At 56.6% G+C, this 115,760-nt stretch overlaps 5 protein-coding genes, 1 non-coding gene and 1 pseudogene across 8 annotated transcripts; 4 read left to right on the forward strand and 3 right to left on the reverse strand.

The window, feature by feature from the left end:
• The first annotated feature begins 7,236 nt into the window (after window positions 1-7,236).
• Window positions 7,237-13,988, forward strand: GLIS2 (GLIS family zinc finger 2). Its single transcript, XM_061152740.1, has 6 exons — window positions 7,237-7,699; window positions 8,562-8,734; window positions 9,283-9,459; window positions 9,548-9,681; window positions 9,780-9,898; window positions 11,212-13,988. The coding sequence occupies exons 1-6, from the start codon at window positions 7,528-7,530 to the stop codon at window positions 12,009-12,011; spliced, it is 1,575 nt and encodes a 524-aa protein (XP_061008723.1). The 5' UTR covers window positions 7,237-7,527; the 3' UTR covers window positions 12,012-13,988.
• A 609-nt stretch (window positions 13,989-14,597) lies between these two features.
• Window positions 14,598-75,761, reverse strand: CORO7 (coronin 7). Of its 2 annotated transcripts, XM_061152738.1 has the most exons (31): window positions 75,591-75,760; window positions 73,164-73,260; window positions 72,272-72,346; window positions 68,601-68,671; window positions 68,065-68,248; window positions 64,263-64,339; window positions 56,372-56,422; window positions 50,968-51,054; window positions 50,437-50,519; window positions 30,115-30,169; window positions 29,659-29,716; window positions 29,412-29,557; window positions 29,238-29,330; window positions 28,980-29,111; window positions 28,424-28,550; window positions 27,935-28,110; window positions 27,341-27,449; window positions 27,148-27,234; window positions 26,925-27,067; window positions 26,746-26,850; window positions 26,583-26,668; window positions 25,814-25,955; window positions 25,639-25,728; window positions 24,746-24,862; window positions 24,342-24,477; window positions 23,839-23,927; window positions 23,427-23,513; window positions 16,384-16,468; window positions 15,440-15,576; window positions 15,046-15,111; window positions 14,598-14,744 (listed from the first exon to the last, which is right to left on the reverse strand). In XM_061152738.1, exons 1-31 carry the CDS (start codon window positions 75,648-75,650, stop codon window positions 14,658-14,660), a joined length of 3,138 nt encoding a protein of 1,045 aa, XP_061008721.1. In that variant the 5' UTR covers window positions 75,651-75,760; the 3' UTR covers window positions 14,598-14,657. The 2 variants fall into 2 exon arrangements, with proteins under 2 accessions (XP_061008721.1, XP_061008720.1); XM_061152737.1 differs by lacking the exons at window positions 14,598-14,744; window positions 15,046-15,111; window positions 15,440-15,576; window positions 16,384-16,468 and adding an exon at window positions 22,650-23,298 and having other exon boundaries at window positions 75,591-75,761.
• VASN (vasorin) lies at window positions 35,879-46,506 on the forward strand. The gene is made up of 2 exons (XM_061152739.1): window positions 35,879-36,004; window positions 43,838-46,506. The coding sequence occupies exon 2, from the start codon at window positions 43,847-43,849 to the stop codon at window positions 45,866-45,868; it is 2,022 nt and encodes a 673-aa protein (XP_061008722.1). The 5' UTR covers window positions 35,879-36,004; window positions 43,838-43,846; the 3' UTR covers window positions 45,869-46,506.
• TRNAE-UUC (transfer RNA glutamic acid (anticodon UUC)) lies at window positions 70,780-70,852 on the forward strand. The gene has a single exon. It is a non-coding gene; the product is annotated as a tRNA-Glu (tRNA).
• Window positions 75,762-85,015: 9,254 nt separating the features above from the next.
• Window positions 85,016-113,631, forward strand: DNAJA3 (DnaJ heat shock protein family (Hsp40) member A3). Of its 2 annotated transcripts, XM_061152742.1 has the most exons (12): window positions 85,016-85,259; window positions 91,283-91,416; window positions 96,291-96,374; window positions 97,145-97,345; window positions 98,357-98,509; window positions 103,362-103,509; window positions 104,577-104,641; window positions 106,413-106,541; window positions 107,000-107,115; window positions 107,864-107,961; window positions 111,807-111,920; window positions 112,465-113,631. In XM_061152742.1, the coding sequence occupies exons 1-11, from the start codon at window positions 85,049-85,051 to the stop codon at window positions 111,905-111,907; spliced, it is 1,440 nt and encodes a 479-aa protein (XP_061008725.1). In that variant the 5' UTR covers window positions 85,016-85,048; the 3' UTR covers window positions 111,908-111,920; window positions 112,465-113,631. The 2 variants fall into 2 exon arrangements, with proteins under 2 accessions (XP_061008725.1, XP_061008726.1); XM_061152743.1 differs by lacking the exon at window positions 111,807-111,920 and having other exon boundaries at window positions 85,017-85,259.
• LOC133064004 (large ribosomal subunit protein eL37-like) lies at window positions 92,866-93,242 on the reverse strand (annotated as a pseudogene).
• Window positions 94,103-94,531, reverse strand: LOC133063921 (small ribosomal subunit protein uS10-like). The gene has a single exon (XM_061153864.1). It carries the CDS (start codon window positions 94,529-94,531, stop codon window positions 94,103-94,105), a length of 429 nt encoding a protein of 142 aa, XP_061009847.1.
• Window positions 113,632-115,760: the final 2,129 nt, after the last annotated feature.

The raw sequence follows: 115,760 nt of genomic DNA on the forward strand, positions 1-115,760 counted from the left end.
CTCCATGGCTCCCCAGTGCCCTCCAGATCACTGCCCACTGGCCTGGCCTTTCTCTTGGGCTTCCTCGTTTGCTGAATGACAGAGAGACTTGCTGTGGGTCAGTTGGGGCCACACCTCCAGGCCTCTGCTGTGTTGGGTGCAGACTGTAGGCTTTGGAGCCTGGAGGTGAATCCCAGCTGTGCTATTGATAAGCTGTGTGATTTTGTCAGATAGCAGAACCTCTCTGAGCCTCGGTCTCCCTGTCTGGAAAGCGGAGAGGATAGCACCTAACTCCCAGGGTCCTGAGGATGGACCAAGATGGCACACAGGAGGCATGCTGGCCCTTCCTGACCCGCCGCCCCCTGTCCATGGGGATCTTAGCAGCCCCCTCCTGACACTGTTCACCTCTGTGCAGGCTGGGTGACCTTCACTCTCATTCATCTGTGGGCCCCCAGGACCGAGTGGAGGGCCTGGTGTTGGAATGCATAACTGAGTAGCTGGTAAATGAAGCAGAGGGAAGGGCCGAAGTCCAGAGCCCGCTGGCTGCCTCCTGCCCCGTGAGTTGGTGGGTGCTGTTCTCAGTGGGCCTGATCCCTATCCCGGGGCTGTGGGGCGACACGGGAGGCACTCCTGGGCTCGTCCTGCAGCCAGGGTCAGTGTGGGAAGCACAGTGTTTCCTCCTCGGTGGGGACTGGGCCTCACCCCTGCTCCCACCCACAAGCCCCAGAGTCCTGGGTCCAGGACCCTGACGCTGGTTACCTGCCGTGTCCGGCATGCACAGGTGTGACACATATGCGTGTGCCTCTATGTCTGGGGGTGCCCATCCATGTCCCGTGGGACGCTGGCCAACACCTCTGCAGGCCCTCAAGAGCACTGGCCGAGCGCCCAGCGCTGCCCGCCTACTGTGAGCGGCGCTGCCTGGCAGGGTCCAGGGCCGTGCCTGAGCCTTGCCTCCGGGTGTGTGTCTCCGTCTGGCTCCCCTGCTGCTGGCCCCTCCCTGGGATCTGGGCGGCCCAGGGCCCAGCCCTTCCCTCTGCACCCGCGCCCCCCCACCCCTGGCCCCGGGCGTGGGGGCTGCTTGGCGGGCTCCCCTCTGGCCCAGGCCCAGGTGCGGGCAGTGCTCACAGCCCCACGCACCACCTCCCCCCCAAGCTGGGCAGACAGGAAAATACCAGACATAGTTGTGCAAAGGTGGCTGCAGGCGGGCGGGCAGGCAGCAGGGGGCGGGGGCCCGCCTTGATGGGCTTGGAGCCACCCGGCCAGGGGAGGCCTCTGTGCTAGGCTGGGCCCCGCAGCTGGACGGGTGTGTGTGTGTCTGTGTCTGTGTTTGAGCTGCACCCCCCCACCCCAGCCTGGTGTTACCCTGCTGGCGTTGGGGAGGGAAGTGTGGATCCTAGGGAACTGGAGCTGGGGAGGGGCGTGGGCGAGCCAGCTGCTGGCCTTGCAGCAGCAGTGCTGCCTGACCCATCGGGGTGACCCTGGAGTTACTATGTGGGCCAACCCCCCCAGCCCAGGGTTGGGAACAAGAATCCTCAGGGCTACCAGTTGCTGGCACCGCCTGTGTGCCAGGTGCCAGGCAAGCTTGCCCCATGAGCTGGCACCTTATCCATGGCGCCTGTGTTCCTGATGAGGAAACCAAGTCGCAGAGGGGTGGTGGCTGGGAGACTGGGACCTGATAACCAGACTCTGGGTCCCTAAGGTCCATAAGCCACTAACAAGAGCCCCAGGGGCATGCAGGGGCGTGCGTGTGTCCGACTCTCTGCAACCCCATGGACGGTAACCTGCCAGGCTCCTCTGTCCATGGAATTCTCCAGGCAGGAATACTGGAGTGGGTTGCCATGCCCTCCTCCAGGTGATTCTGGGTACAGGCTCAAGTGGGGGCTCCCAGCCTGCATCCTTGCTCAGGAGCTGCCCAGCTGGGAGCTTTCCCGAGGACTTTATGGCTGAGCAGAGAGCTTGGCCCTGACTGTGTCACCTGGGAGCCCTTGTGTTCCCACCTGGGCAGGGTCTAGCCTCCAGGGGACCTGGAGAAGCTGCCCCCCGCTCCAATCCGTGTGCTGGCTGAGTGCCCATCTTGGGGTGAGGGCAGGGTCTGCTTTCCCATCTGGAGGTTCCTGGGGAAGGCAAAACCCCATGCTCTTCCAGGAAGTACTGTCTGCCCCGCACTGGGCCTTCTCTTGGGACCTGCACGGGCCGAGATAAGCCCCTCCCTGGTTCCTGGGAGGAGGCCTGTTTCTTCCAGGGCTGCTCAGAGACTGTCCGAGGCCTCCCAGCGCTCTCTCTTTGATGCAGTTGGGTTCTGGAAGCGGACTGGGGCCAGCTGGGGCCACCCTGTGGGACAGCAGGGCCTGTGGCCTTCCCTCTGAGGGGCACAAGCTTGTTTAGTTGTGTCCTCAGCTGAAGCAGGGGTTCTCCCAGGTGAGGGCGAGACTCTAGGTCTATGGGTACAGTAGGAGGGCTGGTCCCCTCTGTCCTCACAGCTCCCCAACTGGTCAAAGACTTGGGGGACTCAAGTGCTGGTGACAATTCATTTACAAGTTTAATTATGCACCTACTATGCACCCGGCACTGTTCTAGGTGCTGAACATTATATAACAGAGGGAAACACTAAAGTAATCATTGGATGGGCATCATCGTATTGATTTCTCCCCAAAATCCAATGGAGGGGGGGGCGTCTTACACTGTTGTGTGTGTGTTTAGTCGCTCAGTCATGTTTGACTCTTTGCGACCCCCATGGGCTGGATGTAGCACACCAGGCTCCTCTGTCCATGGGATTTCCCAGGCAGGAATACTGGAGTGGGGTGCCACTCCCTGCAGTATTATCATCATCTTCATTTAGAGATGAGGACAATGAGACCCAGACTGGGAGGTGACTTGCCCTGACTCACGCAGGCAGGACGTGGCAGAGCCAAATTGGAGACCAGGTGGTCGGACCCATACTGGAGCCCCGCTCTGCAGCCTGCTCAGGAAGCGGGGTCTGAGGAGGAGATGAGGCCTGCCCCTGCCTCCGGCTCCCGCCACTGGGCCGCTGAGGATGGCGGAGCCCTTGGCCAGAGCAGGGTGCAGCAGCGGTTCCCAGGAATGCGGGGCTGTGGGGCCGTTTGCTTTGGCAGCATGTCTGCCCTCAGCTCTCCAAGCCCCCCAACAGTTGGCCCCTCCAGTGCCCACTCACTGCCTGCTGCCCCTCGGGGTTTGGCATGCAGCTCCCACAAACCCCTGGGCAGGCAGGGGGTGGGAAGCCAGAACCCCTTTGCCTGCCCCTTCCCACATCCAGGGGCCCCCAGGGGGCTGATGGGTGAACACGGTTTCTGGGTTCACCTGGGCTTGAAACTCAGCTCTGCCAGAGAGAAGCTTTGTGACCCGGGACAATTCAAGCTTCGGTTTTTGCATCTGTAAAATGGGGATGAAACAGCACCTGACTTAAACAGGTGCTGGTACATTGCCCGACCATCAACAGCTGGCGGATGGTGGTGATATTCGTCCTCGGCTTCCAGTCCCAGGCTTGCCACCCACTTGTGCAATGTGGGCCAGCGGCCTCCCCTCCCGGCCCTCAGCGCCCCCCATAGGACCCCTGTACTGATGGTTTTGGTCCCTGTACCAGACACACGGACATCCTCTGAGCAGGTGGGAGCCGATGGGCACAGGGGAAGCCAGGGACTTGCTTCTGCTTTCATTTCATAGCAAGAAAGCCACGTGGACTTTTGAGAAGTGCCTCCTGGGCCCTTGTCCCCAAGTCCTAGGCTGGACAGGTCATGGCTGACCAAAGGGCAGAGTCAGGACTACACCCCCACCCCCACCCATCACCCGGGAATAAGGGGTGTGCCTCTTGTTGCCTGACAACACTGCTATCCTGGCTTCCACTCACCTGGCTCCTCGCAGCTGTGGGTGGGCGGGGCAGTGGGGGCCATCTTACAGCGGGCCCTATCCTCTATTTTTGCCAAGGAGACCCCGAGTGCCTCTCAGTGGGGTGTGCCGAGCTCAATGCCTCCATCCACACCGGTCCTTCTCCCGGCTCGGGGCCAGCTAGCGGGCCTCTCCCAAGCAGGGACGAGTGGCTTTCTCCAGGACAGGTTCCTGCCAGCGGCTCCTATTAGCCTGGTGACCTTGAGCCTCAGTTTCCTCATCTGTGCTCAACAGAAGCGGCTTTAGAGGGTTCGGGGCGCACAGATGGCTCCCGGCACATGGTGGGAGAGTGGTAGATAAAGACACCCCCTCCCTTTTAGGATCCGCGCTCCGCCCCTCGCCGCCGGACCTGGCGGAGGCGGGGCCTTCTCCGGGTCTCAGTTTCCCCGGGGGCCGGGCCAGCCGAGCGCTCGCCCCGCCCCTCCGCCGGGGGCTGGCCGCGCCGCCAGGTAGGGGCGGCCCGGCGCTGCGGGCGCTGCAGCTGGGGGCCGTCTGCGCGCGGCCGGCGGGCGCACAATAGCGGCCATTGTCTGCGCCAGGCCGGCGGGCGCGGCGGGGCGGGGGCCGGCCCCCTGAGGGCCAGCGCGGCCCACCCTCGGGGTGACCCCGCCCCGCCCCCGCCGCCCCGGTGGTCCCCGCGCGCTCCCGCCCCGCGCCGCTTCCTCCCGCTCCCTCCGCCCTAATTAGTTCCTTTCGCAGCTGGAGCTACGGCGCCCGGCCGCGCGGCCACCTCGGCGTCGCCTCCCTAACCGCCCCTTCCAGCGCTCGGGGACCGCATGACCCCGCGGGAGCAGGGCGCTCGTGGGGTCACCTCGCGACTAGCGGGAAACTGGGCCGGGGCTTTTGCAGCCGGGCTCCGAGCGGCACCCGCTGGGCACCGGTCCTCTCTGGGCTTCGCGCTGCCTAAGGAACTTGCCTCTGCTCTCGGCGAGGCGGGTCCCTGTCCTTATCCGGAAAACAAACACCGAGTGTCCACCCGCCCACCCCTAAAAATCAATCTGGTGATGGCTGGCTGGCCGGCCTCCAGAGGGGTGATTGCCGCGCCAGAACCCCGGGACTGGTACGTCCCGCTCACGGCCTCTGAGGCCCAAGAGAAGTGACCCTAGCTCTCGCCTGGCCCCCTTCATCCAACCCGGGAACAAAGAGCAGAGCCCTAGCCCAGAACTGGCCATCCCCCGCCTGTGGGGGGGGTGAAAGGGGCCACTTCCAGGTTGGCCACGGTCAAAGTAGGAAGGAGGGTCACAGGCGTCTTTCCCTTGGATGGATGGGGACAGCCTGGGGTGGGGGAGTGCTGGGAGCTGTGGGTTTGGGGGGCTGATCCTTCCTCCTTTCCTAGGAGTGGCAGGACCAGTGGCAGGAAGTGGGGGGGTTAGGGTGGGGTCTCTGGGGACTGGGTCTGCTGATTCAGGGGGTGCTGGAGTCCCAGCCTCACCCTGGGAGACTAGCTCCTTTTGGGGTCCTCCCTCTTTCTGAGCTGAGGCAGTGTCTTCTGCAAGTCTCCAAAACGAGGTGACCCATGGTTCCTCCCTGGTTCCCCTCTGGCGGGGACCTGGGGTGGGGTGGGGTGCAGTAGGCAGGTGCCGAAAGATGTTATTTGAGCAGTGTCGCCGGTGAGAGTCAGTGTCAGTCTGAATTCCCAGTTCCCAAACCATCCTGCCCTTGTGGTCTTCTCCAAGAGATCGGGTGGGGGGCGGGGGACAGAGGCTGTGGGGAGGCTTGTGGCCCTAGGCCAGCTGAAGGACCAGGCCACCAGCCCTTCCTGGCTCCTGAATTCTTAATCAGCATAAATATTTACTTCCTTCCTCCCTCCCTTTCCAGGCTCCCAGCACAGAGGAGCTTCAGGGAGGTTGGACTGGGCTTGTGTCTAAAAATAAACAGGTGGAGGGACAGGCAGACACACAGACAGACAGACATCACTGGGGGGGTGGGGGGTCAGGCAGAGGGCAGCTCCCTGCCCAGACAGAGGAAGAGTGGAGGGGACCCAGGTCCATTTATCACTGTCACCCACCCACCTGCCTGTCTAGGGCTGGAGCTCCTAAAGGGGACAAGGTGGCAGTGTGGTCCCAGCCCCTGGCATCACTGAGAACTCCCAACCTATGCATGCCCTGCAGGTTCATCCAGACAGACCTGTCAGCTCCCACCTGATGGAGGGACAAGTCAAGTCACAGATTTCAGTCCCACGGCCAACCACCAATACTCTGATAATGCAGCCCCTTTCCAGGCTCAGAGACTCCAGCGTTGTTTTGCCATGTGCTGGGGTCTTAGGATGTGTCCTCAGAAGCAGAGGGCTGTAAGTGAGGACTTTGTGACCTGTGTGCACACAGGGTCTTGTCTGGGAGATGAATGAGCGGAGGCTTGTAGCTGGGGCAAGGCTGGTTTAGCGTTGCCTCGGGGCTTGTCCGGGAGAAGATGATTGGGAACATGGGTTCCCTGCTCCTTGAAAAGAGCTCCAGGCAGCTCAGCAAGCACACACACTAGTGAAAAATAGAGTCTTTTACCAAGTGGTGGTCTTGGGATGTTCTGTATAAAATTGTGAAGAGCTGGATTTGGTGAACGGCAGGGATTATCTTCTTTGGCAGATAGATTGTCAGGGTGCAATCATCTCAATGAACAAACACAAGGAAACAGCGTTTCCCAGCGTGTGAAGTTAAAAAAGCGTGCTGCTGTTAAAAAATGATGTTTGAATTTGGAATGAAGAGTTGACCTTCCTCTTGGGTTTTTTTTACATGTGAAGAATGTTACGCCGTTGAGAAATTCTAAGGAAGCGGTGAAAATGCACCACTCAAAATAAGAGTATCATCAGTATTTAAAAAATTATGTATGTATGTGTTTTACTAACCACTAGACAGCTGGTCACTTCCCCCTACCCTGGTCTTGGCTGGGCCATAGTCCACAGCTGCCCCCTGGTGGTGGCCCAGGCTGGCTCCCAAGCCTGTGGGGCCCTCTGCCCTGGAACTCAAGGCCACCAGTCTGTCCGCCCAGCCCTTGGGACCAGGCTGTGCTTTGCAAGGCTTGCCTGGGACAGGCTCTGGGTCTCATTCCCTTGAAGTTGCCTAGGGGGCTGCCTAGAGGGGTTGGCCCAGTGGTCAGTAGCTAGGCCCGTTGAGGGCTACCTGGGAGGACACTCATTGCCCTTCTGGCCTGGTTCTGGGTCTTCCAGCTCAGATCAGGCATGTATCCCAGGCATGACCTCCCACCCAGTCAGAAATGACCTTTGGGACTTGCCTGGCCAGTTCCAGGGAGAAGATCTGGCCTTGAGTCTGAAGGCTGTGCGACTGCCTAGCTCTGCAGCTTGAAGCTGTCGCTAAAGCTTCGTTCATGGCAGGCTTGGACCCTGTGAGCTTTGCTTCCCAGAAAGCCTCGCGGGAAGTGAATCCGTTAGATCCGGGTCGGTGGTTGGCTCTCTCTGATATACCTGCTGTCCGGGGCCACCGAGAGGGTCTCTGTGCCAGGGAGACAGCCTTCACATTGCCCCATGCCCACTGCCTCTCTGCTCCTGTGGGCTTTAGTGGTCGCAGCTCAAGGACGAGTCTGGGGTCCCAGTGTCACAGCACAGCTCCTGCTTGCTCTCAGGTTCCTGCCTGAATACCAGCTCCGGAGCCCCTTGCTGCCTGCTGCCGCCCCCACCCCCCGGCCCCCACCACCATGCACTCCTTGGACGAGCCGCTCGACCTGAAGCTGAGCATCACCAAGCTCCGGGCGGCGAGAGAGAAGCGGGAGAGGACGCTGAGTGCAGCCCGGCACCGAGCCCTGCACAGGGAGCTCGGTCTGGCGGACGACAGCCCCACGCCCGGGTCCCCGGGCTCCCCGCCTTCAGGTACTGCACGCCCGGGCAGAGCAGCGATCTCAGAGCCCTGGTGATAGGAAAAAATGTCCCCCGATGGGCCCACCTGGACGCTGTCGCAGCCCCTCACAGCCTCACTTAGGGTGCACCCCCCCGACACTGTCTCCCCACCCTCTCAGCAATTCATGTCTGCAGGAGACACTGTCCCTGGGAGGAGGGGACTGACCAGCCCAGCTCCTGAAGCCGGCTCAGCAGAGCTAGTATTCAGACTGAGGCCTCTGGGTGGATTTGGGGGAGCTTTAAGGGGCAGCAGGGGATGCACAGGTAGTAACAGAAGGCCTTGTGACCCCACGTCTGGGCTCTGAGGCAGTGTGGTCGGCCAGCCAGGCAGACGGGGGACCAAGCCCAGCAGGTGCTTCTCTGGGTTGGGGGGTTACTTGAGGCTCCGGTCTTCTGCTCCATTTCTGAATGTGGATCCTGAAAACCGGATCTACCGTATCTGAGCTGGGCCACCCAGCCCAAACCTTTCATGTTACAGAAAGGGGCACTGAGGCAGAAAGGAACCGGGGGGAAAGTGAGTCAAGTTCTTACCTGATATTGTGACGGGAGCCAGCGGCCTGGATTCAAGTTCCTGTTCAGTTATTTACCCTGTGTGCCAGCCCACCCCCATCTGAAAATGAGTATTTCTTGTCTTAACTGATGGCCAGGCTCCCACCTTGGAGAACGTCATGCCTGTCGGCTGTGGAGTCTCCGATTCCTGCGTTCCGGGGTGGCTGGGGATGGGGGCGCCATGGCTAGCGTCTGCTGCAAGTCACAGTGGAGGAGTCATGGGCAGGAGGGCCTGGCCTGCCGGGACTCCTGGCTCCAGTACCCCCAAATCCTGCCTTTGCCTTAGGCTTCCTGCTGAACCCCAAGTTCCCTGAGAAGGTGGAGGGACGCTTTTCAGCAGCTCCCCTGGTGGACCTCAGCTTGTCGCCACCGTCTGGGCTGGACTCCCCCAACGGCAGCAGCTCGCTGTCCCCCGAGCGCCAGGGCAATGGGGACCTGCCCACCGCGCCCGCCGGCCCGGTAAGGGGGAGCCATGCGTTCTCGAGACGGTGCAGTTACCTCCTGGGGCCACTGTTACAAAGGACCACAAACTGCGTGGTTTAAAATGGCAGCAGTGTATTATTCTGGAAGCTGAAGTCCAGAATCACAGTGCTGATGGGACTCTGCGCCCTCCCAAGGCTCTGGAGGGCTCTTCCCAGGCCGCCTCTGGCTTCTGGCGGCTCGAGGCACTCCTTGCCTTGTGGCCATGTCACTCGTCTCTCTTCTCTCTGCCTCTGTCATCACATGGCCTCCTCTCCTCTGTGTGTGTTTCCAAATCTCCTTCTCTTGTGGAGACACTGGTCACTGGGTTTAGGGTCCCCAGCCAGCCTGACCTTCTCTAAACTTAGGTCTGCATGGACTCTTTCCACAGAGGTCCTATGCACAGGCACCAGAGGCTGGGCTGGGACCTGTCCCATGTGGGGCACCGCTCAGCCCCCAGACAGAAGGAGATGGGCCAGGCGGGCAGGGATCTGGGCCAATGGGCCCGCGGGCAGCTGCTGACCCGCTCTGCCCCCCACCTCCCCCAGGACCTCCAGCCGCTGCGCTACCTGGACGGTGTCCCTAGCTCCTTCCAGTTCTTCCTGCCGCTGGGCTCTGGGGGCGCCCTGCATCTGCCTGCTTCCTCCTTCCTCACCCCCCCCAAGGACAAGTGCCTCTCGCCAGAGCTGCCCCTGCCCAAGCAGCTGGTGTGTCGCTGGGCCAAGGTGAGCGGGGAGCCAGGCGGAGCTGGGCGGGGCAGGGTCCGGGGCGGGCAGCCCCCTCACGGGCTCAGCACGCTCCTGGCCCTCGCAGTGTAACCAGCCCTTCGAGCTCCTCCAAGACCTGGTAGACCACGTCAACGACTACCATGTGAAGCCCGAGAAGGATGCGGGCTACTGCTGCCACTGGGAGGGCTGCGCCCGCCACGGCCGCGGCTTCAATGCCAGGTGAGGGGGGGCGAGGGGGCGGGAAGGGGGGCCCGAGTGTCCAGCGGCTGAGCCGTGCTCCCCACCCCCCTTCCCCCCCGCCCCGCCCCCCGGAGCAGGTACAAGATGCTTATCCACATTCGCACGCATACCAACGAGAAGCCGCACCGTTGCCCCACCTGCAGCAAGAGCTTCTCCCGCCTGGAGAACCTGAAGATCCACAACCGGTCACACACAGGTGAGGGCCCCCCCAGCAGCCAGGGGATGGGCGCGCACCCCACTCTGTGGCCATCCCTTCCCGAGCACCACTTGCTGGGGGTGGGGGCACCTGTCCTGTCGGGGGGAGACCCGCCACACGCTCTTGGGGCACAGACACGTCTTCCTGCGTCACACTCCGCACTGTGTTCGTGTGGCTGTCGACTCGTGCCCCCTCTGACTGCGGTGTGTCCTCTCGCCCCTCACGGACCCCGGCATGCACAGTAGGGCCAGCACTGGCCAGCAGAGCCACACGCCTAATTTTAAATTTCCGAATCACCCACATTGCAAGAAAAAAAGGTACAAAGAAATACACGGTGAGATGAATTATTAATATGATGATACATTTTCTTGAGCCCAGTATATTCAAAATGCAATCATTTTAATATTAAAACATCAATGGGACACTGAAATTCTTCGTTTCCTACAAAGTCTGCAGACTCCGGGGTATATTTTATTAATTTATTTGACTGCCACGGGTCTTGGTTACATCGTGAGAGATTGTTCGTTGCCAGCGCACGGACTCTGTAGTTGTGGCACGCAGGCTTAGTTGCCCTGAGGCATGTGGGAATCTTAGTTCCCAGACCAGGGATCGAACCCACGTCCTCTGTGTTGTAAGGTTGGTTCTTAACCACTGGACCACCAGGGAAGTCCCTCTGGTGTATATTTTATACTCGAGGCACTTTCAAAAGCTCACAGCCTTGTGGGGTTCTGGCCAGCCCTGGTCGGCGGGGACAGCTCTTTACTAAACCTGGAGCCACTGGTGAAAGTGAAGTGAAAGTGTTAAGTCGCTCAGTCGTGTCCAACCCTGGGACCCCCGCCATGGGGACTGTGGGACTATAGCCCACCGGGCTCTTCTGTCCATGTGATTCTCCAGGCAAGAATACTGGAGTGGGTTCCCATTCCCTTCTCTGGGGGGGGTCTTCCTGACCCAGGGATTGAACCCCCGGTCTCCTGCATTGCAGCCGGATTCTTTTCTGTCTGAGCCATGAGGGAAGCCCTGGTGTAAACCTGGGGCCACTGCCGAGTCAGGGTCAAGGGCACCCCTGTGCGCTCACTGTGAGCCAGGCACCAGCAGGGTCTGTATGTCATTACTTGCGAAAGGGATCGCTGTCATCACAGCCTGAAGCATAAGCCCAAGGCTGAGGGTACATACAGCCAGGCCACCGGAGTCAGAGCTTGTGTAGGTGCTGGGGCCTGCGTTCTCGGGGTGGTCTCGGCTGGTGGCTGAGTGGGCGGGCGGGGCTGGCCTGGGCAGCCGGAAGCCCCTGACGCAGGCCCTGCCCCGGCCCGCAGGCGAGAAGCCCTACGTGTGCCCCTACGAGGGCTGCAACAAGCGCTACTCCAACTCCAGCGACCGCTTCAAGCACACCCGCACCCACTACGTGGACAAGCCCTACTACTGCAAGATGCCCGGCTGCCACAAGCGCTACACGGACCCCAGCTCGCTGCGCAAGCACATCAAGGCCCACGGCCACTTTGTGTCCCACGAGCAGCACGAGCTCCTGCAGCTCCGCCCGCCCCCCAAGCCCCCGCTGCCCGCCCCCGACGGCAGCCCCTACGTCAGCGGGGCGCAGATAATCATCCCCAACCCCGCTGCCCTCTTCGGAGGCCCCGGCTTGCCCGGCCTGCCCCTGCCCCTGGCCCCTGGCCCCCTCGACCTCAGTGCCCTGGCCTGTGGCAATGGCGGGGGCGCCGGGGGTGCGGGAGGTATGGGCCCTGGGCTGCCCGGCCCCGTCCTGCCTCTCAACCTGGCCAAGAACCCGCTGCTGCCCTCACCCTTTGGGGCCGGCGGACTGGGCCTGCCCGTGGTCTCCCTCCTCGCTGGCTCCGCTGGCGGCAAGGCCGAGGGGGAGAAGGGGCGTGGGGCCGTTCAGGCCAGGGCCCTGGGCTCAGAGGGCCGCAAGACCCCCCTGGAGAGGACTGAGGGCGGCCGCTCCCGGCCCAGCCCCGACGGCCTGCCCCTGCTGCCGGGCACTGTGCTGGACCTGTCCACGGGCGTCAATTCAGCCGCCAGCAGCCCAGAGGCGCTCGCCCCCGGCTGGGTGGTCATCCCGCCAGGCTCCGTGCTGCTCAAACCGGCCGTGGTGAACTGAACCCGCTCGGTGGACGCGGACCACCTGCAGCCCAGCCGGTGGCTCCCAGCCCTGCCTGCCTGCCCCCGACGACGAACGGAAACTCTTCTGCGAAATAGCAATAATGTCCTCCTGCCCTGGGGGCACCCCTGGGCAGCAAGGATGGTGCTAGTAGGGCATTGTGGGCACCCAGGCTCCTGAGGTGGGGGAACCGGGTCTGCTGGCCTGCGGAGAGCCGTGCTCCTGGGAGCTGAGGCCTGGCTCATCTCCGGCCCACGCCTGCCCTCCCCCTACCCACTCTGGTTGTCTCCCTCATCCCGTGGCCAGCTGGGCAGGTCACCCTCTCTCCCTTGCCCACTTGCCAGCCCTGACCCAGCAGTGGGGGTGGAGCTGGGGGTGGTGTCGGCCCTCCCCGCTGGCCCCAGGCTCCCTCCCACCGCCTTCAGTGGTGAGCTGGGAGGAGCCCCCTGGGATCGAGGCCCCACCCCATCCTGCTTACTCACTGGGCCCCTGCTCTGGAGGCTCCCGACCCCTCTCCCTCTGGTCCACTCTCCAGAGGGAGAGCAAGACAGACGCAGGCCGCGGCTAAGCCACAGCAAGAAGCCACCTCCCCCCATGACAAGGCGCCTCCCAGCTGAGGGAGGGAGGCCCGCTCGACCAGCTGCCCCCCACTGCCTGCCGTCTGCGGTGGCTAGCACACTGCCTGAGGTGGGGGTCCCTGCTCTGAGCTGGCTGGCTGCTTGTCTGCCTCCGCATCCCTCTGCTTTCAGGGAGCCCTGAGTCAGGAGAGGTGCCCAGCTCAGGGAACAGGCGGGGCTGGGCCTGGCCTGGGACCCTGCCCCGGGGACGGTGGGAGGCCTGCAGGGCAGTTAGAGCGGGTAGGCTGGCTAGGGACAACCCCGGGCTGAGACATGGCTTCTGTTCTGGGGGCGCCAAGGCAGAGCCGGCGCAGGGGAGGGGGCTCCAGGCCGGTGCCAGGCATGGGAGAGTCCCAGTGGCCATGGACAGACAGACGGAAGGACCTGGGCTCGACAAGGGATGTGGGGCAGCGAGGCAGCCACGGAGGCCGTGGAGGCAGAGGAAGCCAGAGGGGAGAGCTGGCCATGTGGCCTGCTTCCTTTGGCTTCTCTGAACTGAGCCCCTGCCCTCCGTGTCCCCACTCCGGGAACCAGGGGAGCCCAGGGTGCGGGGGCTCCACATGCCCCTGGAGCCCACACTGCTACCCCAGCCCAGCAGCCAGGCTCTCCCCACCAGGCCCTGACGGGGCAGCAGCTCGTCTCGTGCCCCGCCCTGGGCCCTCGTGCTCCCTCCCGTCGGGGGCGCAGTTTCAGTCTGGGAGATCCTGGCCTTGGCCCTGCCCTGGGCCACACCCTCCATGTCCCAGCTGCAGGACGGGGGAACTGCGGGGCTGCAGGGGGACCACTGGCCCCCATGCAGTCCCGGGGTCTCCCTGCCGCTTCTCTGCTCACCCACCCTTTCCTGGACCGCCCTTCTATCCCAGAGGGGTCACCCTGACCTGGCCCGCTGACGGGCCTGCAGTGCTGGCTCTGCCCCTTGAAGGGGCCGCAAGCAGAGCAGGAGGGAGCTGGTCTCCTTCCCTCGCGCACCCCCCCGGACCCAGGCCCCCCACCCCCACAAGGGCCCCAGGCCTTAAGTCCCTTTTGGGGCGAGGGGTTGGACTCAAGCCCCAGGAGCAGAGGAGCAGGGCATAGGAAGGCGACATTAGCTCAGCATGTGACTCGGTGATAGACCAGGCCCGAGGGGGCCGGTGTGCGTGTCGTTGTTGTCCGTCTGTTGTTGCACATTCCAGGATATCAGTATTCTAACAGGTTCTAAGTGCCTTTCTATCGTAGCTTATGTTTTTCCTCCTCTTGGCTCCATTGCTGTTAGCATAGAGTTTAAAAAAAGAAAAGAGAGATAAGCTAATGACTATAACAATATATTCCTCCATGTGAGAGGAAGTTTATAAAGAAACGGAATAAAAGTGAGTTACAAACATGCTTTGTCTTAGATGTGTCAGGAGCTGGGCCATGCTGGGAAGACCACCTCCTGCCTGGCTCTGGGGTCCCCCGCCCAGGCCGAGGCCCTGTTCTGGGGCTTCCTCCCAACCTTGTGGGTGCCACAGGCTCTCCATCTGCTGCTAGGAGCTCGACAGGATGGGATGCGCGGTGCTGAGATGGCAGGTTCTGGACCACACGTCGTGGGTTCAGCCGCACCCACTATGAGCACCTTGGCTCTAGGAGGGGCCAGGCTCCCTGGGCTCCTCGGGGCCGTCAGGCTGGCAAAGGCTCCTCTTCCTCGGCTGCACCCCAGCGCTGACCCCCCAGATTACTGAGGGGCTACCACCCAACCCAGCTCAGGAAAGGGAGGCCTGTGGCAGAGCCGGGGCCCGTTCACTGCAGGGCGGGTGGGGCCGACCTGAGGGCGGCATGCAAGTGGCCCCTCCGTCCGGTACGTGACCAGCAATCCTCGCCTGCCCCGGCCCCGCTGGGTGTCAGAGGCCAGACCGTGGGCGGGCGAACACCACCGCCTCCCCTCCCTGCACAGCCCCACAGCTGGCAGGAAGAGTGGCCTGCCTCTGGAATCTGGACATGCATACTCAAGAAATGAGGAAAAGACATTTATTACTGAGCTATAAATTAGAGGCGGGCGGGTGGAGACAAGTGGTCACGTTTTGGGCGGCTGCTGTCTCTCCCTGTCCTCCTGGGCCTGGATTCTGAGTTCCTCCTCAAGACGCTCCTTTGCTCGGACCACCTAGGGAGGGGGTCACGAATAGTTAGGCTGGGCGCCCCCTGCCTACCCAGGTCCTACTCCGGCTTCCTGGAGGGCCGTGGGCAGGTCAGCCTGGCCCTTCGAGGCCATGGCTGCTGGGGGGCCACTGTCCAGGGTGACACAGGGCCCAGGTCAACACAGCCCCACTGGCAGCCCCAAGGGACTGGCAGTTCAGGGGGCCCCCCGAGCCCCGGACACCCTTCTCCTGCCAGGCTCTGAACTGCCCAGAAGTGAGGGACACCCGGTGAGATGAGGCCCCGGTCTGCCCTCCCCCTGTGCTCACCTTTGACTGCAGATAGAAGGAGCCACCCACGGATTTATCGTTCACCTTGAATAGGTGTTCGTAGTTCTGCAGAGGAGGGGAGACGGTTGAGTCCCTGGTTACAGAAGCAGGGGAAGCTAGGAGATGACAAAGAAGGAAAGCGAAAGGGCTCGCCCCTCAGCGCGCTGCAACGCTGGGAGCTGCTGAGGGGCGGAGAAGCGGACAGGCGCCCGTGAGACCGGGCCATGCCTCCGCCTCTGCGGCCCGCACAGCGACAAACGATGCTGGCCTCGAATCCCAGCCGGCCGCAGCCAGGGCCCCACTCCTGCCCCCTTCCCTCCCCCACCAGCTGGCAGCCTGCCACCCTCTCCCCACTGTGGTTGGCTTATCTCCGAGCCGGCCGGGGGGGCCTCACCTTCTGGATCTCCTCGGGGCTCAGCTTGGAGACATTGAGAATCTGCTGTGCTTCCTGGAGGCTGAGGCCCGAGAGGTTGGAGGCGGCTGCAGACTGGTGTCCAGCGCGTCCCCGGGCATCTGCCGCTGCTCGGCTGGCTGTGTGGATAGGCGGGTGAGCACCTGGCTCCCAGCGGCCCAGGGCTGCCCCAGGCCTTTCCAGGGAGCAGCTCATCCCTGCCGGGGGGTGCGGGAAGAGACGGGCAGGGCCGGGGGGCATCTCTTCTCCAGGAGCGCATTTTTGGGGGTGGGGGTGGGGTAGGCAAATGAGGACAGGTTTTCCCCACTGGAGGATGGGGCAGGGGCTGGTCAAACCTGGCGTCAGGTCTCCAGCCTAGACCAGGAGATGACCCTGTCCCTCATCTTCCCCACCCTCTCACCCTGGGCACGCAGCAAGTTGGGGAGCTTAGGCTGCTAGGGGAGCAGAGTGAGGCTGCAAGCAGGGGTGGCAGCACAGCTGAGACCCGGCGGCCCCGTGGTCACCGAGGCCACTGATGCAGGCCGTTTCGGGTGACCTCTCGATTCAGGAGCCAGTACACTTTTGCTTAAAGGGTCAGAGAATATATTTTAGATTCTGCAGGTCAATTAGTCTGTGCTGCAATTACTGGACTGTGGCTGACTGTTCCAATAAAACTTTATTTGCAAAAACAGGCGGGCAGGAGGGCCAGCGTGCCCACTCCTGGCTGGATGCTTGTGTCCATCAGATCTCCCTTCTCTGGGAATGTCCCAAGGTCAAGCACTGCCCCCAACAGTAAGTGTCCCAGGCTACCCAAGCTGCCAGAACACAGCCCACAGAGGGTCCCTGCATTCACAGGTGGCCCAGCGTGAGGGAGGGGCCCACAGCTACAGGGAAAATCAGACCCAAGCAGCATCTCCCAGCCCAGGGAGACAGGAACCCAAGCTTACCTGCAAACTCCTGCCGCAGGGCCCGGGCAAAGGCCCTGCCCACCACCTGCGCACCCATCACAAGGATCTGGGCCAGGTACTTGGCCTGTAGGCAAAGGAGGCACCTGTCAGCAGACTGCGTTCTCAGGGCCCCCAAGATGAGTCCTGGAGGTGCTGGGTGAGTGCCAAGGCTGCTGGAGAGCAGAGGTGAGGGACCCTAGAGCGGCAGCCACAGGCCACTTCCTCCCAGCACCTGATATAAGCTTCTGCTCTGGGAGGCATCGGAGGCTCACAGGATAGCAGTCTTGAGTTTTTGGGGGCAGGGACCCGAAAGAGTCCCCCAGAGGGAGACAGGCCTCTCCCTCAGCCTTCGGACCAGGCGGACAGGAGCCAAGGCAACGTAGCCAGGGAGCCAGAACTTGGGGTCAGTCCTGGACTCACTGCCAGCTCGGCCGCTGCATCTGAGCTTGGCGGGTCCAGCCTTCACCTGCTGGTGGTGAGATGCAAGGCCATTCTGATTCTCCCCACATTATTCAAGTCCATTCCATCCGACACAACAAGAGAGCAAAATGCCCTCCGCCCTCGAGAAGGAGAGCCCACGGGGTGGGCATGTGGACAAACACAGCAGGGGCCAAGTGGAGAAGGAGAGCAGGCCCGGCCTCCGTTCCTCCACCAGCTCACTGCTTCACTCAAACCCCACCTGAGAGTCAGCACCAGGGCGTCAGACACACAGGACCCAGCCCTGCGGGAATCCCCCCACTGCCATGCAGAGTGGGGGGCTTCCACTCTGAGACCACGTGGTCCAGTGCCCCATGGAGGCGAGTGGGGCATCAAGCAGGACCAGAGGTGTGCACGGTCAACGGAGGGAGGGAGCCCTCAGGAAGGACGTGGGGACTCTGGGGGGTGAGGGCACTTCTCCCGGGCAGGTAGGATCACGATGGTAACACAGGGGTTTTCCAAGCAGAGGGACCAGGGGGAGCCCACACTAGGGGAGTGCAGGGGATGCCTGGGAGCAGCCAAGAGCCTGGCGGACTTGTGAAACAGTAAGGGGCAAGACGAGGAAGGTGGCTGAGACGGGAAACATGCAGACCTTACTGTGACCAGGGATACCAGACAGACAGCACGTGTGTGTGAAACGGCACACACGTAGGCGCATGGAGGACACTGGCGAGGGCTCGCTGCGGGTCACCACGGATCACGTGGTGCCTCCAAGTGTGTCCAGCAAGAACTTAGCCGGGGTGCCGAGTGTTTTGACGGCCACACTCTACCTATTGTGCCGTCTGACCCTGACAGCACGAGACACCGAAGCACAGAGGGGTTTAGTGACCAACCTGAGGACACACAGCTGGCACCCGGGAGGAAGACGGGCAGAAAATCCACGGCCCGTGCCCTCAGTTGTGCTGTCCCCAGGCTGCCCACCTCATGCAGGGCTGGTGGGGAGGGTGACTGAACAACACGACAAGGATCAGGACCCAACTCAGAGGCCAAAGACGGGCTTGTCAGATTCCAGCGGAACCCAGACTCCGGAACTGGCCTTGCTGGGCCACCTCTCCTTTGCTGGGCGAGGTGGGTGTGGTTCTGGGCCAAATGAGAAGTGAGTTTGGATTTCACAAGCCCCGTAATTCACACCAAAAGGCAAAGCTCTCTGAAGACTCGCCAGTGGTCAGAGGGAGGGCAGGGCTGCAGGTGCTGAGGTGAAAAGGCCAACAAGGATGCGCTTCCGGTGGGAGAGTCTCACCTGGCTTCCTCCCCAGCCCAGCTTGCCTGAAGCCTCTCCCACGTGGGGCAGGAGGCTCTGAGGTGGACAGCTGGTCCTGCCTGAGGGACAGAGGCCGATAGGCCTGCCAGTGGTTCCGAGGATTCCCTTGGCCAGGAGCTCCCGTCAGGCCTCGGACCTCCCCTCCTGCACCACCACACGCCCTTGCTGCCCCGTTTGGGGACCGGAGCCCTGCAGCTGGCGAAGGCCCGCAGGCGGCATGGGGGCTGGGGGGCGCTCGGGGACGCGCTTTGTCCCACGTCAAGTGCGTCAAGAAGGGAGCCCGGCTCCAGACAGACTGACGTGCAAAGCTCCCTTCACGGCACAGCTCCTTGGGCTGGTGAGCAGAGCCAGCATGGACCCACCCTCTTATCAAGGACACACTGGGATAGAAAGGAGGCTCTCTTCTCCCAGGGCACCTGCAAACAGCTGCGGGCATCACAACCAGGCAGGAGGAGCTCAGGGCCAGGACCGTCACATCTGCCAGGACACGTCCAGGGTCTGGGCTGTGGTGGGCACCAGTGGGTGCCCAATACATATCTGAATGAATGCGACACTCGACAGGGCTTCCCAATGCCTCCCACTGCTTCTGCTGAAGGAGGGCTCCGGCTTTCCCACAACAGACTCACACACACACACAACTCCCCACTTCTGCTGCTGCTGCAGCCAATAATACAGTCCACCCCCAGCTCCATCTGGTTACAGAGGACTTTTCTGGTTTTATGTTCCCTCACCACTCTCCACCCCACGCACTACAGCCACACCCTTTACTCCCTGACTCCAAGATCAGTTCCCCTACTTCTTTACTCCAAAGTCTCTGTAGCTCTGAAGTCATACACCTCGGGGCACTCTTCTCAAGTGCACAATTCAGCACTTTTTAGGATCTTCAATGAGCTGCACACAGCATTTTCATTATCTCGCCCCCAACAAACCTACTAACCCACTGAATACCCTCCTTTCTATGCCAATATTGTCAAACCCCAACATCCTTCAAGATTTAGCTTGGACACAGCTGGCTGTCCAGTGGTTAAGACACCACGTTTCCAGTGCAGGGGGTTACAGGTTCGATCCCTGGTCAGGGAACTAAGATCCCACGTGCCACCACCAAAAATAAAAACAAAGCTTACATCACCTCCATTTCCTGGAGTGAAACCTTCCCAGGCTCCCCCCATTTCTACCAACCCATCCTGCACTATCTTTCTTTTCCCATTAATATATTGTCCTATTTTACAAATTCGTTGGCTTTCTCCTTTAAGGTACAAACTCCTCGGGGGCCACGTTTTACTCGGTCCCTCAAGGCTGACTGAGTCACACGCAGGAACATCTGTGAGGGACCCAGCTGGGGGGTAGGGGGGAGTGGTCCTCAGGAAAAGGCAGTGACTATTACAAGGTAAGAACAATGTGCCCCTATGTGTGTAGTCTCAGCTAAAACCAGGATGAGAGACTCTGGAGAAGTCAGACTCTCTGAGCTCCAGGTTGTTTACCTGTAAGATGGGGACAATGAGGGCATCTGCTTAAGCATTAAATGTGAATCTATCTAAGCGTCAGCTCGGGGCCTGGCACTTGAAAGCTCTCCCGTTATCACGATCAGTTAAGAAGTGATTCCTCAAACCCAGTGCCTCAATAACTTGGGGAACAATCCTCTATCAGGGGATAGACCTCAGGACTCTGCACTGGTAAAGGTCCCCAGGTGGCCTGACTCAGCCAGGGTGGCCCACATCTGTGGGCTGGCTCGGGAGGCCAACGGTACCTCAGATACGCTCAATTATCGGTGTCGCAGGGTCAAGTCCCACTTCTGCCACTTGCTCGTGAAAAGTCCCGGAGCCCGATTAACCAGCTTTCAAATGGGAACGATAATGGGGCGACACCATCAACTAGCTCGGGGATCGAGCAAGGACCCCCCGCACATGGCTGGCGCACGCGGCGACCGCATCTGCTCGGTATTCCCCGGCCCGCCCCGCCCTCCAGCCAGAAGGCTCTCCCTGGGCCCCGAGGTCGCCAGTGCCCACCGCAGAACGCCCGGCGGCGACCCCCGCCTAGTCTTGGCTTCCCGCCGGGCACAGCGCGGGGCGAGCGGCGCCCGCAGACCGACCAGAGCTGCTCGGCCCGGCCCCGCTCCCGGCCTTTCCTCCCCTCCTCGGGGGGTCTCACCATGGCGGCGACTCAGCTTCGCGGGCCCGGGGGTCTGACTTCCTGGCCCCGCGGCCCCGGCTCAAGGGCGGCCGGCGGGTCAAAGGTTAAGGGAGTCTGCGAAGAGCGCATGCGCCGGGCATGCGCGTTGCTCCAAAGGGCGGGGCGTGGGCGGAAACCTAAGGTCTGTGGGCGGGGCTTTGGGCGGGGTCTGCGTCCGCCTCCCGCGCTGGGGAACCTTCGGAGGCTTAGGACAACGTAGACCCGCCCTTGACTACCCTGGGATGCTAGGAACAAAGAATAACACCTGTTCTATCCGGGGCGAGGAGCTACTTCTTCCCTTCATTTTGCCAAAATATTTGGGACTTAAAGACATGAAATAACCATACATTTCACAAACGTAATAAGGAGTAAGATGCTAAATTCTCACCAATATTTAAGAAGACAAGAAAACTTAAAAAAAGGCTTCGGGGACATCCCTGGTGGTCCAATGGTTAAGAATCCACCTTGCAGCGCAGTGGACAGGGGTTCGATCCCCAGTCCCGGACCTAAGACCCCACATGCCACAGGGGCAACTAGGCCCAGGCAACAACTAAGCCCTCATGACAACAAAGATCCCACGTGCAGCAACTAAGACCCCACACAGCCAAATAAATTAATTAACAAATTATAAAAAAATAACTAGTCGTTTAAAAAAAAGAAAAACCGGTTTCATTCCAGGTTCCTTCTGTCCGGGGATGAGGGCTCTTCTCACTCCTCCAAGTCTTTGTTCCAAAGTCACCTTCTCAGTGAGGCCACCTTGACCCCCTACCAGGACTGCAACTTGTACTCCATTCCTTTGCTTTTTTAAATTTCTGGTTGCACCACACCACCTAGGAGCTCTTAGTTCCCCACCGGGGATTGAACCCATGGCCTTGGGAGTGAAACTGTGGGGTCCTAACCACTGGACTGTCAGGAAAGTTCCTCTTTGCTTTTCTAATACTACCAGCTTTATTAGAAGATAATCACACCCCATACAAGTCACCCCTTCGAAATTCACAATTCAGTGCTTTTTCACATACTCAAGAGTCGTGCAAGTATCTCCGCTAGTTCCAGAACATTTTCATTCCCTGCTTAAAACTCCACACTCATGAGCAGTCATTACCCATTTTCCCCTCCCCTAGTCCCTGGTGACCACTCACTGCCTCCTCTTTCTATGGGTGTTTCACAAAAATTGAATCATACTATATGGTTTTGCCAGGTGGCGCTAGTGGTAAAGGACCCACCTGCCAATGCAGCAGATAAAAGCAAGGTGGGTTTGATCGCTGGGTTGGGAAGATCCTCTGGAGAAGGAAATGGTAACCTGCTCCAGCATTCTTACCTGGAGAATCCCATGGACAGAGGAAACTGGCAGGCTAGTCTATAGGGTCACAAAGGGTCGGACATGACTGAAGTGACTCAACACGCATGCACGTGTCTGGTTTAAACCTCCATTCTTGATCCCTACTTTTTTTTTTTCCTGATACTCTTATCACATTCTATCAAATCATACCATTTATCTGTTCCCTCCCACTAGAATGTGGATTCCTGGTGGACAAGACCTCTTTTCTCCTTTTCTCTATTCTTGGGCATCAGCACCTGGAAGAATGGCTTTTTTTTTTTTTAAGAATGGCTTTAAAAAAAAAAATCTTATTTGCTTTATTTTCAGCTGTACTGGGTCTTTCTTGCTGCACGCAGGTTTTCTCTACTTCGGGGGAGCGGCGCTACTCTCCTGCTGCAAAGCATGGGCTCTGGAGCGTGGGCTCAGCAGTTGTGGTGCACGGGCTTAGCTGCTCCACGGCACGTGGAATCTTCTCAGACCAGGGATCGAACCCATGGCCCCTGCATTGGCAGATGGATTCCTAAACTCCGGCTGCCTCCTACAGTGTTCTGGACCACCACCCTTCTTTCCTTTCCTCTGAGTCTCCAAACGCAGTCTTCCTCAGTGCCCTTCCTTTCATCTGAAACGTTCTTCTCAGGGCTCTCTCCATGGCTTTGTGACCCTTAGGTCTTATCTCTTAGCTTTGTCACTTCTCAAACCCTGACCACAGTCTCCCCCAGCATCCCAGGGACTCCCTTTCATGAAGTTTACTTCACAGTTCTCTGCACACTGTCTATCTGCAAACTTGAGCAGAGTCCGGCTCCCCTTTGCCTACTAAAGCTGTGCCAAGTGCCTTGAGAAGCCTTGTCTCTCCTGTTCATGACCAGAGCTGCCATCCAGAGAGAACCCGGCTGGGTACTCATGTGTCGGATGAATGAATGAACTCCCAGCAGGAGCAGAGTGAGGCCTGGGACCAGGCAGAGCCCAGGGCCAGACCACCGTCACCCTTACTGCTGTCCCCCTCCCCTTCCAGCCAGCCCAGAGACCACAGCGGCACCATGGTGGCCAGCTTAGAAAAGTTTAATTGTTGAAAACATCCAAGACACATGCAGGCCAGTCCCTGCGGGGCTCATACGCCCTTAAATGGGCTATTAGCTCTGTGACACCCATTTCTCCTGGCTTCAAGCTTGGGGAGCAGGGTAACTGGTCCCAGGCCCCTGAGGCTGGAGCTGCTCCAAATGGCCAGGTTGGGGGGCCAGCCCCCTAGACCCTTGACTGGAACTGGGGCAGCAGGCAAGATGGGACGGCATGTGATAACTGAAGGTGCTGAGCGAAGCCAGCCCAAGCTGGGACCAGCCCAGGTCAGGGTAGGGGGGACAAGGAGCCCAGCGCCTACCCAGGGACGTGTCCCTGAGCCCTCACCCCACCCCAACCCCAAGCCCCTGGCTCCGCATGCTAGCAGGCAGTGAGGAGAAGCGCCCAGTCCTAGAAAGAGCAGAGATGCGGACAATCCATGGTGACTGCAGCAGGGCCCAGAGGCCGTGGAAATGCCCAAGACTCAAAGGAAGCCAGGGCTTCTGGGATGAGGTGTGCCAGGGCCAGGAGGTGGCTTCCAGTTTGAGGGAGAGATGTGAGGTGTGCAGGGGCACCAGGCTTTCCCAGAGGTGGCAGTGGAGGGTGAGGCTAGAGGCGGCTGGTGGGCAGGCTAGTCCTGGAGAGATGAACCAAGAAGTGGGGGGAAGTTGGGAGGGTCCGGGAGGCGGGGGTGGGTGAGCAGGCTGCAGGTGTAAGTCGGGGAGGGACGGGAGAGGATGCTGGCCCCCCAACCAGTCCACTCACCCACTCATCCTCGTCCACACCTTCAAAGGAGTCCTGTGGGAGCGGGTCCTCCCGGTTCCCCAGCTTCGCCACCATGGCGCTCAGCAGCTGGGGACGGGGTGGACGGAACAAGAGGTGGGAAGTGAATGGCGGTCTCTGCATACGGAGGTCCCAAGTGCACTTGGGTCTGGTTGGGTTGAGCCCGGCCAGGCCAGGGTAGGGCCTCTCCCTGCCCTTCCCTGGCTTCCTGAGCCCCATCCCCTCACGCCGGTCAGTTTCAGAATTTTGGAAGACCTCCCCCTCAAGCTGTCCAACTGACAGATGGGTGACACCGACTCCTGGCCCAGTCGGGGTCAGACTAGAGAGCTGAAAGGCTGCGCCAGGTGCAGCCAGGACCCCTTCCCCCGCTGCCGCCAGCCCTCTCCCCGCCTACCTCTTCTTTCTTCTGCTGGTCTGACTTCTCCTCCAGGTAGACTGAGGAGGGGGCCCGCCGGGCAGGGGCTTCACGGGGGGCCTGGCTCACTGGGGCGGGACCAGGGACAAGCATCAGGCAGGAGAGAGGCCCCTTGGGACCAGGCTTCCTGGTCCGACCCCTGGGTTCCAGCCCGTAGGGGATTCCGTGGCAGAGAGTCCAGAGGTGGCATTCACAGCTACTCAACCCTTGGTCCACGTGGCCTGCCCTCGGCACCAGGCTATGTGCATGTGCTCATGCATATTTGGGGCGGGGGGCTTCTGATAGAAACACAGACCCTGGACCCTACCCTCTAGGGGCTCAGACACCAACTCCAAAGCACAGCCACCCGTCCCCAGGAATGCTAGAGCTTCCTGAGTGCCAGCAGGGGTGGAGGGTCAGACTTGGACCTTCTGCCCCTTTCTCCAACCCCCACCTGCTCCCCTCCACCCTCCTCTCCCCCATCGCCCAAGCCCTCATCCTACCTGGGGTCATGCCGGGGGGCTGCAGGCTGAGAAGCCGGGGCTGCCCGTTAGCACCTCCCAGCCAGGCCTCAGCGCTGAGTGCCGGCTCCCAGCTTACAGCGGTGTCGGGAAACACGTCGTCCTGGAAGAATTCTTTCTGCAGCGATGGAGGAAGGGGCTGCTCTGAGGTGCTGAGCAGAGGCCCAGGGCACACAGGCCTCCACTGGGAGGGGGGCATGGTGAGACCCAGGACCCCAATCTGAGGTTTCTATGGGGCTCAGAATGTCAGCAGCGTGAGGGGTGCAGATGCCCCACAGAGCAGTGGGTGGGGCAGTCTGGTGACAAGACGAGCCAGGCCCCAAAGCCCCTGACAGGGGCCAGGGAGTGGGGGGGCTGGGCGTTGGCATGCTTCATCCCCAACTCACCCTGACTCGGGGCAGCCGGAAGGCAACAGGCTCCAGGGAGGTCTGGCGAAGTCGCAGGCATCGGGCAAACTCCACCTCCCGCACATCACACTCTGTCTTGGGCAGGAGGATGAATCCCTGGGGTGGCAGGGGAGTGTGAGAAAGTGAAAGTTGCTCAGTCGTGTTTGACTCTTTGAGACCCCATGGACTGTATAGTTTATGGAATTCTCCAGGTCAGGATACTGGAGTGGGCAGCCTTTCTGTTCTCCAGGGGATTGTCCCAACCCAGCGATTGAACCCAGGTCTCCCACACTGCAGGCAGACTGATTACCAGCTGAGCCACGGCTGACGCTAGAGTCCAGAGTTCGCTGGCACCCGGACCCCCAGTATCCCTCACTTAGGACCTCCAGGAGCAAGGCCTAGCCCTGGACGGTGGTATGATGTTTAAAAACTAGCTCTTGGGAGGAAAAATGCCCTGGTTTGTAGCATTTGCCTAGTTCCATGGTGTAAAAACTGCCCGCCTGGCCAGCTTCACGCCAGCAATGTGACTGGGGGAATGCAGATACGGGAAGAGAAGTGCCGTAACAGCTTGTGATGGATCTCTGGCAGACAAGGGCCCACAGATGTAAGTAACCTCAACAGCATAAATAACAGTGAAGTCAAATAAAATAATTGCGAAGTGATAAATTAAGTATCTATTGCCTTGGTCTTTAATGCAACTTACTTGTGGGTTCATAAAACTTAACCTTACGTAGTTTAATTTTCAGTGATGGGTGAGTTTAACAACCAGTTCCCAAGGCGGCTGGGCGACCCGCAGGTCCTAGGGGCCTGTGCGGTTCGCCCACATGGCCACTAGAGGGCGGAGAGCCGGCGGTCCTACCTGGGGACGGACCGGAGTCCGCGGGCCGGCTTACCTTGTGGGGATCGGGCGATGTGAAGCTGTTGCACTCCAGGAAGAAGGGGGACTCGGGGAGCAGCTCGTACAGGAACACGCGGGTATCGCCCTAGGGGGGGTGGCAGCAGTGAAGCAGCTAGCTTCAGGTGCCTCCCCCCATACCTGCCCAAAGCTCCCTGTGCGCCCCAGCCCACCTTGCCCGTGAGCAGCACCAGGCCGGTGTCCCGGTCATAGCTGGGCAGCAGGGTCGAGGGAGCCACGTCCAGCCCCAGCACTGCGGAGGGGCCACCAGCCAGGGCCTCGGCTGAGTACAGGAGGAGCTGGCGTTCGCTTCGGCTGCAGGGGGACAGAAGCAGGTCCTCAAAGCGGGAGGGGCCCGGGGCAGGCACGACAAGGACTCCAGCACGTCTGGGCTTTTTCCCCAGCATTCTGCTGTAGGGCCCTTGCTCCAGCCCGTTCCACCCAGAGTCCACTGCCCTCTCCTCTGGATCTGTGGTTACCAGTCCCTTTGTGACCCAGGTCAGAGATACCTCTCTTAGGAGGCCCCCCGCCCCCTGATCCTCCCTCCAGAGCACCAAATGCCCATCCCCTGGATCTCTCCAGGAGGCTTGGTTCTGTTTTGTGTGCTTCATCTGGTCCCCACCAGGAATGGGCTCCTCGCACCTGGGACAGATCTCATCCCTTTGGGCCCCCAGCTGATTCCTCCCCATCTCTCTCCCTCTCATCCATCCATCCATTCACCCATCCATCCACCCCACCATCCATTCACTGACCCACCCATCCATCCAACCATCCATCTATCCATCCACCCATCCATCCATCCATCTGTCCACCTAATCATCCATCCAATAAGTGAGGGTGGGGATAGGTTCTGCACATCTGACAGGTGTATGTGTATCTTGGGGACGGGGCGCAGTGGATGCTGAGGTCTGGGGATGGGAATGGCGATCCCAGAGTCCTCACCTGTCAAAGCCTGACACCAAGAGATAGTGACCGTCACACACCCACACAACGCGGGCTCCACGGGCCCCCTCGGGCCCTGGGCCTTCCTGTTAGGATACAGCATATGAGGCTCGGCCGGAACCCCCACCGGGTCTGAGGGCCGCCCCCAGCCCATCCTGCTCACCTGCAGGGGCTCAGAGCTACCCCGGGGCTCGTAGATCCGCAAGCGCCCGTCTTTGCAGACAGTGGCCAGCTGCTGCCCATCGGGGCTCCAGGCCAAGCCAAAGATCTGAGGGCAGGTGGGAACGTGAGAAGCAGCCTCTCGCCCCATGGCTGGGCACCTGCCCCCCAGAACTGTCCTACCTGATCCCGGTGGCCCTGCAGCCTCAGCCGCTCGGCTCCGACCTTGAGGTCCCAAATCCGAACGGTGAGGTCATAGGAGGAAGAAGCCAGCACGTCGGCCGCCAGCGGGTGGAAGCGCAGAGAATAGATCTTCTCTGTGTGGCCTGGGGTTGAGGCGTGGGGTGACACTGAGCCCCTCAAGAGCCTCTGCCCACCCCCCAGCCCCTACCTGGGCCCCCCTCACCTGTGAGTACAGCCTCAGGCGTAGTGAGCACCTCCTGCAGGCCCTCGGGGGGCACCCGCCACAGCCGGATCCTGGCGTCCTCCCCGGCTGTAGGGTGCACAGGCTCGTCACTGCTGGCCCAAGGTCCCCAGACTTCCCTTGACCCCATCTGGGGCCCCAGGACCCTCCCTCAAGCCCAGCCCAGCCTCCTTACCCACGGCGAGGCGGTGGGGGTCAAAGGGGTCCCAGGCCAGATCAGTCACGGCCACCCCATTCTGCAGAGTGGGCAGTGCAGTGTCGGGCAGACGGCCGGGCTTCCGCAGCTGTGGGAGGTGCCCCCACCCCGAGGCCCATCAGTAACAGGCAAGAGAGCCCGGTCCCAGTGGCTGCAGGGCAAGCGGCATGCCTGGGCCTCACCCTCTGCAGCCGATGACCTCCCCCGGGGTGATGCCCAAGCTCTCTGCTCAGTCACCTTGTGCTCTGAGCCCCGTGCCAACCATGAGGCCCGTGGGAAGTGAGGGGGGTGGCTGGGGCGGTGGGAAGAGCTCAGGCTCGGGGCTCAGGGGGCCTGGGTTTGATTCCCAGCTCCACACTTACACCCGTGTGACCCCACGGGTCACTTAGCTTCTCTGTGCCTCACCACTCTCATCTGTAAGACGGGGATAAGAGTGGCACCCCCAGCATGGGGTACTGGGCGGGGTGCCTGGCACATGGTTTGAGCTTAGAGAAGGTGAGCTGGCGTGGGCACTCGATGCCTTCAGCATCCATCAGGGGGACATGGGGACAGCATGGCGGGGCTGGCCCTCACCTCCAGCACAGCCACCTGCCCCCCGCTGCTGAGCAGGGGCACGGCCACATGCAGCTGGTTGGCGCAGAAGCCATCACTCTCGCCAGGAGTGGTGAGGTTGAGCCCCTTGAGGTTGGTGATGTGGCTGTCTCGGTGCAGGACAGTGCCCTGAGCATGCCGGAACTTGGAACTGGGGCCTGGGTGCGGCAGGCAGCAGGGACATGAAGCCACGTGAGATGAGGGTCCCTGGCTTGCCCACCCTGGGAAGTCCTGCAGGGGCACCTGGGCCAGCCCTAAATCTGGGCTGCCTGCTCCCCTTGGCAAAGGACCCCAGCCTCTGCTGGTCCGACCAACTCAACTGCCAAGATCTCAGAACGTACAGGCCATCGAGATTCCCTTCACCCCACAAGAAAGTGACTGGTACAGGAGGCGAGTCAGGACTGGGGTGCAGAGGAGGGTGGCTGGGGTGGGGGGTGGCCCAGGGCACCCGTGCTAGGGGGTCACGCTCACCCAGCAGGCTCTGCAGGGACCGCTGGCTGGGGCTGGTGCCGATGCCGCTGGTGCTGGTGAGTGAGGGCCCCAGGCTGGAGGGCGTGGAGGGTGAGGTCAGCGAGCTGGGTGGGGAGGAGAAGCCCTCCTGGGGGAGAAGCACCCGGTCAGCCAGCGGCCCCTGGTGGGTGGGTGGTCCGCCAGGGTCCAGGGTCATCACCCTGGGACACCGGGGTAGGTGGGAATCCCCACCGCGGGATGCGGGGTTGGAGACGCAGTCACTGATGGGGCAGGAGGCGACACGGGGGTGAGCCAGGCTTTAGTACACGGGGCAGCGGGTGGCAGCTGCCGGCTCCTGACTTTGTGGGAAGGCAGGCCTGGAGTGGTCAGGATCGTTGAAGAGAGGCTAGAAATCTATAATTTCTTTTTTGTGTGTGTGAAAGTCTCACTTCCTAGGCGTTTTGCACAATTTTGAAAACACTGGGGTTCTTTGCTTCTGCTTTTCGAGTTTCTGACACCCACTGGGCAAGCCACATGCTCCGGCCCGCCCAGACCCCCGCCCCCTGCTGATACTCACGCTGGGGTCCGAGTCGCCCACAGGTGTCCCCGCGGGCCGGGCCGCGGCAGGGGTGGGCTCTGCAGGAGGCGCCAGGCAGGAAGTGAAGCTGGGGTGGGCCCGGCGGGCGGGGTGCAGGCTGACCCTCTGCACCTGTGGGGAGAGGTCCGTGGTGGAGGCAGGAGAGGTGGGGCCCCAGGGAGGTGGGGAGGGGGCAGACACCGGGCCGCTGAGTGCCAACCATGGCCAGAGGGGCTATCAGCCAGGCCCTGGCCCTACCTGCCGGTCGCTCCCTGCCCACCAGGCATGGGGGTCGGAGGCGGGCACACAGCCTGCGGTGTCCGGGAACAGGTCTTCGTGGAACTCCGCGGTCTGGCGGCAGACAGGGGCAGGCCGGTGAGCTCAGGGTCCCCCACCCCAGGCCCTCCCGACCCCTCCCCCAGGACCGCTCACCTTGCGGGGTACGTGGTAGCTGATGGGAACGATGGCCGTGTCGCTCAGCTGCAGGACGCGCAGCACCTCGCAGCCCATGACGGCCAGCGCCCGCCGGGGCACGAGGGCCGCCCCCCGCAGCGCGCTCTCCAGGAGGCACTGGGTCACTGGCGGGGACACGGTGGGCAAAGGAGGGTCAGGGCGGGCCAGGGGAGGAAGGGGGTGATGGTACACGTGGGGCGTGGGGCGAGGGTGGGGCAGGGCTTACCCGGGCTCAGTGCTGGCTGCTGGGGGGCCGCCTCGTAGCAGTAGAGCTGGTTCTCTCCCTGCAACGAAGCCCACCCGAGCACATGCTGACCGTGCTGGCAGTCTGGGCTGCCCGGCTCCACTCCGGCCGCCCTGTCCCTCCCCGAGGACCGAGTCACAGCACCACCACGGCAGACGCCTACTAAGCGCCCAGCCGAGCTGGGGTGCCACCCCCGGCGATCAGTATCACAAGTGCCTGCTGGGTGCTTGTCTGCTCCATTCCCAGCCTCGTCCTCGGGGAGCTCGCTCACACTCTAGGCTGTGACCCTGACTGTGTGCCCGCAGCCCCTGGCAAGGGCCGGAGCCCGGGCAGCACTGTCCCAGCTCCCCGCCTCTGTATGAGGGGGACGAGCATCCTACACTCCCTACTTTGCCAGTTGAGGCCAGGTCTGGCCCGACGTGGGTGGGTTCTCCTCACCTTTCCCGCCAGGACCAGGAGCCCCGAGTCTGGGTCCAGCAGGGGCATCAGAGACCTGGGGGAGAGAGACGGCCGGTCGTGGGAATACAGCCAAGTCCCCGTGACTGAGGGGCGGCGGCAGGGCTGAGAGTGTTGCAACCCTAGACAGGGGCTCAGGCCAAACTCAACCGTGGCCGGGAGGGGTGCAGCGGCATCCACGCTGGTGTCCGGGGACCCTCCACCCACCCTCTCTCCCTGTGCTCCTGACATGCCCACGCTTCCCAGCCTTTCTTTCCTGGGGTCTGCTCAAGGCTTCCCTCGTGGCTCAGTAAAGAACCCATCTGCAAGGCAGGAGACCTGAGTTCGACCCCTGGAGGGGAAGGAAATGGCAACCCACTCCAGTACTCTTGGCTGGAGAATCACATGGGCAGACAAGCCTGGTGGGCTGCAGTCCATGGGGCCACGGAGTCGGATGTGACTGACACTATTTCCATCTGCCCAGCTGCTTCCTCCCATGACTGTGCCAGGCCCTGGGCGCAAGGGAGCTGCTCCCCCTTCAGCACCTCAGCCCTGCTCTCCTCCCATGCTCAGCAGCACAAGGAAGACCCCCCCAAGCCCCCCACGTAGGTTTTGTCTGTGGTCTCACTGCAACAGCCTAGACAACAGGCCAGGGAAGGTGCAGGGGAGGCGCTGGAGCTGAGGACCCCCTCCATCCCTCCATCCCCACCCAGCACAGTCAGCTGGGCGCTCCCGGATTGCACTAGGGCCATCGCCTCAGTCACCCAGCTCCTGGGCCTAGATGGCATCGTAGAGGCCAGGCACCCCCCTTGGCAGCATTTCTGAGCCCCTGTGCCCGAGCCTGAGCCAGGGGCCGAGGGCAAGGGCTCCTTCCTGCCCTGCTTCCCGGCCTCCGCGTTCTCTGTCCCCCCATTCCCCAGGCAGGCCCTGGGGCAGGGCAGAGGCTGGGGGCAGAGGGGCCAGGCTGGAAGCCCCCGGCCTCCCTGCCACTCTCCTGCCCAGGGGTTTACTCCCCTTTCTCTCCTGGGCCCTGCAGGGTCCCCGGCAGCCCCCCAGCCCTGTGAGTGTCTCCTTCCAGGCCCAGAGTTGGGGGGAGGAAGGCGGGGGGACACCCGGGAGAACTCGGACAGGCAGCTTCCTCTGTTCCCCGCTCCTGGGCCCCCACCTCGACACCGACACACCCTCAGATGGAACCCTGCCGCCCTCGCGGTGGTCCCAGCGGTCAGAGGTTGCCCAGCTGTGGCAGATGCCTCTGGCCCTCACCCAGGCAACAAAGGGCCCAGCCCACCCGCTCCCCTGCCAGGTAGCTGCCCACCTGCCCCCGCCCTCGCTGGAAGGGAGCCAGGGCAGACTGGGAAGCTGGGTGGGGCCCTGGGTGTCTCCAACAGCTTCCTTGAGTGCCCGGGGCCGGTCAGCTGTGAGCAACACGGCCTCTAATTACCTCGGGCTCTGCAGGGTGAACTGGGCTCAGAACTGCCTTTCCTGACCTGATCCGACCACTGCCTGCCGTGGGGGGGAAGGGGGAGCAGGGGAACAAAGTGATCTCGGACGTCCCCTGCCCTAACAGCGGATCCAGTGGGGCAGACGCGGGTCCCTTCAGCGGCTCTAACTGGACTTTCACTCACATCATTCATCCCTGGTTGAGCTAGTCAGTGCCCAGATCTTAGCTGTGACCGAAGTTGAGTGTAACAGGCCCCCACCTCTGTCCTCAAAAGCTCACGTCCTGGGGGATCAGTTCAGTTCAGTTGCTCAGTCGTGTCTGACTCTGCAACCCCATGAATCACAGCACGCCAGGCCTCCCTGTCCATCACAAACTCCCGGAGTTTACTCAAACTCATGTCCATCGAGTCGGTGATGCCATCCAGCCATCTCATCCTCTGTCGCCCCCTTCTCCTCCTGTCCCCAATCCCTCCCAGCATCAGGGTCTTTTCCAATGAATCAACTCTTCTCACGAGGTGGCCAAAGTATTGGAGTTTCAGCTTCAGCATCAGTCCTTCCAATGAACACTCAGGAGTGATCTCCTTGCAGTCCAAGGGACTCTCAAGAGTCTTCTCCAACACCATAGTTCAAAAGCATCAATTTTTCGGCGCTCAGCTTTCTTCACAGTCCAACTCTCACATCCATACATGACCACTGGAAAAACTATAGCCTTGACTAGATGGACCTTTGTTGGCAAAGTAGTGTCTCTGCTTTTTAATATGCTATCTAGATTGGTCATGACTTTCTTTCTAAGGAGTAAGCGTCTTTTTAATTTCATGGTTTGACTGACCTGGGTGATAAGCAGATACAATTCCACAGGCAAACATGTGAAGGAAGAGTTTTTTGAGGACACATGCCAAGAGGAAAGAAGAGCCTGACTCTGGCTGGCCACAGGGGAGGGTGTTCCGTATGGCCCAAAGGTTAAGAAGGGAGTTCCAGGCAGAAACGGCAGCACCTGCAAAGGCCCCGTGGCAGGCGGGTGCACGGCCTTGTTTGAGGAACAGGAAGTAGGATGACCTGGCTGGTGGCCTGGGCAGTGAGGGAGGGTCTGAGGCCCAGGGTGGGGTGGCAGAGGCCACCCAGAGCAAGGCCTGGGGCATCAGGAAGGGAGTTCAGCCTCCCTCCATCAGGTGAGCAACAAAGCAGCAAATGACACCTCTCGAGAAAGGCAGGATTAGATTTGTGCAGAGCAGAGGTCACAGTGTAGAGACGGGTAGGAGGAATGAAAACAAGAGTCTGAGACCAAGTGGGCTAGGCAGGGACTCTTGCCATCCTGCTGCTGCCTTGGCGAGAAATGGGGGAGTGGCCTGCCGGTTCCACCCGGGCATCGGTGGCTCACTGGTGCTCTAAACCGACCTCCTTAAGAGGCTCGGCTTGGCACCCCACCCCCATACCCCAGCCCCGCAGGCCCGGCTGGCCAGCCCACTGACTCAGATGCTAGGGGCGCGGGGGCAGGAAGTCACGGAGGGCAGGGCTGGCTTCTCTGACAGGTCAGGCCAGTCTTCCTCACCTTGGGCGGAGCTATCTGAGCAGCTCCGCCAGGCAGGAGCATCCTGCCCCTGCTGTCACACAGGCCAGGAAATGGGGTCACGGCACCCAGCCCCGAGGGTTGGCCAACAGCTGGCACGGGCCTGACCCCAGGCCTTGTAAAGACAGCCAAGCCAAGTCTGGATCTGGAATGCAGAACCAAGCCCCAGCCTGGCATGGGGCCAGAGGGCATGAGAGCTGGCACAGGCACCTCTCCTGATGCTGTGGCACCAGGGGAGGGCTGGCATCTGGGCCTGCCAGTGGGAATGGCTTTGACCTGGGTCTGGGGGTCTGCTCTGGACCCAAAGCCATGGGAAGTCTAAAGCCTGGATGTGCCCCCGACCTCTGAGCCCAGGTCCCAAAAGATGGGAGAACAAGGGTGGCATCAAGTGGGTCCTGTGGGGGAGGGCTTGCTGTTGCTGTTCAGTTGCAAAGTCGTGTCCCAGTCTTTGTGACCCCATGGACTGCAGCACTCCAGGCTTCCCTGTCCTTCACCATCTCCCGGAACTTGCTCAAACTCACGTCCATTGAGTCGGGAGGGGTCAGCCCCTGATAATCCCACCAGCTTTCCCAACGCTGCTACAAATAACACCGGCAGGACCGCAGGGAGCCTGCCAGGAAAAGCAGCTTCAAGAACCCTTCTCTAGTTCTCTCCGCTAAACCATCACTCTACTCAGACCCACCACCTAGGCATCTGGGCACTGCCACCGGTCCAAAGCAGTCCAGGTCCCTCCCTGGGTTCTGCTCTGATCACCCAGGCTGCCCAGTGGGGTCTCCCAGAATCAAGCCCTGACCCCCACCCACCCCCACTCCCTTGCTCCCTTAGAACTAGGTCCTAAGACAGAGTAGTGCCTTGAAGCCAAAAGAGGACAGGATGGACAAACTGGGCGGGGGGGTGGCATCTCCTGGAACCTCCCTTCAATTTCTGTGTGGACAGGAGCTTGGCCAGTGTGAGCCTAGTTTCGGGATCAGGGCAGGGGCTGGACGCTTTAAGCAGGGGGTATCTCACTACCAGCAAGAACAGGTCACAGAGGTGAGAAGCCCTGAACCTGTCAGCTAGTCCTGTTCCTTTAGGAGTGTTGGGCTGGACTTCCCTGAAGGCCTTAAGGGGAACATGGGGCCCAAGGGCAGAGGCACAGGGACAGTCTACACAGAGCCCCATGATACTGACCGCAGACTCAAACCCTGCAGGGAGCGGGGGGAGTGCAGCAGCCTGGGGTGGGGTGAGTGGACGGGGGCGACCTGTGAGTCCGGGCCTTGGTCACAGGGAGCAGTGGCCACCCAGCCTCGGCTGAGAGCTTCCTCTCAAGGCAAGCCGGGAAGTTCCATTCTAATGTGAAAGCATTGGACTTTTCAGCATTGCCAGTAGCTTCCAACTTTGAAAAAGTCCCACGTGAGTCAAATGAAATACACCTGAGGGCCTGCACACTGGCCCAGGAGCGGACATTCAGAGGTTTGCAAGGCACACCCCACATCCACATAAAACAACAAAAGCGAGGGGTGCAGACCCCTGTCCATCCTGGAAGGTGGCCCTGTGGGGGGAGAGGTTCTGAGGAGGAGCAGAGAGCTGAGAAGGAAAAGTCTGGGAGGTCACTGTTGTGGCTGAACCCTGCTTAGCCCTGCTAGAGATAGGACATGGGAGGCCATCCTGCCTTCTGAGGGCCGTCAAGTTCTTCAAAGACCACTCAAACCACCCCCCTCCCGAACTGGTGTGGCCATCTGCTGGGATAAGCCGTCAGGCCCCCCGAGATGTGAGCTGGCCCAGCCAAAGGCGCTGGCTGCAGGCTGGGCTGGAGGGGGTGGTGGGTGTCCTGAAGCCTGGCTTCAAGTCAGGAGCTGAGCTGGTCCCCAAAGGCTCCGAGGCATAATTCTGACCACAAGCACCGAGGGGGTGGGGGCGGGGGGAGGGCAGAGCAGAGAGTTTTCCTGGAAGCCTCCAAGGCAGGGGATTTTTCTGGACTAGTCCAGCCCCTGGCACCCGCCCCTTCTGCCCCATCAAAGGGCCACTGTCAGCAGCACCCGGGCCCCACCTCCTGACAGTGAGGCCCAACCTGGCCCTTCAGCCCAGCACCCCCCAGCACATCTGGCCTTGATGCTGCCGGTAACTGTGGCTGGTCTGTCATGTCCCCTTCCTGTGTCTCAGCCCCTCCATCTAAGACACGGGGAAAGCAGTCCAGAGCAAAGGTCGGACAAGAGGACCCCAGGACTCACATTTGGCATATCGAGGCTGTGCTTATGAGGCTTGCAGAAGGGCTCTGTGTGTGTGGACTCAGGAGTTCTTGAAATTGGGATTAGCAACCAACAACAGCACACTTGAAGAGATTTCACCTAAAAATGCAGATTTTCAGTTTTCCCTGAAAAATCGCAAGTTCTGGAAGGCTGGGACAGGTCATCCGGGCTGCTCTCCCTAGGTATCCAGAGGCTCCGAGGGAGTGGGGGGCATTCCTTGAGTTTAAATCACCTGCCTCGTGTGTCCTACCCCATCACTCGATATTGGCTCGCTTTCCCCCCCCCCCCCCCCCCCCCCCCACAAAACACAGGGCTCTGCAAACTGGATCGGGTTGGACCACAGGACTCCTTTGACTCTCTCCCGGTCGTCTGGTCGGGAGGGCGGCCGGGCCTGAAGACCTCTTCGGCCGCGAGAGGAGGCGGGTCTCCGCCGGCCCCGCCCCGGCCAATGGGGGGCGGCCCCGCCCCCGCCGGCCCCGCCCCCGGCTCTTAAGGCGGGACCCGCCTCCGGCCAGGCGACTCCGCAGCCCGAGCCCGGGGCAGGGAGAGACGGACGCCGACTGCCTCGGGACCTCGCGATTCCGGACCCCGGTAGCCGGGCTGGGAAGCACTGAGGCAGCGGCGCGTCCCGCCCGGCTCCCGCCGCCGCCGCCGCCCGGTGAGTGTCTGCCGGGTTTGGGGGCTGCGGGGTGGGAACGCAGGGCTCCCCGGGCAGGCTGTGCACACGCGCCGATCACGCGCGCGGATCTCCCGCCCCGCCACCCCCACCCCGTCCGCCGCGCGCACACACTCAGGGCGGGCACGCGGGCCCCCGATCCTTGCAAGATCACCTGGGCCAACTCGCCGTGCGCCCCCCCACCCGTCTCCCTATCTGGTAGTCCTCGGGCGCCGACAGCTCCACAGTGGGGGGTGAGGGCGCGCGCGCGCGCGCGCGCGCGTACCCGGCTCACCGGCATGCGGGGCTGCGAGCAGACAAAATAAACACCCCCTCCCTCGCTTCCTCCTCCCACGGCTGGGCCCTCCGGCATGACCAGTTTTACGAATCAGACCCCTTTGAGGGGATCGCTAAGACACAGTCTTAGGTTACTTCTACTTCCTGGAGTGAAGGTCTGGTTCTGGTCACAGATAACCCCCAGCCCCGATCCCCGCCCCCCTGTGCAGATCCACGGCCTGGGCTCGGCCCTGAGGGCCCCTGTCACTCGGGGCAGAGCAAGGGGGCCACAGGCATGGAGCCCCATTGGAGCAGGGTATGGACCTTGCCTGGCCAGCTGGGGTCATATTCCAGGTATTAGGGTGCCCCATTACTGCCTCTTCCAGGGAAGGGGCTTTGCTCAGGCCGAGAACCCAGTGGCCTGGAGCCAGCCCAATCTATTGTGTCCCTGGGCTGGCAGCCCTGGGGCCTGAAGGCTGCACGGTCCCCTGTGGTCACTGGCAGGCCAGCCGATTGGTGCCAAGCGTCCTGCCTCACCCCCATTCGTTAACGATTACCACACCAGGGTCGCTGACTACCCCTCCTGTTGGGGCTGAGGGGTGGAGTGTGAAAGGTGGGAAGGAGGAAGTGGCCCTGAGGGTCACTTTGCTCAACTTCTGCACCAAGGGCAGGTGAGGCTCTGGACGGAGTGTGGCACCAAGACCCAGAGCCCACCCTCGTCCAAGCCAAGAGCCTCCAGGGCCGGGGAGGTGGGGGGGGGGGGACTCAACTAAATCTCGATGTCCCATCCCACTAGGCTAGACTCTGGGCACTGGGGGCACAGAGGGGTGGCTGGGCAGGTGACCTCCGAGTGGGGTCAGCAGGTTCAGCGGGCCATGATGTCCAGTATGGGCCCAGCTGTTGGTAAGGCCCAAGAGGGGTGAGGCAGGCGGGCGCAGGGGGATGGGAGAGCAGTCCCCTGAGTTTGCGGTCTTCTCCCAAGGGAATCAGCCCCCAGAGCTTCTGTAAACAGAGTGTCAGAGGCAGGAAGAGGGCTCTGGTAATGAGCAGCCCAGCTGGATTCCCTCCAGACCATTATCTGCCCCCCACCCCCTGACCCAGGAAGGGAGGATGAGCACACGCGTGCCAGGCTGGGGGCCTGAGCGCTGACTGTCCCTACCTCCCCTGGCCTCCTGTAGCTGTAGACTGGGACCTGAGGGTCCAGAGGGTCAGTTTTGGGCGGGTGGCCCAGGGCACTTGCTGGTATAGCACCACACTCTCCAGACCCTGGACGTGGAGGAGGAGGGGGTTCAACACGAGAAAGTCCCTCAGACAGTGCCCACACCTGTGCTTGCCCCAGGCAGATGCCCTGGGCAGGAGAGGGGTCCTGACCACCTCTACTGGTGGGGGAGCTAGGACAAGTCCCAGGTAAAGAGAGCTGAGTCCTTGTGGGGACTTTTAAGTGGACGCCACCCCTGGGCCGGGCAGCTCCTGGCATCAGGGGAGCAGGGTCTCAGCTGGGCCCTGGAGGCAGCTCCCACCTCAGCAGGCCAGCCGGCCAGTTCTCCTAAGTGACCGGAAAGAAGGCTGGGTGAGCCCTCTGCCCACAGAAGCAACCCTGACACTGGCAGGCCTTGAGCTCATGGGAGGGACAGCAGTGCCACTTCACGGGGTTAATGATCCCTCCCGGAGCCCCCCTCCGAGTCCCCTCCCTGGGCCAGGGAGCCCAAGGCTCTGCACTGCCAAGAAAACCAGCTCCCCTCACTGCTGTGGAATTTGAGAGTTCTTGGAGAAGGGGGAGGGCGTGTGTGTGTGTGTCTCAAAGCACAGCCCAGTGGGCGTGTGTCTGGCGTGGGCGTGTGTCTGCGCGCGCGCGTGACCGGAGCACGGCTGTGTTTGGGGGCAGGCAGGGGTGCCCTGAGGGGGGGCGGGGGCTCGGCCTCCTTCCTTTTATCGGTTTCCACATTCCAGAGGCAGCCGGACTGCTTTCTCTCAGCTGGCTGGGCCGCCTGGCCGGCCAGGCCCGTGGGCCTCCCCCGCATTTCCTCATTCCAGCCTCCCCGGGTATGAGGAGGCTGGAGCGGGCGCCCCCCCACACACACCAGGCCACCTTAGGACTGGAAGTGGGGGCAGGCGAGGGGCCAGTTTTTCTCTAAGGTGGGGGACAGCCCCCACCAGTCTCCTCCCGGGGATCGCAATAAGGCTCTGACATTCCTTGGAGGCTGCCTAAGAGATTTAATTAAGGAAGAAGGAGGGAGCTGGCCTGTACTGAGAAGACGCTGGGGTGGCCCTGGGGCCCGCATGGGCAGCAGTGAGAGGTGAGAGGCAGGGTCGTGGCCCCGCCCCCGACTGACGCCACCTGCCCACCAACCAGCTCACAGACCCTGCAAAGGGCCTCCTCTGCTGCAGGGTGACCGAGAGCCCAGGCATGAGGGCATCAGAAGAGCAAGCCCCGCGCCCGGTGGGGGGGCTTCTGCCTCCTTCTCACACCCTGTCTAGGCTGCAGACAGCCTGGTCCCAGCTCGCTTGGGGCTGGCGGCCTCCCTTGGTGACTAAGGCCTTCCCCTGGCAAATTCAGGGTTAATTGCAGGGTTAGGGCCCTACCTGATGGGTGTCTTGGCCCTGGGTGGGGACAGGGCAATGAGGAGGCCCCGTCTCTGAGCCCGGCCCCGGTGGCATCACACTGGCGCGTGCCGACTGTAGCATCTGGACCAGCCCATTCCGAGTTGGGCTGCAGTGTCCTGCTGGGTGGCACCTGCGCTGACCGAGAAGGTGCGTCTCGCTGCCCCGAGGGCTCCCTGCAGCTGGCGACTAGCCTTAGTCACTGGTCTCCCTGCCCTGGGCTGACAGGTCCGGCGGCTGCCAAGTCACCCACGGTGCCCCAGACGGCACACACCGGGAGCCAGCAGCTCCTGCCGTGGAGTGGGGCAGGGAGGGGGCCCAGCCCAGCTCTTCCGGTGCTGCCGGCTCAGGAATCAAGGCTTCCAGGGTGAGGGAGACAGGCTGCCGTACAGACTGCCTGCCTCAGCGACCCTCTGCCCGAGGATCTGTGAGGCCGGGCTAGGCAAGGAGACCCACCCACCCAAGGAGCTTCTCTGAAACACAACTCTGCCTGGTTTTCACCCCAGAAAGTCTTACTAAATTGCCTGGGGGAGGGCGGGGTCCGAGCACTAGAACTTTTCTAAAGCTTCCTGGTGATTTTCAATGTGCAGCTGGAGTTAAGATGCCCTATAGGTGGGAGATGGAAGGGAAAGGAAGGAAAGGGACCCGGATAAGTCATGGCGTGGCGTGTCAGGCCCCATCCACAGCAAGAACAGAACTGGCTGGAGGTGGTGACACCAAGAGTGGTGGGGGCCCACCAGCTTAATCACAGGGCAGGGTGAGGACCCCCCACCCTCACCCCGAGGGCTATCTCTGGGGAACCTGAGGCTCAGTCCCCTCGGTCCCTTCCACCAGGGCCCAGGATCGAGACCCCCCGCCTGCTGGGCCAGGGGCTGCTGCCTGCTAGGGATGGGGAGGCGGGTGGACCCGACCCGGACCCGGAGCCTCCTCAGACACGTCAGCGAAACCGGAGCCAGCCGTCCTGGCTGCCGACACGGTCCTGCCTGCCCAGGGGGTTGGCAGACTCCTGGGCTGGGCTACTGCCAGGGCCGGCCGCCCGGCACTTGGAGCCGCGGGGTCAGAGCCGCAGCCCAGACCCCGGGTACCCACTCCGCAGCGTCGGGCACAGGAAGGGGCGTGTGCCTGCTGCTGTTTGCCTGTACCCACCCCTGCCCACTGAAGAGGCACAGGAGACGCTCCAGCCTCAGGTCTGGAGCCCGCGTCCCGCCCACTCACTGGTCCCTGCCTGACCCAGGGCCTGCGTGTGAGTAGGTGCCCGCAGGTGTGTCCCATGCTAAGGGGTGGGTGGGGACACTCTGGGTTCCCGAGAGCTGAGATGACCACGTTCTTACTCACAGAGTCCCTCCTCCTGCTCCCCACCCCCCATCACATGCTGAAGTGCCGGCCAAAGGACAGCTCACTTCCCCCCACCCCCTTCTAGAACGAAAGATGCCCCCCACGCCCCCAGCACCGCCCCAGCCTGCTTTTCCCAGCTTCTCACGCTTTTCCATGCCTGAGCACGGTGGGCAGCCCGTGTGTGGAGGCCCCACCCTGGGTCCAGGGGGCCTCCTGTCTGTGCTGAAATGTACGTACCATGGCTCCCCCACCCCATGCGTGCAGAGGTTTCACAGGTGACACCCTCAATAGGTAATGTTTACCGATCCACTTATTTAGAGACCACTTAGAACGTTCTCCAAATACAAACTAAAGAGCCCTGAGACTCAGGGGCTGTACCCACCCCACGCCCCCTGCTTCAGCCCTGTGAAGGGCTGGGGCCAGGCGGCCAGTACAGGCAGCCGGACCCCAAAGCCCCACCCCAGCTCGGTCCCCTGGTGGGGCCCGTGGTGGGGCCAGGCCCAGGACACTCTGCCCCCCACCCCAGGGCTGTCGCTAGCACCCCCACACACCCTCTGCAGACGGAGAGGTCCCGCCGCCCTGCTGGAGTCAGCAGATCAAATATCAAAGCGCAGGGCCCTGGTCCTTCGGAGCTGCTGAAATTGCAAGGGCCAGGGCAGCCGTGACCCCGGGGAGACGCTCCCGCCCCCAACGCGCACACACACACACACCAGCACGCGCCCAGATGGGTGGAATCGCTCCCAGAACTTGTTAAAGGAACTTCCCCATTTCAAACAAACAGGAGGACATGGAACCACAACCCTGGGTGCTCAGAGCCAAGTCCAGGTGAAGCAGGGCTGGGGAGACACAGCCCACAGGTGAGGAGGGGGCTCAGAACCTGTGTAGGGTGGAACTGGCCTTCGGCTGCCCCACCACCGCCCCTCCATGGTCAGCCTTTACCCTCTGGGGCCCTCTCATCGGTTCCTGGTGGCAGAGCCCCCAGAGCGGATGGCCCCGAGCTGTCACCTTCCCATGCCTCAGTGCCACCCCCTCTCTGGATGGGGGAAGTGGGGTTCAGGTGAAAACACTCAGCCCTGCACCCCAGGGCTGGGAGGCAGGGTGGCTGCTGCCTGTGGGGTCTCCCCGGCAGAGAATGCCACTCCCTATCCTCCGCCAGCTCGGCCAGACAGACCCCCAGCATCCCTGCCTCCCCCCGCCCATGAGGACTTCACTGATTAAAGGGCCAGCAGACTATAGAGGGAAGCTCAGAGTCCATGCCGGGCCCCTCCTCCATGCAGAATGGGAAACACCCCCAGTATGCATCCCAGGCCCCCACAGACCACGCCTGGCCCCTCAGTGCCAAGCACCCCAGCCCTGGGAGGTGTCCTTTCTGAAACGCCTGGCTAGACAGATGGGGAAACTGGGGTGCCGGGAGGAGCCTGCTGTCTGTGACCTCACACTTCAAGCACCCCTGGCCCAGGGCTGCCAGACTAGAGTGTGGGCTTTTAGCCGTGACCTTGTGTAAGGCCCAGGGGGAGCTGAAGCTGTAGGGGTGGCCGGGCTGGCCGTGGGTAGGGCCCCCTCCTGTCCCTGAGCCTGCCTGCTCCCGTCCTGACCCTGCCTGCCCCCTGCCAGGAGGGCGACTTCAGGGGGAGGCGGCTCACCCGCCACGTGGGTGAGGGGGCGGGGGTCGCTCCCAGCACATCTGGTGGCCAGGCCATACCCGCCCCTCTGAGTCAGTACGGGTGGAGCGGGCCCAGACGGGGGAGGAGGCTGGGTGCGGCCCAGAGCCCCCTGGGGACAGCGCCAGCGGGGCCAGGGCGCGCCGGGCCTCTGGGTTCTGGCCTAGCTTCCTTGCAGTTCACTCAGCAGAGATGTTCTCTGGGATGCAGGGAAGCAAAAACCAACGGGGCCACCCCTCGGGGAGAGGACTGCAGGACCTAGGGAGCGAAGGCTGGGGCACAGGCCGGGGCCAGGCCTCCGGAGGGTGGTCATCAGCATTAACGACCGAGGGGCAGAGGGGACCCTGCAGGTGGGCAGCTCTAGGCAGGCCCAACCTGGTGATGGACTTTTACCCAGAGCTGGCCTGACACCATCGTGGCCTCCAGGGGACCTCCTGCCCCTCCTGGACTCAGGTCCAGAAGCCCACGACCCCGGGGAGGGCAGCCCGATGCACGGCAGTGGGCAGCATGCCGGCCGGGGGGCCCTGTTACCTGCGTGGCTGGAAGGCTGGCTGGTGTGGGGGAGGGGAGGCTGAACCTCAGCACAAAAGGCCCTTGTGTGAGCTGGAGGCACCTGGAGGGGACGCGTGCCAGCCTCTCAGGGGGTCTAGAGGCCCACGGGGTTGGGGGACTGCTGCTGGGGTGGCCCCCGGCTCCCCACAGAAGCCTAAGTGAAGGGGGCCCGTGCTGTGGCCCCATCCTGTCTCAGGCGGTTCCGGCTACGAGTGGGAGCCGAGCCGCTGGGGGAGCTACCCCGGCTCGGGCAGGACTGGGCCCCACGTCAGGAGGGCAGGCCCAGCCGCACCTGGACGTGGTTAAGGAGCTGGGCTCTGGCTCAGATTTCCAGGCGGCGTGAAGGCAGCAAGTGCCTGCGCCTCCAGGAGCCCCTCTCCTGTCGTCTGGGAGCGTGAACAGCTCCCACCTGGAGGAGCTGCTGGGCGACCAAACGCGGTGACCGCGGATGCTCGTTGCCGCTGGCGTGTGGGGACAGCGTTCCATGCTTGGCCCAGAGCCGATCCCGAGAAATGGCGGAGGATCCGCTCTGGAGCATCTCCAGGCTCTTGGTGTTCTCTCTCGGGCCATCATGCAGACCACGTCCCCCAGCCTACACCCTGGGCCACTCCAAGGAGGCCAGGGCCCCCACCTTTAGTTCTGTCATCACGGCTCATAGATGGGGGCGCCTGGAGGCCGAGGTTCCCTGCCTCCCCCTCCCCAGGAACTCTCCTGCTGGCTGCGTCCTGGGCAGGTCTGACTTCGCAAGTGGAAAAACACCGATCCCATAGTTTCCACATGAGGTCTTCCTGCTGTGGTCTCTCCTCACTTGCAGGACGTGGAGCGTGGCGGCGGCGGCCGGGGGCAGCCAGCTTCTCTACTTACGCGCTCGGCCGCCTGCCCGCCCCGTCTCTCCCAGATGCTGCGGGAGGGGCTGCCGCTCCAACACCTCCGTTCTCCCTCCTTTCCCGTCTGCCTCCGCAGAGATGTTTTTGGGGGGGTTTCAGGGGAGGGCACAGAGCCTGATGCTTTTTGACCAATACATGTTCTCTCTGAGCTGCAGAGAGTCTGGAGGACTGGAGCTAAGGAGAAGTGGGGGGTGGGGTGCTGTTCGTGGTCACTGAGCATTTGGGGGCCGAGCCCCTTCTGTGTGCGTCAGTCAGCCCACCGAACCCTGGTGTCAGCGCAGGAAATGGCAACTGATACCATGAGGAGGCCACGTGACCGCTCAGAGTCACATAGCAAGGGAGTGACGGGGCAGCGCCAGGAGCCTGGCCCTGGCTCAGGGGACCTGACTCATAGCTCCTGTGTGCTGTCGGGTCTGGGGGTGGGGAGCGGCGGGGGGCTGGGAATTCCCCTCCTGACCCTTCCTGGAGTGGCTGTCCCCTGGGGCCCCTGACTCACGGTCTCCCGCTTCCCTCTCTGCTCCCAGGGACCAGAGATGCGCTCCAGGGCCCCCCTGTGCCTGCTGCTGCCGTTGCTGCTGCTGCTGCCAGCCCTGGGGCCCGGGGTGCAAGGCTGCCCGTCCGGCTGCCAGTGCAACCAGCCACAGACCGTCTTCTGCACTGCCCGCCAGGGGACCACCGTGCCTCTGGATGTGCCACCCGACACTGTGGGCCTGTACATCTTTGAGAACGGCATCACCACGCTTGACACGGGCAGCTTTGCCGGCCTGCCGGGGCTGCAGCTCCTAGACCTGTCGCAAAACCAGATCGCCAGCCTACCCGGGGGGGTCTTCCAGCCACTGGCCAACCTCAGCAACCTGGACCTGACTGCCAACAGGCTCCGGGAGATCACCAACGAGACCTTCCGAGGCCTGCGCCGCCTCGAGCGCCTCTACCTGGGCAAGAACCGCATCCGCCACATCCAGCCCGGTGCCTTTGACGCGCTCAGCCGCCTCCTGGAGCTCAAGCTGCAGGACAACGAGCTGCGGGTGCTGCCCCCGCTGCGCCTGCCCCGCCTGCTGCTGCTGGACCTCAGCCACAACGGCCTCCCAGCCCTGGAGCCCGGCACCCTGGACACCGCCAACGTGGAGGCCCTGCGGCTGGCCGGCCTGGGGCTGCGGCACCTGGACGAGGGGCTCTTCAGCCGCCTGCGCAACCTCCACGACCTGGACGTGGCCGACAACCAGCTAGAGCGCGTGCCCCCCGCCGTCCGGGGCCTGCGGGGCCTGACGCGCCTGCGGCTGGCTGGCAACACCCGCATTGCCCAGCTGCGGCCAGAGGACCTGGCCGGCCTGGCGGCCCTGCAGGAGCTGGACCTGAGCAACCTGAGCCTGCAGGCCCTGCCGCACGAGCTCTCTGCCCTCTTCCCCCGCCTGAGGCTCCTGGCGGCCGCCCGCAACCCCTTCAACTGCGTGTGCCCCCTCAGCTGGTTCGGCCCCTGGGTCCGGGAGAGCCGCCTGACCCTGGCCAGCCCCGAGGAGACGCGCTGCCACTTCCCACCCAAGAACGCCGGCCGGCTGCTCCTGGACCTTGACTACGCTGACTTCGGCTGCCCGGCCACCACCACCACGGCCACGGCGCCCACCACGAGGGCCCCCGTGCGGGAGCCAACGCTCCCGCCTTCCAGCCCGGCTCCCACCCGGCTCCGCCCCACGGAGCTGGCCACCGAGGCCCCAAGCCGGCCGCCCCCTGCACCCCCCACTGCGGGGCCTGTGCCCCCGCCCCGGGACTGCCCGGCGTCCATCTGCCTCAATGGGGGCACCTGCCACCTGGGGGCGCGGGGCCACCTGGAGTGTCTGTGTCATCAGGGCTTCACGGGGCTGTACTGCGAGGGCCGCGTGAGGCCGGGGCCAAGGCCCAGCCCCGCCCCGGCCACGCCGCGGCCCCTGCCCCTGGGCATCGAGCCTGCCAGCCCCACGTCCCTGCGGGTGGGGCTCCAGCGCTTCCAGCAGGGCAGCTCCCTGCAGCTGAGGAGCCTCCGCCTCACCTATCGCAACCTCTCGGGCCCTGACAAGCGGCCGGTGACGCTGCGGCTGCCCGCCTCGCTCGCTGAGTACACCGTCACCCAGCTGCGGCCCAACGCCACCTACTCCATCTGCGTCCGGGCCCTGGGGGCTGGGAGGGTGCCTGAGGGCGAGGAGGCCTGCGGGGAGGCCCGCACGCCCCCGGCCGCTCGCTCCAACCACGCCCCGGTCACCCAGGCCCGCGAGGGCAACCTGCCACTCCTGATCGCGCCTGCCCTGGCCGCCGTGTTCCTGGCCGTGCTGGCCGCCGTTGGGGCAGCCTTCTGTGTGCGGCGGGGGCGGGCCGCCGCGGCCGTGGCGCAGGGCAAAGGGCAAGTGGGACCCGGGGCCGGGCCCCTGGAGCTGGAGGGGGTGAAGGCCCCCCTGGAGCCAGATCCCAAGGCGTTGGAGGGTGGTGGGGAGGCCCCGCCTGGCGGGCTGGAGTGCGAGGTGCCGCTCATGGGCTACTCGGGGCCGGGCCCGCAGGGGCCCCTCCCAGCCAAGCCCTACATCTAAGCCTGGGAGGGATGGACCGCCAGGGCCGGGCCCTCGGGCCCGCTGGGACCGGCCAGGAGGTCCGGTTCCTGCTGCCACGTTAAGGAGCTTCTCAGATCCGGAGGAGGACACGTCAGGACCCGGGCTGGGTGACCACGGCACATCCCTGCCCGTCTCTGGACCTTGGGTTCCTCACCTGTGAGACGCTGGGACCCAGGGATGACCCTCTGAGGGTCCCCCTGCCCAAGTGTCTAGAGGATGGTGTCACCCCATCCTCTGCAGTGTGCAGCCCCTGGGGTGGGGCGGCCCTGCTGTGTGCTGGTAACACGGGCCTGGGGCTGCAAAGCCCCCCACCCCAAGGAGACTCTGGGGGGACAGTGAAGGAAGCCCCCGGAAAAGAGCAGAGGGAGAGTAGGACTGGGGATGGGGGCGGGTGATCCTGCCTCGGCCCCAGGGAGCGAAGGAGCAAAAGAAACTGGAAAGAAAGATGCTTTAGGAACAACTTTTGCTTTTGTTTTTTTTTAAATGTATTTATAAAAGATCCTTTCCCATTTGTTCTGGGAAAATGTTTTTCAAACTCAGAAACAAGGACTTTGGTTTTTTTTTTTAAGACAAATGATATGAAGGCCTTTTCTAAGAAAAATAAAAGGTGAAAAGCAGCATGCGTGTTTCTCGGCACAGCCCCAGGGTACCTGCGTGGAGGGGGGTTGAGGGCTTGCAGGGTCGGCCTAAAGCGGGGAGCTGGGAGCCGGGACCCTGCTTCCCAGCAGGTGCGGGGCCCCAGTCGGCATGCCCTGGGCTGTCCAGCTCACCTGAGCTGCCCGGTCTAGCCTCCCGGGGAGACGGGGGACCAGGTGGGAGCAGGGATGGGAGAGGGGCCACTTCAGCCTCGGGGCAGAGGAACGCTGAAGGCAGCCTTCCCCTCCCCAGGCCCAGTCATCTGCCAGCAGGAGCTGCCAGGCTCCTGGGAGAGGCTGTGGAGAGGCTCGCGGCAGACACAGACCCCCAGGGGTCCCTCCTCGCGGACGGGTGTGACCATTGCCTGCTCTCATCTGTGGAGGGGTGCCTTGAGCCATGTCACCCCAGGCCCTCAACGGCCCTGGACCAGGTGGCAGGCGGGGCCAGCCCTGCCTGTGGTCCCGTGGCCCCTCCACGTGGGCTCAGATGGGGAGACCTCGGCCCAGCTTTCGGCTCCAGCCACAGAGACGGGCCGTGGTGGAAGGAGCGAGGTCTTGAGTGGCAGGAACTGCAGGCAAGCAGGCAGGGGCTGAGCCAGGGCTGTGAGGGGCGGCGCCCTCAGGCAGGAGGTCTGCAGACCCAAGATGCCCCTCTCCTCTCTGCACTGGGGGGGGTACCCAGGCTTCCCAGAAACAACCCTGGACGTCGAGTGTTTTCCTGGAAGCCACCAGCCAAGGCAGGGGAGGACCAGGGAGGCTGTGCACAGCCCTGGCTGGACCAGGTGCTGGGAGCTTGGGGAGATGAACCGAACAGACACAGACACACACACACAGCCAGCCACACACACACACACACAGACACGCTGCCACCTTTTCCGGTCACCCTCTGGCAAGAAGGGAGGTGGCCCTGGGGCCATAGAGGTCCTGCGGAAGCCCGCGTGAGCCTCCCCTAGGCCCGTGCCCACCGCCCTGCACAGGTCATGGCCCCCGGCCCCCGGGCTCACCCTGGTGGGAAGGAGGCAGCCCAGCCAGGCCTGCGGAACAGACCCTGCGGCTCTGGGCGTTGATGTCAGCGCCGGCCACGCGAGGCTCTGGATTCAATTATCGACTGCTGAGGGTTCTGGCGTGAGCAGGGCAGAGGTGGGAGGGGGGCCGCAGTGGGCAGAGGGGCCAGGGTGGGGCCCTCTCCTAGAGGCAGCGATGGCGGCCCAGGTGGGTTTCCTGTGGGCCTGGGTCCCGTTAGGGGAACGGCTCTGGCGAGGCTGACCCTCCTCTCCAGCGGGTGGCCCCGTCAAAGGAGCCATTGTGGGCCTGTGGGCTGCTGTTCAGCGCAGTGGCTGCTGAGGGGATGTTTTCGCTGCAAAGCTAAACCTAGCGAATGGGGCGGCAAGGCGGGTGGGTGGCAGGGCCCGCAGGAGGCGGGCAGGGCACTCATGCCAGCCCCCCCAGAAAAGGTCTTTGAGCCTCCCATCAGAGGAGGGGCTGGGTGAGGAAGCGGGGACTGGGTACCAAGTGGGGTACACAGCCAGGAGGCAGCCACGACCAGGGTGACCCTGGGTGGGCAAACACCAGCCCCTAACCGGGTCCTCAAGACTCTGGGGCTACACGGGCTCTTCAATTCCTCTAAGGAAAGGCTCCCGGGCTGCCCGTCACAGGAGCTGACACATGCTCCCTGGCCCTCGAGGGGTGGTCAGCCTCCTGCCTCCAGGAGCCGGGAGGGGCCACAGAAGCTCCAGGCCTCCAGGGAACACGCTGGGATGTGGGGCGGGTGCCTCTGGCCAGAGCACACTCCCAGCCTCCACCCCTATGCTGGCTCCCAGGGTGACCTCAACAGAGGATCGATTTCTCCGGCTTCAGCTTTTATGCATTGGTAACATCTGGAGAAAAACCTCCATTCGCCTTCACCCGGGGCCGGTAACTGCTGACTGTTCGCCCAGCCCAGGGGCAGGGCACCCGGGACAGGTGGGGGGTTCTGCCTCTGAGGGGCCGGAGCGCGAGCTGCTCGGTCAGCCCCGACGGTAACCCCAGCCTCCACCCTGCACAGAAGTGCGGGGTGGCTGTCTGCCTGGGCCCAGCCTTAGGGATAGGACCTGCCGCCCCCGGGGAAGGGCACAGGTGGGAGCAGAGACAGACACCCCTGGGAGGGTGGGGCCCTGGGTCCTCCCTGGGAAGGGGCAGGGAGGGGCATGTGCCTGACCCCTCCCTGGCCTTCTAGCTCTCACCGTCCTACCCAAATGAAGGTGGGAAATCTGCAATATAACCTGAGCGGGTGCGGTGGAAGCCTAGGTGGCGCCCGCAGATGACACCCTGCACGATTCCCAGCTTCGGCCCCGGTGGGGTTCTGGCTTCTGGGGAGCCTGGGGGTAGGGGGCCACCAGCTCTCAGGCTGGCCTGGAGGCTGGCATGCAGCCTTGGCGCCCACCGGCTTTGCAGAGGGCTGGAGAGTCCCAGCTCTTCTGCCAAGGGCGTGGGCCCAGTGGGGCAGCGGCCAGGACTGGGGGATGAAGGGGGCGGGACACTGGCCTGGCCGCCCATCTGGGAGTGATTTGAGAAATTCCAGGCCTCGCTGGCCTGCGAGGCTATTCTTAACTGCTATAATTACAGGGTCAGCCTTGGCCAGTGGCACCATGGGGTCTGGGCATCGTTAACTCCCCCAGGGGCCACGCTGGGGCTGGGCGGGGGCTGCTCCGCAGGGTGGGGGTGGGTAACCAGCACAGATCAGGGGCGGAGTCTAGAAGGCAGGAAGTGGTGGGGTGAGGAGCCCTTGATGGTCAGCGCTGACTCCCTTGTCCAGGCTGAGCCAGTCCCCTCCCTCTGCTGGGGGGCCCACAGGGAAGGGGGTGTCTGGCCTGGGGAGGCCTGGGGGATGAGATACTGGTGCAGCATCAGGGCTGGGGGAGGGGCTGCTGGACACGAAGCCAGGAGGCCTGGGAGCCCTGAGTCCTCCCGCGCAGGGAGCGGGTCCTGGTAGTACCCCCTGGGATCCCCACGGCCAACAGCAGGCAGAGGCCTCATGCCCACTGTGTGCTGAAAAGGATGGTGGGGGACCTCACTCACCCTCATCCCCCTCATCTGCAAACGGGCCTTTCCAGCTCCCTGTCCTCTCCCTGTGCTGTGAGAGAGGACGTGAGTGGAGGGTCCCTGCCCCCCGACCGTCTCCCGTTTCCTGGGGCTCTCAGCGGGGCCACCCTGGCAGGAGCTCCTCGGGCACTCAGCCTGCCCCCTCATGGCCCTCCCTGCTCCCGGAGCTTGGGTGGAGCACTGCGCCCTTTGTGACTCAGTTTCCCCAGCTGTAAAATAGAAGAGGAAGGGGTTGGATGGACATCCAAGGACCAAGGCCCCGACCTGGCTCTGACCTCTGCAGGTCCCTGCCTGGGTAGTGGGTTCAGCAAGCCACCCTGAGTCAGAGCTCGTGGGCCAGGTTCCGCCTCCTCCTCCCCCAGCCGGCTTCCTCAGGCCCAGGCAGTCCTGGCACCGAGCTGGCTTGGCCAGGACCCCGTGGACGCCACTGTAAACCCTCCTGCACGCACTTGCAGGAGGGTGGGAGGATCAAGTGACTGCTCGCACCCCTGACCCACCCAGGACTACCAACAACAGCGTGGGGCCTAGGCTGGGATCTCACTGAGCCTGCGGGTCCAAGGCCTGCCTCCAGCCCCCACGTAACCCCACGTCCACCTCTCGATCGGAGCCTCGGTGTCCCAGTCCTCAGCCCCACCAGAGCGCTCACAGCAAAATCGAGCGCATCCCCATGTCCCTTGTCCCCCACCTGCCGAGTCACAGTCTCCTCAGAAAGGCCAAAACACAGCAGCACGAGCCCCGTGCGGAAGCCCGCCCCCAACCAGCGGCGCGCATTTGTACACATTACGGGGCCTCGACAGCCACCAGCCGACCCGACACTCCGGCCGCTCCTACCTGGGAGAGGTGTCCAGGGTGAGGGAGGTAAGGGCACCGGAGAAGAGCCGGGTGTCCCAGAGCTTGACTTCACGCTCTCGCGTCTGCAACGAGGGGCAGAGAGGGGCTCAGAAGGGCCCATCCAGAAACCCCGGGGCCGAGGACATGGGCTGGTACAGGGGCACTTGCCCCAGAGCAGAGCTTGGAGGGCAGTCACTGGGTGGGGGGGGCGGTAAGGCACGCCAGGGAGGGAGGATTTGGATTTTCATGTCCTGCCCCTTTAAGAACCCATAGGTGACAAGGGGGCGGGTCCCTCTGTGGACTCTGGTCCCTGGGGGTGTCCACCACAGTTCCCAGGGTCAGGCTTAGCTATTGCAAATGGAATCTGCCAGTTCTCAGCGGCCGTCGGTCCCCTGGGGCTCTGAGACCCGGCTGCACGCGGGGCAGGGCCGTATATGGACAGGCCTGGAGCCGATCGCAGCCCCTGCCTCCCAGAGGGGCTTGTCCCGCCCTCGTGGTGTGTATGTCCAGTTCGGCCACGAGGAGCCCTACCTGGTTGAAGCCAGTGGACACGAGGTGCTCCTGGGTGCCCGTCCACACCAGCCGGCCATCCCTGTTGTTCTCATGGGCCTGCGTGCTCTGGGGGAAGAAAAGATGGCATTGAGCCCCAGGGCCCTACTTGGGGGGTCCACCCACCTGAGGGCCCCTCAGAGGGCAGGAGCGGTCAGCTGGGGCCAGCTCCGCACCCAGAGGCCCGTCCTGGCCACCAAGCTCGGGCTTAGTCTCTGTCTGGCTGCCCTGTGCCCTGCCAAGGCCCCTCCTGCCATGGCCAGGGGGCTCGGTTCGGTGGCACGTCCCTGCCCTTGCAGGTGCCCCAGAGGGGGCACTCAGCTGCTGGTCACCGACCTCTGCCAGTTACCGTCCTCGGGCTCTGGGACCCTGGAACTTCATTTTCCCGGCTCGTGGCCCAGGCTGCCTGCTTCCCAGGACTGTCGTGAGGATCAACTGAGACCACATGTGATAGGAACAGCCCTGCCACAAAGCGGCGTGCAAATCGGGGGATTACGAGAATTACTGCTGCCTCCTGACACTGCCAGGGGGCCGGGGAGAGGGCCTGGTGCCCAGCGTAGGAAACAGTCACTGGAGGGAGCAGAGCGTGGCCCTCCCGTGGTGCTGGGGCTGCCAGTAGGCAGGCTTCCCGGGCCCGGGGAGGAGAGGCGGGTTCACACCGCGGGCGGCCCTGTCCCCGGGGCCCAGGCAGTGTGTGGGGGGGAGCCGAGGGGGCCAGAGGAAATGCAAACAGCTCCCTCCCAGTCACCCTGGCCCCTGGAGCCTGAGACGAAAGACCCTGTTACCAAAAATAGCTCACCCCAAACTGTGGCCAGCTTCCTCCAGGCTTCCCACGATCTCCTTGGGAATGAATGAGGGAGGGAGGCGGCTGAGGGGAGCTGGCCCGGCGCCCCCTCCCCAGCCCGCGGAGGCCGACCCCAGCGTGGGAGCCCGTCGGAAATGGCTCCGTGTCGTTCGAGGAGCTTTTCTCACTGCTCCCTTCCCACCCGGCGGGAGTCGGCACAGGAAGTCAGGGCTGGAGCCTGAGAACTGGGGCCCGATGTCCCTCGCTTCACGCAAGAGGGGCTGAGGGGTCGGGGCGAGGGTCAGTTCCGAAACCGGCACCCCAGGGTCAGTCGTCAGCGTCACTTGGGCTCTCTCGCCCTCTCGCCGGTGTGCAAACATCCCGTGTAAGGAGTGCAGGCGGCTCGCACAGCTTTGCACACCCTTTGTTCACTCAACAGCCTCTCCCTGGCCAGGCACCGCGCTGGGTGCTGGCGGTGGGGCTGGACACGTCTCAGATGGACGGTCACGTCCTGGGTGAGGCAGGACTGCTCACTCACCTGTTCTTTTGTAATGTGAGTATCTGAGCTACACGTGACACTGGGCACTGGGGACACAGTGAAACAGAAAAGGGTCCTCACACTCGGAATGCGCAGGCTGAAGGGCCCACGTGAACCAAATAGAAGTAACGACGTCAGCAGGTTAGGGCGCAAGCTTTGGGTTAGACTAGCTGGGGGAAAGCCCTGCTGCCAACAGGGTGTGCCTCAGTTTCCTGACCTGAGCACCGTAACGGATTTGCTACTGCAGAAGTGTCTGGGGGTGAGTCCGGCACACGGCAATGTGCGCTTTTCAGAAGCATGGTCATGGAGCACAATGGAGTATAACTGAGGAAAGTGGGTTAAAGGTAACACTTGAGTTAAGATATGAAGGATCAATGGGCACGAGCCAGTATGGGGACCGGCATCTGTGAAGGGTGGGGGAGACTCAGGAGGCCGGCACAGCTGGCAGGGGGGTCGCGGGGGAGGAGGCTGCGGTGCCCAGGGCCTGCAGAGCCTGTGGACAGCAGGGGAGCCTTTTCCCTCCAGAGGCACAGGTTTGGACGGAACGCTCCTTGGCCTGTGTCTCCCACCTTCATATTTCAGGCCTGGAGAAACCACAGGCACAGACAGGGGAAGCCATCTGCCCCCAGCGACCCAGCAGGGCAGTCGCCCGCCCACCATCTCTCCTGTTCTCAGTAGAAGGAGCTGACGGAGGGCCGGCGAGGGGACAGGCCCGACCAGAGACAACAGTGCCTAGGCCAGGAGCTGCCCGGCAGGCTGGCCACCCTCGCCAGGCAGCTTGGGTGTCCAGCTGTCACCCTGGGGAAGCAGGCGGCGACGGGCAGGGCGCTGTGGACAGGCCAGTCCGGCTCGTCCCGCGGCTCCCCATCCCCGCCTCGGGCCTCAGAGGGCACAGCACCAGGAAGCGGAGGCCAGGTCGGAGCTCGGCCTGAACCCAGGGTGCCTGCTGTGGGTACACCCGCTCAGCCTGCCCGGGGACCACGGGAAGCCCCAGCAACTAGCAGAGGCCTCCATCCCAGAGGACCGAAGTGACTTTCATTTTCAAACCTGCCAAGTGCTCCGCTGACCTCAGTGGGACTTGAGAGGAGGAGCCTCCCCTGATGATCCCCAGGTTCTCCTTCTCCTGGGGCAGAGGGCAGGCGGCAGCGTGGACCCAGCCTTGTCACAGGGAGCCCCTGATGGTGAGCCAAGCCTGCGGGCCAAGCCCTGGGGTTCCCCTCTCACAAATGGCTGGGTGTCCTGCAGGCAGAGGAGTCCCCCCTCCTCTGTCCCTATCTCCCCCACACCTGGCCCCAAGGAGAGAACAGGAGGGCTGCAGCCAGGCAGCGCCTGCCCAGCTTGGGCCGCCAGGAGCTGGCGCATACCCGGCATTCCAGCTGCTGCGGTGCCGCCAAACCCCCCTCTCTGTCACCACGGCAACGCTTCCTGTGAGGGGCAGGGCGGCTGGAGGAGCAGCCCTGAGCTGGTCTGGGCTGAGGGGACCTCCTCCGGAGGTGAGACCCCCCCCATCACCCACCTGCGCCCCTCCTCAGTCACAATGCCGGCCCCCAGGCCTGCCTGACGCAACTCCACCTCTGTCCACACCAGGGGTCCTCTGGCTGCTCTTGCCCAGACCGGCTGGCCCAAGCCTCCCCATCCCTGGGTGCCCCCTCACCGCGGCGGCTACCTTCCCTGGCACAGCCGTGGCTTCAGGGCCTCAGCCACCCCCTCTCCCTGGCCCCTGGGGCCCTGGCACAGTGAAGGGGCTCTGGACCCCCAGGGCTCCGGAGTCAGATGGACCGAACCTGCCTCTGCCGTGAGCTGTTGTGACCCTGGGGACAAAAATGACCAATGGGCTGACTTGACAGGATGCTCAGGAGGGTGGAAGGAGGTTGTGCATGCCAAGGGCCTGGGACACAGTAATCCGTCATAAAGGCAACCAAGAAACAAAGCTGGGGGCGTGGGCAGCAGGGAGCTGCCCAAGCGTCTCCTGCTCCAAGCTCCGGTTGCCAGGGGCCAAGCCCAGAAAAGACAGTGGGGGGAGGAGCCCCCCAGTCCCGGCCTGTGGGGATAGCCTGGGGTGCGGGGGGGACAGGGCAGAGGCCGGAGGGAGGGCAGTGCCCACTCCGGTGGGCGGTGGGTGAGGAGGGTCCCGGGAGGAGGTGCTCCCAGAAGGCTTCTCCCCCCGAGCTGGCCCCTCGGCTCACGCCGACCCGGCCGCCAGCAGCGGTTTTCCTAATGGAAGCCAGGTGCGGGCCAGATGCCCTGGCGGAAGCGGGGGGCAGGGCCGGGTGGAGAGCGGCATTCCAGGCCCCGCTGCCCCCGCGCCCGCGGGCTGAGGGGCCGAGCACAGGCACCGGCCCAGGAGCGGGGAGGGGGCGGCAGCCACCCACGCTCTTCCCAGGTCTCCTCGGCCCAGAAACCCCCTTCAGGGGGGCTCCCCCGCCTCCCTGAACTCGCAGCCCTTGGATGGCGGCCACCGCATCTCCACCTCAGCGCCGTCACCGCCTCCCCCTCGCTGCGGGGGACGGAGGGGAGGAAAGCGCTCAGCTGGGGGACGGGCCGGGGGTGCTGCCTGGCTGAGGCTGGGATGGAGGTGCCCGGCGCCGGGGCCTGCATGGACCCTGGTGAGGAGAGGGCGATCGGAGAAAGCTGAGCGGACGGCACGCCTGTCTCTCTCCTCAAGCTGAGCCTGGCCCTTCTCTCTGGGCAAACACTGGAGGTGTGCTGCAGAAAGCTGCTGGGAGGCCTGCCGAGGCTGCCCCGAGGCTCAAACGGCTGGCCCACCAGTCACAGGGCGATGGGGCCAAAGGACCAGGAGCTGGCCTTGTGGGTGGAAGCACGGCCGAGTGGGGCCAAAGCCACTGCTGCTGGGCCTGGCTCACCTGCCAGGATGGGGCCTCCTTTAGGTGCCTGGCCAGTTGGAGGTGGAGCGGACCGCCCTGTCCTGGGCAAAGAGCTGCAGCTGGCTGTGTGAAGGAAGGGGGGGGAGGGTGGGGTGTGGTGTGGTGTGGTGTGGGGGGTGTGTGTGTGTGTGTACGTACGTACTGGGTCAGGGGAATGTAGCCCCCTGGCTACTGCCGCTTGGAGTTAGACTGGTGGCTCAGCCTTGACCTCGGGCTGGGAACAGGTCCTAGATACGGAGCTGAGGCATCTGTGCCGGGCCTGGGCCTCGCTGGGGAGCTCTTCCCACCAGCTGGTGCCAGGACCCTGAACTGTACTGCACCTTCCTCGGGAAAGACAGCACCTCAGCTTCTAGAGAAACTTTGAAAAATGTAAACCCATGCACCTCACTTCTGCCTTATAACCCCGACGGCTCCACGACACAGGTGACAGGCCCCTCACTTGGGCTCGTGGGCCAGCCCATCCCGCCCCAGGCTGCCTGCAGCATCACTCCAGCCTCCGCCCCGAGCCAGCTCCCCGGGAAAGCGTCAAGGCGCTCCCACAAGAGAAGCCCCCAGCGACTGCCCCGTGTTGTTCACTGTGGAACATTCCGTGCCTGGCAGTGGGCTGCCCTTGAATGACTGAACGAGTCCCTGGTGGCTGGATGCCTGCAGCATGAACCCGCGGCCCAGCCTCCCTGCTCGGAACTTGAGGGGCCACGCGCACCTGGGCACAGCCCGACATGGACCAAACACACTCAGGGCCCGGGGCCCACAGGTTGGGCACGCCCCCCAGCGCTGGCTGGGAGATTGGAGGGGTGCAGAGGGCGAGGGCTGGGTCTCTTTGGCTCCTCTGTGGCCAACCTCTGCTGACAGTACCAGGAAAGCTGGGTGGGGATGAGGGTCTCAAAGAAGAGGAACTTGGCATCTCAAATTAGCTTCCTGAAGCCACAGGATGGCTCCACCGAAGGCCTGTGGGCAGTGTGGCTGCGCCCCGCCCTGTGGTCAAAGCTGGACCTTCCCAAGACCCAACACGCTTCCCAGAAACAGCCTGAGCAGTGGGAACCACCACCCAGGTGACCCCCATGTGCCCGCTGGGCCTGGGCCAGGGCACAGGCGTGGCAGAACCTGTGTGCCAGAGGCCGGCTGCCCTGCCCACGCCTGCTGCAGCCTCAACCCAGCCCTGCTGCCCACACGACTCACCTGGGCGGCCTCGGGCTTTGCTCTGGGGTCAAAGATCCGCAGCTGCTTGTCCTGGAAAAGCCAAGAAGAGAAAACAGCACAGTTAGCCCGGGGAGGGTCTCTGGGGGCCGGTAGGCCGGCCTCCCCCAACCCCAGGCTCTGACGGTCCTGCCCTGCAGTATACAGGGTAAGCATCAACCCACCAGACAACCCCTCTCCAGTCCGGGTTCCTCCTCCTCCTCACAGCAGGGGGCAGGCCCCCTTGCCAGCCCCAGGCACCCGTGACGGAGAACCTAGTGACAAGGGTTCACATTTCCCGAGCACCTACTATGCGTATGATCTCTAACCACCTCGTGAAGCTGTCCTATCCCACGACCCCGTCACAGAGAAACCAAAGCCCAGAACCAAAACTCAAGGTTCCCAGCTGCCACACGTGTCTGGGCCTGTCCAGGCTAGAGGGGCTCACAGGACAACATCATTTCTACACTGAACCTGGCGTCTAACCAGGATGGCAAGCTTACACATCCATCCATCACTCAGCATGCAGTTACTGGTTCAGAATACCCAAGGGTGGGGATGGGAACAGACAGAAAAATTAAAAAAATACCAAAATAAAATGTCCATGTTTTAAACAGCTTTATTTCTGTGGAATAATCTCTCTGCATGTGTGTGTGTGAACGTGTACACACACACACACACATACATAAAGAATTGGGGGAGGGGGAAGAGAATCTATCCACCGACTATTTACAGGCTTGGCGGTGATGAACTGCTAAATGCAAAAGGGAAGATGCTTAGTAATACGTGTTGGTGTGATTTGACTGTGGTTAAAAATAAACAAAACCCCCATTTGTCTGACCACATTCCTGTATGTTTTGCAAGAGTGCTGAGTAAGGAGAAAGGTCTTGACAGGCACGGGACGTGTGTTAACACTGGGACCAGGGTGGAAGCAGGTGAGGGGTGGTCAGCTTTTCCTTTTTACATCTTAGCATGGCTCCCCTTTGTTTCAATCAGCACGGTTCGTATTTTCTTATTTCAAAAAACAATCAGCGATGAACAACTGGAATTCGAAATGAAGAACAATACTGCTTATATCAGCAACCCCCCCCCCCAAAAAAAACCCGGAAATACTTAGCTATACATCTAACAAAACATGTATGAGATGTACACAAGCAACACTACCAAACTCTGATGAAAGAAATCACAGAATTAAACGGAGAGCTAGTCCACGTTCACAGTCACGAACACTCAGTATTGTCAAGATATCAGTTCTTCCCGACTTGACATATAGATTCAATATGATCCCAATGAAAATCCCGACGAGTTATTTTGTGAATATCAACCCACTGACTCTGAACTTTATGTGGACAGACAAGAGACTCAGAATGGTCGACACAGCAGAAAAAGAGGAGAACAAAGATGGAGGACTGCTGCTCTGGAGTACACCCTAAAGCTATGGCAATCAGGACAGTGGATCCACACAAGGACAGGCAAACAGATCAACGGAACAGAACACAGAACAGAGAAAGACCCCCTCAGCTACAGCCAGCTGGTCTTCAACAAACGAGCAAAGACAGTCTTCTCAACACATGGCACTGGAGCACATGGCACTGGAGCAACTGGGTATCCACATGCAAAGAAATCAGTCTAGGCATAGACTTCACGTCTTTCACAAAAATCATCTAGGAGTGGGTCACAGACTTAAACGTTAGCATGCAAACCTTTATTACAAAACCTCTAGAAGATAGCATATGAGAAAACCTAGGTGACCTTGTGTTTGACAATATAAAGAACTCATACAACAAAAACAAACAAACAACCCAATTAAAAATGGGCGAAGGACTTGAATAGACATCTCTCCAAAGATAACACAAATGGCCAACAAGCATGTGAAAAGATGTTCAACATGATTAATCCTCAGAGAAACGCAAATCAAAATCATGGTTAAGATTTTGCACCTCGCATCAATGGAATGGCTACTGTCAAAAAACCCAGAACAGGAATTCCCTTGTGGTCGGGTGTTTAAAACTCTACCCTTCCAATGCAGGGGGGATGGGTTTGACCCCTGGATGGGAAAGTTCCACACACCATTGGGTGTGGCCAAAAATAAATGAATTAATTAATTAAAAAAACACAGAATATAACAAGTGTTGGTGAGGATGTGGAAAGTTGGAACCCTTATGTGCTATTTGTGGAAATATAAAATGGTACAGATTATATGGAAAACAGTCGAGCAGTTCCTCAAAAAATTAAAAATAGAATTACCATATGATCAGCAATTCCACTTGTGTGTGTAAACCCAAAAGAACAGAGAACAGGGTCACAAAGAAATATCTGCAAACCCATGTTCACAGCAGCATTATTGACAATATCCAAGATCCAGAGGCAATCCAAGGGTCCAGTGACTGATGAATGGGTAAACAAAACGCATTCAATGAAACAAAATGCATTCAATGAAACATTATTCAGTCTGAAAAAGGAAATTATGTCACATGCTATAATATAGATGAAGCTTAAGGACATTACGGGCTTCCCTGGTGGCTCAGAGTAAAGAATTTGCCTGCAATGCAGGAGACCTGGGTTCAGTCCCTGGATTGGGAAGATACCCTGGAGAAGGAAATGGCAAACCACTCCAGTATTCTTGCCTGAAGAATCCCATGGACAGAGAGCCTGGTGGGCTACAGTCCACAGGATCACAAAGAGTCGGACACGACTGAGCAACTAACACTACTGAGGGACATTATGTTAAATGAAATAAGTCAGTTATAGGAAGACAAACAGTATGTGATTCTACTCATATGAGGTGTTTAAAGTAGCCAAATTCCTAGGTATGGAAAGTAAAACGATTACGAGGGGCTGGAAAAGGGGGCAAAGAGAAGTTGTTCAATGGGTGTAGAGTTTCAACTTCAGAACAATGTAAAATAATTAATATTAGAACTGTACACTTAGAATGGCTACTATAGAAAACTTTATATGCACTTTTATGTCAAAATTTTAAAAATAGCTATCAGTCCACAAAAAGGTAGGGAAGACCCATACATATATACATATTACTAAGTAAGTGAAAGGACTCAATCTAGAAAGGCTACATTCTATGATTCCACCTGTGTGACACTCAACATCCAGGAGAAGTCGAATCTTATGGAGCCAGCAGAAAGATCAGTGGTTGCCGGGGGTCTGGGAAGAGGCAGGCAGGCATGAACGGGTTAAGCACGGGGCACTTTCTTAGGGCAGCAGAACTATCCTGCGTGATGCTGTAAGGAGGCTCGCATGATGTCATGCACTTGTGGGAACCCACAGGAAGTACGTGGTGTGAACCCTAATGTAAACTGTGGGCTTTAGTTACTGTAGCAACAGTGGTTTAACTGTAACAAGCGCCCCTCACTGATGCAAGATGGAGCGGGGATAGAGGGGGCTATTGGACTCCTGGCCCTGCCTGCCCGTCCCTCCTGGGTGCCTGGGATGCAGAGAGTGCTGGTGTCTGCCACTCAGAGGGGATCACAGGTAACTCTGGGGAGGAACCGGACCTGACTTGAGCCCAAAGGACAAGCGGCGCTTGGGCTGGAAAGGGAAAGGCATTCGAGGAAGGGGACAGAGCACGATCAAAGATGGGGAGACGGGGGTCTGCAGGCACGTGGCATGCAGGGAAGACAAGGTCCTGCGGGGAGGGCATGGCAGAAAAGGGGGGGACTGGGCAAACGCACAGATGGACAAGGCAGGGGCCCAGTCTGGAGAGTCCTCGAAAGCCAGGCCTTCCTGACACCTGGCAGGGTCCCAGGGTTCTCGGGTCTCGCCCGGCAAAGCCTTGCTGCTATAGTTTACTGCGCCCTTGCTCAGGGGGGCGCCGGGCAGAGTCCAGGGATTAACCCTGAGGCACCATCCACTCCACAGTCTCAGGTTCGGGATAAGTTTGCTTAGAGACAGAGATTAGACAGATGGGGCCAATGAAGGACACAGGACAGAGGCAGAAAGAACAGTGAGAGACAGAGAGGATGGGGAAAAACAGAGACACAGAGAGAGACAGCAGCAGACACAGAGAGAGACAGCAGCAGACACAGAAAGGACAGCAGGGGACAGGAAAGAACCACCGGAGGCTGAGGACAGAGACAGGGCAGACAGAGGGTGGGTCAAGCAGTGGCAAGAACTGATCTCAAAGGTGACAGGCAAGAGAGAAGGCCTCCTGGCAGCAAAGGCCACTCCCCACACTGTGGAGACGAAAGGGCCAGGGTTAGGACGTCAGCTCCACCACTCACGTGCTCCGTGACCTGGGAAAAACCAGGGTGGGCTGGGGGTGACGGTAGCAATTCTCAGAGGTCAGAGGCACCTGGGGAGCTGGGCCACGCAGTGTACAATCCCAATGTCAGGTCCAGACCAGGGTTCAGACAGGGCACTGGGGGCTGGCGTAGCGCTGGTGGGGGCTGCAGGGCTGGGCTCACGGGCTCAGCCCACCCCGCAGAGGGGGCCTAGCTGGCCACATCCAGCCATCTGTGGGGCCAGCGCGCCCCCTAGCGGCCACCTTCCCTTCCCGCGGCGGCAGCAGCTGGGAGGGGAGCAGGCAGCGGCTTCCGCGGGCCAGCCCCAAAGGCAGAGCACCTGAGGGGGCGGGGCTGCAGGGCCTCCATTGGGCACCACCCTGGGCGATGCCCTTCAGAAATCTCTGCTTCTTGTCCCTGTGCCTTTGGGCTCTGGGTGCAGAGGGTCAAAGTTCCACTGGACTTGGAGCTGGATGCTCCACTAATCCGCCCCACGAAGACACCAGCAGGCAAGGAGTCATCACCTTGGGACCCAATAGGGAAGTGGGGCTCTGTGACTAGATGGATCTTCTCTCTACACTTTCCCTCCCAAGGCAGGCGGCCAGTATGGACGGGAGCCCAGCACCGGGGGTGGTACCTCGGGGCTGCCTGGCCGCAGGCTGGGTGGTGAGGGCCTTCAGCCCTGGATGCTGAGGGCCCACAGTGGTCACCCCTCCCACACCACCGCCCACAGCCACGCACACGGTCAGTGTGGGGACAGGGCCCAGCCCCTTGTCTCAACAGGAACAGTTATGATGCAGCCCCCAAGCCCTCTGCACACAATCCTCAGACCAGAGGTTCTTGTCCCCCTTCCCGGGTTCTCCAGGTTCTCCTGGGCTCCAGCAGGCCCTCCCCAGGGAGTCATTCCTCACCGTTCTGCCCCCTCTCAGGCCGATATGCTCCTCACCATCACCCCACCCCCACAGCGCCATCTGATCAGGTCACCCCCACACTGGGCCCCCAGCCAGGATGCCTACTGCCTTTCAAAACACATCCTCACTTGCCCTCAGCCCACCCTCCCCTCCTCGTGGACGCATGCCTTCACTGGCTGCCTCTGAACATGGCAGGACCCCGGGGAGACACGCCTGCCTCCCGATTAATCCCTCTGCAGCCTCATTTATGACCCCCCCTGGGGGCTCCAACTACACTGGGGTCCGGTTCACACCAGGCCCAGCTGGGCTGTGAGCTCTGGGGAGGGCTGGTACCTCTGCCTGCTCCACAGGAAATGACCCATGTCCAGCCCCTGGACACCTGCTCCCCAGACACCCTGCCTGGGGCTGGGGTGGCGGCCTGGAGCCGAGGGGACGTGGGGCAGAGGCCACAGGCTGGACTGGCCACGAGGCTGCAGCTCTCACGTCATATATGCACTCTCCACGGCTGCTGCTTTGTTACCAAGCGGCGCTGATGGAGATAGTCTGGCCTGCAGAACCTGGAGTCTCTACTACCAGGCTCTTCACAGAAAAAGTCTGTCCCTGCTCCAGGCTAAGGAAGTCACAGAACACAGGGAAACAACCCTCTATAGACATACATCCAAATGTTACAGCTTGTAACACAGTGACTGGAAGTGGAAGTAATCCACACTTCTAAGAGCAAGCTTCCACTAGGCAAACTGTGAAACTATGTGGTAAAATGTTTCCTGTGACATTTGTTAAATTTTTGATAAGCTGGAAAAAAAAAAAAGTTTATCACACTGGACAAAAAAGTATAGGGTAGAGTAATGTGTAGACTATGTACAGAGGGACTTTCCTGGTGGTTCAGTGGCTAAGACTATAGTCCCAACGGAGGGGGCCTCGGTTTGATCCCTGGTCAGGGAACTAGAGTCCACAGCCCCCAACTAAAGACCCCACATGCCACAACTAAGACCCAGCACAGCCAAATAAATAAACAAATACTAAGGGGAAAAAAAAAAAAAAGATGCTACGGAAAAACCCAGACAAACGTTTTGGTCAACTCAACCCTATACTTGGGCTTCCCAGGTGGCGCTAGTAGCAAAGAAGCCGCCTGCCAATGCAGGTTCAATCCCTGGGTCAGGAAGATCCCCTGGAGGAGGAGATGGCAATCCATTCCAGTATTGTTGCCTGGAGACTCCCATGGGTAGAGGAGCCTGGCGGGCTACAGTCCACAGGGTCTTAAAGAGTCGGACACGACTGAAGTGACTTAGCAAAATACTGTATTTGGGTGATCAAAAGAAAACACTTTGTGACAATGCCCTTCCCTCCTTGTCTCCGTGTCTCTCTCGGCATCTGTCAGGACTGTGTCTAGGTCAGTTCCTCTGCCTGGGACACCTGTCCCCTCCTCAGCAGGGTAGCCCCAACCTCACTGTCCCTGGGAAGCCCGAGCCACACTTCCCAGAAGAGCCTGTGCAGGCTCCTTCCTTGCCTCCAGCTTCCTTCACGGGGGGCTTCAGGCAGAAGACACCCCACAGGCTCCTGAAGGTTGTGCAAGACTCGAGTCCCGGGTACGCTGCCAGCTGCTTCCATGCAGACTCCTCCCCGGACGCATCCTCCCCTCTGGCGGGGGCTCCCTGCCTCCTCGCAGGTTCTGTCCCTCCTCTCACCCCTTCCCTCCCACTCAGTCCTCCTGTCCCTCTGCGGGTGCCACATGAACACAGGCCCCCACCCTCAGCCTGGACTCAGAGGACGTCCCTGGGACGTCCCGGGGGCCTCTGACCCCATGGGCTCGGGGGCAGGCCCTCCTCCAGCCTGCGACCCGGGAGCCGGCCTCATGACCCCAGCCCTCTCGGGTACTCTGTGCCTTGTCTGCATCGACCCCCGCGCGGCAGGCTCCTCCTTGCCTCCCGCGAAGGTCGGTCGCTCCACCTCGGCTTTGGACACCCCTCCTTCCTTCCCCTGTCCAGAGGCTCTGTCCACACTGTGGCCGGGGAGCCTCACGGTGTAGACCTGCTCCCCTCACACCCCCACCCTGTCTGCCTTTAAACACTCCGCTGCCTTCCAGCTGCTTCTACAATAACAAGCGTGACGGTGGGCTCACAGGTCTGCCCTCCACCACAGCCCGCACCCCCGGCCCCACACCAGGAGCCCTCCCCTCCCAGCCTCCCGTTGGAGACCAGGCCTCCCTGGCCTCTCCAACCACTCAAAGCACCTCTGGTCCCTCTAACAGCCTGGGTCGCTGTCAGGCGTCACAATTATCCTTTCATCTACATGATCCCGGGACCTACACTGGCCGCCCCCACCAGCACGGGCCCCGGTGGGCACAGGACCTGAGGTCACCAAGGACCCTGAGGCCTGCTGACTGCCTGGGGGAGGGGGGCTGGCACAGTGCCCTGCTGTGGATGCTGCCTGACACAACCCTCCCCCACGGTCACAAAGTGGCCAGCAGCCAGGAGGGGCTGGCTGAGGGTGGTGACGGGAGCCCCCAAGGGCCAGTGTGGGGCTTTCCTTAGTGGGGCGGGGGCTTCGAGAGACAAATAGGAGCCAGAGGAGTGAGGGTAGCAGAGGGGAACACCCACTCTGGCTTCAGTTCTCTGCTGCCCCCCAAGTACCTCGGAGCCTGACAGGTACTGCTGGCGACCTGGGCTCTGCGATGGGATGGCCCTGGCAGAGCTGGGCATGCCTCAGGCCCTGGCAGACACCTTCTTGAGTCTCACCGCCCACCCTTACCTTGCAGGTTGTGCCCAGCAGGGCTCCGTCCCGGCTCCAGGCGGCACCCTGCACCAGGTCCCCGTGGGTCGCCAGCTCTGCAGAGAAGCAGCCAAGGTCAGGAGGGGTCCAGGGTCCCCCCACCCCATCCCAGGCAATGAGGGTCTCAGGGAAGTGGTTGCAGGCGGGCCTGGCTTGGGGGTCATTCTGGGAAAGGGGCAGCCGCTGCGAGGGTGCGTTCCGGTGCAGGAGCCAGAGCAGCAGGGCCTCCAGGTTGGGGGCGGGGCGTCATTCAGCCCCACCCTTCTCAGGCCACGCCCCCAGCCAGCTCCCTGCTGCTGGGTCACCTGGCTCTGCTCAATCACCAACATGCCTCCCCATCCCCCTGCAGTGGGCCACACCCCCCATGGAAGTGTCACAGGCACCCTTGCCCTGGGCACCTGCTTGGGCCTTCCTCACTCCCTCCCTGCATAGCATGACAGTTTTAAAATGTATCCACAAATTCTTTGATATCCCTCCAGTTACAGGCTGAATTGTGTCTACCCTCCAAAAATGTCAATGTCCCAATCCTCAGCACAGGTAAATGCAACTTTATTTGGAAATAGGGTCTTTGCAGATGATCAAGTTGCTACTGCTAGGACGGACTCTGATCCAGTATGAATGGTGCCCTTGTGAAATCAGACTGGGAGACAAACATACACAGAGAGAAGACGCTACAAACACAGTGGAAGCCACAGAGCACGGGGTCCATGGGAGCACCAGAAGCCGTGGAGCACGGGAGCCATGGAAGCACTGGAAGCCACGGAGCACTGGGTGGGGAACCTGGTCCAGAGTCTCCTGCGCAGCCTCAGAAGGAACCAACCTTGCCAAGACTTTGATTCCAGACTCTGGTCTCCAGAGTTGCCAGTTAATAAATGTTATATTAGGCCCCTCAATTTGTGGTACTCCATTATGGAATCAAGATTGCCAGGAGAAATATCAATAACCTCAGATAGGCAGATGATACCAACCTTATGGCAGAGAGTGAAGAGGAACTAAAAAGCCTCTTGATGAAAGTGAAAGAGGAAAGTGAAAAAGTTGGCTTAAAGCTCAATATTCAGAAAACTAAGATCACGGCATCTGGTCCCATCACTTCATGGAAAATAGATGGAGAAACAGTAGAAACAGCGTCAGACTTTATTTTTGGGGGCTCCAAAATCACTGCAGACAGTGATTGCAGCCATGAAATTAAAAGACACTTACTCCTTGGAAGCAAAGTTATGACCAACCTAGACAGCATATTAAAAAGCAGAGACATTACTTTGCCAACAAAGGTCCGTCTAGTCAAGGCTATGGGTTTTCCAGTAGTCATGCATGGATGTGAGAGTTGGACTGTGAAGAAAGTTGAGTGCCGAAGAATTGATGCTTTTGAACTGTGGTGTTGGAGAAGACTCTTGAGAGTCCCTTGGACTGCAAGGAGATCCAACCAGTCCATCCTAAAGGAGATCAGTCCTGGGTGTTCATTGGAAGGACTGAAGCTGAAGCTGAAACTCCAATACTTTGGCCACCTCATGGGAAGAGCTGACTCATTGGAAAAGACCCCGATGCTGGGAGGGACTCGGGGCAGGGGGAGAAGGGGATGACAGAGGATGAGATAGTTGGGTGGCATCACTGACTCACTGGACATGAGTTCGAGTAGACTCCGGGAGTTGGTGATGGACAGGGAGGCCTGGCGTGCTGAGATTCACGGGGTCGCAAAAGAGTCAGACACAACTGAGCGACTAAACTGAACTGATGATGGCAACGCTAGGAAACTAACAACTCCTCCTTTCAAAATGTGCAGCCCAGGGACTTCCCTGGTGGTCCAGTGGCTAAGACTGGGCGCTCCTAATGCAGGGGGCCTGGGTTCGATCCCTGGTCAAGGAACTAGATCCCACATGCCACAACTAAGACCTGGTGCAACCAAACAAATAAATGTAAAATATACATGAACAAAATGTGCAGCCCAAGTCCTTTCCTCTTGAGTGTGAGCAGGACTTGGTGACCTGCTTTTCGCAGAAGGCATGCATCTCCCAAAGCTGCGGCATAAACTGCACCGTGGCCTCCTCCTCGCTGCTTCTCTGGGACTGTCCCCTGGGGAAGCAGCTGCCGTGTGGTGAGGGTGATCAAGCAGCCCACGGGGAGGTCGACAGCGGAGAACTGAGGCCTCCTACCCACAGCCTGCACCGTGACAGTGAACCATCCAGAAAGTGGGTCCTCCTGGCCCAGTTCAGCCTGCAGGTGCCGGCAGCCCCGGCTGACAGGGGACCCCAGCCTCACGAGAAATCCCAGGCCAGAGACACCCTGCTACACTGCTCTCAAACCCCTGGCGATGAGAAATGTTCTCAGTTCTCTTGAGCCTCTGGGTTTGGGGGTAATTCTCTCTGCAGCCCCAGGTAACTACCATGCCTAGGTCTACCCCCTCAAGTTAATCCCAGCCCTGTCACCCACTTGCGCTGCGACCTCTGTCACGTTATTTAACCTCAGCTACTATACGGGAATGGCAACAGCCCCGTGTGAAGCCCCCAGCACAGTGCTGGGCAGACGAGAAGGGCCTGAGACGGAAGTTACAGCTGCGGTGACTCCCTGATGACACACCACCACTGCAAGGTCGGGCTGATCTCCACTGCACCAGGAGCACGCTGGGGGCGAGGCCTGCACCTTGAGTTTCAGGTCCCTTGGGGCACAAGATGGCTCCATGGTGAACACCAAGTGACTTCTTGGGAACTGATGCTGTCAGAAGGCAGGTCCCTCAGACACCCCGTTATGCTGTTGGCTCCTGGTCCCTGCCCGAGATGGGGACACCACCATGGTGACCCTGCACAACCCCAGACAGCCTGCACAGCCCTGCAGGGCAAGTCCGTCCTTCAATTCTCTGAGCTTCATGTCTTTCCCCTACAAAGGGGACGAGCTTGTCCAGGAGGACTCTGCAGAAAGGATTTGGTGACGATGCCACAGAAACACCAGGGCTCTGTGGTGGGTCATAACCATGCAAACACTAAAGAATCTGGCCCAAAGCTGCGTGATCTGAATGCTGGTGTGCCCCCAGATTCACAGGTTGAAACCTAACTCCCATTGGGATGGAATCTGGCTGCAGGGCCTCTGGGAGGCGATAAGATCAAACTCATGAAAAGGCTTGGGGCTCTTATCAGAGAGACCCCTGAGCGCTCCCTCACCCCTGCCTCCATGTGAAGAGATGGCCACCTGCGAACCAGGAAGCAGGTCCTCTTCAGTGCCTGGATCTTAGACCTCCAGACTCCGAAACTGTGAGAAATAAATGTTGTTTACAACCCAGTTATAATCCCAGTCTGTGGGGTTCTGCTGTAACAGTCCAATGGACCAGGACACTACACTGGGGGAAATGAGAGCAGCAGCACTGTGGGGGCAAGGGGGAAGTGGTGAAGACAGCACAATTCTCATCTCCTGGAGGAGGAATTAATAGTCTGCTTTCAAAACTGAAATGACACACAATTCAAGAAATAACAGTATAAGGAAGTTATTTAGACATATGGAGGAGAAAGCAGAAAAAACAGCCAAATGAGATGAAAACAGATGTCTATGGAAACTGGGGAGGGACAGGGTGCTTGCTAACAAGTCTTATAAGATTATGTATCATATATACATGCACAGGTAAACAAATACACAGATACACACACACACATACACACGTAACTACATATACATATATATCACATGCATGTGAAACTTGACAAGTGTCTTGAAACTCACGTTGCCAGAATTGCAAACAGACATAAAGTGCTGCCAGATGGGGCTGCCCAGGGAGGGGCTGTCGCAGCGGCCCTACCTGTGAGCGGCTGCTGCTTGGTAGCGTCCCAGACCTTCGCAGCCCTGCCCGCCACGCTCAGCAGGACGCCGTCGGCGGTGGGGTGGAACTGCAGCACCTCCACCTGGGCGTCCTCGGGGCCCAGCAGCAGCCCAGGTCCCGGGGGCAGTGCCTGGCCAGACGCTGGCAGTCGCCACAGTTTCACCTGCAGAGAAGAATGAGTCTATGAGCCCAGGGCTGGCGGGGGGCGGGGGGGAGGCATCCCGCTGCCTCCGTCCAGCCTTGTCCCGGGTGCCCCCACCCCAGGGGAAGGGAGGGGGCGGGCTCGGAGGCCGAGGGGAAGACGTGGGCGTGGGAGGAGCCGGCGCTCTGCTCTGTCCCCTCCAGGCCTCCCACCACCCGGGCCCTGCTGTCCACAGGAGCCGAGCAGCAGGGCACAGGTCACGGCTCTGGCTCAGAGCAAGTTCCTGGGGGCGCATGAGAGCTGATGTGGGGGAACCAGCAGGGCCCTGGGCTCTCAGAAGGCCGCAAACAGGTCTTCCAGCCACTCCGCTCACCGTCCTGTCGGCTGAGGCTGTGGCCAGGAGAAAGTCATCGAAGGGGGAGAAGTCCAAGTCCGTGACCAGGTCTGTGGGAGAGAAACAGCTGACATGGCCTGACGAGGATGAATGTCCTGTTCTGACCCACTGTACCCTCTCCCAAGGCCAGAACCACAGCCCAGAGCCTCCCGGCTGACCCTTTGCCCACACGATAGCAGCCTGGAAATCCTCACGGGCGGGGCACCTTCAGAGACCGCGGGCCAACACCACAGGTCCCCACCTGCCAGACACAGGCTCAGACTTGGCCCCCGGTGGCCAAGGGCCCAGCATCGGGAGACTGGCAGGATGGGTAGGAAGCTCCCCAGGTCACCAGGCACCTGCATTCACCCAAAATCCAGAGCCCAGTTCGGGTGAACGGACACAAGCGCCAGCCCCCACGTGAATCACAAACAGGACAGACCACAGGCCACTCAGCGCTCAAGGACCCTCCCCACCTCCACAGAGACATGCATTTCTCTGCGGATGCAGCAAGAGCAGGGCTGAGCATGGAGCGGAGCCTCCTGGAGGGGGCACAGCGGGCCCCGGAGAACACTGAGGGTGGCATGGGTCAGGGCACCAGGCAGGCAGGGGGCGAGGGTGACACTGCTGACCTAGGAGTTCTCTGCCCCCCAAGCCAGGGCTGGCCCACCTGCAGGAGTGCACCTGCCCCAAGCCCAGGTGCCAGCTTCTCTCTGAAGGGAATGAGACCGGAACAGGAGGCCAAGTGACAGGGCGCCTTAGGGACTGGCCTGGGTAGACAGCAGCCAGCTGGGAGGCGGCGGTCAGCTCTGGGCAGGACCCTCCGAAGGCCTGTGTGTCCAGTTGCTTCTTCAGTTCTGGAAGTTCCCCAAGAGTCTCCCAATAAACCCCTCTGTGGCTTATGAGAGCTGGAGTTGGTCTCAGATCCTTGCAACTGAAGAACCTGAATTGCTCAGCTCTGGGGGAACCAGGAGGAGGGGTGGGGCGCACGGAGTGAGCCAGAGCCCAGCAGGGAGGTGAGACTGGGGGCTTCAGCCAGGCAGAGACTTGGGTGTAGAGCTGGTTGGGATGTGAGCAGGACAGCCAGGCCTGAGTCACCAAAGCAAGGAGCACAGTGACCACCCTCCTGCCAGCCTCCCCGGCAGGGCTGAGCAAATACACTGTCCTCCCAGGCCAGCGGACCCATAAGACAAGGAAGAGAAGGGCTGGACGGGCACAGGCACTCCTGGGACAACCCCAACCTGGACTCCTGATCACAGAACCCTGCATCCAACCCTGCGGGCTCCTGACAGGACAGGGCAGGGTGCAGGCTGCCCAGGCTGGGTGCAGACTCTGGCCTCCCCAAGGGAACGAGCAGCGGCCAATCTGGGTGCCCAGCAGTGCTGGAAGGACTGTGGCCTGAAGGTTCATCTCGCCAACTCCTCACAACAACCCTCAGGATGGCACTGTGGCCTCATCCCCAAGTGGAGGATGAGAACACGAGGACAGAGAGGTTAAGTCACTTGCCCAGAGCTGCACAGCTAAGAAGTGGCCAGGCTGACGGTCGGGCAGTCAGCCCAGATTCAGAACCTACATCCTCAGCACAACAGCTTGCGGCCTTTCCCACATCAGAGCAGGCCGCTGGTCACCGCCCTCCAGCCCAGTCCTGCAGAAACGGTCTCCAGATGCTGCCCAACCTTCTGCTCCCCAGACCAAAGGGCCACCCGAGAGCTGAGAGGCAGAAGGTGCCCCAGGTGCACCCCGAAGTCAGAGCAGCAGCCAAAATCCATCACTGCAGTACCCCTCCACCAGCACCCAAAGGGGAGAGGAGTGCCTGGTGCCCCAAAGGTAGGTTCTGAGGAGCTGGAGTGAAGCGCCCCCAGGACCAGTTTCCGGGCAAGGCTGCTCCCTCGGGGAGAGGCGCTGGACAGCTGCAGCCACACAGAGGCTATCATCCACCACAAAGCCCGGTCCAGCTGCCAGTAACAGGGGTCTCACCACCCTGCATGCAGCTCCAACTTGGAGCCACTTCCCTGTGAAGAAGAATCACAAAGCCAACAGCACCGTGCCTAAAATACCTGGGTTCCGACTCTGGCTCTGCCAGCAGCAATGCCAACATCACTAAGTTCCTAATAATCCCTTTAAGCCTTGGTTTTCTTAGCTGAAAAATCGGGTATTTAAAAACCTACTTCTTGGGAATTCCCTGGTGGTCCAGTGGTTAGGACCTGGTGTTTTCACTGCCGTGGTCCCAGGTTCAATCCCTGGTCAGGGAACTAAGATTCTGCAAGCTGTATGGCACAGTCAGATAAAAAATAAAAACAGAAACCTACTTCAGAAAGGTATGAGAGAGCAGAATTCGTCTATGGGCTACATTAGATGGATTGCAAAAATATTATGCCGAATGAAACAGACCAGATTTGAAAGGCTACATATAACATGAATCCATTTATGTGAAACATCCAGAGAAGGCCAGTCCATAGAGCAGAAATCAACCAAAGTTTTCTGTGAAGGCTGGGACAGAAAACATTTCAGGCTCCGAGGGACATACGGTACCCGTCTCCTTAACTCTGCAGTTGTTGGGAAAAGCAGCCACAGACCGTAAGTCAATGAAGAGGCGTGGCCGTGTTCCAAGAAAACTATTTACAAAGACAGGCAGCCGGCCAGTTCTGGTCACACAGTAGCTCGAAGCCCCTGCTGCAGAGGCAGAAAGATCCATGAATGCCTGAGACTTCACCGCCCGAGGCAAACACATTAATTGCGAAGGGGCATGAGGGGTCTTTTCAGGATAATGGAAATGCTCTAAAACTGAATGGTGGGATACCCGACCCTGTAACTTTAACAAAAGGCATCGAATTCTTCATATAAAACAAGCAATGTTTATAAGTATGTAAATGATACCTTGACAAAGTTGTTTTAAGTTTTAAGCAAGGATGGGGTAAGAAAACGAAGACAGTGCTGAGCGCCCACGGAAAGCTCCATCATTCTTCACTACCGTCATCTTATTAACCGCCACCCTCAGCATCAGGACCGAGACGCTGAGCTGCACACCCACACTGGGGATGAAGGATCAGCGCCCTTCTCTCACCCCAGGCTGCCCAACAGGCGGCCAGGAACACAGGCCAGAGGGTCTGGGCCCGTGGCCACCGCAGCTGGACGGGAAAAGAAGAGGCGCTGCTGCAGCCTGAGAAGACCAAACTGTTCCCTCGACGCGGGCAGGCTGCCAGGCGGACTGCTGGGCGCCCCCAGAAGCAGCTGCAGGGGTGGACAAAAGCTCTCTTTGTGAGGGCCCATCTCTGGCTCTGCAGCCCAACCAGCCCCCTCCTTGGAGGGCCCTCAGCAGCCTGCCTGGCTGGGAGGATGCCTGCTGTGAGAGGTGATCTGCTGGGCTCCAGACGAGCACACGGGACTAAGAATCACACGGGCTTGAGTCTTCCACAGTGACAGGGAGCCATCAGCAGCCTGGAGCCTGGCACGGGCCGGTGCATACCCTCCTCCTTCCAGTCTGACCACCTGGAGCACCAGCTTCCCTCCTCTCTGCCCAGGCTGGAGTTCTCAACCAGCAAGTTTTCCCACAGTGGGGATGGCAGGAGGGGCCCAGCCAACCACGGGGGTGCAGGACAGGTGAGCAGGAATCCCTGGCCCCAGGGCGGGAGGGGTGAGTTCCAGGCGTCCTGGTTTCTGTCCCCACTCACCTGAATGGCAGCCCAGGTGAGTCACCTGTCTCTTGTCCTCTCCCTGGCTTTCCAGAGGCACGATGCCCAGTACACCTGTCAAACACACACAGGGGCTCTGACTTCAGGCCTAACTGGGGATCTACTGCCCAGGGCTCCCAGAGGACATGAGACCCAAGAGGTTGGCCTCAGACCTTCCTGAAGCCTCCACCAACGGTAAGACCACATCCTTCCGGATGGAGTGGTTGGCCCGGGTTCAGTTCCTGCCCCGCACAAGAGTCTTCCGTGACATCGACTATGCAAAGACACAAGTTGTCTCTTTACGGCCCTGTTTGGCCTTAGTAGTCAGCTTGGGGCCACCAGCTGCCACCTTCCCGGTTCTACTTGAGAAAGAAGCCATCACCCAAGGGCAGCAGAACTGAGGAACAGGATACAGTGAGACACAGCTCTGCCTGAACCCCCTGGAATTTAGTTATATAAACCAAACGGTAACTGTTTTATCTGTTTCTTGCTTAAGTCAATTTGAGGTCTGAGTCATCACTAGCAACCTTCAGAGCCCCAACTAACACAGGGAGCTTTTACCTCCCTATCGACCCCATCTGCCCCCGCATGAGGAGTGGGTTGCATATGGGGACTGCTGGAAACAAAAGCAACAGCCCCCCACCCCCACCCCAGGCCAAGCTCTTGAAGACCACAGTCAACACGTTTACACAACGTGTTCTGTAAAATGCCCAAATTGAAGTCCATCTGCTTACTGCACATTGACCGCTTTGCAGAGGTCTAAGGCTCCTCATGGTGCTGACTTCTGAACCCCGAGAGATCCCTCCAAGCCTCTGGCCTACAACGAGCCTGTCCTTCTGCCCTTGGTAGGGTGGCAACATCTGACTCTCCACATCCATGTTCACCTCCCTACCTGGACGGTCAGAGTTGAATGCAATTAAGCTGCAGCTGGCTTTGATATGGTTCCCACATGAGGGGGCAGTGCCTGCTCGAATGTCACTGATCCAGGCCTGAAAATAGAGAACCAAAAAAAAAAAAAAGGGTTGGCTAGGGCTCTGCCTAAAGCAGGGAGTAGGGCATACTGGAGGGAGACTCTACCTTAAAGCTGCACCATTAGAGATGCAGGCCTTTGAATCAAACCCTGTCCCCACGCACAGTCCCTTAGAAAATACAAAAAATGTCCTTGAAATAACAACCTGTCATAAGGGGGTCAATTTTGAGTATTAATTAAGTTCTCTAATAAGGGGCAGGAAAATGTCTGAAGGAAGCTCAGGCTGAACGAAGTCAAGGGGCTAACTGGGCCGTGTGTGTGTTGGTTGGGGGTGGGGACTGATGTTAAAAGGGAGAGAGAAGCAGAGAAAGGAGAAGTGAGCGTCTAAGACAGACAGACTCAACTTCCTCAACCGCATTACTGAAGGCCTCCACCAAGTACGAGTCTCCTCCGAGCCCCGGAGGCGGAAAATACAAGCAGCTCAGAAAGGGGACAGTCAAGGCCTTTCCACGAAGTCCTATAGTCAGCTGAACGACGCACCCCCACAAATAGACAATGATGTTAACATCCCCAGCAGAAGAGCAGAGCAACTCTTTTTCTAAGACTGAGCTCGGCGAGGTCCCAATGTTTCCTGTATCAGCACCTCACAGCATCCCTGACGATCGTCGAGCACCCACATGTCTCAGCCCACCCACTGAGAGCATCCCGGAAACCACCCCCAGCACCCTAGTTTCTATTTCAATGTTCACCTGCTGGGGTAGAATGTTATCATCCAGTACTATTCTTCCCTCCAGACTCGTGTTTACTGTACAAATACAGTGACAGGAAATACAATAGTTTTGACAAAGAGAACACACCACCTGTCCTCCCATCTCCCTAACGTGTAAACAGTGTTAAGCTCTCTCTACTATCTCTACTTCCACACCTGTCTGCTCGCCTTGCTGGACTGAGGTCCACCAGGAACAAGTCCACTTGAGCCCCTCAAGTCCACTCTAGACCGCTCCAAGCAGTACTGACTACACTGAGTGACGGTCTTAAATTCAAACATGAGAACCTCTCTGCCACCACCCCTCAACCCTTCGATGGCTACCCACTGCACTCAGAAGAAAACCCAGCTTCTTCCTGGGGCTCTCGGGCTCTGCAGGCCCACTCTGGACTAATCTGACATCATGCTTCCCTCTCACTGCCCTCCAACCACCCTGCCCCACTTTCCTTCCTCCACCAGGCTCCTTCTCACCCCACTCTTCCCGAATGCCCAGCTGCTTCTCACCCTTCCTGCCTTAGCTTAAATGTCACCTCCTCCCAGCTGACGTCCTGGACTACCCTACTGAGGTTAATTCCACCTCTAGGTCTGTCTCCATCTTAATCCCAGCGCCACCGTGTGTGTTCCCCAGTGCACTTATTAAAACTTGCATTGCCCTTGCCTGCCTGCATGCTTGCTGTCTCTCTCCTGAGCCTGTGAGCACCAGAGAGGGAGGAAATTGCTGTTGTGTTCACCACTGTGGTTCCAGCAGCTGGACATGCACGTGGGACATGCCCAGGAAACACTGTGCAGAGGATCAGAACCAGGCTTCTACTTCACGCTGTCCTGATGGGAGATGGCCTCTGATGGAGTCACCAGAGGTCAGTTTCTCCTCTTCATTATTGGAAGACACTCCCAGGCCTTCCAAATAATGTTTCACTGCAGACCCGGGCAGGCATCGACCTGAAGCACACCCCTCATCAGGCCTGCTACCTTTCCCGGGGGCCGAGGGGACTCCCCCGCCACCTGGTTCAGCTCTTTCTCTCGCCTCCACCTGCTTCGGCTTCCCAAGCCCCACCCAGGCTTTGGCAGCATCACCCTGAGTAGGGGAAGAACTCAAGCCAGCCGCGAGAGGAAGCGCCGGCGGAAACCCAAGGGAGGGGCGCGTCTCTGGTCGAGGAGCTCCCCCTCTCCAGTGACACACCCGGACTCGCCAAGGCCAGGACAGAGGGGCATCTCTCTCGCACCCCAGCCCCGGGCAGGGGCGATCGAGGAGACGGGGAGGAGGAGCTGTGGCTCCCAGGCGAGGCCGACCGGAAGCCAGGAAGGCAGGCAGCCTCGTAGGCCTCAGGCCTCGGCCCCACAGGGCGGGCGGCGCCGCCTCGGGGGTCCCGTTGCGAGGCAGGACCTCGGTGCTCAACGAGAGCCCAGAGAGTGTCCCAGGAGCGGCAGGCTCTGACCACCGCGCGGCCACAGGGCGGCCTGGACGCCTTACCCGGGCCTGAAGGGGGCGCCCCCGGGGCAGGCGGGCTCGGGAGGGTCCCCGCGCGGGGCCAGGAGCGGGGGAGGGTGGCCGCCGGGCAAGGGGCGACGGAAGCCGGGCTTACCTCGCGGCGGGACGGCCGAGCCTCCGTGTGCCGGAACTTGGACACCTTGAAGCGGTTCATGGCGGCGGGGACAGCAGCGAGTGCAGCTTCTCGGACCCGGGCGTCGGCTCTCAGGTGCACGGCTCGCAGCCGGGACTCCCACCGCCTCCGGCCCCACCCGCGGCCTGCCGCCCGTGGCCACGCCCCCTACGCGCCTCAAGCCAATCGCAGCCCTCTCCGGCCTGTCGAGCCACACCCCCATCCCCCTCTCCCTCCGCGCGCACGCCGCAGGCCCCACCTCCCGGCCAATCGCCGCTCGACCGCCCCTCGAGGCCACGCCCCAATGCCGGAGGGTTGGAGTCGCGGGCCGCGAGGTCACGTGCGGCGAGCTGTCCGCCCCCGGCCGGGTTGGGCGTGCAAGACCCTGGACCACGGCTGCGATTTTTGTGGGCAGGGTTTGGCCCCGGGAGGCTTTCCAGGGTTCGGGGCACGCCCTTCTCCGGGAGGAGGGAAAGCAGAAATGAACTAGCTCCATTTCGGAGACAGGGGGGAACGCTCTCAGGCGCCGCTGGCACCGGGTCACAGGGATAATGAATGGCAGCGGAGGAGAGCCCAGATCTGAAGCAAATCCCTGCCGGTGGGACCTACTCTAAAGGCTTCGCTTCTCACCCACCCTGCTTAGGTCAGGTGGGCTCCGTAGGAGGGGGGAATGGAGCCTTCAGCGTCCCTTATAAGGGCAAGTCTTGGCCGCAGGCCTTGGGCGCTGTGGGCCAAGACTCCCGGTAGGCAATCAATCAATTACAGATAAGCTGAAACGGCAGTAGATAAGGGCTATGGAGAATCCCTTGAATGGCCAATTTGCCCAACCGGCGCTTCTTGTTTAGTTACGGAACAAACCCGGGGCCATTCATTCCACAAGCCTTTCTCTTCGCTTTGAAAATTGACTCTGTGATTCCAGAATAGGCTTTCTGCCTAATACCAGACAGAACACCTGCTCAAGCGTGTCTGGAAAGGGGACTTTGATCTGAGGAAGACGAACGATCAGTCGCAGCGGCCAGCTGCTGTGAAAACTCGCTTTCCGCAGCCGGCTGCAGACAGCAGCAACTGACGCAGACTGCCTAGAGGGTCATTCTGAAAGCTCGGCCTGGCGAGGAGCACGCATGGATCCCTAAAATGCAAGTTCTTTTTTTCAGTTCTCACAGGTAAACTGTGACCACTCAAAGGCCATTACTGAGTTAGGAGGGAACTTTGATCTCCATAGATTGTCAGGTAAGTTGGCTGAGCTGGGATTTTGAATTTTGAGCAGGCTGGCAGCCACTGAAGTGCAGCTTTCCCACGACATACTCTTCAGACACTGGAATTCCAGCAGCTTTGCAAAAGGCACCATTAGTGCAATCCTGAGTTGGTTGGTTGTGGTGTTCAATTATTGCAGACATCACTTGTGCTTTTTATAAAACCTTGTGGCCAAAAAAAAAAAAAAAAAAAAATTTTAACATTTTTACCTATACAGTTCAGGGGTGTTCAACTTTTTCATGCAACACTGGAACTATAGCCATTAGACAACAGCTCCCCATTTCCCCTTCCCCCCAACCCCTAGTAACCATCATTCTGCTTCCTGTTTCTATGAATTTGACTACTTTATAGATACCAAATCTAAGTGAATAATACACCATTTATCCTTCTGTGACTGGCTTATTTCATTTGGTGTAAGGTCCCCATATCTGTAGACCAAATTTAGCCTGTGGAATATCCATATGATGCTTTCAAACTGTGGTGCTAGGGAAGACTCTTGAGAGCCCATTGGACAGCAAGGAGATCTAACCAGTCAGTCCTAAAGGAAATCCATCCTGAATATTCATTGGAAGGAATGATGCTGAAGCTGACACTCCAATATTTTGGCCACCTGATGCAAAGAACTGACTCATTGGAAAAGACCCTGATGCTGGGTAAGACTGAGGACAGGAGGAGAAGAGGGCAACAGAGGATGAGATGGTTGGATGGCATCACCGACTCAATGGACATGAGTTTGAGCAACTCCAGGAGATAGTGAAGGACAGGGAAGCTTGGCGTGCTGCAGTCCATGGGGTGGCAAAGAGTCAGACACAGCTGAGTGACTAAACAACCTCTGGGGGGTTAAAGTTCATTTGTTACCATTTGTTACCTCTGGGGGTTAAAGTTCTGACTCTGGCTGTGCTGGGTCATGTAACTCTTGCTACAAACTAGGGGTTGGTGGAAGAAAACTATAAGAATGTCAACTTTTCGATTGCCATAGTGACCAACTTGAGTGCCATAGCAGGGGAGAGGGACATCAGAGGGACCAGAGGGACAGAGAGGGACCAGAGGGACATCATCAAGGCCCAGAGAGGGACCATCCCACATGTAGCCAGGTACATTCTGGCTGGAGAGAGTCATTCTAGTAGAGAGTTCAGAACTCGAAGACTGCTGCAGACTTGAGCAGATTAAATTTCTTCATGGATTGCAAAATTCAACTGACAGCCTGCACGATTCTGTCTAGCCCCCCAGGGGGGCTAGAATTACTAGCTTTGTAGAATTACAAAGAATTACTAGCTTTGTCTCTGCAATCCTAGAATCCCAACCTCTCTGTTTGCTTATAAGGACACTGGAAGACACCTCTCCACCCTCAAAGGCAGTCTATCAAAATATGGATCAAATTTCAACAAAGGGAGGATGTCTGGTTAGCTAGGTGCATGACAAGAAGATGTTGATTTCACAGGTCCTATTTCCAAGAGTAATTAATAATGAACAAGAATTTGGCAGTCCAGTTGTAGTGAAGTCCTCATTCTAGAAAAATCAGAAGTGCTTCGTGTAACCACAGGAAGAGACATCAGTGGAAAGAAAAGGGACAAGCAAAAAGAAACCAAACACACACACGCACAAGCATTAAAGAGCCTTAGGAGGCATCTTTATTTTATACTATGATGCTAAAGAAAAGAAGTTTCTGACATGGTGTTCCCTTAATCTTCAGCAAGGTCAGTGGTTTCCGTAAAGTAGAATTTTTGTAAGAAAGGGAGGGATGAGGCCAGCGTCAGTGCCAACAGCAAATTATTTAGATCTAGTTATCTGCCCCTGAAATGACTGTTTATTAAAATATACATTGAAAACATTTTTTTTATGCATAAGGCCTGCCATGTTCATTTCAGGAGCTGACATAGAAAGGCATGTGTAGTTATCTCAACAGAGGAAAAGAACTATTAAGCAACAAAATACATTTCAAAAGTGGAGGAAAACATGACTGCAGCCTGTGTTGTTATTTTGTTGTTTATGGAGGTGCACCCATGTATTCTTGGAGTTCAGGAGTCTTACTACATCTAGTGATTTGTTCTGATTTTTTGCAAGTTGTATATTTATTTTTGGCCACACCATGCAGCATGGGGGAATCTTAGTTCCATGACCAGGGATTGAAACCATGCCCCCTGCAATGGAAGCCCAGAGTCTTAACCGCTGGACCACCAGGGAAGTCCCTGAATATTTTAATAGAAACACACACTTTAACTTTTGTGGTGATAATTCACAACTAAAGGACATTTCCATAGAAAAGTCTGTCATTTTCTAAGGTGATGTTTTGCACTTTGGAGTCTGCTAATCACTGGAGGATCCGGAGTTTCATTTTCAGCATCTGTGATTCCGCCCCCTCCTTTTTTTTTCCATTTAAGAGTTCCTTTCAGGGACTTCCCTGGTGGTCCAATGGTTAAAAATCCACCTTGCAGGGCTTCCCTGGTGGCTTGGACCATAAAGAATCTGACCACAATGCCAGAGACCCAGGTTCAGTCTCTTGGTTGAGAAGATCCCCTGGAGAAGGGAATGGCAACCCACTCCAGTATTCTTTCCTGGAGAGTTCCATTGACAGAGAAGCATGGCGGGCTACACAGCATAGGGAACCACCCCCCTATAATTAAAAGAAAATGATAAATAAAAATTCGCCTTGCAATGCAGGGGGACTTGGGATCAATCCCTGGTTGAGGAACAAAGATCCCACATACCATGGGACAACTAAGCCCAAAGGTCACAACTAGAGTCCATGAGCCACAACAAAAGAAGCCACATGACATGAAGACGATCCCTGGTGCTGCAGCTAAGACCCCACACAGCCAAATTAAATAAATATTTTTTTTTTAAAGTTCATTTCTCTCCTGGAGAAGGAAATGGCAACCCACTCCAGTATTCTTGCCTGGAGAATCCCGTGGACAGAGGAGCCTGATGAGCTACAGTCCACGGGGTCGCAAAGAGTCGGACATGACTTAGCGACTAAACAACTCAGACTCTTCATGTAATTTCATTGTTAGTAACCCGATATTAGCATGTTTTCTATATTACTCTTTTTTTTTTTGTTTGTTCCAGTTGAGACAGAATCTCATCAAATCCTGACATCTCTCCTCGGGAGAGAATGTCATAGGCCAAGGGCGTGGGCAGGGCTTGAGGAGAGAGCAGTTATTAAACGGAACTCTCTCTGTGTTCATTCTTGTTGTATTAAAGTTAAGAGGCAAGATGACTGGCAGTGGGATTCCTTCTCAGGATCATGTTTGCTGCCACATTAGTTAATATCAGAGCACTTTAATCTGAAGGATGATACTGTAACTTGATTGAACTAATTCACTTTTAATTATCGATAGCTGTTTTATTTAATACCCTCCTACATACTGGGGACCACTGTAAACCTCTCAGACGACTTGTTATTTTTGCAGCGCTACGAGATTTATTTACATCCCTATAAAGAGAACTGGATGTTCGCTTGAACTCCAGAGACACACGTGTATTAAAAAAAATAAATAAATAAAAAAAATAAAGTTCATTTCTCATGTTTGTAAAACACTGCTGAAGTTGAAGCCTAGTTTGGGCAGAAGGGTATTCAGCTGGGAGCTGGAGTCACTTGTGGCTTAAAGGGCCTTTAAGGAGATCATTAATACGAAAGTCCCATTGGAAATACCTGGGTGAGCCAGGCAAGGACACAGTTCATCTTCTGCTGCAGGGGACTGCACCCATTGCAGAGGTCAGGCCTGGAAACATCTGGGCCCGACACTCCACAGTTCCTCGCAATTGCCCCATACTCTCTTGGGCTTCCCTGGTAGCTTAGATGGTTAAAGAATCTGCCCACAATGCAGGAGACCCAGGTTCAATTTCTGGGTCTGGAAGATACCCTGGAGAAGGGATTGGCACCCCATTCCAGTATGCTTGCCTGGAGAATCCTTATGGACAGAGGAACCTGGAGGGCTACAGTCCACGGGGTCACAAAGTCAGACACAACAGAACAACTAACACACACACACACTCTTGGGGAGGAAAGAAAACACTACAACTAGAGAAATGGTGAGCTGGCTTGTATTGCCCTTGAAGGCTTAGGCCCATCTGCCCTCCCTAGAAGGGCTCCTCACTCACAGTGAAGAAGGACCATCACTCCATCACACAGCCAAGGACTTGGGAGGTCCCTTGTACCTCAGGTGGCCAGTGTCCACTGGAAATCATGGGGTAGACCCTCTGGTCTCCCTTGGCCTTCAGTCCGGCATGTCCCGGTGGACCATACTTCAATTCCCCGCTAGCGCTCACAGACCTCCTCAACTCAGGGGAGCCAAGAGGGCCCAGTGGAATAGTAAAATGAGAAGTGAATACAGGGAGAGGCTTGTGCAACTTGTCTGCCTCTTGCAAAACGTTTGTTTCTCCTTAAAGCTCAAGTTTTTAGCTTTAGACTGGAGAAGGGGGCAGCGGGAGTTGGGGGAAGGTGGTGGAGGAAGCAGACCCAGGACATATTCTGCCTGACAGTGTGGGTAGCTGTATCCTGTGTGCTCATCTTAGTTTTTTAATAACAAGCCTGGGGAGAATCTGTTTGCGTTTCATCACAGCTGAAAGACTTGGATGGCAGTGAAATAGTCTGTAGGTGAGGGTGGTAATAAATATTAGCCCTGCTTCCTTTCGTTGTGAAAAGCAAATGAAACTCTGCATGAGGAAGTGCTTTGTAAGACATCCAGAGCTGTATAACTGGGAACTATTGATCATAATCTATGAAGGCACATGGTTTAAAGGAAAGAGTTCTGGTTTCGCTGTTAGAAGATCTTGGTTCACTGACTCACAAGCTGTGTGACGTCGGACAAGTTTTTCCACTTTCAGAGCTTAGTTTGGTGGTGTTTTGTGGGAGGCTGGGGAGAGGGTCCATTCATAAAAATGCGGCTAGCCTCTGCCCTACTTAACCTAGAGGGCTGTGACTGTATCAAGAGAGAAAACATGAGAAGTTCTTTGTGAACTGAAAAGAGACTGCCTGAAATTGGTCCCATAGATGTCTCAAGGTTGTTACAGCCAAATAAAAATAATTCATTATCAGACTTCCCTGGAGGCACAGTGGATGGGAACCTGCCTGTCAATGCAGGAGACATGGGTTCGATCCCTGGTCCGGGCTGATTCCACCTGCTGCGGAGCAACTAAGCCAGTGCGCCACAACTACTGAAGCCTGCGCACCCTAGAGCCAGCAAGCCGAAACCACTGAGCTCACACGCCTAATGCCTGTGCTCTGCAACAAGAAAACCCAACCACTGCAGTGAAGACCCAGCACAGCCAAAAGAAAAAAAAAAAAAAAAACCACTTCATTATCTTTTCCCTCCAAACCGCTCCTTTCCCAGGATTTTTAGTTTGGAATGACCACTGCTTAAAGAACATAAAAAGAGCATATTCATTGTCTCCAAACAACCATCAACTGAGGCTGATTCAGGAAGCACAAACCAAGGACCACTTCTGTGGAGACTTCCCACGCTTTGTACCATACTCACATTTAGTAATTGTATCATCTCCTGTTTTTCTACGGTGATTAGCAGTGAGAGAAACCAGGAGCAGGCCTAGGCTACTCCTCTCTCCAGGGAGTCTTTTTTTTTGGCTGTGTCTCTAGTTGAGGCATGCGGGTATAGTTGCCCCTAGTTGACACATGCAGGTATAATTGCCCTGTGGCATCTGGGATCTTAGTTCCTGACCAGGGATTGAACCCATGTCCCCTGCATTGGAAGGTGAATTCTTAACCACTGGATCACAGGGAAGTCCCCTCACCAGGGAATCTTGCCAGAGGCTTTCTGTGTTCTGTTCAGGGCCTTTCTTCCCTCCTTTAATATCCACCCTCATCTATTCCACTACCCTGGGGCTCTCTGCTTCATAAGAGGAGATATAGGCTCCCTGACAAATGGCCTTCCTATTACCTGCTAAAACAAGAATACAAAAAAAAAAATAAAAATAAAACAAGAATACATACCCACTTTCTGTATGGAGGATCTTCGCTGTTAATCACTATGGGGAAATAGATAGGAGAGGGAGACTAAAATACCAAAAAATGAGGGTTACAAGGCTGACAAAGTTTTCATACTAGTGAGCCCTCATTCCTAACTCACTCTGAGGTGGTAAATGAAAATCTCTTTGGCTTTTGTTCTCAACTTTCATTCCTGAAAGCTGTACTTCTCTCAACCAGCACCCTCCCGCCTCCCCTTAGGCTTTGGGATCCCTGTGGGCAAGTACCTGTCAGCGTTCTCTCCGGTGTCCCAGTGGTTAGCACAGAGCCTGAGCACACACTGATCACTTACCACATGCCAAGTACAGTATGAAGGCTTTACGTGGATGATCTCACTCTCTCCTCAGATGATCCCTTGAAGTATTACTACACCCTGGTACTACTATTCCCCATTTGAGAGAACGGAAACAGGCACAGAGAGGTAAAGGAAGTCGGCGAAGGACACACAGCTGTTAACTGGCAGAGCTGGGATTCAGCCCCAGGCAGTCTGACTCCAGAGCCCATACTCTTAAAGCACTATGCTGTGCTGTACTGAGTTGCTCAGTCATGTCTGACTCTTTGCAACCCTAAGGACTGTAGCCTGCCAGGCTTCTCTGGCCATGGGAATTCTCCAGGCAAGAATACTAGACTAGGTTGCCACACCCTTCTCCGGGGGATCTTCCCAACCAAGGGATTGAACCCAGGTCTCCCGAATTGCAGACGGATTCTTTACTGTCTGGGCCACCAGGGAAGCCCAAAAGCACTATGCTGGAGACATTTAAATATTTGTTGAATATATCAAACAAACTTATACCCACTTCCCCTCCCATGTCAATCTTTTCCTGTTTCTCTATAACATCCCTTGCTCACCTCAGTTCTCTGAATTCCCTGGCCCAAACTCTCAAGTATTCCTTACAGTTTACAGCAGCTTCCTAACTGTTCTTCACTGGACCAGTGGTTTTTAACCTTCTTTCAATCTTAGAGCCTGTGGAGAATTTGACTGATGAAAGCTATGTATATTTCCCCAGATTAATAACCACATACACAAAAATGTCATGTGTAATGGGGGAGAAGCAAGGAGCACACATCACCTTAAATCCATCCAGGAGCCCTCAGGTTCCCTTTCTATTGTTAGGGGTGGTGGTGGTGGGAGTGTGAAAGTGGAAACCCCTCTGCAGGACTAACCAGACCAGGTTCTTCTTTCTAGACTCATCTCCAGTCATATATCCCAAGTTTAGCTAGCGCGTACAGGGCAAGTACTTTCGCATCTGCTTTTGAAGTTCTTCATACTTAGAAAACTCTTCCCCTCCCCTCCAACCTGGCGCAGTTTTCACCAACGTCCAACTCAAACGTTGCCTCTTAGATACCTTCCCTGACACCGAAATACCCCCAACCTGTCGGAGAAACTCCCTCGCCTGTGGGCCTGTAACACTGTTTATACCTTCAATAGCACTGACCACGTTATCTCAGTGGCTAAGATGCCTCTCGCCTCACTGTATGCTCCTCCAAAGCATGGATGGCGTGTCAATCATCACTGTATCCTCGACGTTCTAGAACGCGCGTGACACCCACAATGTTTATTAAACTCGTTTTTGGGTAGCTCAGCTCACAGTCAGCGACCGGCAAGTTCACTACAGGTTTGGAGAAGACAAATACGCTTAGGAGAGAGCCGAGCGATCCAAGTCCTTTTCGTGGTGAATCAGCCAGAGGAAGAGTAAGCATGAAGCCTGGCTCTGGAAATAGGTTAACGAAGGGAACCGCTTGCGCACACCCGTGTGTAAGCCTCAGCAAGAAGACCTGAGGCTCAGGGTCAAGAGAAAGGGAGCCGCAAGGCATGCTGGGATCTGCGGGATGCACGGCCGCATGGCACGCCGGGACTTGTAGTCCGCCCCCGCCCAGGCCCCTCAGACCCGTTATATTTGGCTACATTCAATCACGTCTTTACACAGATAAGGTGCAGTATTGATCGTTCAGCACAGAATGAAGGGTCTTCTTAAGCCAAGTTACCAATTAGCACTTTTTAGAGTAAATACCTTTTCGGCGTCGGCGACCGAGAAAGCGCACTCAGTGCGGATGCGCACGGGCAACGCTCGTGGTTCCCCCCCTCCCCTCTGGAGTGACCGTAGCAGGCCCCGCCCCCGGAAGCTCCGGCTCTGCGCGCGTGCGTCGTCCTCGTGAGGCTGCCTTGAGCCGGGTGGCGCAGGCGCGGTGTCCCCGGGCCAAGATGGCGGCGCGGTGCTCCACACGCTGGTTGCTGGTGGCTGTGGGGACCCCGCGGCTGCCGGCTGCAGCGGGGAGAGGGGCCAGGCCACCCATGGGGGGTGTGGTAGGGGCGTCGCTGGGCCGCAGTTTGAGCGTCACCGCCTTCCCGCCTTCCCTGGGAGGTCGCGGTCCCGGAGCGCTGCTGACATTGAGACCCGGTGTCAGCTTCACAGGTGAGGGCAGGCTCTAGCGCCCAAGGCCTGGAAAGGAGTGACTCGCTTGGCTCTAGCTACGGGGGTAGCGGGGTGGAGTGTGTCTTCTGACCTAAGTGCGGAACCGCTCGGGGGAGGTGGGCCGGCAGGAGGCGGAGAGGCCCAAATGGCTGCTCAGAAGCGGTGAAGGAGGAAGAGCTGCGTGGAGTCTCGAGCGCCGAGGGGACGAAACGCCCCGAGGCCGTGAACCTTCTCTCTGGCAGCATTTCTGGAGGCCTCTTTCCCGCGATCTACTGCTCCCCTGCCCAATTCCTTTCTCATCCCGCTACTTCCTGGCCTGTAGCGGCGGGGCAGAGGGAACTGCCATTCGGTGAGCACCTGCTCTTGGGCTCGGTGGGCACTGTGTACCCATCTCACTTGATGGTAACAGTCCTACAAGGTGAGGATGATCATCCCCATTTTAAAGAGTGGGAAACTGAGGTTCTAGCAGAGTTGACCCGCCCAAGGTCATAAAATTAGATAAGGAGAGTTGTCCCGAACCTAGAGTTGTTCTTTCAGAGCTTAGTCTCTTTCTGCCACATGGTGTAAATCGAAGGGCACACTGTTTTTTTAGAGGTCTTCATGTTGGTTATTGGGCTTCCCTGGTGGCTCAGGGCGGTAGAGAATCTGGCCTGCCAGTGCAGGAGATGCAGGTTCGATCCCTCGGTGGGGAAGATCCCCTGTAGAAGGAAATGGCACCCCACTCCGTTATTCCTACCTGGGAAATTCCATGGACAGAGCCTGGCGGGCTACAGTTCTTGGGGTCGCGAATAGTTGGACACGTTAGGAACTGAGCACGTGTGTTGCTTATTGCAATAAAAATGCAAACTAATATTTACTAAGCACTTCCTATGTATGAGGTATGGATTACTTCTGTGAGGTAGACACTTAACTATTATTTGGCCAAGCTGGTGGTCTTGTGGGATGTTAGTTCCCCAACCAGGGATGGAGCTGGGCCCCTGCAGTGAAAGTGAGAACTCCTAACCACTGAACTGCCAGGGAATTCCCACTATTATTCTGTTTTATAGGTTAAGAAACTGAGTCTTAAATGTTAACCTGAATAATGTCACAAAACTGGAAAGTGATTGCTCCTTGATTCAAAAGCTGCTTATTCTGTAATTGATGGGGGTGATATTGGATTAGCATATATTAAGCTTTTTAAGTGCTTAGCCATAGTGGTTTCTTACGCTGTGTGTTTGGGCAGCTTCCCTTACAGTGAGATAAAGAAGGAGGAGCCAGTGAACCACTAATTATGGTGCCTGAATTGTGCTAGGTGTTTGTGTCCCCTAGAATTTGTGCAAATGCAATTTTTATGTATAAACTTACCGAGATGATTAACTAGAGGGTCCTCACAAGGTAATTTACTTAAAGATAATGTCCTAGTAATATCGAATTTTGTCATGCTTACATAAAAGCCAGTCATTATGTATCAGTAATTGTGATTGCCTTGTACAGTGAACACTGGTTCCAGTAGTGTGTGTGTGTGTGTGTGTGTGTGAGAGAGAGATAGAAAGAGACCTGGGTGGATTATTTAAATTCTTTTGTGCTTCCCTTTCCTTAATTGAAAATATTTTAATTTACAGGTATTTATTGAGGACTTGTCATATGCCAGATTCTGTGCTAGGTGGTGGGGATACAGCAGAGAACAAAGAGATGGGATGTGATTTTGGTCAGGTGATCCCATTTGTTTATTCTGTTCCTGCCACCTATATTTCCTCACAGTAGTCTGCCCTGATTTCCTTGGGATTTGGAAATGATGTCATGCTGTATTTCTCAATATGAGCAAAAATGGTCATTTTTAGGTTTTACCAGTGTTTTCTAATGTCAGGGTTGTTGTGAATAGCACTTGCCTGCATCTTTATGCTCAAATATTGGGGCTTCCCTGGTGGCTCAGAGGTTAAAGCATCTGCCTGCGATGCGGGAGACCTGGGTTTGATCCCTGGGTCGGGAAGATCCACTGGAGAAGGACATGGCAACCCACTGCAGTATTCTTGCCTGGAGAATCCCATGGACGGAGGAGCCTGATGGGCTACAGTCCATGGGGTCGCAAAGGGTCGGACACGACTGAGTGACTTCGCTTTCACTTTATGCTCAAATGTAATTCCTTAGATATCTATGAAGGTAAATTTGTTCATATCACATGTGTACATACTTGGGGAACATTTTTTGGTGATTGTGTATGTGTGAAAGGAGACAGACAAGCGCTAAATACTGAGCCTGGCGTGGGGTGATTACTGAGGAACTATGCAGTCAGCTGTCCTTTTCCCCAAGTGAGCCCAGTGCCCCCAGTGGGCGTGTTTTGTATCAGGTGTTGAACATACGTGAGAGCGTCCTTCACGGTGCTCTGTCCCCTACCACATCTTAGGGCATCAACTCAGCTCCTAAACATTGGTCTGCGATCTCATTGCAAATCCAGTAGTACAATTAAAAGATGTAAAAACAACACTTTAAATCTGACTTTTTCTCCCAGAGTGGAAGAAATTGCACTCATCTCACACACTAGCAAAGTAATTCTCAAAATTGTCCAAGCCAGGCTTCAACAGTACATGAATCATGAACTTCCAGATAGATGTTCAAGCTGGATTTAGAAAAGGCAGAGGAACCAGAGGTCAAATTGCCGATGTCCGTTGGATCATTGAAAAAGCGAGAGAGTTCCAGAGAAACACATACTTATGCTTTATTGACCGTGCCAAAGCCTTTGACTGTGTGGATCACAACAAACTGGAAAATTCTTAAAGAAATGGGAATACCAGACCACCTGACCTGCCTTCTAAGAAATATGTATGCAGGTTGGGAAGCAACAATTAGAACTGGACGTGGAACAACGGACTGGTTCCAAATCAGGAAAGGAGCACTTCCAGGCTGTATATTGTCACCCTGCTTATTTAACTTGTATGCAGAGTACATCATGAGAAATGCTGGACAGGATGAAGCACAAGCTGGAATCAAGATTACCAGGAGAAATATCCTCAGATACGCAGATGACCTTGTGGCGGAAAGCGAAGATCTAAAGAGCCTGTTGATGAAAGTGAAAGAGGAGAGTGAAAAAGTTGGTTTCAAACTCAACATTCAGAAAACTAAGATCATGGCATCTGGTCCCATCACTTCATGGGAAATAGATGGGGAAACAGTGGCTGACTTTATCTTTTTGGCTCCAAAATCACTGTCAATGGTGACTGCAGCCATGAAATTAAAAGATGCTTGCTCCTTGGAAGAAAAGTTATGACCAACCTAGACAGCATATTAAAAAGCACAGACATTACTTTGCCAACAAAGGTCCGTCTAGTCAAAGCTATGGTTTTTCCAGTAGTCATGTATGGATGTGAGAGTTGGGCTATAAATATAAAGAAAGCTGAGCACCGAAGAATTAATGCTTTTGAACTGTAGTGTTGGAGAAGACTCTTGAGAGTCCCTTGGACAGCAAGGAGATCCAACCAGTCCATCCTAAAGGAAATCAGTCCTGAATATTCATTGGAAGGACTGATGCTGAAGCTGAAACTCCAATACTTTGGCCACCTGATGCAAAGAACTGATGTTGGAAAAGACCCTGATGCTGGGAAAGATTGAAGGTGGGAGGGGAACGGGATAACAGAGGATAAGATAGTTGGATGGCATCACCAACTCAATGGACGTGAGTTTGAGGAAACTCCAGGAGTTGGTGATGGATAGGAAGGCCTGGCGTGCTGCAGCCCATGGGGTTGCAAAGAGTCGGACACAACTGAGCGACTGAACTACACTGACCATTTCCTACTTATTCTCATGTCTGATTATCCTTAATCTCGGCACCCTTCCTGAATATGGTCAATACCCTTGGCTGTCTTTTGTGCCTACACAGATTTTAAGTAGTTTCCCAGTCCTGGTTATGGTTTGAGAGTTCTTTCTCATGCGAATCTGATCACGTCTCTGTTTAACACTTGCAGTAGCGCCCTGTTATCCTCAGGATAAAATCCAAACTCTAGCATCACTGACTCAATGGATGTGAGTTTGAGCACACTTGGGGAGATAGTGAAGGATAGGGAAGACTGGTGTGCTGCAGTCCATGGGGTCACAAAGAGTCGGACACGCTTTAGCCACTGAACAGCAACAACTAACATACTCAGAGGCCCTTCTGTTTATTCCCAGCACCTATCATTGTCATCATCATCTCTAACCACCCCACTACCCTACACACACACCCCCACACACACTTACTTTAGTCTCTAGTTACATCATAGCTCCTGCAGTTGCACAAGGACTTTCTCCCTCCAAACCAAAGGTGATCATAGGATGTAACTGCCAAAGGGAGCACTTTTGAAAGCGAATGAGGATGCTATTGCAAACAACGCTGGGACTGCAGGCGTAAATCTGGACGGATTCCAACCCTCCTTAGCCAAGTTAATTTCTGCAGTTTGACAGCAGCTGCCTTAGAAGACCTTCACTGAAACTTTTGAGACTGAGTTATGCTGGTTTTCAGCTGCGGGTGATTCTGCCCTCCAGGGGCCATCTGGCAATGTCTGGAATTTTAGTTACCTGTTTGAGAGTGGGAGGGGCTTCTGGTAACTAGATAGCCGGGGATCCTGCTAACACATCCTCCAATAAGCACATAGGCATGTTAGGATATAAATAAATACACAGGGCTGCAATAAGAAAGTACCAGAGAATAAGTGGCTTAAAAAGATAGGTTACTTTTTCACAGTTCTGGAGGTTGTAATCCGAGACTTTTGTCAGGGTCCTCTTTAAAGATCCCCATTTCCAAATACAGTCAGGTTCTGAGGCACTGAGGGTTAGGACTTCAGCATATGAATTTGGGCGGGGGACACAATTCAGCCCTTAACAGCCCCCCACCCCCCACCCCCCAGCAGGGAATTTGATCCTCCTATCTTCAACAGTGTGGGGGTTGAGAGGCCCTGGTTAGGTGATACTGTTGTGTGTTCTCACTCTGCATCCCTGTGCACTAACATCCCTTCTCACACTGCTTCCCACACGCCCCTGCTGGGTTGGAAGCTCCTTGAGGGCACTGGCTTTGAGTCTTTTACTGTCTGTGTCCTCATTGCCTAGTCCAGGGTTGAGATCATGAATGAATGCAAGCTCCCGGAGGGCAGGACCTTTGGCATGATTTGCTGCTGTGTCTGCTGCAAGGAGCCCAGTGCCTGGCTGGCATGTTTGCTGAATGAATGAGTGGTGAATCCAGTAGCTTCTCTCTGGCAGGGGAACCTTTGACTTAGAAACCTGGAGCTGCCTCCTGGTCCTCATTCTCTTTCTTGGCCCTCCCCTCCCCTCCGCCTTAATTTGGCCTGTTCTCCTCCCCTCCCAGCCCCGCCTTCCCCATCTTCAGTTGTCACAGGATGGGTTGGCAGATGTTCAGGGTTGCACGGTGGTGGGAGAGAACCTGGGGAGCTGTTAAGCGTTAAGTGAGACGAGGTCTCTGCCAGCACCTGGGATGTGGCAGGTGCTCGGCTGGCCGTATAACAGGAGAGTGAAGTTGCTTTTCAGTCATCCGTAGGTGCAGCCCCCATCTCTGGAGAGGTAATGAGGCTGCAGCCCCCATATAGTCCAGCAGAACTAGCCACACCCTGCACTCTGATGTTTGTATTTTCCGTATACACTGTGTTTAGCCATTTCTGGTTTTGTTTCTGGCTGCGCCGGGTCTCCATTGCTGCACACAGGCTTCTCCTTGCAGTGGCTTCTCGTTGTGGAGCACAGACCCTAGAGCACATGGGCTCAGTAGTTGTGGCTCACAGGCTTAGTTGCCCCAAGGCCTGTGGGGTCTTCCCTGACCAGGTATCAAACCCGTGTCCTCTGCGTTGTCAGGTGGAGTCTTACCCACTGGACCACCAGGGAAGTCCCTTTAGCTGTTTCTGAGGTGCAGTGAGTTTGGTCTCCAGGAGGCTTGGAGGAGAACAGCCTCCAAAAGCTGTGACCTACGTCTGCTCCTTCATAGGTGTGGCCTGACTGGTCGCTTACTCACAATTTCCATTTGTTGAGTAGGTTCCCAGAGTGATTTTCTTTCCTTTTTTCTTTTTCAGGAGTAAAACGGTACCCTTTTGTTTGTACTGCCTCTTTCCACACGAGCACCCATTTGGCTAAAGAAGATTATTACCAGATATTAGGAGTGCCCCGGAGCGCCAGCCAGAAGGAGATCAAGAAAGCCTATTACCAGGTCTGTGTGGAAGCCATATTTTAGAGCAGAGACTGTAGAAAGGATGGTGTGGATCTAGGGTGACCTTGAGCTGTGCAGTGTGTGTGCCCATATGTGTGGGTTGTGTGCAGCCGACAGCGTGGGCTGAAAAAGCTGGCTTTGCTGGACCATGTTCCTCAGTGCCTGAGGCCATGCTGGTTAATGCTTCAGGAAAAGGAGACTCAGAACCAGAGATTTTTAAAAATCTTTTTCCATGGCTGTTTTTGTATTTAAATCTATTCTGTGTCTTCCGAATCGGTAGATGTGCTGGTCTAAGTTTTAGGTACTCATTCTTTGCATTCAGATAAAAGTTTATGAATTTAGAATATATTTTTTTTAAACTCAAAAAGTGTGAAACTCCCATCGTCATATCCCAGGATGTGTTGGGCTGATTGAAGAAGTGGCCTGTGAGTTATCTTGACTGTGGTTTCCAGACTTTTGCTCTGATGAACACAATGAAAATTTTTGAAAAACTAAAGAGCAAGGGTGCCAATGTAGGAGTGCTAGCTTTTGTATTTTGCCTAATGCAGATGTTAAAAATCATTAGGTACAATCTGTTAATATCTTTTGATGGAAGAAAGAGCACCTTAATACTGTAAAACATAGGAAAGCCATAATGTCAGAATAAGCAAGATTAGTTTAATAAGGTTAATAAATACAATTTAAAGTTTAAAAGTTATTTGGAGTTCCTTGGTGTTCTGGCAGTTGGGATTCCGGGCTCTCACTGCCATGGCCTGGGTTCAGTCCCTGCTCGGGGATCTGAGATCCCACAAGCTGTGCGCAGTGTGGTCGGAAAAGAAGAAAATTTTTTAAAATTTTATGTAAAATTTGCTATGAGTCTTGATTTTTTTTTCTTTCTCTCTTTTTTTTTAAAATTTTTTTGGTGGGGAAACAAAAACTTTGGCTAAGCCTAATATTTATGAACCAAGTACTGATCAAGACCAAACATAACAGCTTATGGCTTGAGTAGCTATTCTCTCTTCTCTCTCTCTCTTTTTTTAATGGGTAGAACTCACTGGTCTTTAGTTTATTCAGAGTTGTATAAGCATCACTGTGATCAATTTGAGAATATTTTCAGCACCTCAAAAAGAAACCTCACACCATAAGCCCTTATTCCCCATTCTCCTCTCTCTCTTGACACTGAAATTGCTAACCTACTTCCTGTCTCTAGGGATTTGCCTATTCTGGACACTTCATAGAAATGAATCATGTAATGTGTAGACTTCTGTGACTTTTTTTTTAACTTTAGAATAATGTTTACTAGGTTCATCCATGTTGTAACAGGTAGCAGTACTTCATTCCTCTTAGTAGTAAAATATTCTGCTGCCTGGGTGTATACTACGTTTTATTTATCTGTTCATCAGTTGATGGATATCGATTCTTCACACCCTCTCAAACATTTATTTGTAGACTTTTTGATGATGGCCATTCTGACCAGTGTGTCATGAACCTTATTTAGTTTTTTTTTTTTTCCAATGCCAGAACATTTATTGTGCGACTACTCCTTGAAATCCTTAAGATGAACTGGATGCTGCAGCAGCTGCCCGCTTGGGGTTAGGTGTTGTTCCTTCACGGAATCCATGCCTGAGTCTGTGGTATACAATTTTTAGGTGCCTCATTCGACCAGTCCTGGTGGTATTTCGTCTTTTAGGTTTAGCACTCCAATTATACTTTCTCTTTGATTTGGCAGGATAGCCACACTTGCCACAGGTTGACTTCTGAAGGTGGTGGGCCTTAGAGCCACAGTGGCGGCACAGCATGTGTGTCTCATTCCGTCACTTTCCAAATGATGATGTTCCCTTGGCCATCTTGCTTCTGCCGCCGAGACCAAAGCCCTTATTGTAGTTTTGATTTGCATTTCTGTAATAATTAGCCATGTTGAGCATCTTTTCATGTGCCCTTTGGCCATCTGTTTGTCTTCTTTGGAGAAATGTTTATTTGGGTCTTCTGCCCATTTTTTGGTTGGATTTTTTTTTTCTTTCTAATATTGAGCTAGCTATATGAGCTGTTGTATATTTTGGAAATTAATCTCTTTCTCCCATTCTGTAGGTTGTCTTTTCATTTTGTTTGGTTTCCTTTGCTGTGCAAAAGCTTTTAAGTGTAATTCAGTCCCATTAATGTATTTTTGTTCTTATTTCCATTACTCTGGGATACGGATCCAATGTGATGTTGCTGTGATTTATGTCAAAAGTGTTCCACTTAAAAAAAAAAAGTGTTCTACTTACGTTTTCCTCTAGGAGTTTTATAGTATCAGGTCTTACATTTAGGTCTTTAATCTATTTTGAGTTTATTTTTGTATATGATGTTAGAGGGAGAACGAAATGGCAACCCACTCCAGTGTTCTTGCCTGGAGAATTCCATGGACAGAGGAGCCTGGTGGGCTGTAGTTCGTGGGGTTGCAAAGAGTCGGACCTGACTGAGCGACTATCACTCATGGTGTTAGAGAGTGTTCTAATTTTATTCTTTTATATATAGCTGTCCAGTTTTCCCAGCACCACTTATTGAAGAGACTGTCTTTTCTCCATCATATATTCTTGCCTCCTTTGTTGTAGGTTAATTGACCATCGGTGTGCGGATTTGTTTCTGTTGCCAGACTGTTTCAGACTGGCTGCACCATTCTGGATTTTCACCCATAGTGTGTGAGGGTTCTGATTTTTCTACGTCCTCGCTAACACTTATCTTTTTTCTTTTTTTTTTTTTTAAACAATTTGATTATCAGTTTATTAAAAAGGTAGTAACAGGCATCGGCAGTGGTGATTTCCACCTTGACTTCTGGCTCACTGCTGATGGAAGTGATCTGCTTGACAATTTCAGAAGGCCTGTGCAGGTCAATGAGTCGCTTGTGGATCCTCATCTGGAATCGATCCCAAGTCTTAGAACCTTCACCGCAAGGAGTTTTCCTCATAGTTATTCTCAGAGACTTGGTAGGCATCTGAACAGGTCCTTTCGCCTTGAGATTCTTTTCCTTCTCGCCTCTGATCAGGTCAGCATACACCTTCTCCAGAGACTTCACATTGTGGCTGGTGAGGGTGATCCTAATCCAGTGAATGGCCACCTCTGGCTCCACAGGAGTCTTGTCGGTGTCTTTAAAGGCCATGGCTGCGGCGTGGCTTCCTGACTGCCTTGTTCCTCGGCGAGAGAGAACAGTGGTGACTCAGGAGCAGGAGCGGGCGGCACCGAGCTCCACTGCAGAGGCAACTGTGTCTTCCTCAAAGAGCCTGTCTTTTTGATTCATGCCACCTTAACAGGTGTGAAGTGATATCTCACTGTGGTTTTGATTAGCTTTTTCGTCTTGGGAGAGTAAATAGCTTGTCTCTCCTTTTGAGCTGGAAGGTAAGGTACCTGGTGCAAAGGCAGGTGAAGATTGGAGAGATGGAGACTGGGACCAACTTATTGGGGCATGTGAGGCCCTTAGCACGTACTAGAGATTTCGTTTAAGAGAGAATAGAAACCATTCAATTTTTTAGGTGTGAAAATAAAAAAATTGGGTAAAGTTGTATAATTTGAAACCGAAATTTAGAAAGTAGGCTTTATGGAGCAATTGCTGGGATTGGACCTTGATAAAAACATTTCATGTTTACATCATTTAATCCTCAAGGCAGAAGAAGACTTGGCTAGGTTATGACATGCTGCTGAGGCCACATAGCCGATCAGTGGCATTTAGGAGACTAAAATGCAGGTCTTTCTGAGTGCAAAGGGCCTCTCTTTGATCTCACGAGCGCATCAGCATTTCTTACCTTGGCCTGGAACCAGCCTTGTGACCCACCGTGATCTACTGCCTTGCCTTGAGAGCTCCCTTCGGGCCGAGCCTCTGACGCGCTTCCATCATATGCTGGTGTGAGGAGCAGTGTCTCGGGTGCAGAGTGAGCAGCCAGCTGTAGGCAGTGGTGGGGCCAGCTGTCCCCACAGTTCCTGTCAGCTTCAGGATTCTGAGCCCTGCTTGCCCTCACACCAGGATCATCCAGACTGGGAAGGCTTCAGTGAGCTGCAGCAGTGAGTCAGCACCTGCAGAGGTCGCACAGCGCTGCTCAGCGTGGCCAGGAGGAGACCTTTGTGTTAGGGCTGCTCAGGTCTCCTGTGTACTCTGGACAGGCGAGTTAGGACCGTGTTTGGATTTTTAATATTTAAATCTGTGTTTTGAATATGTAATGCATTCCCCTTGTTCTGCATTCAGAAAGTACAGAGGAGTGTGCTGTGAGACGACTTCTCTTTCCCATCCATCCCCTCCCTCCGGTAGCAGTCAGCCTTTCCAGCTTAGTGTCTGTTCTTCCAAAACTAATTTATACAGCAGCTATATCTACTTATTATCCAGTTATTTCCCTCTTTTTACATAGATGATAGTCTAATCAGATTCACTCTTTGGCATCTCTCACAGAGGACCCCAAGTTCTAAAGAATTAGTTGTTATTTCTGTTGAGAGATTTGTTGCAGTTGAAAAACATGTACACATCTCAAGGGTTGAAGAGAGAGTTTTCTTTCTTTCTTTCCCTTTCCCAAAACTCAGTTTGCTGTTTTGTAATAGACTTTTGATCAGATTTGAAAACTGAACACAGTTCATGGAGTGTATGTTCTTAATTCTGGCTGCGTGTGTTTTGCTTTTAGTTTGTTTTTATTGAGGTGTAGTTGACATATTAGTATCAGGTGTACAACATACTGATTCAACATTTGTATACACTATGAAATGATCATCATAATAAGTCTAGTTAGAGATGATTTGGTCTTAAATCTTGTTTTAAGAATTGCTGTTAGTTGTGAAGTCTGACAACTGCTACAAAGGACGTGAGGTGTGACTGGTGTCTGGGGTTCAGTTTTAGTAATCATCTTGTGTCCATACTAATTGACCATTTCCTCCCTTAGCTTGCCAAGAAATATCACCCAGACACGAACAAGGATGATCCCAAAGCCAAGGAGAAGTTCTCCCAGCTGGCAGAGGCCTATGAGGTAACGCGACCCACCAGTGTGTGCAGTCCCTGTCATTCAGCTGTGTGCATGGGTCAGAGCGTGCTGCACTGGCAACCTGATGTGTGAGAAGGTTCAGTGGGAAGGCCATGTCCCCCTCCAGATCACCTCATTGAAGGGGAAAAAAAACAAACTGCAGTTCCAAAATGCTCACGTGAGCTCTCACTTGGGGTCTCAACAAAGAACAGAACCCAATAATCTGTATTCCCAGTCCCAGTCACTGGGACTTTAGCCGGGTCTGGGACGTTCTTGTCAGATTAAACAGTTCCGTGCCTGTTTGGTGACCTCCCCCTCATAGGACTGGTGGGATAGTGGATGTTGTAAAAGCAGAAGACCACCACTCCCCTGGAGGAGTGTAGAATGTCATCTGAGAGCGAAGAGGGTGTGAAACAGCTGCTGAACAAGTGCAGAGTTAAATGAGAGCGGACCTCTTTCCCAGACTCAGCCGTGCTGAAAGGGTTGGGGACATATAGGGTGTCGTACATCAGCTGTGTGTGTGTGTGTGTGTGTGTGTGCATCCCCCTCCCTGCCTCTGACCATTTGAGAGTAAGTCACAGATGTGGTGTCTCTCTGTTCCTAAGTACTTCTGTGTGTGTTCCCTAAGAGCAGGAACATTATTTCCGTAGCCTCAGTACAGTTGACAGGATCAGGACATCTAATGTCGATAGGCCACCACCACCGTCTGAACTTGGTGTCCGTGCCCTGGGCCCCGGGAGCCTCGGGGGCACCGACTGCCGGGCTTCTCTCGGCAGGTCCTGAGCGACGAAGTGAAGAGGAAGCAGTATGACACCTACGGCTCCGCGGGCTTCGACCCCGGGGCCGGCAGCTCTGGGCAGAGCTACTGGAAAGGAGGTCCTACTGTTGACCCAGAGGAGCTCTTCAGGAAGATCTTCGGGGAGTTCTCATCCTCCTCTTTTGGTGATTTCCAGAGTGTGTTCAATCAGCCTCAGGAGGTAAGCCCCTCATTTTGAAGAACTGTTTAAATTTCAGCTGCTCAATGTGACACAAACATATTTTTTACCAGTTTCTGTTTCTCAAAGAACAAGGTAAAGCAACTTAAGTGGGGTGATTGGGAGGCAGCCATCTTTGTAGGAAGTGGTTCCAGTATTTGAAAAACCATTAATAATGTGTACATTCAGTTCTGCTGTATTCTTACAGTTGCTTAATCAGGGCAGCACCTTGACTTTGAGAATCCATGTAGAGTGATTATTTTATGTAGAGCCTGTCTTGTTATTCTAGGAGACTCAGTCCATAGGGAGGCACTGCCAGTCCTGCGTCTTCCATGTTTATGTCTTGTTTCAGGCACTATCAAAAGAGAACCAAAGAGTTGGGGGAAGTGTTTTACGATGTAAGTTATGATTGTGGATCATTTGAACTGTTAGGACCATGTGCAAATATTATCTGTGAACATTTTCAGTTTGTTGAAAAGCACATTTTCATTTATACAACAGGTATTATCTGTTGAAACTCGTGAGGAGTAGAGCAGAATCAGTTGAGTCCCATCTGTTCTTAACTTGACAGAGTAAAAGTTAGAAAGTAAAACGTGACGAGGGGAACAGATGAATTGGTGGAGCCATGAATAGGATTTTTAGAACAGTGAGAATACTTTACATAATTCTGTGGGAGGATGTATGTTATTATACACTTGTTCAGACCCATAGAATATCCAGACCAAGAGTGAACCCTAATGTAAACTGTGGGCTTTGGATGGTCATGCTGTGTCAGTGTAGGTTCATCCTTGATAAAAAATGTATCATTCTGGTGAGTGATGTTGATTACAGGGTAGGCAGGCTGTGCACGTGTGGGGGCAAAGGTATGAGAGAAATCTCTACCTCCTTCTCAGTTTTTTAAACTTAAAACTGCTCTAAAAAATAGAGTCTTTAAAAGAAACAGTAACTGTAAACTCCCAGCCAGCGCTCTCCCTTACTTTCAGAGTGATAACAGTGGTCCCTTGATTTCTCTAGTACATCATGGAGTTGACGTTCAATCAAGCTGCCAAGGGCGTCAACAAAGAGTTCACCGTGAACATCACCGACACCTGTGAGCGGTGTGACGGCAAAGGGAACGAGCCCGGCACCAAAGTCCAGCACTGCCACTACTGCGGTGGCTCCGGCATGGTGAGCCTGGCGGGCCCTGCCTTCCCCGGGGCCCCCGCCGCCCGCCCGTGCTTCCCCGCCACGCCTCCTCTCTGTGGGCCAGTGTGCCTGGGGCTCTGAGAGCTCTCTAATGGGTGGGACTCTGTGATCTAGAACCTTGCACATTGTCCCAGGAGTGCTCTCTACGGAAGGAGCAAGGAAATTCTGCTGTCTTCTCTGAAAATACATTTCGGGGTGTGTTGGTAATTTAAAATCGGGGGAGGGGAACTTAAATTTTGCTTGAAGTGTAATCTTTTTTTCTTTTTCTTTTTGGTAAGTTTTAGATATAATTCAAACTTGTAAGAATAGTATGAATAACCACTCCCTTATTCCTTTTACCAAGCCTCAACAGTTGTTAACATTTTGTCCCATTTGATTTGTCATTTATAGTGTGTATTTTCTAAGAGCAAGAACATTTTTTTATGTAACCACAGTATGTTCTCAAAATCAGGAAATTTAATGTCCAAACAATATTGTTATCTGTACTTACTCAGAGTTTTTCATTTGTCCTTATAATGTTCTTTTTACCCCAGACTCAGGATGCCAGTCTAGGATCTTGCGTAGTGTTTGGTTGTCATATCTTTAGTCTCCTTTAATCAGTAGCGATTTCTTAGTCTTTCTTTTATGACCTTGACGTTTTTTAGGATTACAGACCGACTGCTTTGTAGGATGTCCCTCAGTTGGGTCCTCTGATATTTCCTCATGATAAGGTTCAGATTATGCATTTTTGGCAGAAACAGCACAGAGATGTAGTGCCCTTTGCGTGGATCATGTTAGGAGTCATGTGTCAGTTGTCCCATTAGTTTGTCCCATTATCAAATGATAATTACATTTGATCCCAGTCAGTTAGTTAAGGAACTGTCTACCAGGTTTCTTCATTATAAAGTTATTATTTTTCCCTTTGAAATTAACAAGGAATCTGTGACTTACCTTGACACTATATAAATGTCCTGTCCCATCAAACTTATACCCAGTACTTAACAGCATCCGTTAATCAGTCTTGCTTAAAAATCAGGTATTACTGTGACTTGCAAAATGGTGATTTTTCTGATTCCAATGTCCCTTCTCTGTTGTTTGTTTGTTTGTTTTTTTCAAGTTAATTTATTTGGCTGTGCCGAGTTTTAGTTGCAACATGTGGAATCTAGTTCCCTGACCAGGGATCGATCCTGTGCCCCCTCCATTGGGATCACAGAGTCTTAGCCACTGGACCACCAGAGAAGTCCCCTTTCTCTGTTTATTAGTTGGCATTCTACTAAAAGGAAGAGCTTTCTTTTCTTCTCCATTTATTTATTCTTTCATTTGTATCAGTATGAACTCACGGATTCTTATTTCATTCACTGAACCGTCATCACTATTACTTTGATGCCCAAGCCGTCCCTAACTCTGCTTGTGGAGGTCTCTCTGGCTGGCTCCTGTATTCTTTTGATGTCCCATCATTCTTTCGGCACTTCTTTACTTGGTGTCCCAGCTTGCAAATACTTTCCTAGCCACATCCTGGAACCAGCCATTTCTCCAGGGAGTTCTGATTCCTTCTAATTGTCTAGTAGGATTTAGGAACCAAGATCTGTGCTCTTGGTGACTCATTGTATCTGGGGTGTCACCGCTTCCAGGTCCTCTCAGCTGACTGAGACAGGAAGTAAGTGTGTGTGTGTGTGTGTGTGTGTGTGCATGTGCACGCGCGCACCTTCCTCGATCGGGAAGGTCCCCTGGAGGGGAGGGCATGGCAACCCGCCCCAGTATTCTTGCCTGGAGAATCCTTGCGGACAGAGGAGCCTGGCAGGCTGCAGTCCATAGGGTCACCGAATCAGACATGCACACGTGCACTTATAGACACATATTCAATACCTGTCTGTCTTTCCATATTTTTCATGTGATAGAGTTATACATGTACACATATGTGTACACTGATCCATCCGTTTAACAAACCAGTGAGTTCAAACTGATAGTTCCACTTTCAGCGCAACACCGCAAGGCTTATCTAGTCTTCTGCCTGCCTGTCCGTATTTGAAACTAAATAATAAAGAAAGATTATTAATTTCTAACAATGAGAAGTCTGGCCCTGGTTGCCCTGTACGTTTACTCATGTGCTCGATCCTATAACATACAAGAAGCAATTTGAGAACTGTCACTCACACCACTGCAGAAGCAATCCTGCTTAACTGGCGTTTGGGTATATGGCCAAATACTGTGCTCACCTTACTCAGATCACTTCTTTTTCTCCCCCTTCACTGTGATTATATTATCTGCTTGAAATGCAGGTCGGTTTCCACTGAGTATGTTTGTATTCCATTTAGATGTTTTCTTTTTTTAAGGGGGTTGGGAGATTCTCTACTGCCCACCTTTAAAATAAAATCCTTGCCTACCAGCAATGCAGGAGACCTGGGTTCAATTCCTGGGTCAGGAAGATCCTCTGGAGAAGGAAATGGCAACCCTCTCCAGTATTCTTGCCTGGAGAATCTCATGGACAGAGGAGCCTGGCAGGCTGCAGTCCATGGGGTTACAAGAGTCAGATATGACAGAGTGACTAAAGCACCACCAAGTGTGTATGGGGGGACAGACGTTGTCTGAGTGCATAGAAGAAAAGCGTAAGAAAGGAAACAAGTCCCTGATGATCCCGTGACTGTTAGTGTTTTGATATGCCTCCTGCCAGTTGTTGATGAGGAATGTCATTTTTGTTTTATATTAAATAGTTTTTGAACAGGTTGTATATGTAAATCATTGAAATTCAGTGGGTACAAATTGAAAACTGTGTACGATGAATCTCCCTCTCATTATTGACTTTTACCCATTGAATTCCACTCTCCAGAAGCATCCTTTCTGTCTTTCTAGATGCAAGCCTATGTAGACGTGTGTGTCTGTGTGTGTGCGCCTTGTTTTCATACCAAAGATAGAATACAACTTAGCCCCGTCTGTACCTTGGTGGTTTTGTTTTGATTCTAGTTCTCACTGTGTTTGGGAAATAGTCTATGTTTATAGCTGCCTCAGTTGTTCTGTGGCCACAGTATTCCTCCATATGGATACATCCCCTTTTGTTTAGCCAGACCCCTGTTGCTGGATGCCTAGGTTCTCATCTTTTCACTTTTTGGCTAAGCTGAACAGGTTGCAGGATCTTAGTTCCCAGATCAGGGATTGAACCTGGACCCTTGGCAGTGAGAGCAGAGTCCTAACCACTGGCTCACCAGTGTTTGTCATTGATTTTAGTTGTATTTGTCTTTTGACTTTGAATGTATTTTTGCCTATTTATGTGTGGATTTCATCAGTTGAGAATCATAGTGAAATTTTTCCTATTTTTCATTTGTTATGATGAAGGCATTTTTGCCTATCTTTGAATACTTTTAAACATTCTCTTTGTTGGCTGAATAATAGTCTACTGATGGCGGCTTCCCTGGTGGTCCAGTGGTTGAGACTCGGAGCTCCCAATGCGGGAGGCCTGGGTTTGATCCCTGGTCAGGGAACTAGATCCCACATGCAGCAACTAAAAATCCCCATGTGCTGCAGCTAAGACTGGGAGCAGCCAAATAAATAAATAAAAATAAGTTTCTTTAAAAAAAAAAAAATAGTCAACTGATGGGAGTCCGCAGTTACCTGTACACAATCCTGTAGCTTAGTCTGGAAAAGTAAAGTTGTGCCTGCCTTCCTCTAGAGGGCGCCCTTGGAGAGGATGAAGATTGCCGTGGCTTAGTTTGACCATCGGAGTCCCTGCCTCTTGTTACGGATACTTTTTGTTGATCCCACTTCCCTCTCACTTCTGAGGTCCTTTCTCCAGGGTCCTGAATTGTTGCAACTTTATTCATATTTCTTTGGTGAACATTGAGATAATACGGTAAAACTGAAGGGTGTCTATGTGCAGAGATTTTTTTTCTTCAGCATTGAAACAAATATTAAAATGGAAATTGAGGTCTGTGTACATTGGTCATGATGCATCATGAAGGTGAGAGGGAAAGGCATGTTGCAGAGTGATAATGCAATACACTCTTGTAAAATTTTTACTTAAAAACTTCTTTATGTAAAAAAAAAAAAAAAAAAACTTCTTTATGGTGAGAAAGAGAGTGAGTGAGTCAGGGGAAGAACACCTCAAACTGAGCTCCTGTGAGCAGGCCACCCTGGGAGTCAAGGTGAGGGGGGGATTAATTTTTTATATATCTCTGTATCCTTTGATTTGCTACAACAGCATGTTGATAATTTACCCTCACCCCCTAAAAACACCCAAGGATGTTGAGTTAAAAGAAAATGGTAACTGAATTCCATTTACCAGTGAAGAGCTGATGGGAGTGGCCACAGACTGTAAGGCCCCACCTGTGCAAGGGGCTGGGAGCCGAGGAGGCTCCTGGAGGACTGGGGTGAGTGAGGGTGGCTTCGAGAGGAGCCGCTTGTGGGCATCTGTGACAAGGCGGGACTGTGAGGGGCTGTGGGGGACAGAGGCCTATGCTGCTCCTCCCTTGGGGCAGGCAGGGGCAGCTCTGGGTGGGAGTTGCATCCAGTTGTCACTTTCTTCTTTCTTTCCCAGCTGTCCCTTTTGTAAAGGGAAGAGAGGGTTCTCTTTAAAGCGACTTGCTCAGCTCCGGGGGCTTGGGGACCGTCTGTAAAGAGGCAGTGTCTCACTTTTCGGCCTCATGTAATCAGGTTTGTGGTTCGGGATTCAGGAGGCAGTGTGCTCTAGGTCAGGTTAACAGTTTGGGCTCCTGTACCTTGTCCGCAGGCAGTATGTTGGAGCGCGGGGGCACACCACACATACAGGTCTTCGGTGAAATGTTTCGCATGCTCGTTGTGGTCCCAGGGCCTTGCTGTCAGGGTGCACCGGTGTCTAAGGGTCCCATTTTTCTTGTCTTTGTAGGAAACCATAAACACAGGCCCTTTTGTGATGCGCTCCACGTGTCGGAGGTGTGGCGGCCGGGGCTCCATCATCACGTCTCCCTGTGTGGTGTGCAGAGGAGCAGGACAGGCCAAGCAGAAGAAGAAGGTGGTGATCCCCGTGCCTGCCGGTGGGTCTGGGCTCCTCCACGCATGGGGGCTCAGAGCCAAGGCCACCTGCCCTTGTTTCTGGAGCTGAAACTCAGGGAGGAACCAGGGTCTCCTGCATTTTCCTCTGTACCAGTTACCCTTAAGATCTGCACATGTCATAGGGAAATGGCACCTCACATGCCTGCCCTGCTCTTGGGAGAAGCAGCTCCTCCACCTCTGTGTCCCAAGGCCAACGTTGTACCCACTGCCCGCCCAGTTGGCCAAACCACCCTCTCTGCCCCCAGGGCCAGCCCATGACCCCCACCCCCCACTCCAAACCAATCCTATTCCTGGAGTGGTCTTTGCATAGGGTGGTCTGATCATGTCTCACACTGTTGGAAGACTCTGTGGCGATTCTCAGGGGCCAAAAATTGGCCTCCTCTTCCAGCCCCTCCTGGTCTCAGCCTCCTATTTTCTTAGTCTCCCCCTTGTTGCCTTGCTACCTGCAGCTTCCTCATCCCCAGGGGAGCCTTCTGGAAGCATTTCCTTAGATGTTCCTTTGGAGCTGTGATCTTTTCCTTCTAAGAACTTATCTCTGTTTGTAATGATACATGGTGTTGTTACTCAGCTAATAACTATCTCCCCTGTGGATGTGCTCAGTGGCATCCAACTCATTGCAGGGACTGTAGCCCACCAGGCCCCTCTGTCCATGGGTTCTCCAGGCAAGAATACTGGAGTGGGTTGCCATTTCCTTCTCCAGGGGATCTTCCCAACCCAGGGAGCGAACCTGCTTCTCTTGCATCTCCTGCATTGGCAGGTGGATTCTTTAGCACTGTGCCCCACTAGACTCTAAACTCACTGGGATTGGGATACTAGGTGGACCTGGTGGTAAACTTGAATAAGTGAAGAGAAGGTGCTTTCATTTGGTTATCGATTACTATATGCTGCACCTTTGAAAAGTTATCCTTGTTTTACTCGTTGCTGTATCGGATAATTGTGTTGTTCCTTGTTAACAGGAAACAGGAATGAGTAAGTGGGTGGGTTGTAAATAGATCCAGTGTAGAAAATGCCTTCAGACATCCCAAAATAATTGTTCTTTTGCTTACAGGAGTCGAGGATGGCCAGACTGTGAGGATGCCTGTAGGAAAACGAGAAATTTTCATCACATTCAGGGTAGGTGCTCTGTTTGCACAGTCTCTTTTGGGCCTTTGCTCTCGTGGACAGGGTGCAGCCCAGGCTTCTTATGGGTGAGATGGGAGCTTCACAGAATGTGCCTGGCCGTTCAAGTTTCTAAGGCAAGTGGGGGCCACCTCAGCAGGGTGATTAAACATGTGTTACATCAAGCTTTTGTGCTAAATGTGGAGAGAACAAAGTTACCCCAAGGTGTTTACAAGTTGGCAACAAAGCACTCATAAAAATAGAGAAAACATCTTTTATTTTTTATTGATGTATTGAATTGTTCATGGGGACAATAAGGGCCAGAGCTACAGATTTACGTGTGACGTGCAGGCAAAGTTTTCTGAGGCAAGGGTAACAGAGGAAGTGGCACCTTCTGCCACTGATTCCACCAGGCGTGTCCCTAAGGAGGTGCGGCAGGCGGAGGCAAGGTATGTGGCAGCCTCGTCTACAACAGTGAGACACTGCCAGCAGCCTGCTGCCCTTCGGGAGGAGATGGCGAGTGGGCTGCACTGTGGACACCTCGGAGCAGAAGGCTGGAGACGCACGTGTTGGTGTGAGACGTCCTGGTAGTTCTCAGTCACGGACAGGGAGTGAGCAGGTTGCAGGCCGAGGAAGGAGGTCATCTGTGTAGTTTCAAATCACATGAGGTGGTGTCATGTATTGTTTAGGGACATGTTGGTCTGCAGGGAGATCCAACCAGTCCATCCTAAAGGAGATCAGTCCTGGGTGTTCATTGGAAGGACTGATGTTGAAGCTGAAACTCCAGTTCTTTGGCCACCTCATGCGAAGAGTTGACTCATTGGAAAAGACCCTGATGCTGGGAGGGATTGGGGGCAGGAGGAGAAGGGGACGACAGAGGATGAGATGGCTGGATGGCATCACCGACTCGATGGACATGGGTTTGAGTAAACTCCGGGAGTTGGTGATGGACAGGGAGGCCTGGTGTCCTGTGATTCATGGGGTCGCAAAGAGTCGGACACTACTGAGCAACTGAACTGAACTGAAACATGTAAAAAAGGTAAACAGACGCTCCTAGGAAAGATACAGACTAAATGTAGCGGTTATTATGGAGGGGTGAGCAGGACGGGGAGAAGTCACCTGTGTCCTAGTCTTCTGTGACCTAAGCAGGGTTGTGTGTACAGCGTGTGTTAATTACTTTGCTGATTTACGTATATGTGAAATATTTCATAGTTTAAAACAAAGACAAACATAATGTAAAGGGTGAATCTTTAAGACTGAGAAATTGAAGAGAAAGGTCGCAGGCTGGAAGCCAGTCTATGAAGAAGGTTTGATAAAGAATTCAGATTGTTCCCAGCTGATAGTAGAGAAGAAGAAAAGAAGAAATCACTGGAAGACAAAGAATGTCTTTGAGACCCAAAAAACAGTGCTTATAAAATTTGAATCATTCCAGTGCCGCTAGTCTGACTTGAAAGTAGCTTGTACTAAAATACTCTGGAAAGTTAACCCTTTCTGCCTTTGTAGACTGTATTAGTCTGTGTTTCTAGTAAAGTAAGATTTTTATATTTCTTTTAATTTTCAAAATTTAGTTTTATTTCCCTTGAAACTTGAACAGCTTAATCTGGGAGAACACTGTGGCATTGCAGTGAAGGAAGAAGCTGCCCTGTAACTCCCAGAGGCTGGGGTAGGTGGGTGCTTTGGTGAAAGTGCACTGTCTCCCTGGATGCTGCACGCTGAGCCGCGGCTGTGGTCTGCTCTCCAGAAGGACTTCTCTGAGCGTTAGTAACCCTCCCGTGCTTGGCCCTAGGTGCAGAAAAGCCCTGTGTTCCGGAGGGACGGTGCAGACATCCACTCAGATCTCTTCATCTCCATAGCTCAGGCCATCCTTGGGGGCACCGCCAGAACACAGGGCCTGTACGAGACCATCAACGTGACGGTAAGAGTGCGAGCACGTTCTCACTACTCTTGTACTGCAGTGCTCTCTTTTTTCTAAAACGGGAAATGGCTGAAACCTGGGAACAGCCTGGCGGAAGGCAGGAGGAGTGTTGGCCGCGCCTTGGGTGTGACTCGGCCGGGAAGCAGTTCCTGGGCCGTGTCCATCCTACTGGGCTGGGCAGCGGCCTCAGTGGCGCCCCAGGTTGGCTCTGCCTCCTCCCAGGTCCTACTCCCCGAGCTCCCTCCCTCCTGCTGTGGGCTTGCCACCCTAGACTTCTGGCCCCCGAGCCCGTCATAGGCTCTGCTCAAGGTGGACCCAGTTTCTGTGTGGTGTTTGATGGGTTTGGTCTAGAAACCTGAATGGAGTTCTTTTCAGGAGTAAGATTGTCTTCATGTCGTGAGATGTTTTCATTTGGGCAGCTGGAGGTGGAGGAAAACCTGAGGTTCCTTTCTTTATAGATCCCCCCTGGGACTCAGTCAGACCAGAAGATTCGGATGAGTGGGAAGGGCATCCCACGGATTAACAGCTATGGCTACGGAGACCACTACATTCACATCAAGATCAGAGTTCCAAAGTAAGCACCTCCTGGTGTGGCTAGGCCCACGCGCTCTCTGCAGCTTCCAGCACCAGCAGCAGCCAGTCGAGGACTTCTCACCTGCCAAGCAGGTGCTGAGCCCGACTGCCCGGCCTGTGTGGTGCTTCTGCTGTAAGCACTGAGGCTTAGGCAGGTTACTTCTCCCGCTAAGTCTGTCCTGCCCAGGTGCTCCTCCTGAAAGCGGACGTGATAAAAAAGTTCGACCTCGCTGAGTTACTGGGAGATGAAATGAATAACCCATAGGGAGCAGTTAGCTGTTATTGCTGCTGTTGGTTTTATTATTATCGCTCTTGGGTCACCCACCATCTGAGAGATGATCTAGAGCGAGCTGGCGGCTTGTGTCGTGTCCAGCCTTCAAAAGAAAAGTCCGAGGGGGAGCTGCGGACATCTGGAGCAGGGCTTGCCCGGCTCTTTTCAGAGGGCTGGGTTTCCAGCGCTCTCTTTAATTAGGTAATTTCCAACACACACACTTATAACAGCTTTTCATCCCTCTGGTAAACTGTTTACCGTGGCCACAGTGGCAGTCGTTTAGAACAACTCAGGGTAGTTGCAGCGGTTTACTTTACAGAAGCTTTAAGGGTGTGGGCTCTTGGGTTCAGGGTGTGCCCGGTGCCTGGGTCAAGGGTCCTACCTTTCCCACATGCTGCGTGGGGGCCGGCCACGTCCACGTCCTTTTGAAGAGCTGCCCAGAGGAGCCGCTCGGACACTGATTGCGCTTGGTCCACAGGAGACTGACAAGCCGACAGCAGAGCCTGATCCTGAGCTACGCTGAGGACGAGACCGACGTGGAGGGGACGGTGAACGGCGTCACCAACACAAGCACTGGTGAGGCACCCCTGCGGCCCGTGGGAGTCCCCCAGCACCTGGGAGGGCAGACGGTCTGGAAGCATGTTGGGGTTTCCACTGGGGAATCTTCCTGGAGTCTCCAGAGGGACCAGTAGTAAGAGGGGGCTGAGTGTTGGGCAGAGTGGCGTGGGGCAGCCCCACTCTGGGAAGCTGGCCAGCAGGGCCCCCCGCCCTGGCCCTCATCCTCTGTGCACGCGCTGCTGGCCGAGGTCAGTGAGGCCTGTGACACTTCCCTCCAGGGAGCGGCTCTGCGTCTTAGAGCTGCTCTCCTGAGTTCTGGCCTCGGTTCTGCCACTTGCCCTGTGACCGTGGGTTCATTCCTGCATGAGATCAGCTTGTAGCCACTAAAGGAGAAGATACATGTCTTCCTCGTCCAGAAGGCTTCCCCTGGATTTCAGAGTGTCCTGTAAACAGCAGCTGTGGCAGGCTTAACAACTCCAGATCTGCCTGTGTGCAGCAGGTCTAAACTCTGAGCTTTTAGGGCCGTGAACAAACAAAACGCCTTGTTTACTCTGAGCTTAAACATCTGTAGAGTGCAGTTAAATATTGGCGATTGGTGAGTAGCCATGCCCCCTTATTCTGACAACAGGCAGGCACTTTGGCTACAGGCACCTTGGCCTGTACCTCTGGATGGGGGTGCTCTGCCTGGATGGGGTGCTCTGTCGGGATGGGGTGCTCTGCCCGGATGGGTTGCTCTGCTGGGATGGGGTGCTCCGCCGAGGAAACCCTGTCGGTTGGGCCTCCTGCTGGGCTGGGAGAGGCCATGCTGAGGGTGAGTTGGCTTCTGCAGCCCGACGTGTTGCCTCCTGGTTGCATCGCTTTGTTTTTGTCTGGGTCCTGGATTTTCTCTCACCTTCTCGGAACTTGAATGGTGTTTAGATTAGTGTACAGTCAGAGCAGGTGATCGGAGCTGGGGGTGGGGTCTTGGAGCCCTGGGGCAGGGCTGGGGGTCCCAGTGGCAGCAGCCTTTGCATGGACTTGGCTGAGCTCCCCAAAATCCAGGAGACCAAGTCCTCTGTGAAAAAGCAACTGCCACAGATTGTATCTGTGGCTGACTGGGCATAAAGTGAGCACTTACTTTAGTGGTTTGGTTCATAGACTTTTTCATATTTTCTTGTTACTATCCCTTGGACTAAAAAGAAGTGGGGATAATTCTTCCACATAACTCTACTTATGCACCTCTAGGTTTTTTTCCTGAGTCCCAAATATTCCCACAGTCACGGAGCATGCGAGATTTGCTCTGCAACCAGCTCTCAGCCATGCCCCCCTCCCCCAGGGGAACTTGAGGTCCTCCTGTCTGAGCTCGGCGTGAGACCCTGTGCCTTGTTCACTGTTTGCATGTTGGGTATTATCCACCAGTTGTTATCAAGCCCCTTCCTGAGAGCTCAGATTGGGAGTTGATCCTGTAGTCAGCTTCTGAGTAATGTCCATGTTTCTCATCCTGTTAGCTCATTCCCTCTCCCCTTGTTTAGCCGAGATTTATTGGGAGGCTCTTATGTGCCAGACCCATTGCCAGTTCTTCGTCTTGAATTTCTATTGACATAATTTTGCTGAATATATCATAATGTTAACATATGTGTTGCATGTGTTTGTGAAGAGTTCATAAAGTGAAATGAGTGACCTGAATTATTTTTTTTTCCACTCACTTCTGTTGTCATTTCAGAATTGTATTCAGTGGGAAATTTGGCTCCCAGACATAATTCTTTAAATGGCTTTTAAGAATCTTAACACTGGAATGCACTGTCAGTCTGCAGCCTGGGTGTGGTTAAGCCTCTTGTTACTGTGAAGAAAGTTACTTTTGCCCTCCACGTGTGAGGACACACCAGTGCACACAATTACCTTTCCTGACAACTGCACTAAGGTGCATCCTATTTATTCAAGTAGAGCCTGAATCTCTGCTATTAAAGTTACACTGGAAGCAGTTGCCTTCAGTCATCAGTGGTTCTTGAGCTAGCATGTCGCTTAATAGCCCCCAAGTGCCCGTGGAGATAGTCACTGCAGATGCAGATTGATTCCTGGGTGTCTTTGCTTTCACCGCGGGAAAGGTACCTGGAAGGCATTTGGAAAGTTACCATTATGTAGGAAAACAACCTAAAAGTTTTTGGCGGGTTTAGTATTGCTTGTTTATTTTTGTTCTCTGTAGCCCCTGCTGAAAACCTTAATAATGGCTGACCCTGGCTTTGTTCCCAGTCTGAGAAGCAGAAAAACCGCAGCGAGCTGGGGGCCTGGGGCACTCTGAGGTTACCAAGTGACCTTTTGGGTTTAGAGACAGCGTGGCTCGTTGTTGGTATTTCTGGATCGTCATTAACTCCTGTGACGACCCCTGTACGTCCATTTAGCTGTCATGCGGGAACCTCTTCCAGAGCTTGGATCCCCCTGCGGTCTCTTCTCTGATGAGCTGACGGCATTGACTGTTGAGCCCCTCTATTTAGGCAGGGCGGAGGCAAGAGGCAGATGAGGAAAAAGACATTTTAGTGGAACAAGAGGCACTCTGCTGGCTCAGTCTGAGCGTGTAGTCAGCTCAGGGAGTCAGACTGTGCGTGCAGACCCCGCACCTCTGCCTGTAGGATGGGTCTGGTCCTCAGACATCATCCTGGAGTCCGGTTGGTGGGTCTGTTTCCTCGCACTGATGGTCACTGAGCATTTGCCATGTGCTCGGAAATGATGCCCAGAGAGACAGGGTCCCTGCCCTGCCCAGCTCACAGTGTGAGGGGGGAAGGCCAGGCAGGCACTGAACCCCCAAGTAAATGCCAGACCTTGCTTATGACACTAGGAGCTTGTACTTGTGGAGAAAAAGGTGGTACAGATTCATAGAATGAGCGTTACCTGGTTATTCATCACCTTGTAAAGAGCCATGGACTACCTTCCCCACCCCTTCTGGAGACTGTGACCTCTGCTGCCCAAAGCTGTGGGCCTCTCACCGACAAAGGCATCTCAGACTGAGAGCTTGGGGACATGGACATTTTGTCCCCTCTACACACTGTCCTTGACATACATCCCCCTGCACATTGACATGCACTAATTCTCCTGAAACAATGAAAAACATTGAGTCCAGTCCAGCTCGTAACACGTCGGCCCTCGTGCCTCATGGGTGGCTGATCTTTAATGTGATGTGTTTGTGCAGAGGGCCTCTCACGGCCCATCCGGAAACAGAAAGGTGGCCACCCGTCTCGGGAGCATTTGGAGCCAGGTGCTTGCCCAGTGATGCACGGGTCCTTGGCTGCCCCGTCCCAGATGAGCAGTGCATGTGTCCTGGGATCCCGGTGCCCTGGAGAGACGATCAGTGCGTACTGACCAGGTGCAGAAGCTGGTCGGTGGGTCTTGGCACATGCTCTTCACCTTCTCAGAGCCTGGGCTTTGGGGTCTGACTGCTTGGGTCTGAGCTCAGACCTCCTGCCCACTTAGCAGCTCTGTGACCTTAGTCATGGCACCTAACCCCTTTGTGCCCCTGGTTTTTGTTTTTTTCATCTGGAATTTACCTGTAAGGTTACCGTAAGGACTGAATGAGGTATGGACGCCATGCAGCCTGGCCTGGAAGGCATTGGCGCTGGCTGTGTTTCTGTTACAGTTGTTAAGTGGGACAGCTGCCTGTTGTTCCTTTCTGTACCTTGTTTTCCCCTTGAGGGCCAGTGACTTGGGGAGCAGTTGGGATGCTCTAAGTGCTGAATCATCTGATGGACGGGACAACCCTGGGCAACCTTTTATGGCCACCTTTCCTCTCGGGGTGGCTCTTGGAGCACGAGCCCTGGGTGGCCAGGTGGGGCCTGGGGTGGGCTGTGAGGTCTGCGCCCTTGACCCCAGTTCTCTCTGCTGTTTATGCCCAGGTGGCAGCACCATGGATAGCTCCGCGGGAGGCAAGGCTAGGCCTGAGGCTGGGGAGGACGAGGGATTCCTTTCCAAACTTAAGAGAATGTTTACCTCCTGATATCCCAGCCCAGGTAGGAAAACCCCTGAGGTTCCTCCCTTTCATGCCCCTCTGAAATAATGAATCCCTGTTTTCCCTCATTTTAGCCAGTATCCTCCCCCCACCCCCAGAGTTGAAGAGGTTCCCATCTCAGGCGTGGTGTGAGCCTAGCCTTAGCCCAAGGGGAGCTGGCAGGTAGTGCAGGGCTGAACCACCTCCTGGAGGCCCCCAGCCCTCCTTCCACCAGCTCCCGGGGCCACTGCATCCTGCCGTGGTGGGAACCAGGTTGCCCACAGTCACAGAAGGCAGGTCACAGCAGAGCCAGGCCTAGAACTCAGATCTCCCCAGCCCCGCCCTGTCCTGGCTGGGACGTCTAGGGCAGTGGCAGCCTTAGTGTGGGGTGGGGTGGGGCAGTGACGGGAGTCCTGCTTGCTCACCGTGGTGTCTTGGGACTCACCTTTCACTCGTGCTGGTCCCTGATGTTGGGGCCTCCTTCCCAAGGACTGCAGAAGTTCACCGACAGGGTGTGTCTTTTCCTGCGAGGCCAGTGAACTGTACCCGTTTGTGTCTTGGCTCAGGAAAACGGTCCACTGGGAACTAGGCAGGAAGCAGCAGCACCCCCTCGTGTCCAGGGCACCTCGGATGCAGGAGGATTCCCCACGGCAGCACCGAGCCCCTGCCTGCAGAGGCCTCCGGACCGCCTTGGCAACAGTGAACTCACGTGACCATGCGGCTCTTCACAGAAGGTCATGGCGGACGGGACAGACCCTGGGCAGTCAGGCTTGGCCAGCCTCAGGGCTTGTAGCTTCCCGTCTGCGGGGAGGTAACTTGGCCTCTTCAGGCTCTGGCAAAGTCAGACAGCTGGACACTTCCTGCAGAGCTGAAACTCTTAATTTGGAACTGAATGTGGTTAAAGAATTAAAGGCCATGCTTACAGCTTAAAAATGAAGCCTTAAGCTGCACCGAGTTGTGACGTGATTGATTTCCCTCTCAGCAAACCTCCGGGACGTTCCAGAATGAGTCTTTCCTGACAGGTTGTCCTTTCCGGGAACATGGGGCACACACACCTCGCTGGTGTCACCCACCCTTCAGCTGGAGTTGGTTTAATTCCCACAGGTACTGAGCGGCTGGAACCTGGGGGCCTGGGGTGACACCTAGAGGACACATGGGCCGTGATCTCCGTCAGGACGGAAGGTCCTTCCTCCCACCCCACGCAGGGTGGCCCTGTCCCCCGGCAGTTGGGTTGTGTTGTTCTAAGCCAGGCGTGGGTGGGGCTTCTGCCCCTCTGCTGGACCACAGCGGGCGTGGCCTGGAGCTGACTGAGGGCCTCTCAACTCCAGCCCTGCCCCACTGCTATCAGGGCCTTGGGTCTCACCACTCACTACTGACCTGTTTTCAGACGTGTGTTTAAATTATTCAGTGCTGAGAATCATTGTCTTTTCCCGTACGAGTGTTTGTTCAGAGGAAAGCAGACTCTCAGCAATTGAAGGTTCTCCAGCAACCAGCCAGACCAAGCACCATTTCCCAGCCTTGGCTCCTGGGACGTGCGGGTTCCCTGTGTTTCCAGATCCCCTCGCTGTGGTGAGACAGGCTAACGGAGAACCCTTCTGATGAGTGTGCTTTCTGTTTCCCCCCCATAATTTACTAAAATAAAGCATCTGCTAGTGTCTGCTCTAAGAATGTAAAATGATTCTGTATCAATGTAAATAAGATTATCTACTGCAAAGAGATATTTAAAACCTGAATTGTGGTCATCTCTTCCTTGAAAGAGTCCGGACAGCTCTCTGCAGGTGCCCGTTAGGCCACCCCACGTCTGCTGGCCTTCCTGGGGCAGCCAGAGGTGGCTTTCCTCAGCGTCACCCCCACCGAGGGACAGGTGTCGCTCTGACAGGCGCGTACCCTCCCAACCCGGAGCAGGGAGCTTATCCTGCAGTGATGTGCTGATCTGAACGAACCTTCTAGGATTCAGCTTGTCGCTTTTACTCTGGGAGCCCGCTCCTCTAAAGACCTGCAGTGTGGCCTCCTTAGGTCCCTGAGCGTCACCACCGCCATCACTAGATACTCTTTGTTTCCTCCATTGTTGTCAGATGAGTATTAAGGTATTTTGTGTGTACTGTGGTCTTCTTCCGGGCTCTGGTGGCTGGAGTGGGCCCCAAGCACATGACTGCCCTGCCCCGGGGTTCTGGGCTGAGCAGGCTGTAGTGGAGGTGGGGGTGTGCACTTGCTGGATTGGGTAAAGAGGCTAGGAAGACCTGGTGGGCAAGAAGGAGATTCAGAGACTTCCTGCCAGTCTCCAAACTCTTTCTCCATTGAACAGAAGTTTGCCGAGCACCTGCTGTGGACTCAGCATGGCCTGGGCGGGATCTGAGACCCCAGGGTATGGTGGTGGAGAGCTCAGTGGTGTCTCTCTTGGCACCTCAGGTCTTCTTCCTAGAGAAGTCAACCAAAGCCATGTTTTTTGAAAGTAGCAGTCTAGACTTTGAAAGGGGAAAGTGGATTTTCTTTCCAGTGAGACATCTTCATGGCTATGCCAAGGCATTCTTCCCTCCGATGGTCAGAAGGTGGCGGGGCAGCATCTGTAGGTTCGGGTCCCCCTCGAGGCCTGGCTGGACTGGGTTTGGCTCATTCCCACAGTTAGCTCCTGAGGTCTGTCTCCTGACCACCTTGCAGCCTGAGGTGGGGCTAGAGCGTGAGCCGAGCCATTTAGAAACACAAGAGAGTGTCTCTAGGCCCCTGGGCCTTTGTGGATGGGAGGCAAGCACTTGCTGAAGTGCTGGGAGCAGGATGGACAGGGGAAGGCACTGGAGCTTGCAAGACCTGATCACGAGGGGCCCGGGGAGCTAGACGCTGCTTCTCTCCAGTTCCCCTATGTAGTCGTCACAGCAGCCCGGCCAGAGGGCACCAGGTGAGCAACCCACCCCCAGAGGGCTGGTGAAACGGTGAGCACCGGCTGGAGCCTGCCCTCAGCTCCCTGCAGCTCGCCCTGGAGCCAGCGCGGCGGGCCCTCCCCAGGCTTGGTGCCAACCGAGGGCCACTCCTGGATCCCAACATCGTGAGTCAGGGTCCCAGCAGGCGAGTCTCCCCTCCAGAGGGCCTGCGGCACTTGGGCATCACAGGGCTGGACATGGATGACCTGTGGGGTTCTCCTGCTGATATGGGTGGGCTTGGAAGCCTGGGTCATCACGTCTTTTCCCTCCTACCCTCCTGGGAGGCTGCTCCCTCAGGCTGTCGCTGTGCCCCTGAAGTGGGCCCTCCTCCAGTGTTCTTCATCCCCCCTGCTCCCTGCAGCCTGATGTCGGTCCTGTAGCCATCCCACACATTGGTATCTGGCCCTCCTGCTAAACCAGACTCAAGACACGGTGTATAACCTTCCTGATTAACATTGTATTTAGGGTCTAGCACACTGGATAAGTTGTCGACAAAGTGCTTATGAATCAACAGATGGAATGAATTTGGCAGCCCTGCTACCCTTTCAGTGCCTCTGCGGGTCCCAAGGCCAGAGCAGGGTAGTAGAGACTGTGGTAGATGACCCGCAAGCCCAGAGACACCAGTCTCCCCAACAGCCGTGTCCTCGGGGCCTGCGCTTCTCACCTCTATAGTGAGTGAGAGAGGGAGGCCGTCCAAATGCCCGGAGGGCTCTGCCCACCAAGCAGGGCTGGGGGGTCACTTCCCTGGTCTCCCCTCCCTGCCTGTGCTGTGGACAGCATCACCTCTTCTCCACAGTGCTCAGTTCTCATGGCCTGGGGTCCACAGCTTGGTAACGTCCCTTCAAGGGTTTCTTTCTTACTAGCATGTTTTGAGATCACCACATCTCAAGGCTACTGCACCCGGGGGCCCAGGAGGCAGGTGAAGAGAGAGGAAGAAGGGGCCGGTC

The sequence above is a fragment of the Dama dama genome, chromosome 10 (genome assembly GCF_033118175.1).
Source record: "Dama dama isolate Ldn47 chromosome 10, ASM3311817v1, whole genome shotgun sequence".
In the NCBI taxonomy this organism is placed as follows: domain Eukaryota; kingdom Metazoa; phylum Chordata; class Mammalia; order Artiodactyla; family Cervidae; genus Dama; species Dama dama.

Bases quoted from the DNA above. Each gene is read 5' to 3' on its own strand.
- CORO7 (XM_061152738.1), bottom strand. From the start codon at position 75,650: ATGAACCGCTTCAAGGTGTCCAAGTTCCGGCACACGGAGGCTCGGCCG. The intron at 73,261-75,590 runs GTAAGCCCGGCT...CTCTATTTTCAG, and splicing joins CTCGGCCGTCCCGCCGCGAG to GCCTGGATCAGTGACATTCG. The intron at 64,340-68,064 runs GTAGGGCCGCTG...GCTTCTCTGCAG, and splicing joins CAAGCAGCAGCCGCTCACAG to AGCTGGCGACCCACGGGGAC.
- GLIS2 (XM_061152740.1), top strand. From the start codon at position 7,528: ATGCACTCCTTGGACGAGCCGCTCGACCTGAAGCTGAGCATCACCAAG. The intron at 7,700-8,561 runs GTACTGCACGCC...CCTTTGCCTTAG, and splicing joins CCCGGGCTCCCCGCCTTCAG to GCTTCCTGCTGAACCCCAAG. The intron at 9,899-11,211 runs GTGAGGGCCCCC...CCCGGCCCGCAG, and splicing joins CCACAACCGGTCACACACAG to GCGAGAAGCCCTACGTGTGC.
- VASN (XM_061152739.1), top strand. From the start codon at position 43,847: ATGCGCTCCAGGGCCCCCCTGTGCCTGCTGCTGCCGTTGCTGCTGCTG.
- LOC133063921 (XM_061153864.1), bottom strand. From the start codon at position 94,531: ATGGCCTTTAAAGACACCGACAAGACTCCTGTGGAGCCAGAGGTGGCC.
- DNAJA3 (XM_061152742.1), top strand. From the start codon at position 85,049: ATGGCGGCGCGGTGCTCCACACGCTGGTTGCTGGTGGCTGTGGGGACC. The intron at 97,346-98,356 runs GTAAGCCCCTCA...TGATTTCTCTAG, and splicing joins TGTTCAATCAGCCTCAGGAG to TACATCATGGAGTTGACGTT. The intron at 106,542-106,999 runs GTAAGAGTGCGA...CTTTCTTTATAG, and splicing joins ACGAGACCATCAACGTGACG to ATCCCCCCTGGGACTCAGTC.